This window comes from Eulemur rufifrons, chromosome 15, assembly GCF_041146395.1.
Source record: "Eulemur rufifrons isolate Redbay chromosome 15, OSU_ERuf_1, whole genome shotgun sequence".
Taxonomy (NCBI): domain Eukaryota; kingdom Metazoa; phylum Chordata; class Mammalia; order Primates; family Lemuridae; genus Eulemur; species Eulemur rufifrons.
The window spans coordinates 68,256,311-68,400,489 of record NC_090997.1 but is presented as its reverse complement, the minus strand read 5'-3'; the positions used below and the strand labels follow the sequence as shown (position 1 = coordinate 68,400,489).

The 144,179-nt window shown below is 38.7% G+C and overlaps 4 protein-coding genes, 1 non-coding gene and 1 pseudogene across 8 annotated transcripts in view; 2 read left to right on the top strand and 4 right to left on the bottom strand.

Moving 5' to 3' along the window:
• Nucleotides 1–19,126, top strand: part of TRAPPC3L (trafficking protein particle complex subunit 3L) — a 35,528-nt gene extending 16,402 nt beyond the window's left edge. Inside the window, exons 4-5 of the mRNA XM_069488712.1 lie at nucleotides 15,468–15,653; nucleotides 19,007–19,126. Coding sequence (XP_069344813.1) covers nucleotides 15,468–15,653; nucleotides 19,007–19,126 — 306 coding nt within the window. The remainder of the gene's footprint in view (nucleotides 1–15,467; nucleotides 15,654–19,006) is intronic.
• On the bottom strand, nucleotides 4,258–4,364 carry LOC138396120 (U6 spliceosomal RNA). The gene has a single exon (XR_011235600.1). It is a non-coding gene; the product is annotated as a U6 spliceosomal RNA (small nuclear RNA).
• On the bottom strand, nucleotides 8,528–13,150 carry CALHM5 (calcium homeostasis modulator family member 5). Its single transcript, XM_069488802.1, has 2 exons — nucleotides 12,611–13,150; nucleotides 8,528–8,922 (listed from the first exon to the last, which is right to left on the bottom strand). The coding sequence occupies exons 1-2, from the start codon at nucleotides 13,148–13,150 to the stop codon at nucleotides 8,533–8,535; spliced, it is 930 nt and encodes a 309-aa protein (XP_069344903.1). The 3' UTR covers nucleotides 8,528–8,532.
• A 14,652-nt stretch (nucleotides 19,127–33,778) lies between the features above and the next one.
• CALHM6 (calcium homeostasis modulator family member 6) lies at nucleotides 33,779–35,663 on the bottom strand. The gene is made up of 2 exons (XM_069488334.1): nucleotides 35,059–35,663; nucleotides 33,779–34,255 (listed from the first exon to the last, which is right to left on the bottom strand). The coding sequence occupies exons 1-2, from the start codon at nucleotides 35,599–35,601 to the stop codon at nucleotides 33,833–33,835; spliced, it is 966 nt and encodes a 321-aa protein (XP_069344435.1). The 5' UTR covers nucleotides 35,602–35,663; the 3' UTR covers nucleotides 33,779–33,832.
• Nucleotides 35,664–55,598: 19,935 nt separating this feature from the next.
• DSE (dermatan sulfate epimerase) lies at nucleotides 55,599–120,999 on the bottom strand. Of its 4 annotated transcripts, none has more exons than XM_069488005.1 (6): nucleotides 120,951–120,999; nucleotides 93,904–94,372; nucleotides 65,876–66,129; nucleotides 61,762–62,001; nucleotides 59,390–59,597; nucleotides 55,599–57,402 (listed from the first exon to the last, which is right to left on the bottom strand). In XM_069488005.1, the coding sequence occupies exons 2-6, from the start codon at nucleotides 94,317–94,319 to the stop codon at nucleotides 55,647–55,649; spliced, it is 2,874 nt and encodes a 957-aa protein (XP_069344106.1). In that variant the 5' UTR covers nucleotides 94,320–94,372; nucleotides 120,951–120,999; the 3' UTR covers nucleotides 55,599–55,646. The 4 variants fall into 4 exon arrangements, with proteins under 4 accessions (XP_069344106.1, XP_069344107.1, XP_069344109.1 ...); XM_069488006.1 differs by lacking the exon at nucleotides 120,951–120,999 and adding an exon at nucleotides 120,364–120,396; XM_069488009.1 differs by lacking the exon at nucleotides 55,599–57,402 and having other exon boundaries at nucleotides 59,360–59,597.
• Nucleotides 121,000–137,473: 16,474 nt separating this feature from the next.
• On the top strand, nucleotides 137,474–137,753 carry LOC138395411 (metallothionein-1L-like; annotated as a pseudogene).
• The last annotated feature ends 6,426 nt before the right edge of the window (nucleotides 137,754–144,179 follow it).

The following is a 144,179-nucleotide window of genomic DNA, read 5'->3' as shown; positions in this document are numbered from 1 at the left end:
TTCAGTCTTAGAGTTGTTTTCCAATCCTCACACACACCCCCCTCATACACACACGTGAATTCTCCTACACGAAGCTTACTTTAAGGGATAGGCTCAGAAATGTAGCCCAAAGGATATAAAACAGAAGAAGACCCGAAACTTCCTTATTTCCATGCAATCTCTGTCCTTCACTTGGTTAAAATCTCTCACCGATGTTGTGGAACAGCAGTCCCCACAACCTTTTTGGCACCAGGGACAGGTTTCATGGAAGATAATTTTTCCATGGTGGAGGAGGGGGATGCAGAGCTCAGGGGGTGCAGAGCTCAGGCAGCCCGGTCCTAACGGGCCACGGAGCAGTACTGGTCCGCAGCTTGGGGGTTGGCAGAGCGCAGTTGTGGAGGACTGATCTTTGCTCATGATCCTCTCAAAAGGTGACTCATTCATGCTGCTTTCACCTCATCAGGGCTGGGGACTCCCCACGCAGATACTAAAAGCAGATACAAATAAAGGACAACTTTCACTCGGCTCTACTCCAGCATCTCAGGGCCTTAGCAACCCGACAGGAAATCCCTAACAGTGCAGGGTGGGAAGGGGGAGGGTGCAGGGTGGCGACCTCTTATTTCACCTCCATCAGTTGTGACTCTGTTAGTTACAAAGATGCTCCTGAAATATTTGACTATCTTGCCACTGTCTTATCCTAGAATAATTTGTAAATGGATGTTTGAGAAGTTATCCATTATTGTATGTACCTCTCACTCCCAGCCAAAAGATTGAAGTTATGAAACTGAGGTATCTGAATGGTACGGAGTCCTCAGAGTTTAGGTGGGATTTGCAAGCCAGGCATTCCTTACCTGCATGGAGATGAAGGGGTGGGGAAAAGCCAAGCTAGAGGCTCAGTTATTAATCCGAAGAGTCAAGACTTGAGGCAGATAAGAATAGGGAACACACAGGTAGAGCAGAACAATAGGAACAGAATTTGGGTTACAGATCAATGAAAACAAAAGCAATAGTCGAGCTGTGATTGGAGGGGAACAGTGTCCTCAGGGAACTCTGACTTCATTATGCTATCATTACCACAAATTATTACCCTCAATGGGCTTTGGAAGCCATGACACATCCAGGCCCGAACAAATAAAATAAAAATCTCCACCCTCCCACAGATGGGAGGGGATAACATTCTCTTTGGCGAGGGCAAACAAAAATACAAGAAAGAGGAAAGAAAAAGGGAACCCAAAGAGACCCCAAGGGCACTGTCTGCTTGGACCTGTGCCCACTCTGACCCCTTCAGAGTGTACTACCCCCTGCTTGCTTTGAGGAGTAGGTTTACTAAGTAAAACTTTCTGCATATGCTTTTCTGCTTTGGTTTCAATTCTTTTTACTGAACCCAAGGACAGAGAAAAATCACATGCCGTTAACAGACAGTTGTGCAAAAAGCAGGTTCATAACCAGTGGGATGGGTTTGAAACTGGGGGACCGGGTCCGAGAGAGCAGTTCTCAGCACGGTGCAGACAGGGGAGGAACCAAGGGCGAAAGCACCATGTATGCATCATTCTCAATTCTAGAATTAACTGCTTCCTTTCATTCTTCAACTCAAAAAAAGGAGGATAATCAGTTTAAGCCTAAATGCAAAGTCTTTCTTTGCCATTGCTGTTTTTCAAAGGTTAATTCAAAACCCAGTAGTAGGAGCCAGTCGAATTATTTTCCTGTTCTCTACTTTTTCTAACAAATGATATTAGAATAAGTGGGAGCCCTTGGTAAACAGGAATTGAATTCCATGGAAGTCACAGCCCAACACAACACAGCATTCCAGAGAAGGCTCGCATCACAGCAAACTGAATGTCAGGCCATTTTACTATTTTGGAGCGTTTTTGAAAGAAGAAGGGAATGGAAATAAATTCAAAGGAAAGAAAAATTATTTGGGATCATAAAATTCTCAATATTTAAACAAGATGAATATTAACAGCAAAGGTAACTCATAAATTATTTTGAGAATTCTTACCATTTGGACCAGAAGTATGGCAGATGGATTATTAAGAAACTTATTTAAACAAACATAATCACTTAGGCTTGTTTCTTCCCACTGAGTACTCAAGAACTGCTTTATGTAAAACACCCACACACTTGATCTATTCTGGCTCATACCTCTGGGAAGGGTGAAAGAGGAAAAGTGTAGGAAATCTTTTATGGAAAAGCATGTGTGTATAGCCACAAAGTCTGTAGATTTTGAGACTGATTGGATCAAACCCGAACGACCACGTCATCTGTTTAAGGCAGCATTCCAATGCAAAGGCAAGGCACCCTGCAGGGCGCTTAGCCCTAAACTTTTATTACCACTACATTTGCATAACATTATTTTTCTTTAGTCTCAGAGAAGAATCCATTAAGGCTTGATTCTTCAGAAATTCTGCAAGACACTAAACTAACTAACTTAGCGCTGCCTCTCAACTTACTTATGAATGTCCATCTTCCTTTTCTGTTGATGATCAAGACTTACAGGAAATCTGGCTTCATCTAGGCGTCTTGTCTCCTCGGTATTATTACCAAAGATGCCCCAGAGGAGAAGTTTTGAATCTTCCAGATATCCCAGCTCATAAATATCCAGGCTGCTCTGACTTAGCATTGGAGATTCTTGGATTTTATTTCTATTGCTTAACTTATTCAGATGAAACTCGTGAGAAACTGACTTAGGAAACTGATAGAGGCAAAATTTTACCTCTATCCTCTTAGAGTTTTGGTTTTGTTTTTTTTTAAGCTGGGCCCAAGAAATAAATTGACATAAGACAGATCAACAGGAAAAAAGCATAAAATTTTACTTAATAGAAGTTTTACATAGCATGGAAATTTTTATAAGGAAACAGAGCCCCAAAGAGTTGAAAACATACATACTTGCAAAGAATAGTAAAATGTGAAAAAGCAACTAAATTATTTAGGGAGGCTATAAGATAAACGTTATTTTAATAAATTCTGTACAGAATTCTCTCAACCTCAACTGCCTGTCCTTGATGATAAGAACGTTGCTTTCCTTCCAGTATAGGAAAGATGTCTTTCACATGGGAATTTTATCTTCTGCTTTCAAGAAAGAGTGTGAAAGTCAGAGTGATCTTTTTGTAGCTGCTGTTTTTCAGTTGCCTTTAATTCAAAATATGCCAGAGTGGCATATTTGAGGGTGCCATATTCTTAATTCCTTCAAAACGAACCTAAGTGTGTCGATTGAAAATCACAATAGCTTTGGGAACATTTCATTTATTTAACTATTTACAATGAAATTCCTTGCCAGAAGATGAAAAACATGGAGTAAACACTCTGGGAAATAAAACCCTAAAGCAAGATCTATTTGGTCCTAAGGATTCAGAGACACATTGGCAAGGCCAACCCAATTCTGGGTTCCCCCTGCTTGGTGTGATTTTTATTAGTAGTTCATGTCAGAAATAAGATTTGGTCCAGACTTACCCTGACCTCTCAGTGATAGGGCAATGATTATCAATCCTAGCTACTTGTTTGTATCACCGGGAGCTTTCAAAAAATTCCTGATGCTCAGGGCTTACTTTTGACCAATTAAATCATAGTCTCTGGGAATAAGATGCAGGCATCAGAACTTTAAAAATGCTCCCCGTGTGATACTACTGGGCACCCACTGTTTAGAACAAGGTTTTCAAACTGTGTTCCGTGGAGTTCTAGGGTGATAACTGTAGAAGTAAGGCTGCTACTCCTCCAGACCCTCCCTCCAGATTCTTCCAGAGCTACCTCTCATTTTATCTCTTCTAAGTTTTTCAAATAAAGTGTCACTTGAAAAAAAAAATGGGGGAAAACACTAGAGAGATTTGATAAAGGCTGGACAGTTGTGATTGAAACAAAGCCTACCCACCAGTTAGTCAGGATGACTAACTTGTTGGGATGACAGACTGCTTTGGAAGAAGTAGGAAGAGAAGCTGTGTTTTTGAGGACTTTTGCTCCAAGGAAGATGGAAATTGATCAAACACCAGTTTGTAATCCTATATTTCTATACTTCATGCATAGAGTCAGTGAAACCCACTCATAGTTAGCCAACTGTTTAAGGAAGCAAGGCTTTTAAAACACTGATTACCATCCCTGATGTTTCCTCCATGACACAAAACCCCTGGGAGAAATCATCTTGTTCTATGGAAACCATTAGCAATCATTACTGCAGAAGCACATCCCTTTCTTTTAAAATCTAGGAATAGGATATTGTTACAATGCAACTGGTCACCATTTTATAGGTTATGTACTCTGCCAAAGGATGTATATATTAATATTTTTGAGTTACTGTTCTTTTTTTTTTTTATAAAAATATTCCTTGCGCAGGGGCCATGCTAATCTTCTCTGTATCGTTCCAATTTTAGTATATGTGCTGCCGAAGCGAGCACTTGAGTTACTGTTCTTAAGCAAAGTTACTCAATATCATGAGTTCTTACTTTACTTACTTGAATGATCCAGTGAATGTAGCTAGGTAAATTAATTCATTTTCCCCATTTTAATCTTATTTTCCATTACAACTGAAAACTGGTAAAGATTTTTGTCTAGCATTGATGTGGCTGTAGGTTCAGAAAATTTGAAGTTATAAAAATATAGCTGGTCAGACAGCTATACCCACTCATATATCCCTAAATATCTGAAAGATATCTTGTGACAGCTGATTGTTTGCAAAAGGATACAAATAAGGTCTGCATGTTGCATCTGGTTAATATGTCTCTTATGTCTCTTTTAGTCTCTTTCTTTTATGCCATTCATCTATGAAAAAACTGAGTTACCTATAAAATAGAATGTCTTATAATCTAGATTTATCTAATTGTGTTTTTATGGTGTTAACTGCCTTTTTTTCTGTTTTTTCTATTTCCTATAGTTATGTCTAAATACTTGATTGGGTTTTTTTTTTTTTTTAGGAGACAATATTTTACAGGTGGTATTGTGTACTTACTCTTGCTTTTCATCACAAGACACATAATATATGGTTGCCATTTTTAGGGATTTTAGAGATGCTAATGTAGATGAGTGGCTTCAAGTTGCACAGGTCTTGATCCTGTCTTACTTCCACCTAATAGTTTACAATTCATTATTTGTTGTCTAGATCCATTATGTTATTAGGGATTGCAAAATGTTTATCTTCTAATTCTGAAAAGCTCTCCAAACAATAAAAGACAAGACTTGCTGACAGATGCATTTGATTCTCTTCAGCTTCAGAGGAAATCAGAAGTTTAAAAAGAGAGTCAGTCTGGGCTTGGGTTGGCTCTAGTCCAGGGCTCTCTTCTATATGCCTCCATTCTAGAACTAAGAGAGATTGTTATGGGTGTGATTGTTTCGGTGCCCTCCCCAGATATCCAATTTCAGGGTGCTCATCCCCCAGTTGCTGCAGGGCAACCTCCTCTGGAGGATGACCCTTGGGACACAGGAGGCTCCTTCCCTAGAGTTTTCTGGGAAATGTCCTCTCCTGCCCTGGAACAACTCACACACACACAGCTGATGTCCCAGAGCCCCCTTTGGGATCAGGCCAAGGTTGACATTCTAGAACTCCTATGGGTCAAGATAGGGGAGGCAGGTGTCCCAGAGCTCCCTGTGGGATTGATTGGGCTAAGACCTCACTTGCAACTATATTCTGTCTTGTGTCTATCCTGCTAATATAATAGGTTTCTCCTGAGAGTATTCGCTTTTAACAAATCATTTACACACAGCTTCCTCTATCAGGCTCTGCTTCTAGGGAGTCCAAACTAAGAAAGCTAAGTGTCCGTACCTCTAAAGTCTCCCCTATCAAAACTGGCTCACCCCATTCCCTCTGGACATCCAGGAACAGACACCAATTTGCTCTCCCTGTCTTCACCCATCCACTCCAAGGCTGTTCATAGATAAGGTTTCCTGGACTTGTTTTACTCCTGAGCAAAGGACTGTTCTAAAGGAATTTAGGATCAGGAGTTGGGATGAGAACCTGTTGGAATGAACATTTGTCTTTGCTCATTTTTATCTCCCTCCATCCTGACACCTCTGCCCCCAGTATCAGTATCCCTAATCCCTGTCCTGGCCCTGATACACACACACACACACACACACACACACACACACACACTACTGACCCTGCACCTCTAAGTTCCCAAGGGTATTGTACGTATGAAGGAAAAACAGTTTTCCCATTTATGTTCACACTTAATACTGAATGTTCCTGGCCACCAAGCATGTGGGTTTTCACCCACACTGACCAATTCTCCAACACCTGCTGGGTGTCCCACAATTCAATTCATTTCTGAGACCAACCTGACTTAAATGCAGACCACCCAAGAGGTTAAGAGCTCAGTCCCACAAGACCTTCCCTAACTTCAGATGCCATGCCAGTTGCAAGCAGTAGGTCCCCAAGTAACCCACATCTTCTGTCCAACTCGGCTACAATCAGACCTTCCCATGATCCCCTTCTCGGGTTCAATCATTTGCCAGAGCAGCTCACAAACTCAAGGAAGCACTTTATTTACTATTACTAGTTTATTATAAAGGGATACAACTCAGGACTAGCCACATGAAAGAGATACATAGAACAAGCTTTGGGGGAAAGGGCACACAACTTCCATGCCCTCTCTGAGCATGCCACCCTCCATGTGTTGAACAACCCAGAACCTCGCTGAATCCTGTCCTTTTGGGGTTTTATGGAGGCTTCATTACTTAGGCACGATTGATTAAATCATTAGTCATTGATAATCAACTCAACCTTCAGCCCCTCTTCCCTTCCCCTGGTCTGGAAGATGGGGCTGAAAGTCCAACCCTCTAATCTCGGGGCTGGATTCCCTGGCAACTAGCCCCCATCCTGAGGCCATCAGGAGCCCCCAGCTGTCAGTCCTCTTGTTAGCATACAAAACGACACAGCACTTTGGAGATTTCAAGAGTTTTAGGAGCTCTGCTCCGGGAATGGGAATCAAGACCAAAGATATATTTCTGTTACAAATAACAGCATCACAGATGTGTTCTGAGTCTTACATAGGACTCTCCCCTCAGTTTGTCATCATGTTTCATGGTAATAAGGAGCTAATATTCAGCTTTCTCAAGCTAGGGAACATGGATGTCCAGTGATGTAAGGTGTAAGCCACAGCACAAAACATGGTTCTCATTCCTTAAGCACAATTCCCTCAGAGATTTAAGGGGAATTTATATATGTATAATATAAACTACCATGGATATGTATCATGGTAGAATGCAAAATTTACATTATTCCTGATAAATGTAAAACTGCAAAACAGTTTTATACTTGTACTGCTTTAGACAGTGTCCCCCAGACCTTTAGTCAGGGCCAATGTACCCTACTATGGTCCGAATGTTTTACTCCGCCCCTCCCCCCCCAATTCATATGTTAAAATCCTACCCCTCAAGGTGATGGCATTAATAGGTGGGGTTTTTGAAAGGTAATTAGATCAGAAAGGTGGAAACTTCAGGAATGGAATTAGTGTCATTATAAAATATGTCCGAGGGAGCTTATTTGCACTTTCCACCTCGTGAGGACACAGTGAGAGGTCAGCAGTCTGCAACCTGGAAGAAGGCTTTCACCAGAACCTGACCATGTTTGCACCCTGATCTCAACCTACCCAGCCTCCAGAACTGTGGGAAATACATTTCTATTCTCTGTAAGCCCCCAAACTGTAATATTTTCTTATAGTAACCCAAACAGACCAAGACATGCCCACAGTGTAGTAGGCACCGGGCTTAGGGCCCATAATGCTTGTAGGGCCCCGCAGAAGAGTTTTTAATTTCTTTTAAATCAGAAGGAAATAAATAAATGTTTAGGTCGAAGAAAGTATTTTAACATATAATATTAATATATTCATTGTTATATCGATGCAGTCATAAATATGTACATGTGTATATATATTTATTTTTTATTACTATTTTGAATGTAGAAAGTGGTCCACAAAGACAAAAGTGCCCAGGGCCCACAAAAGTCATGACGCAGCCATGCCTCCAGAAAAGTTTTCAGCATACACTGAAAATGTGTGAAAAACTGAGTTTTAGTCATCATATTCTTTCATTTTGAGAACTGAAGTCTTCCAATACGGAGGGAATGAATTTCAAAGCATAGAATATCATATATCCTTGAAAGACAGTAGGATAGATTTACAGGGCAAAGACTCCTGCTGACCACACAGCAGATACGTCATGCAGGTTAATCTATGCTAAGAGTAACCTGCTTACTCACAAGCCACTGCTTCTGCCCCCAGATTCCGTGACCAATATAGACAGAGACTGGCAGACCCGTTTTCATGAGTCTTTCTGCTGAACGACAAAATCTCAGAACCTGGAGTGGCCTTTGAGCCTACGGAGCCCAACTCTCCCCCGATGCAAAAGCACCTTCGTCACCACGCAGTTATCAGTTTGAGCACATCCTGACACTGCACCTGAGAGCTTCAAAGCAGCTTCCTTTGTGTTACTGTCTTGTAAAAACAAAACAAAACAAAACAAAACCCTTAAATGTAAGAAAATACAGATACACGGGTCGCTGTTGATACAGTCAGAGAATCTCAGAATGAGTGTACCACTCGACACCACGAGTCAGTGATGGTGAATGAGCTACACATTGTGGGCAGAACCCACAAGGACCATTGTCGTCTCATCCTCCTCAGGGCTCAGTTCCAGACCATCCTCCATGACCCTGTGGAGGGTGCTGTAGTGTTGCTGGCTCTGGTCGAAAGAGTGCAGCTCTGAAGCAGCCTCCCAGGCAGCAAAAGTGGGCATGGGAATAACATCTGGCCTCTTGTTTTCAAAAAAGCATTTCAGGTTCCTCTCACTCAGCTTGTTGGCATAGTCCAGAAATGTGTTTTCCAACTGCTCCTTCTCCTTCTGTGCATAGGTCTTCCAAAAACTCAGCTGGAGATAGCTAACTTTAGACCGGCAGCGAGCATAACAAATGGTGAGCAGGGAGAAGAAAGACGCTGAACCAATCAGGCACCATCCTAGAATCTTAGGGAAAAAGAAATATTGAGGACATGTAAAAGCAAAGTCACTTCTCAGGGAGCTGGGGTGGTATTATTGGGAAATGTATAGCTAAATTAATAGCACAGTCATTGCCATACCTCAGTTGAAATCATTCTTCTTAATTTTTAAGCACTTTTTTAAATAGCAAAAATGAAGATAAAGTTTACCTAATCTCTGTTCTTTTACCTGACACTGCTGGTATGCAAAGAAATAACCAGAAGGCAGGCAACTGGAAAAGAGCAAAAAATATAGATTGTCCAAGAATGGGATACATCAAGCTCTCAAATAGTATTAACTGTTAGAGGAAAGAACTCTGTGCATGAGTAAATGTAGTTAGTCATTTGAACAAATGACCAGTTCTTCAGCCAGGTGTTTTTAGGCATTGATAAATGCAAATACATGGCTAGGAACCAATTTTTCTTTTTTTCTATTTTTTTTTTTTTTTATAATTGTACCTAAAGGGCATGGGCTAAATTTTATCACACATTTATGTAAAATTTGGAATTGTATCTCATTTATTCATAGCATATTTTTTCAGCTTATTATGGGGGTACAAAAGTTTAGGTTATGTATATTGCCCATCCCCCCCCCCGCCCCCCAGAGTCAGAGCTTCAAACGTGTCCATTCCCCAGACAGTGCGCATCGCACTCATTTTGACTTTGTTTGCAGAGAGCAGCAGACATTCTCAAAACGAAGTGCAATTACCCACTATCCATGGTAAAGGGAGACAGAAATGATACAATAAGGAAGCTGAAGCTAGAAGAGTTTCAAGCCTGAGAAAAAATTAGGATCATTCATACCTTAAGAATTATTTGTTCTGAATTTTGATAATTAGAAAAAAAACTCCTCTCTGAATATGAATGGTTCAGCTATTTTTTTCTGAACTGTAACAGCAAAAGTTTAAATAGCTCAATTTATATTCTAAATTTTTTGTTGTTCTGATTCTATCTTCACAATTGGGATTAACTTTATGTTTGGGGACAACTAACAGATCTCTTTCAAAGTGTCTCTTGATATTAGTATTCCTTAGCAGATAGGCCCTATTTGGAAATAGAAACAATAATCTGCAAATGAACCCATTCAGACCATATTAAAACCGCAAATAAGCTTTAAATCAGTGGTTCTCAATCTCTGGCTCAGACACGAAGTTATTACAAAGGGTTGCAGCCTCTGCAAAAATGCCGAGTCTGGATTGGCAGTACTTGGGTTTAAATTCCAACTTTTCCTTTACTGTGGGTATTCTCTGGGCCTCAGTTTCTTCAGTTATAAAATGGGGGTCACACACCTAGGGAGGTAATTTTAGAGATCTAAAGAAATGATCCTGGACACACATGTGCATTCAGTGAGATTTAGCTATTATGGCAAGCTGCTATTTTTCAAGTATATATACAATATTTAAAGCGAAAGCATTACTGAACTCATAATATCTTTCTGGACCTATGATTAATGAGTGAGGCACAACTACCAACATGTGAAAACCCTCCTATTTCCCTGGAATCACTGGTGGTTGGCTACCCCAGATCTTCCTCTTTCCTTCATTGTTTACCTTTCTCTTTCCCCACACCTGGGCCTCCTAGAGACCATCTCTCCTCAGTGTCTGAGCCAGTTCCAGCTAAGTTATAAACTATTCCATCGGCTTCAATCCCCTTTCTCCTTTCACATGACCTTAGCATTGACCTGCCCTCACCTGAGTGCCGAGCAGCTAAGTCCTTGTTTCCCACCCCCCGTAATTCGCAGGACACAGAGCTGAACTAGAGCGTGGTGAATGTTCCCTCCCCAGCACTCAATTAATAGTGTCCTGTTTTGTGTGAGTCTTCTCCCCCAAACCCTGAAAGTTTTCCGCACCAACTTGAAACACCTACGATGTACCAGAAGCTTTATGCCCATTTATGTTTATTATCTCTAAACATTCCAGCAACTCTCCAAGGTAGATGTTTTTACTCCCAACTATGAGAAAACTGGACTCAGAGAGGTCAAACCACTAACTCTCAGTCACATGGCTGATGAGTCATCAGGATTCAAACCCATGGCCAGCCACTTCCAAGGCTGAGCTCATTCCACTACTCCGTCTACCTTCCTTAAGAACAGAGAGTCACCCAGTTGGATTTCTTGTTTCTCTGCCCCACCTAGGGATGAATGTGCCTTTTCCACTCTCACCCACATGCCCAGCTATTGGTCTGGACTATATGTTGCCTCCTGCCTGCCTGAACCTCTGTGGTCAGCACCTGCTATTGATGCAATGCCACCTCCTCTTGTCCAAATCCCTCATGCATCCTCCCGTGGAAATCAGCCCCAGGTCCTTCTCAGTCTGATGAAAAGTCAACAGGGCAGGATGCCCAGTCTAAGCTATGACAGGATGTGCATGATTTCCTTGTGCCTGTGTTTAGAGAAGAGACGCTCACACAGTGATAAGTGTTTGGACCTGACACTAACTGAATGGAACCTGGTGCCTTAGGACACAGACCATAAGTCAGTCATTCATTCTGCCACAACATTTGTAATTTATATCTTCCTTTAACAAAAGACACAAGACATTTGGGAGCCTGACATGTTTTTATCTAAGATATGCTTTACACATCAAGTGAAAGATTTTGTTTGGGGGCATTTTTTGGGCTTATCAGTTTATGAACAGTGTAACTTTACTGCTAACTAGCTTTGGGATGTATGATTTTAAAAACAGACCTTGCCTTGATGTGCTGCTACAAATCCTTGTTGAAAAAGTAAAATACGATTTCAGTGCATTTATTCTGAAACAAATAGTATTCCTGACAAACTGTGGATCTGTTTATTTACTCTTACTGCTTGTTTTGATTTTGGGAATGCAATTCCTACTACTCATAAGCAGGAAGTCAGTCTTTCCCTGAGGCTGTACATCTGGATTTGTGCTCATGTACCTGGAAAGATGACAAGCTGCTTCCCTGCATCAATTAGGTAAAGTTATGATTTCCTTCTGTTAAATAAAACAACGCCCCAAATCTTGAGCTTCTGAGGTAATGTAAGAACTTTTTTAGCTGCCCAGCACAAAGACTATAAGACATAATCTCCCTAGAGAATATGGTCACTTTTCACTGAAGGCTATTTAAAGACTGCTGATTCCTACTTTATATGGGAAATTCTTCTCAGTCTTGACAGTAATTATACACAGAGACAGCAGTTGCCAGAAATCATTGAAAGGAATCTCTACACTAATTATATTACACACAACTTTCAAAAGTATTAACTCATTTGGTTCAGCTATAATTTAATAGATGAACAACGTGTGTATGTGTTTCTCTGAGAAACCAGTTTGAAAATAAATAATCGAGAGAAGGCAGTAATTTCTAATTACCGCTCTGCCACTAACACTCAATGTATGATTTAGTGTTGTGCATTATTTATTTACAAAGTCAACCCAAAGAGATTGTTTTAAAGTACTTAAATATTTACATATGCATAATCCAGAGGATATTTTCTTTTTGGAAATGGAAAAGACATAAACCAATCAGCAATTTTCTGAGTCATCCAGCCTCCAAAAAGCTTTTCCTCCGATAGTAATGCTGCTGCATCATGTTCCAATTTCCATTTAGTTTCAAAATATTCTGGCAGTACTCAGACTCAGCCCTGCCTGAAAGGAGGGCAGAGAGAATACTTCAAGCTCACGCTGGGAGAAAAAGGGGAGTTTGTCCTTTCTTACCTGAGACTGGGCCTGAAGGGACAGTTTCAATTCTTCATCGTGCATGGATAGCATGCTGGTTTTGCCACAAGGTACTTTGTGCAGTTCTTCCCAGCACTCTTTAGGCTTGCCCTTGCAAATCAGTCCCAGGAGTCTTGAACTTTTCGTCCCGCTCATGGCACATTCATAAAAAGTTCCATTGAGCAGAGCCACAGACAGCCACATCACGGGAGCCACCAACGAGCTCAGAGTGATCTGACCGAGGACATAGAAGAAGCGGCAGCTGTGGCCTCTGGGGAAGATTTTCCTGGGATTCACACAACAGCCTGTGAAGAGTCTCCATGACTTGTTGCTCAGAAAGAATCCCAGGATTAGTAACACCCAGGCAGGAGCAAAGAGGAACACCAGCCCATAGACCGTATTCTCAGAGCTGCAGGGGCACTTAAAGGCTACGACTGAAAAGAGACGCTCACTTCCCACGGTCAGCAGAGCCATGAAACTGTAACCAATAGCGGTTTTCTGGTTAAGGAAGGATTTTAAAATGCCCTGAAAAGCATCCATGTTGGAGATGCTCAAAGAGGGACAATGCTTTGCCCTTGTTTTCGACCGAGCAGCTGTGGCAGTGGCTGAGGGTGGAGCTCTTTATTAGAAACAGCAGTCCTCCTTCACAGACTGAATTCAGCCAGATAAGGAAACAATGTCATTCCCTAGGAATGAATATTTCCCAACAGTGTTCAGATAATGCCTCCTACTGGTGGATATTGGGCCACAATACTGCAGTCTAAATGCTGAGAATTGAGAAAATTCAAAGTGCATAGACTTCGTTTTTACATTCTTTCCATGTGGCTTGGATTGAAAATCAGAAAGAAATTCTCACCCATACAAATAATGGCCTAGGAATTTTCCAGCATAAAGAACCAGCATTAGCAGAAAGAGGTTTCAGGCACTTGATAGGGAGCCAAATCAAATCTCCAAACCTAGAATTTCATGATTTTTTTCTTTTGCCACGTGACTTAAAATTCAGAAGGCAGGGATTCATTTTATATCTTCTGAAACTGGCTAGAGTTATGGACTTGAACCAAATTTTAGGATTTGGAAAATCTGAATTTTATATGGAAAAGTTTAGGGAGGGTTTATTTTGAAGGGTTCTCATCATTTCTTTCCCAGGCTATTGTAGCAAACTTTTGATTAGTATCTTGCATTTGACCTCATGCCTTCTCCCACTCCTAACCCTAAATCCATCTTCTATGCTGACAAGAAGAGTCCTCTAAAACAGAAATCCAATTCTGCATTAGCCTGTTCATACCTTTGGGGCTCTCCATTGCACACAAGTGGTTAGATACAGACCTACCCTGAACCTGATCATTGTATTTCAAGACTATGACAGGTGCCCACTACATAGAATGTCTTTGCCCCACCTCCCCCCCCCACAACAACCTTGTCCACCTGGCAAACACTGCCTCAATATTCATGCATTCTGGGTCTAATCATGGTATAAAACACAGAATGGATGCTCACTCAATAGTTTCCTTTGCAAATGGCTATTGAACTCCCAGTATGTGCCAGGCACTGTGCTAGACAGGGAGTGCTCAGTGAGGACCTGTTGAATGGATGAATGAGGAACCTCTTAGACATTCTAATTTTAAATAATTTAAGAAAATTATTTTCATTTCTCTCCTATGCTGCTCTTGATTTTAAAAATTAAATTAATTAAGGCACTTAAAGAGTGACAAGGTATCAAACTGACAAATTTTCATGAATAAACTTCAAAGTCCAGGCCTGTGTGTTTTATAAAAAGAAATTGCACTGGACGAAGAAGCCAAGGAACTAAGTTACAGTATGGCCTTGGGTGTATCATTTTACTTCTCTAAACACCAATTTACTCATTTGCAAAACTAGGGGTTTAAAAGAAACAGTTGTCCAAGATTTCTTCCATTCCTTTAAGCCCTGTAAAACAGCGGACTCTTCTGAGAAGTTACTCTATTTTTCTATTATTCACTACCCCTTGCTCCTTCTCGGAGACTTGTCATCTATAGTAGAGTAGTCTCCTGTTGTCCACAAGGCATACCTGAAAACAAGCCCCCCAGTGGATACCTGAAACCGTGGGTAGCACCAAACCCTATAAATAACCGTGTTTTTTTATCAGATAAAGGAGGGGCTACGAAGTGACTCATGGGCAGGTAGCATGGATACAATGGACAAAGGGATGATTCATGTTCTGGGTAGGATGGAGCAGGACAGAGAGAGATTTCATCACGATACTCAGAAGCACAATTTAAAACTTATGAATTGTTAATTTATGCAATTTTCCATTTAATATTTTCAGAGTGTGTTTGACTGTAGGTAACTGAAACCTTGGATAAAGGGAGACTATTGTAACATGATTCCCTCGACTTCCCAAAACACATTCTTGGATCTAATCTGTTCACCTGCTCTGATCATCACCTTAACATTGTGGGAAATGTGTCTTGGTCCCTTCTGATTCAGGATTTAATCTTTGCTAGGATCAGCATGACAAATATCATACTGACATATTGATGATTAATAACATTTTAATGTCTTACCCTCCTAAAGAATATATATCTTTTAAAAAAAGTTTTTTTGAAAGTAGTGCCTTAATGCTGTTTTTTATAAACCATATTGTTTCCACAGAAAACTAGTCCCTTAGGATGTTCCATAAAAATAAAAGGACTCAAGACTTCCACTTGTCATTAGGATAATAAATTGCAAAGCTAAGTGTGAACCCAGACTCCCTGACTACAGACTCTGTGTGCTTAACCATTGCACACAATGCCTGTTAAGAGGGTATTTGGTTTCTCTACTAACCGATATTTGTTCTAGTTGTAGTTCTATCAAATTTTGTTTTCCTCTTTTCCAGGTTGCTTTCAAGATGTACTTGGGAATTACACCCAGTGTGACCTGTAACAATTCAAGCAGAAATGCATTTTCCCTAATTCTAGACAAGAACCCTCTGGTGGAGTTTGTGGAAGAGCTCCCTGCTGGGCGATCTTCTCTGTGCTACTGCAACTTGCTCTGCGGGATTATCAGAGGTGCCCTGGAAATGGTAAAGCACATCATTCATTTTGCTGAGTATATTAGTTATCTGGTGCTGTGTAACAAATTACCCCCAAAATAGTATAGCTTCAAGCAACAAACATTTATTATTTCACACAGTTTCTGAGGACCAGAAATCTATGAGCAGCTTAGCTGGGTGGTTGTGGCTCAGAGTCTTTCATTGCTTCAAAGCAGTCTTTGACTATTTAATATATATGCAGTCAAGCTCTTGGCCGGGGCTTAGCCTCTGAGAACTTGACTGAAGCTGGAGAACCTACTTCCAAGCTCACTCACACAGCCTCAGTGCCTTGCTGGAAGTCGGCTAGAGGCTTTATGATGGTCCTGGCCACATAGACAGCTTTGTAGCTGTAATCACAGCAAGGCAGCTTGTGCTGCCAACATTGGTGCAATGTGGGTGGGGACCGCCTGAGGGCAGGAATAACAGGAGGTGGGGATCATTGCAGGCCATTTTGGAGGCTGGCTTCCACACATGAATTATCCATTGGCTTAATTAAAACAATTATTAGTATCTGCTCAGGATCAGGCACTGAGCATGCAAAGATGAACAAGACACAGTCACTGTTCTTAAAGAATCTTCTGTTAAATAGAAAAATCAGATATGTAAAGAAGTATAACTGAGGAGTATGGGAGGACCTGAGGCAGGAAAGACTTCCAAGAGAAACTCTGAACTGGCTGTTGAAGGAAATATGAGAGGTAGGTAAAGGCCTTCAGCAAGGGGAGCAGGGGAAAATATTAATAATTTTCCAGGTAGAAGGATCAGCATGTCCAAAGACACAAAACGAATGTTTCATTCAAGGATCAGGGAACTTGAATTAGTTCAGTATGGCTGATATGTAGATTGTCACAAGAAAGGGGGTTTAAATAGTCTTTACAGAAGCCTGATGAAAGAAGGGATTCATATGACAAGCTTGGGAATTCAGGTTGTTATATTAAAAGCAACAGAAAGTCAACATAGGTTTATAAAGAGGCAAACAATATTTTGAAACTTCTGTTTTAGGAATTTCATTTCTCTATCAGCCAAGTGAAAATATACAAGAGGGAACCGGGTGAAGGAAGAGAGGAGAACAATCAGGAAGCTGACAGTGGTAACCTCACGTAAAACCAGGAGGGAACCCTACTCCCCGACAGTAGGAGTGGAGAGGAGAAGACTGATTTGAATGACATACAGAAGGCAGAACAGAAAAGACAAAGTTATGAATTGGCAGAAAGGGACTAGATTAGGGAAAAGATTCAGACATGACTTTTAGGTTTCTGAGCAACTTGTAGTGATGGTTGTGCTATTAACCAAGAGAGCAAAGCCAGGAAGAGTACATTCAGGCTTGGGAAAAACAAAATGAGGAGTTGAATGTTGAACCTGCTGGTGTTGAGGTGTCTAACACACACACAAGTGAGGATGTCCAGCAAGCAGTTGTTTATACCTGTCTGGGCTCACAGAGAGATGTGGAAGGAAGAGGCAATGGAACTGGCGAAGAATGCCGAGGCAGAATCTGTAGAGCAAAAAGAAAAGGGAGTCACAGATAAAGCCTTAGGAACAACAAAAAATAATGAATAGTTTAAACAGAGAACACAAAGGTTGCAAAAAATACTAAGAAGGAATAATCAGAGGTAGGAAAAATACCAGGAAAGGTGTCCTAGAAACAAAGGAGGAGAGTATTTCAAGAAGAAGGAGTGATTAACAAGATCAAGTACAGCACCATGTAAGTAAACAAAACCTGAAAAATATTCAGAACATTTAAGGACCAAAAGATGAGGGAGGGCCGTGGTAAAAGCTGTTTCAGGAAAGTGGAGGGAGAAGACAACAATCCGTCATGTTAGGAAGAGGTAACAGTCAACAAAGTCTCATTTTTACAGAAGCTTAGCTATTAAGAATTGTGGGACCAGATACTAACCAAGGTCTAGACAAGTATTGACCTACCCAGTAATAAGGCATGCATGTATATTTAATTATTTTTGATAACTAGGAGAAGGATAGAATAACAGGTAATCCAAAAGTGTAAAACAATAATGTATTATTCACACAGATCCCCCATGCTTCTATGTTAGCATATTTTCAGGCTTGTCCTACAGTCTGTGGCCATAAGATCAAGAAAGGGGAAGGAAAGAGTTCTGGGAGTTTAGGGGTAACGTGAGAAATCACAGAACTGGGTCAAAAATTGGGTAAAGAACTCTCCAGCTTTCGTGGATAATGGTTGATTATACATGCTGAATGACAGACAGATATCAGACCTCATGTGGCCCCAAATATTCAAATAGCTTCAACATAGTCTCCTTGTTATTTTAATCAATTTTCTGTTAAATTTTAACAAAGACATAAAACAATCTTATGGAAAAAGAAGTTGAGGGTAAATTTAGCTTCTGTATTTCAAAATGCAATTTGCATCCTTCTTTTGGGTAATAGGCATCTCAAGCCATGGTTTTTGCACCCTGTGTGAGCCAATTTGTCAAATTAATGGTTTAACGAATCCAGGTTGGTTGACTAAGGAATTCTTGGTGAGAGATGGGATGAGTCAGATAAGAGCCAAAAAATTAATTTTGCCTGCTAGACCCAGGCATTTTTCGCATATTATTTGCTTTTACGAGGTCCTTTCACTTCTTTGTCTTATTTATCCCAATGACTTAAAATAACTCTGAACAAATACTCTATTGAGGGTGAATCAGCAATACCATGCTGCTTATGTGAACACATTTTAATGAATAGAGAAGTAAGCCCACAGTGTCTGGGAAACGGGAAGTGCTTTACAGAGGAAAAGGAGGTCTGCGTATCAAATATTCATGTCTGTAATTTCAATCTTTAATTTTATATCTATAATTTATTTAGTTGATTTTTTTCTTTTCAAAGCTCTCAAAGCCATAAGTGACTGCTAAATGTTGTTAGAAGAAGTGATTATGTTATTTAGCTAATGAAAGAATGATTTATGGCAAACCAGTTAGAGAGGAATCGTTACAGAATCCATTTATCCTTGGAAGTTCTGCTTGGCCAAGCACACTGGGTCAAGGCCATCTTTGAGTTGGGAATTTGTGTTCTTCTTGAGATGGATCCATCGTCCGTCCCTGCACTGTGAGCTAAACTTGGCACGGACCTACGTGTCTGGGTGTCCCCGTCATCCTACTTGGGCCAGACCTAGCCTGCCCTTCTCTTTGCAGATTCACACCACAGAGCTGACACACGGCCAGACTATCTCTGGAGGACACACAGTAAAGGGTCCTTTATCCACAGAACAAGCTCTTTTTTGTCATTTCATAAGGGAGGTAAAGAAACCCAAAAAAAGAAATTGAGAAAAATGTAGACGTTTTTTTTTTTTTTAATTGAATGACGCAGGCCTTTTTTTTTTTCTTTCCTAGGTTCATTTGGCTGCTGATGTTACATTCTTGCAAGACAGACTAAAAGGCGACAGTGTGACAGAAATAGGAATAACATTTCTAAAAAAGCTAGACGAGAAAAAATATAGACGGAAAAAATAAAGAATACTATGCAAAATGCCATGGGGTGGCAAGTTGAGGAGTTAATATTAGTTGAACATGTATAGCCATAGAAATTTTGAATTGCTTCATAGCATGCGCTGTGAAAGGCTTATAGATCAGCCATATATTTGAAATGCAGGGCATGAGGATTTAAAGATTTTTTTTCTTTTGCTTATATATCTCACATTTTCAATCTCATGTCCACAAGATTTCATATACAAATAACTCCTTAGAAGATAGCAAGCATGAATTCCACACATTACAGAATCCATCGTCAGAGAGTCTATTCATTTCATTTACTTATGGTAATGAAGAAAAGGCTCTACCAATAAAAACAGTTGGTGTATTTATCTCTTTTCAATGGCAAAATGGAGAAATAATCACAGCAGAGTTCACAGTACATGGACAGTTTCTATATACTGCATATTGCATTCCTTATATTTGATAGAAACAGTTCCATTTGTTAACACTTTTTCATATTTCTGAGAAATTATGGATGTGGTTTTTCTTATTTATTAGCTTGGATTGTAGCTTTAGCCTGCTGAAGCTACTCTCGCTTTGTAATCACAAACGCAAGCTATTTATTTGGTGCAAAGTCTGAAACATTTAAAATTAGCATTTTAAAAATAACAGTTAATTTTAATTCATTTTAACTTATTTAGTTTTTAGATGGCTGGTATTTACCAAATTCCAACCTTTTTTCATGGCTGATAGTCAGGCCAGGAAACTTTTAAAATGAGACGTAAATAATGATCTTTGAGAATACTTTGTTACCCCCAAGCTTATTCACTTAGAATTTTTACTATCATTTTTTATCACCTAAAAATCTCCAAAGAATAGTTTGTCTGTGACCAGAACATATTTAAAATTCAAAAGGTACTGGATTAAATAAATACTAACCTTCACCAGATTATCATCAAACAAGGGGAGCCTACAAGGAAGCCCCGAATCTGCTGGGCTTTGCAAAGAACTCAATCTACAAGTAAAACTTACGATTAGCATGACACAATTAGTGAAAAAACGAAAGCTGTGATATGGCAGTGATAGACATCAACTAGGACTCAGGAGCCTGACATTTTTCCAAAGAAGATATACAAATGACCTATAAACACATGAAAAGATGCTCAACTATAATTAAGTAAATGCAAATCAAAACCACAATGAGATAACACCTTGCACCCATTAGGATGGCTACTATCAAAAAACCAGAAAATAGCAAGTGTTGATGAGGATGTGGAGAAATTGAACTTTTGTGAATTGTTGGTGGGAATGCAAAATGCTACAGCCATTATGAAAAATACTGTGATAGTTCCTCAAAAAATTAAAAAGAACAACCAAATGGTTCAACAGTTTCACTCCTGGTTATACATTCCCCCAAAATGAAAGCAGAGTCTCAAAGAAATATTTGTATACCCATGTTCGTAATAGCATTGTTGACAATAGCCAAAACATTGAAGCCACTCGAGTGTCCATCCATGGATGAATGTACAAACAAAATGAATATATGCATACAATGAATTATTATTCAGCCTTAGAAAGGAAGGAAACTCTGACACATGCTACAACATAGATAAATCTTGAGGATATCATGCTACATGAAATAAGGCAGTCATGAAAACACAAATAATATATGATTCCACTTATATGCAGTACCTAGAAGTAGTCAAATCCATAGGGACACACAGTAGAATGGCAGTTGCCAGCGGTTGGGATGATTGGAAAATGGAGAACTGTTATTTGGGTGGGAAATAGGGAACTATTGTTTGCTAAGTATAGAGTTTCAGTTTTACAACATGCAGAGATGGATATTGGTGATGGTTTCCCAACAGTGTGGATGCACTAAATACTACTGAAATGTACACTTAAAAATGGCAAGATGGTAAATTTCATGTTACATATATTTTACCACAATTAATTTTTTTAAATAATGAATCTTATGTCTACAATATAGGATTGATTAAATAAAAATATGTTTAAGGGGCACTTCAATTTCACAATAGATGGGCTTTATTTGAATCCCAGTTCAAACAGATAATACTTTTATGAGGCAAGCAGGAACTTAAATGCTGACAGGCTATTTGATGATGTTAAGGGATCCTTGTTATTTCTTAGATGTGATGATAGTATTGTGTTTTTTAATAAGTGTCCTTACAGATGAAATGATATGTTATTTGGGATATGCCTCAAAATAATCTGGTAATGGAGGGAGGTGTGGGAACATAGATAAGATTGGCAATGAATTGATAATTGTCGAAACTGATTTATGGGTACATAGGGCTTTATTATATCATTTTCTCACTTTTGTTTATTCTTGAAATTGTCCTTAATAAGCACTTTTTAAGACATATTAACAACTGTTAAATCTACATCAATGGTGGTTTATTATACGACTCTATTTTTCGCTGTTTATATGATAGTCATTACATAAAGTAAAACAAATCCTTTATCAGAATAATCCATCCATACTCAATGGCATCACCCATTTCTTTCCTGCCTCTCCATTGTCTCCATCACATTGCTAAGTCTAAGTCCCCTATGATGATGAAGGAAGCCTTCTGTGACCTGCCTTTTGTCCTTCTCTCCAGCCCTTGCACCCAGTGCAAGGGCAATACACAATACAACGGAGCCTCTCTGCCTTTTCACATGCTGTTTCTTCTTCCTGTAATGCTCTTCCCCTTCTTTACCCCTGATAAACAGTCTTCCAAAATCTCTTCAGTGTTCACGGTCTCTAAAACCTTCCCTTATCACCTTTTTCCTACTCCTTAATTCTGTCACTTTATATCTTGCCTCACTGTATAGATAGCTGAGGCAGCTCCCAGGCAAACTGTCACTCTACTATCTCTCTGACGTGTACATCGTATGACTCTTTGTACAGATCCCATTGCATTATAATTATTTGGTTACAGGTCTTGCCTGCCCCCACTAGACTGTAATCATGTAATAAACACTTGATAAATATTTATTAAATCAAATTGCTCCTGCTTTAAATTTTTTTGAGTGACATTGTAAATAGAAGCAAAGGCTAAAATGAAGGAAATCTACTCCAAAACTAAAATTGTTTTTCATACTTTCAATTAATAGAGGAAAACAATAGCCATCACAGCTAATTAAAGTGATAGCTAGAGATTTGTTTCATCTCAGAACACTAAAAGATTCTGGTGAAAGAGAATATTATTATGATTTTCATCCTAGAATTATTTTGAATCCGTTCAGAAAACACCAGAAGATTTTAACCAGAGCTTAATGTCATGTAGATATTTCTTTCTGTAGCTGTAATGACCATATTTGGGGGACTCCTTGAAGAGAACTAGGCATGCAAAAGGCATAAAGCACGATTAGTATCGTTGGTAACATTTACAGATTCTTTCCATATATTTGAGTGATGATTTTAGTAATTATCTTGCTTCTCTTTTCTTATTTAATTTACTTTTTAAAAATGTATTCATGCAAACAGTTTAATCACCTGCCTACCTCCCCTCCCCTCCACAACCTCCAGCTCCTTCCTCCTCTGCTACCATTTCCTGTGTCATACCAACACCTCCGTTCTACTCTTGTAACCAATTCTTCTGTTATTTATTGCATTTCTGTACATAACATGCTCATATAGCCCTTTCTTAATTTTTCAGTTTCGAGGCATTGTTTTTTGACTCCTGCATGAGAAAGATGAGGCTTTCTCACCCACAGCCTCCACCTCAACCGCACACAGAGGCAAACTTCCTGATCTCACTTCTCTTACTATGGTAGGCTCTGAAGACTGAGCTCATCACTTTCACTTTTTCTTTTCATTACAAGTCACTCAGTCTAGCATACAGGCAGGGAGGAAATTAATTTCTATCTCTTGAAGGAAAGAGTTTCAAAGGATTTCTGGACATGTTTTAAAACCACCACACACTATTTGAAAGAAGTCTCGGTAATTTCCCATTAAAACATTAAGGACTCATATATTTGTTAGCATTTTAACTGTCTTCCCCTCTAACGCTTGAGATATAGGGCTAGTCGTATTATGGAGGGGCTGACTTTGCCACCATGTAGTGTGTTTTCCTTTCACCATCACCTTAGGGATTTCTTTCTCCTCTGTCTTGCATGGGGTCCCTGGTTTCCTTGATTTCATCACTTCCCTTTTTTGTTGTACTCCCTTTTCTGGAAGAGCGCATGCTCCAGTAGCTTCCTGATAAGGAGTGAATAGGAGATAAAGTTTGTAAAAATATGATCATCCAGCTTCCATATGATTTTCAGAAGTTCAATGCCATTTGATTCTTTATCCTTGGTGTGTTCCTTCTCTCTGGCAAACTTTAGGGTTTTCTCCATATCTTCAGTGTTCCCAAATTGCACCATGATGCATCTCAGTGTGGGCCTGTGTCCTTCCACTGTGCTGATTACCTATGGGAACTCTTCGGTTTAGAAATCCATGCTCTTCCATTTGAGAAAAACTTATTGAGTTATTTCTTTGGTAATTTCTTACCCTATTCCATCCTATTCTCTCCATTTTCCCTGCTTTCTCCTGGAATCTTAGTAGGATATTAGATCTCCTGGATGGTCCTCTAATATTCCTTACTTTTTTTCTTTTCCATCTTTTTATCTTAATCCTTTACTTTCTGAGAGATTTACCCAAGTTTATCTTCCAAACCTTCCATTGCATTTTTATTTTCTTCTATCATGTTGTTAATTTCCAAGAATTCTTTTGTCTGCCAGATGTGGTTATATATTATTCTATTCTTCTTACATGTAATGTCTCCTCTTATATTGCCAAAGTCATTAATGGTACTTGGTTTTTAAAAAAAATTTTCTTAAAAGTGCGTAGTTCCTTCCAAGTAATTTTTTTTTATCTGTTTGCGTTGGCCTCTCTCTTTCATACTTTTCTCAAATCTCTGGAGTTCCCATGGGCTATCCACTTATATTGGATAAAATATGAACTTTGGTGGAGCTTGTTGATTATAGACTTCAACATAGAATAAGTCAGGGAATTTAAATGTGACTCTCAAAATGTGTCATTTTATTGAAGTCACTTCTTTGGGGCAGATTTGCTAGAAATGGCTCTTCTGACCTACTACCTGGAGAATAGAGACTTAATGTGAGCATTCTGTGAACCAGGTTGGGGAAAACAGCTGAAGAAATGAAATTTCAGTATGTACATTTCAACTTAATTTCCATTTATTCAATATAGTGTCCCTGCTTTCAACTGTGCCTAGTGTCCCCCAGGTCAGAAGTTTTTGAAAAACTGTATCTAGAGATTAAAACTCACATCTTCTGCTAGGGTGGGGAGAAGGAATTGCTTGGCTACATGCAGTGAGAATGGAGATCTGAGGGAGATTCTTCCTAAACAAGCTTTAACTAATTCTGTTTTTAACTCCACCTCCTGCCCCATTTACAGAGGTGACTGATGCTGCTGATTCCTGAGCATTTTACAGATTCTATGGTACAAATCATATTGCCTCTTTTCTCTTTCTACTTCTGGCTTAGGTTTCAGATTTTTCAGGTCTGTTAGGCCAATTACCAGTTACCATCTGCTTTCTAGCTTTCATAAACTGTGTTGCTTCTCTCTTGTTCTCTGGTTGTTTTATGCCATAAAAAAGGTCCCTTTACTTTTACTGTACTGTGGTTGAATGTGTACTTTGAAATCAGCAGTTTTAAACAAAAGTACCTTTTCCAATTGTCTTTGATTGCCAGTAATCATATTTACCGAGCATTATTTTTAATAAGTATAAATTCTTGGATCTCAAATTCGAGTGGGAATATAGAGGATCTGGGGGAAAAAAGTGTAGATTTTAAGAAAATAAAATTACTACTTTAAAGAGTGAGATTTACTGTACATCTGCAGGGAGACTTAAGCAGCTTCCAGCTGGGACAAATGTGCTTATGAGCCTGGAAAGATTGTGGAATTCTGTTGGTATGAACAGTGGCAAGCAGACTTAAAAGCTAAAGAATGTGGACTTGTTAAAGTTAGTCCTCTTAGATTGCATGTGAATTGGATAGGAACAGTTTTCTAATGAAGAAATCTTGAGCAGAGCTGGATGCAGACAAAGGGCTTAGGATTGTTTTGAGGTTTAAGAGGAAAAACATCTGTTTTAGATTTTAGGTACTGCCCTCACTCCAAGTACTTTTAAGTGTCTTTGAAGACACCTAGACACATGATGATCTAGTCTCCACAAAATACACTACAGCTAAATGAGTTCCCTGGGTATCCATCCACTTCCCTGGACATTGAAATAAGTTGCCCCATAACTTGACCATGTCTCAGGTTTGAGTTCATTTAAGTTAGCATTTTTGGATTAGACTACATGGTTTAACGTTATTGTGAAGTAAACTTAATAACAGTTGGTGACCATCTGCCTCTGATTATCTTAGGTATGGTGTTCTGGACTGTGTTCTAGAGAATATCAATAACCCCTAAATTGGCGGATACTCCATGAAAAAAAAATTATTGTCTTTTAAATTTCATTTCTTTACTATATGTAAAAAAGTATTAAATATATTTATATAATTTTTATGCTATAATCTTCCCTTAAGAAAGGAAGTGCCATACACAAAATACCAACAAATAACATAAGAAATCACCTTCAGATGAACAGCTGTAGAAGAGAAGATGCTGCAGAGATTAAAAAGTCTTCAGAGTAGGAGTTTGGTGTTAAATGGATTCAGATACATATAAGCGAAGGAAGAATTGTCTGGTTTGGGGAAAAGACACACCATGTCCCACTGTGTAGGAGTATTGCAAGGATTGAAAAAAGGGAAAGATGGACTAATTAGAAACCTCCAGCAATCGTCTCTCTGCACAAATGCCCAATTCAACAACTATCCACACAAGGAAGCACCTTCAAAAGAACCACAACTCAGGTGAGTGATCACAGTACCTGGTTTTAACATTATATCAAGGAAAGAGGCACTGAAGGGGCAGAAAAGTCATTGGAACTCAGGGCCACCCTGTCACAGCGGAATACAGCACAGGGCAGAAATCTGCCAGTGCCCACAGAGGGAGCATTTAGGCCAGCCCACCCAGAAGGAAATCCTCCACCCTAAAACTCAAGTTCTAGCAAGCCCCATCACCAGCTGACAAAAAGCAGCCTTGGAGCTGGAATAAAGTCCTAGGGTACTGAGGCCACAAACTCTGCAGTCCTTGGGGAATTCCTGTGTCTGTGCTGGCTCAGACCCAGTGAACTTGGGGTGCATATGAGCCAGTGAGACAGCAGCAGTGGTGGCTAAGCTGGTGCCTGTGTTACCCCTCCCCCAAATACAGGCAGTGGAGCTCAGGGAGAGTCTTCTTCCACTTGGAGAAAGGAAAGGACAGAGTTCAGAGGTCTTTGTTTCATAACTTGGGTACCAGCTCAGCCACAGTAAAATAAAGTACCAAGTGGACTCCTGCAGCCCCTGATTCCAGGCCTTAGTTCCTGGATGGCATTTCTAGACCCACTTTGGGCCAGAGGAAAACATGTTGCCCTGAAGACAAGGAAACATTAAGGGAATTTGTCACCACTAGGCCTGCTCTACAAGAAATTCTTAAAAGTGCTCTATAACTGGATCAGAATAATCGACTGCCACCAGTGTAAAAACACCTCAAAGTTAAAATCCACAGCTCTTATAAAACATTAAAACAGGGAGAAAACAGAGCAATTAGGTAATAATCAACATGATTAACAGAACAATATCTCACATATTAATACTAACATTTAATGTAAATCCTCTTAATACTCCACTTAAATCATATAGATTGGCTGAATGGATTTAAAAAAACCCAAATATATGCTATCTCTAAGAAACCCATTTAACTCACAAAGATTCTCATATACTCAAGGCAAAGGCCTGGAAAAAAATATTCCATGCAAATGGAAACCAAAAGCAAGCAGAATTAGCTATTCTTATGTAAGATAAAATAGACTTTTTTTTTTTTAATTTCAGAATATTACGGGGGTACAAACGCTTTGGTTACATAAATTGCCTTTGCACCACCTGAGTCAGAGCTACAGGTCTGCCCATCCCCCAGAGAGCATGTACCACATCCATTAGGTGACTTTACCCATCCCCATCCTTTCCCCTTCCAGCTGCCTAACACCCAGTCAATGTTACTTCCATATGTGTACATAAGTTTTCATCAGTTAATAGCAATTTGATGGTGAGTACATGTGGTGCTTGTTTTCCATTCTTGTGATACTTCACTAGAAGAATGGGCTCTAGCTCCATCCAGGATAATATAAGAATTTCACCATTTTTTATGGCTAAGTAGTATTCCATAGTAGACATATACCACATTTTATTAATACACTGATGTATTGATGGGCACATCGGTTATTTTTGCAATTGTATTTTTGCATATCTTTGCAATTGTGAATTGTGCTGCTATAAACATTCTAGTGCAGATGTCTTTTTTACAGAATGTCGTTTTTTTTTCTTTTGGGTAAAAGCCCAGTAGTGGCATTGCTGGATAGAACAGATAGACTTTAAATCAAAAAGGTAAAAAAAAAAAAAAAAAAGACAGAGATGTTATTATATAATGATAAAGGGATCAATTCAATAAGAAGATATAACAATTAAATATATATTCATCTAAAATAGGAGCTCCCAGATTCATAAAACAAGTTCTACTAGATCTAAGAAAAGAAAAAAACAGCAACATCATAACAGCTGGGGATGTCAACACTCTGCTCGAAGAACTAGACAGATCATTGAGGCAGGAGATCAACAAAGAAAAGCTAGACTTAAACAGAAGTCTAGAACTAATGGATTGAACAGACATTTACAGAACATTCTACTCAAAAACTGCAGAATATACATTCTTATAATCCGCACATGGGACATTTTCCAAGTTAAATCATATGTTAGGCCACAAAAAAGACTCAGTAAATTTTTAAAAATTGAAATCATGCCTTTTATCCTCTCAGAACACAGTAGAATAAAACTAGAAATCAACTCCAAGAGGAATTCTCAAAACTACTCAAATACAAGGAAATTTAACCACCTGCTGCTGAATGGACCCTCGAGTCAATTACAAAATCAAAAGATTTTTCAAATTGAACAACAAAGATGACAAAAGCTTGCAAAATTTCTGGGACTGCAAAAGCAGTGGTAAGAGGGAAGTTCACAGTACTACATGCCTACATAAAAAAGGCAGGAAGATCACAAATTAACAACCTAAAGTCATACCTCAAGGAACTAGAAAAAGAAGAACAAACCAAACCCAAAGCTCACAGAAGAAAAGAATTAACAAAGATCAGATGAGAACTAAACAAAATGGAAACCAAAAAACAATACGAAGAATCCATGAAACAAGAAGTGGGTTATTTGAAAAGATAAACAAGATCAAAATGCTACTAGCTAGCTTAACTTGGAATAGATGAGAAAGGATTAAAATAAGTTCAATCAGGAAAGAAAAAGGAGACATTACTACTGATACTACAGAAATACAAAATAGCATCCAAGATTACTATGAAAACCTCTAAACACACAAATTAAAAGACACAGAGTAAGTGAATAAATTTTTGGAAACACACAATCTCCCAAGCTTGAATAAGGAAGAAATAGAAATCCTGAACGCTCGAGTAATGAGTAACAAGATTGAAACAGTAATAAAAAAAAATCTCCCAACAACAACAAAAAAGCTTAGGCCAGATGAATCCACAGCCAAAGTCTACCAAACCTACAGAGAAGAACTGGCACCTAGCTTACTGAAACTATTCCATAACATTGAGAAGAAGGAAAATCTCTCTAACTCATTCTACCAAGCCAGCATCACTCTGATATCAAAGCCAGGAAAGGAGACAACAAAAAAGAAAACTATGGACCAATATCCTTCACAAATATAGATGCAAAAATCCTCAAAAAAATAGCAGCAAACTGAACCCAACAGCACATCAAAAAGATAATTCACCATCATCAAGTGGGTTTCTTACCAGGGATTCAAGGATGGTTCAATATGAATGTGATTTACCACATAAACAGAATTAAGAACAAAAACCATATGATCATCTCAATAGATGCAGAAAAAGCATTTGATAAAATCCAGCACCCCTTCAGGAAAAAATCCTGAACAAATCAGGCATAGAAGGAATCTAACTTAAAATAATAAAATCCATATGCAACAAGCCCACAGTCAAAATCACATTGACTGGGGAAAACTTGAAAACATCCCCCTAAGAACTAGGAAAAGACAAGGATGCTCACTGTCACCACTTCTGTTCAACATAGTATTGGAAGTCCTAGGGAGAGCAAACGGACAAGAGAAAGAAATCAAGGGCATTCAAATCAGGAAAGAGTATGTCAAGCTATCTGTTTGCTAGTAATATGATCTTGTATCTAGAAAACCCTAAAGACTCCTAGAATTGATAAATAAATTCAGGAAAGTCTCAGGTTACAAAATTCATGTACACAGATCAGTAGCATGTCTATACAATAATAACAGTCAAGCTAAGAGTTAAGTCAAGAACTCAATAGCATTTACAATAGCAGCAAAGAACATAAAATACCCAGGGACATACTTCACCAAGGAAGGGAAAGATATCTACAAGGAGAACTATGAAACACTGATGAAAGAAATCATAGATGAAACAAAGAGAAAAATATTCCATGCTCATTGATTAGAAGAATCAACATTGTTAAAATGTGCATACTGCCCAAAGTAATTTACAGATTCAGTGCAATTCCCATCAAAATAATAATGTCACTTTTCATAGACCTAGAAAGAAAATCCTAAAATACATATGGAACCAAAAAAACAGCCTCAATATCGAAAGCAATCTTAAGCAAAAAAAAAAACAAAAACACAAATCTGAAAGCATCACATTACCTGACTTCAAATTATACTACAAGGCTAAAGTAACCAAAATAACATGGTACTGGTATAAAGGTAGACATATAGACCAAAGGAACACAATAGGAAACCCAGAAATAAAGCTATTTAACTACAAGCTACTGATTTTCAACAAAGCACACACTGGAAAAAGGATGCCTTATTCAATAAATGGTGCTGGGCAAATTGGATAGCCACATGCAAAAATTAACTCAAGATGCAATAAAGACTGACATGTAAAACCTGAAACCATAAAAATTCTAGAAGAAAACCCAGGAGGTACTAGACACATAATATTTCTTTCCCGTTTGGTGGTAACATAGATGTTTGCTTTGTAATTATTCTTTAAATTGTATGTAAATGTTTCATACACTCTTCTCTATGTTTAATATTTCACAATTTTTAAAATGATAATAACTTGGCTGATCTTGTAGGATTTTTCTTTCATTGGAAACTTTTTAATGTTCTGGTCCTTGTGTCAAAGGGTCTTGACAGAATATATCCCTTTTTTGATTCAAGTCTCTTTGTCTGGATAAAGAATATGATAAAGTCAATTCCACAGTCCTTACATTGCAGTTTCCAAGAAATATTTCATAGGTAGGTAATGAAGAGGAAGGGACAGAATGCGATCAAATAAAGGCTTAGGTTTGGGGGCAGGCTCGGTGTGTGACACATGGTAAGCACTCAGTGGGAGTTTGCTGCTGACAAAATAGGCTTTGGTTGCACTGCTGCCAGGGCTGATGCAGACAGGGAGCATTTCTCCACCTTCTGTCTTAGGAACAATTATTTACTATAGGCCACCTGGTAGATAAGACACAGGATGTTGTGAAACTTTGGGGTTCCAAGATATTTTTCAGCCAGAGACATTTGAATATTTGATTAATTCTATTTTTGAATTCTTTCCTCAGGACTTGCTTCTTTAGTCAGTTCACAGAGCATTGATATTTCCGGCCATGGCTTTGGATGAAGCAAGGAGACCATGCTTAATCTTATGCCTTGTAAATTGCATCATCTTGTTAGTACTCAATACAGTGTAGAATCATCTCTTATAATGCTATAGTTATTGTTCAGCAAATGTTAATAGCAGATGCTGTGTCTGAATCTCTTCTAAAGTTAAGGTTCCAGGACAGCATGAAGCTGAGGGTGATGATAAAGAATCATTTGGCAAATCAACAAGAAAATACACACTAAGTGTAGAAATGCTTTTTGAGCCCATAATGTGGCTTGTTTGAGGCCAGGCCCAGAGGAGTGGTGGGTCGTGCCAAACAGCAATAACCTTGTTCCCATCAAGAAATAACTGTACTGTGTCTCAGTCTCACTGTGGTTATTCAAAGTGGTCTTAGCTACCAGCAGTTGCCAAGTTTCAAGATGAAATGTAAAATATTAAGGGTCATTCGGGATATCTGCATCTCTTTTGCTCACAAAGGCACATGGGCTAAGAAGGGAAAATTTTGACCTAGTAATAAAAACTGCCAAGTGGTCATGTTGAACCACGTGACCTAGAGAAGATCAGCACCCTAGCTTCGGTTTTGCCTTTATTGACTATATGACCTCGGACTAGTAATGTAACCTCTCCAACTTCGATTTCTCACTTGGAAACATGAGTGATATGTTTCATCGGTATCCTGCAAACTTGTGAAAATGAAATGAGGTGAAAGACGCAAAATTGCTTCTTAACTAGAGAGCCCTACATCAATGCAAGGACACTGTATAATCTTTTCTACTCACACAGTTAATTTTTATCATTCCTTACCCAAAAAAAATCCAAAGATCAGAAATGCATGAGGTTTAAAAAAAATACCCTTCACCAATCTTAGTCTCCAGAAGGGACCACAATTATCTTTATACACTTTGTGAACGTGTTTGTGTGTTGTGTGTGTTTTAACAAAAAAGGGGTCATATCCTAATAACCAGAATACTATGCAGTAATTTATTTAGTAAGGTAAATTGTTATATACTGACATGGAACAATGATATTTTATGTGAAAAAGTTACAGAACAACATTTATATTATGATAATATTTGTGCAGAGTACATGGCTACCTCTGGGAAAAAATATTGCAAAGAAATGAGGTAATTGCACTTTGCACTTCACATTATTCTCCACTATTATATTTTGCACACACATACTTTCACAATAGTTGTTAAAAACTATGCTAGAAAAAGTTGAGCATAAATCAACAAAATGGAGAAAATATGATACTATTGAAGATGCAAGTATAAAAAAAAGTAGACCAAAAAAAAAAAAAAAAAAACTTTAGAAAGGGAAGACTATACGAAAAGAAACTGGAAATTGAAATAAAAGAAACAAAAATGAAAGTAGATATGTTAAGAGTTTCAATTTTAGAGAATGGAAGAAAACTGCCCCCAAGTTTCTTGTTATGTTTGATTCTCAACAACAGGATATTCAGCACGGCTGACTAGCTCTTTATAATGGCCTCATGCCCAAGAAAACGCAAATAGAAGCTGGGCACAAGGGTCTGCCAAGAGAGGAAGAAGAGCTAAGTATGATCACTGCTTAATTGTTTTAAAGTTTTCACATCTCATTTTCTAAAATGCAGAAAACAGTCATAAATTTGGAGGCTGGGCAGGAATGGAAAACAAGCGTCCTTGAAAAGCCCTGGCATTTTCAAGCAACAAAATTATATGTGTAGATATGATTGCTGTCACTAAATCCTTGCATCCTTTCCATCAGCAAATCCTGTCATGTCTATGTACAAAAATCTATCTGGAATCTCTGTATTTTTCCCATTTTGGTCACCATGAAATCAGTTCAAGTTCACTCCCGCCTATTTCCACCATGGTGGCCTCCTGGCTAATCTCTCCACTTCCACTCTGACTCTCCCCCTTCCCCCTGCATGCCTTTTTTCCTCAAGAAAAGCAGATCAGTCTTCTTAAAATGCTCATAGGGTGAAAACCCAAATCCTTCCCATGGTTTCAAGGCACTGAACAATCTGCCCCTTGTTCATTCTTCTAGTCGCCTTTAAGGCTTCCAATCCTAAAATCTTTCTCACCTGTCTTTGCACAGACTACTTCTGCCTGAAGTGCACAGCTCCTTAGTCTATAGATTTGTCTTTCACAGGCTTCCCCAACCTCCTCCACTCCTAATCTAAATCAGGTCACAATTTACATATGTATTTGTATGGTATGGGCTTCATCTGACTTTCCAACTCTGTTTAAGCTGCATAATGACTACTTGGGGGCAGGGGGATTATAATATTATCCTTTCTCCTTTTGTGTGTATTTTAAATTTACCATAACAAATAGCTTTAAAAGTTTTCCTTTGATCCTACAAACTAAAAACAAATTATTGCCTGCAATTCTCCTAAACGACCTTTTCAAATTTCATATTTAAGAACACTCACTTTCTTTTTCATGACTAATTTTTTATTGTAACCATATTAAGGACACAAAATTCTCTAACTTTTGAATGATCACAGCAGGCTGGGCTGGAAGGCCAATGAGCTACCTATTGCACCCTAGAGCCTGCTAGAATGCCATAATTTTTAACTTCCCAACAAGGTGTTGTTGGCAAGAAAGTGAACTTGAAATTAACATCAGATAACCTAACAGAAAGGTCTGAAGTTCAATTGTTTTTCACTGTTTTTGCTACTAAAATCTTTTATTTGAAAACAGCATTATAAAAGACTAAAATATTTTATTTGAAAAGGACCCTAGAATAGAAATATAAGACTTCTAATCTGGCTCTAGTTTCTCACTTTGAGTGAATCACTTTCCCTTGTTTTTTGTTTTGTTTGTTTTAAATAATTAATATAATAAAGAGGTTAAGCTCTATATTTTATTTTCAGATCTAAAAATTCACGATTTGGAAGAAAAAAAAAAGCAGTCGTTAACATTACCAGTGTTTATTTTTTTTTTTAAATGAAGCAAGAATTCAAAACAACTTTTTTTTCTATTCATTCATAAGGTCATAACTGAGGAGTGTTAGTTATACCAGGTGAATCTACAAATCCAAGAACAGGAATCATTGCATCTCCTTCAGAAGATCTGATACTGTCATGTTCCTCTTTTCTGTTAACATATTTGTGCAACAAGCTGTAGTACTGGCCATTTGGGTTGAAAGTATATAGTGATGATATTTGCTGCCAGTCTTTAATGCTTGGGATGTTCAATTGTCTCGGACGCGAGTGCTCAAAGAAACATTTAACATTCTCTGTTGCCAATTCAGTCGCATGCTCTGTGGCTTGGCTTTTAAGGATCTTCTGCTCCTCTTCCAAATAGATTTTCCAGAATTTCAGCTGCAGAAAACTAACTGGAGATAGGCATCGGGAGACACAGGTACAAATCAGAAGGCCGACAATAACAGCTGCTATCAGGAGCCAGCCTGTCACCTTAAGAAAACACAACAAAATAGCAATTTAGTCACTTTTGTGTAAGACATTTAAAAACCCTCAGATAAAGTTTAAATGACTCACAAGTTATGATGATGAACAAATAACACTTTTAGGTCTTAATCCCTTAAAAGTAAGGAAGGGCAGTCACCTCCCTACTCCCCCAGGACAGCTGCTTGCTTGGAAAGTCAATCATAGTCCAAGTCCTGTCAAGGGCTTAGGGAGGATCCCATTTGTCACTCCCTGAGAACCCAGAACGTGCAATTTCTGCAAATCCAGTGAAAGGAAGGTTCATTTTAAAGAACCTCCTAGCTTTGCTAGCTCAGAAACAATGTGGGGTGGTGGCTTTAGAGCCGGGCAGACCCATTTTATTGTACGTACCCATTTAGTAGTAACAATTCTTCTGCTTTCTCCTGGCTGGACAAAGAACTTTACCTAGACTTAATGTATTCCCTACATAGTGGAGATACGATACTAATAACCCAACTGGGCTCTTGTCAGACGTAGAGAATAATGTAGGAGGTAAAGAGCCCACCCCAGTATCTGGCAAGAAGTAGGTTCGCCCACTCTCACTCTCCAGGATTCACTTACAGGGCCATGAACTTACAGGAATGGTTTTTCTCCTTTTCATTCGTTTTACTGAAATATTCGCTTGTCGGCTCATTAGAAACAAGGAGCCATTCTAGGTTTCCTAGGGTGTCCTATGTCTGGAGAGAAGTCACTGATTTCTCCCTCACCCCAGCAGCTCCCCAGAGACTCGCCCCCTCTGTCCCTCCCAACCACATCCAGCGCCAGCGCCTGACCTGTGACTGCGCCCTGAGCTCCAGCAGGAAGTCCTGCACTTTGGCCGCCTTGGCCTTGCCGCAGGGCACCAGCGGCAGCTGGGCGTGGCAGTCTTCGTCCTGGCCCCCGCACAGGTGCCACGCCATGTCCCTGCTCCCGCTGGCCGCGCACTCGTAGAAGGAGCCCCCGAGCAGCGCCACGGCCACCCAGGTGAGGGGCGCGATCGCGGCGGCCATGGTCAGCTCCACGCACACGCGGACGCGGCGGAGCCCAGAGGAGCACCTCCAGTGGGCGCACCGCACGCGGCGACAGCAGCCGGTCAGCAGGCGCCACGTGCGCGCGCTCAGGACGTAGCCCAGGAAGAAGAGCACAAGCGCGGGTACCAGCAGGAAGACCAGGCCATAGGTCATGTTCCAGGCGGCGGTGCAGGGGCACTGGAACACCACGGCGGAGAAGATGCGCTCCCCGCCCGCCGTCAGCAGGGTCACCAGGCCATAGCTCAGCGCCCTGTGGTGCTTGAGGTGCCAGTCCAGCACTGCCTGAAACTTCTCCATTGGCTTCATCCCACAGGGGCCCTCGCACAAGCCCAGGTGCTTCTGTCCCTTCGCTGCCTGCTTGTCAAATAGTTGAGTGTACTGAGGTCTGGGGCTTTACGCTTAGATAAGAAGCAGCTTTTAAAGGGCTTCCTGAAGTTTCACTTCTCACTTCAGCCACATCAGTTCTGGTTGACAAAAAGACCCAGGCAAACAAACACTCCCAGTCACGCCTGACCTCCCTGCTACCCACCCCCTTCCAAAGGGCTGAAGTTCGTTTCTCCCCCAGTTCGGGAGCTCTGCCAGGAGATAGTCCCTGTTCTGTTGTTACCACTGTTTCTTCCAAACTGACAAAGGACCAGAAGACCTTCCTGACCCAATGCAGCCACTTGGGCAAACTGGGAAACACCACATGTTCCTCTATTGCAGCCACCCTAGTTACTAAGCCAACTCCCAGTAACACCAAATAATTATCAAAAAAAAAAAAAAAAAAAAAAAAAAAAAAAAAAAAAAACCCTGATCACTTACAGTAAAAATTATTCAAAGATAAATTTCTGGTTTCTCTTTCATAAGTTAAGTCACAGCAAAGCCCAGCTCAAGGTCTAGTGCTTCTATGATGTCCTGTACCCTTCCCTGTCTCCCTCCTAGATGGAACCAGCAGCCTAGTTTACATTGTTTTCTCCTCTGCCTGATCTCTCGCAAGACATTAGACTGAATATATTCTATTGATTTACTCATCAACATAATGTTTTTCTTCAGGCATGTCATAACTGTCAATACCTGGAGGAGTGTCCAATTCTTATTCTGTGACCACCAAGTTGATCAGCACAGAACATGATTGTTCAAAGAATACTAATTGAACCAAAAACTTCAAACTGCAGTTACATATCTAACATTGTTGCCTCCACCTTCAGTTTCCTCAAGGTGGCCTTGTTCTGACACAAACTGTGACACTGTGACACTGAGCCTTACTCTGTGTGTCTCCAGAGTGAGGTGAGGGGTGCTTGAGAAAACATGGACTTTGAAGTCAGGTGCATTGTGTCTGTGGATCAGTATGTGGGTTTACCAAGGATGCCCCTCTACGATGCAGCATCCTCATTTGTAAAAGAAGGATAATAATGCCCATTTTTCAAGATTGTCATGATGAATAAATTGAAGATCATATGTAAAGTGCCTTTACATATAGGGTATGTCTATTAAATGAATGCTCAGTGTGAGAGTTTACCTGTTACATTGCAACCTTGGGAATAGACAACAAATAACCATGTTGTACATTTCTTAAGAATTCAAGTGAATACCAAATTGTAGACCAATAACTGTATTCAGTGACTCAGTAACTCTCTACTACCTTAAGAGAATTGGTGTTCCCCTTAGCTGCCTGCTTGCCACAAGGAGGGTTTCCGCATATGGAGTCTGAGTGGGCAGTTCACAGTGAACCGGTTGCTGTTGGCCCCCATCCACTAGGCTCACCTTGTTTTATCTGGGAAAAATAAGTAGCCCATAGAAACAAGTGAATTGTTAGAGAAGGGGCAAGAAACAGATTATTCTTTTCTTAGTCCAACTTGCCTTCTTAACTACTCCACCAGCACCACTATCACCAGTGCCTAGCGTAGTGCCACAAAACCACCGTTCCACAGTGGTGTGATAAATAGCTATTCCTTCAGTGTGTTTAGAGGCCAACCCCAGATCAGGGTCCTCACTGTAGTGCAGGACAGTCGGGGCACTTTTCTCTGATATTGAACCAGGTACTGCCAGGCTTCCTGTGAACTTGCAGCAAAGTTGAATGTTTGAGGCACATCATTTCTGCTATGACTATTATCTCTGTAATCCTCCATCTCCAAAAAAAAAAAAAACAAAAAAAAACTCCCTTCCCTGCACCTTGAGTAACTCTCCTCTTACTGCTAGACTCTTTTCACCCCCATCCCACTCCTCTAAGAGGTTGCCTCCCTTCTCCACACTTTCCATACTCCATCATGGACAAACCCCAATGTAGCCACAAGCTTTCTGCAGATGGCTTTATCTAAATATTCTTAAACGAAACCTAACTAAAATGCACCCCGCCATCCTCTTAAGTGAGGTTTATTTATTCTCCTGCCTTTCTCAAACCAAGAGGGAGGGCTGGCATTCTTTTGGTTATCCACTATGACGCCCAAACCAGGACTTTACCATCATCCTGCAATAGTTCATCCTCCATTAAGCCCCGAGCTATTAATATTTAGCACTACTTCCTCCTCCTCCTCACTTCTACCTCTGTTTTCTTTCCTTCGTTTATTAAGACTTTAATAAAGGCAACCACCTTCTTCTCTCTGTCTCCTGTTATTTAGTGAAGGATTTTGTTTCAAATATTTTTAGTTACATAAACTTTCATCTCTCAGCCCCCTCCCCTGACTAGATTAATTCTTTTGTTAACCAATTTATTAATTAGTTCATTTTCTCATTCAGTCATTCGTTTAAATGTTTAATAAGCACCCAGAATGTACCAGGTACCTATAAAAAGTGGATATTGCTGGATACAGAGAGGGACAAGACCATCAGGTACCTTGCTCTCCTTGAGCATACAGTGGAGAGGACATAGAAAATGGGTGATGGGGGATTCTAAAGATTATGCAGAGAATGAAAATGGTATCAGTGAGAGAGTGTCCTGAGAAAGCCTCTAGGAGGTGATGACATTTAATATGACTGACAAAGAGTCTGGCGTGCAAAGGAGCTTGGTTGGAAAGGCCAGAGTGATGGGAGCATTGAGGGAGAGAAGCAAGGACAAAGCTGCTGGTGTTAGGTCGAGTTTAGGTGCTTCATAGACCGGAATATGTAGTTTGCAATTCTGCCCCTGAAACTCACTACAGACGGAGGTGCATCCTGACATATTGTCCTGTCAGCTTGTGTCTCCAGTCACTTTCCGGGTTTGTTATTTCTATGCTCTCCCAATCACAGATGCCCCAGACAGTGATGATCATTCAGGACTTATTCCAGGTTTCCATTACTGTTCAGAGTCCAGGTTCTGCCTGCCAGCCTGAATGTTGCCAGTACCTGCCATTGAGTCTCATGCCCTGCCATCCCCACCCCTGCCTCCACCCCGCCTCTGGATCCATGGCCAGTTCTAGTTCTGGGTCTACTGAAGATTGTCCAGCCCTCCGCACCCAGCTCTGTTCTGAACGGACACTTGTCACAAGTTCAGCCCTTCGTGGAAATAGACTAACATGCTAATGGTGTGTAGGAGTTTCAGGAATTTTATCTGAGAGCAGGCTAAATAACATTTAAAATACCTTTACACAATTGAAAATACGTGATTCTAACACCAATGTGCTTCAGCTGTTAAGAAATGAGTGGGAGGGTCTCATGTTAATCACTCTGGAAAGCCAACAGTTGTGCCTCAGCACTGTCATTACCGGTGTCAAGAATGGGTTTCAGAAACCACAAAACATTTCTCGGAAAAGAAGACTCTTGAAAGGAAACGCATGTTCATGCTGTGAATCTGAAAGTTCTTTGCAATTGTCTTCAAGTAAACTGTTCTCAAATATTATTCTTTGTAGCTCTCATGAGAACACAGACCCTGCTTGGAATACGACTGCTAGATTTTAACAAAGTATCAATCCTGGCCTCGAGACCCACCAAAAAGAGTAAAATCAAATTAAGATTTGAATATCTTAAGTATTTACCATGTTCAAGACACAATATCAGATACCAAAATTAACAAGTTAATTTAGAAAATCTGACACTGCCAATCTTAAAGAGAATATCTTTCTGAATGTTAAAATTTGTGGATATATTGTTTATGTTAGGTAGTATAATTGAAAATCTAGAACATTTTATTATCTTAAGATTTTTTGGATGTTTACAAAAGTTCTTCCTATGGAATTGTAAAGCAGAAGGAGGGAAAGATCAGACCCCCTCCTTGGCACACGGGTGTCATTTGTTAAATGGCAACCCCATGACATGTTAAATAACCTTTTTATAGATATTTTTCCCTTTCTTTGCATGAAATTCCTAAACCTATCACAAAAGTTTAAGTATTCACCGATACACACTAAATTTTTTTTCTTGCGGCAGATGATTATTTTAACTCAGAGAACCCAGATGTGGCTAGTCTGTTGTCGTCATTGTCATCGTTGTTGTTGTTGCCATCGTCATCCACATCATCTTCATACTCTAAGGCTATTAAAGTCCCTAGTTTTCCTTGTGAGGTTTCAAAAACCTGTTTCTATTAGCAATTTTGGTAAAATAAATTGTTTTTCCATTGTCTTAGTCCGTTCAGGCTGCTATAACAAAATACCTTAGACTAGGTAATTTACAAACAGAAATTTATTTCTCATAGCTCCAGAGGCTGGGAAGTCCAAGATCAAGACACTAGCAGATTTGGTGTCTGGTAAGGGCTTGATCCTCATACATGGCACCTTCTTTGTGTCCTTACATGGTGGAAGAGGCAAGGCAGCTCCCTTCAACCTCTTTTATAAGAGTATTAATCCCATTCATGACAGCGGAGCCTTCATGACTTAATCACTTTTCAAAAGGCCCCACCTCTTAATACTGTCACATTGGAGGTTAGGTTCCAACATATGAATTTTGGGAGGACACCAACATTCAGACCATAACACCCGTCAAATCAAGTTGTTATTTCAAAGGTGATTTTAATGTGTGCTCAAGCTTCATTGTCAATGGCCACCTATACTTTGTTTCATCACAGGCCCTATTCCCCTGAACTCAAATTTCTTTACTAGTGTATGATCTGTGATCAAAGATTTGGATTTGCAAAGAAAATAGTAACAAATAACAAGATTAAAGAATAAAAATAAAGAAAATAAAAATAACCTAATAGAATAAAATTGGGGGTTCTATAAATTATAGACAATACTATTACAAAATCTCAAAAAATTAAATTAACTCAATGGAGAATATAAACTGTCATGGAAAATCTTCCCTGAAAGAATGCATCACTTGAAGTTTGCTGCATATTTCAGTTGTAGAGAAGTATTTAATAAATTATGGTGCATCTATGCAATGAAATAAAAAGTAGATCCATACCATTGAGGTAGATCTGTATGTGCTGGTATCGATGAAAAGACACAGAAGACATGTTAATTGAAAAAGATAAGTAAAAACATTTCATTTCATAAATCCATTTATATACAAAAGAAAATTTACTTTGCAAGAAGGCAAAAGAATAGAATCATGTCTCAAAAAGAACTGTGGATACTGGCAAATATAGTTTACTGGAATCAAAGAGATAAGAAGCTTGCTATGATAAATTTTGGGAGAGATTTAAAATCAAAGAAACCACAAGCCCAAGTGGACCTATGGTCTTACAACACTATATAAGTTGGACATGGACTAAGAAAATTACTCAGTCACCAATAAGGACATATGTCCATTAGTATATGGCCAAGGAAGGTAACAGAAGAAAATATTCCAGAGGGTGGAGTCCTGAGAATCAGGGAATATTTTTGCACCCTCAAGTTAGAGGACTAGATGGCTTTTGTCCAGTGGTAATTTAGTAAGCTTCTTATCTCTTTGATTCCAGCAAACTATATTTGCCAAGATTCACAGTTCTCTCCAAGACATGGTTCTCAAACCTACTCTATTCTTTTTCCTTCTTGCCCTATTCATAGCCTCTCTCTATTTCTCTCTCTCTCTCTCCCAAATTCCTTCCTCTCTCCCTCCCTTTCTCCATCTCCATTTCTGTCTCTCTCTTACCTTCATAGGTACCCTGAATCTATGTGAGTCTATAATTTTCTGTGGAAAAGCCACACCCTTAATTTGATATTTTCCCTGAGTATTTATCCAATTGAATACCTTAATTTTATCTTCCCTGAAGTTCCTTAATATATGAGAGGCATTTTGAATAGGTGTAGAGGCCACACTTTTAATTTGATCTTTCCATAGTTTTATTTTAATGGGTTTTGTCCTTCAAAGCTTTCTCAATTTCTGTCTTAGTGTTCAGAGTCTAAAGCTTGTTAGGATTTCAAATTTTGCAAGACCCCAATTTTCTGAAATATCTCTATTCCTTTTCACATTGGCTTACAATCAACCAATTCTTTTTTCAGCTTGTGGTCCTTCCCAAAACATAGCCAGTAGCTGCCAACATACACTAGAAACATTGTTTTCCAATCTTTTTGCTTAAAGTCACATTTTCTTTAGCAACATAATCTTCCTTCCAAGTTAATACAGAAGTCGGTCTTACCAACCATGACATAACAAGAATTGTCATCTCTCTAGCCTCCGTCATCAATTTCTAAGCTGTCCACCTCTGGACTGCCAAGCACATGCCACATATTTTAGGTTTTTTTTTTTTTTTTTTTTTTTATCATGGAAGCACCCTGCTTCTGATATCAATATCTGGTTAGAACTAGCCACAGAATTTCACCGAACTGCAAGGGAGAGGGGAAGTATGGGGACATGCCTTAAAGGCAGAAAACTGGGCATGGGTAAGCACAGGAAGTCTCTGCCATATCTTCCATGAACAGTCTTCCTAAATTATTTCTCACCCACTCCTTCATCTTCCTTAGCTGCATTTTTTCTCCTTATTACATGTGACAGTTTTATTTGCTGTTTACCATTTTGTTGTTCATTTCCCCAACTAGATTATAAGTGCCAAGAGGGCAAGGATCATGCATGACTTAATCCCCTTTTGGTTACACAAGTCTTGGCATAGTGCCTAGGACACTTTGGGGGCCAATATATATTTGTGGGAATAATGTGTAAATTGGAAAATGAAGGAATGAATGAATGAGACTTAGATTTTCTCCTCTCTTACTGCACAGCCAGCACCAGGCCTGTAGTATTCAGCTTAGAACATGAGCCCTTCTGCACAGGTCATGCCTGTCTGAGCCTGCTACACAGCTCAGAATAACATGAGGCATCTTGAATTGCCAACCCAGTGACAAACAGTAGGTAGCCTATCCACAGAGGAAGAAGACAGGGTCATGAGGCAGGTTCCAGGTGCAGCTTAAGGGCCACCTGGACACCTACTTCCACCCACTCTCATCAGAGTCACCAAGCCACAGTGGGGGACGGTGGAGATGCAGGCCTGGGCAGAGCAGGGACTCTCCCAGACTTCTTCCTGCTCTCCTCCCTGCTCAGCTCAGCTGCTTCTGTCTTGCTTACTCAGCACAGTTGTCTTCCCTCTTACTTCCCCCATTCTCCACCGTCTTTCCACACTTATAACTGAACTACTTAAAGGAGGGACTGCCCTTTTACTTTTGCTGAGAAAGCAACCAAAAGGCAATAACAATTTTTCTGTATTTTATTTTTAGATTCCTTAAAGAAGTTTCTCTTTCTTTCTTGGAAGCAAATGAACTAATCCTGAATAGGTTTTGTTTACAGCTAGATTAAGAGTTTGGCTATCTGTGACTCTACTTTGGCACTATACCTGACTTCCTCTGGAAGTGCCACACACCTGCCGTACTTATCTTTCTTATTAAGCTAATTTAAGTTTGGCTACTGATACCACTCTTTGGCTCTCCTCCTAACTCCGTGACTATTCAACCAAGTCTCTCTCCCAGACTCTCCCTGCTCTTCCCAACGATCAATATTGGTACTCACTACAGTTCAGTCCTTTCCATATACACACCCTGAATAACCTCCTCTTGGCTCCCCCACTGACATGTGACCCTGGGCAAGCTAATTAATCTCTGTGCCCAGTTCCCTTGTCTGTAAATGGAAAATAATATTACCTGCTTCACTGGGTTGTTGTGAAGATTAAATGAGCTGATACATGTAACATTCTTGTAATAGTGCCTGGCACATAGTAAATGCTCAAAAGTGTCAGCAATTTTCATTATTCTCCTTTCCCATGGCTTGGACAATCAACTGTTTGTTAGCATTTCCAAATTTTCATCTGTGGCCCTGCCCTTTCCCAAATTCTACATGGGCATTTCTAATTTCTTAGCAGACATCTACACTTGTATGTTCAGCAATCGTCTCCAATCCAAAAACAGATCTCATTTTATGTTTAAGCTTATTCTTCCTCCAGAATTTTGGTGTCTTTCAAGCTAGAAAACTCAGGGTCACTGGCAGGTGCCGCTTCATTTCTTGTGCAGCTTGATTCTGCCTCAGGACCACCCCTCAGTTTGGATCTCTCCTTTCCACGCTCACTGAATGTGGTCCAGGCCCTTATTACCTTACCTCACCCCACTGCAGTTTATGCCACAAGAACATGTCATTCATTGCCAGCAGGAATGCAAAATGGTGCAGCCACTTTGGAAGGCAGTTTAGCACTTCTTACAAAAGTAAAATGCTCTTACCATACGTTCCAGCAATTGTGCTCCTTGGTATTGTAGGGGTGAGGGGAAATTTGCCCTTTCCCCCAAAAGTTCACTGAAAGATCAACTCACAATTAAGGCAGATTAATAAAAGAAAGGTTTACTTACCATGCACATGGGGAGAATCACAGAATGATTACCCAATATCACAATGAAGTTCAGATATTTTTATACATGCCTTTCAGAGGGGAGGGAGGAAAATGAGGAATATAGATAATTTTGTTTAGGGGTGACAGACAGTTGCTAGGGAGGATGAATGGATAGGGGAAACAGATTGACTCATAAATTAACCCGAGAGACAGCTATTATGTTTTAAATAATTTGGGCCAGGTCTGGTTGCATTCTGCAATATATTGAAAGAACAGGGAGAGGAAGGGAAGTCAATTGCCCCCTTTGATTTTTTTTATCTGTCAATCTGCTTTATGCAAATCGAGGGAAAGACCCCTCCAATGCTTTGTTGATCTAGAGGGGCCTACAAGTCAAAATACTCTTTATAACAAGGAGTCATATTTTGGGGTGAAATTTCCTGAGCTCCTTCAATATCTACCCAAAGGAAGTGAAAACTTATGTCCACAGGAAAACTTTCACATGGGTGTTTATAGCAGCTTTATTTCTAATGGCCAAAATTTGGAAGCAACCAAGATGTCCTTCAGTAAGTCAATGGATAAATGATAGATAAGCTGTTACATCCCAACAATGGAATATTACTCATTATTAAAAAGAAATGAGCTATCCAGTCATGAAAAGACATGAAGGAAATTTAAATGCGTATTACCAAGTGAAAGAAGACAATCTGAAAAGGCTATGTACCATATAATTGCAACTATATGACATCCTGGAAAAAGCAAAACTCTGGTGACAGTAAAATGATCAATGGTTAGGGGTGGGGGAGGAACAAATAGGCAGAGCACAGAGGATTTTTAGGGCAGTGAAAGAAATCTGGATGATACTATAATGGTGGATACATGTCGTACATTCGTCCAAATCTATAGAGTGTACACCAAGAGTGAACCCTAATGTAAACTGTGTATTTTGGGTGATTATGATCTGTCTATGTAGATTCATCAATTGTAGTAAATGTACCTCTCTGGTGGGGGCTGTTGATAATGGGGGAGGCTGTGCATGTGTCGGGGCAGGAGGTAGATGGGAAATCTCTGTACCTTCCTCTGAATTTTGCTGTGAACCTAAAACTTCTCTAAAAAAAGTCATTTAAAAAATGAATTTGAGTATACTCTAGAGACTGTTATGCACATGTGAACAGGATACAGAGTACAAAAGCTCATAGCAGTATTGTCCATAATTGCTGGTAAAAAAAAAACTGGTTAAAAAAAGAACTGGTAATAAACATAAAAACTAGTAAAATAAATATAAGAACTGGTAAAAAAAAATCAAAGACCAAATATACAACAGCAGATAAGATAAACTATGAAATATTCAAACAAGAGAATACTATACAGCAATGTAAAATGAACATTGCTGCAGCAACCATCAACAAGAATGAATCTTTAAAATGTAATATTGAGCCATAAAAATCAAACACAAAGAATATACTTAGTATGACTCCACTTATGAAAAGTTCAGAAATAGTCCAAACGAAACTCCATTTTCTGTGGATGTATACATAAGTAAAACTAGAAAGAAAAATAAGGGATTAAGAATCAGGACAGGGTATCACCTTTGGGGCTTGAATGAGATTATGACTGGTGAGTAGGAAAGGGGTATTTGTAACATCGTATTTCTATACCAGAGCAAGGGTTACAGTAATGTTTGCTTTATAATTATGCTTTATACAGTATAACTGTTTTAGAATTATTTTTCTGATTATGGGTTATATTTCTCTATTTATAAGGCAGGAAAAAGAAAGCAATCCAATTACATTATTTTCCAGTTGCAAAATCCCAGTGCTCCCAGTTGCCCAGAGGACAAGTTCCGTACTCCTACTTTGGCATAGAAGCTCTTCTTGGTCTCGCCCCACACATCTCTGCCCTTTCCCATGCACCCTGGTTTCCAACACCACTGTGAACACCCTTACACTTCCTGTGCGTGTATCTCATGGTCTTCCTCAATACCATGCCTTCTCACTTGCCTTTCTCACTGCCTTGACTGACATTTCTCTATTCTTCACTTGGAAAACTACTCTCCTCCTTTAACACTCAGTTCCATGTCACCTGTTCATTGAAGTCTTCTTCAAAACTCCCAATCAGAGTTAGCATTTCTGTTTCTTTGCTTTCGTACCATTTAAAAATAAATAACAGTGCAGTCATTCTTAATGTGCCTATTGCAATATTCCTTTCCAGAGTTCTGTCTCTCCTACTATACCGGGAGCTCCCAGGGATCTGGGATCTCTTATTCATCACTGCCTCCCGCAGTAGAGTCAGTGGTTTTCTGCCCACAACTCTTCTCACACACAAAGCTGTTCTCATTACATTGCATATTAGCTTTGTCTATGTACAGAGCTAGCTCAACTTATGTTATACAATTTTTCTGAGAATTAAAATGAGATAGTATAAAAAGCCCAGCACAGTATTTAGAACATTTTATAATAATTTCACAGTTACATTTTATAAAAGGTTTTTTTAAGAAGTGGGGACTCAGAAATGTACTAGAGGGCGCTAATTCACTGTTTTATAATAGGCTATCGTGCTTGGGAGTAAACATTTGACTTGCTCATCTAACCAGGAACCAAAGAAAGAAACAGATGTTTAGTGAGCAAAACATCAGCTATATTTATTTAATGAAATAAGTTAATACAATTCAAGTGTTTAAGTCTATAATGTATTTGAAATTATTTGAGGGAAGAACAATCCAACAGCCAGACGGATGACAGCTGGTGGCGTTCTATCACTTGTAGTCCCTGTTTCTCTACATTCCCCAACTTAGAGTTTGATTAACAAGTAGTGGAAAAATCAAAGCAGGCAATGTTGATTTTGGCGATGCCCTGACCTGCCTTCAAATGAAAAAATGCCAAACAAGGTGTTTCCTCAGCTATAAAATGGAAAGGTTGGACTGGATCATCTTCAGGGTCCCATTCAATTCTAGCATTCTATAATACGTAACTAGAGCTCATTTAAGAAAAGAAACAAGCATGACCTCTATTTAAAAAAAAACACACACACACAAACAGAACACTTGACCAAAAAGTGACAAAATTTGAACAAAACTAAAAAAACAATAACAACAAAAAACTTAAATCTGCCCAAACAGAACTACGATTCCCATTTTTTTCCTTCTGTGGTATGCTGGGTTTAATAAAGCAATATGAGTGACAAATGACTGGCTGTCTGAAAGATGTACCGATTGTGAAATATTTTCTCACTTCTTCTATATCTCCACACCTTCTGTTAATAATTATTCCAGCCAAATCTTGTGTTCTATAGAAAAAGATGACAAAGTAGGCTTATTTTATATAAAGCATTAGTCAGATGATTGAAAGCATTGTAGTTTTACAATGACTTCATTCCCTTCAGCCACCTGAAAAACCACAAGCATTGATGACTAAAGGCAAAATGCAGGGAACAATACAAAATTCATGGATAGAGATGAAAAGATTAGTAAATAATTTTAATTGTTTATGAAGCTCAATCAAAGTGACTCATAGTTTGGGTGCAAGATGAAACTAGACACAAAAAGGTGAAATCTGTTTCTGTAACTGGTTAGCATGTCTTATGCTCTCTGTCGGCCACGCTGCGAGATCCTGAACTATAGATGACAAATAGTTGTAGTAATTTCTAAAATGTGAGCGTGCCCTTCAGTCTATCTTTAATAAAGATAATCTACCTTGAAAAGAAATTTTCTGCATGTTCCTTTAAGTTTCACAAGGTTAAAGGTAAAAAATTGTAGTGAAAATTTAAGTTTTGATATAACTATGCTTATGACTCAATATCTTAAATGATTATAACATGGCATTTTGAACACTCCAAAATTAAAATACAAGGAATAGAACATTGTTTTATCTTAAGCTTTATACAATAACCCATAATAATTGCTGGCTGTGTGTCTCTTGTCACATTTCTTAACCTTTCTGAACCTATCTTCCTGATTTATAAGATGGGGCTGCAGCTGTTATCTTCCTTACAGTGTGCACATGTCTATAAGGTTCTTTGAACTCTGCTAGGCCTCAGTAAGGTGACTACGTTTATCACTGCTATGTTATGCTTTAACATAACAATAGTGTAAATATGGTCTGGGCACTGTTTTCATGAATTTTAGCATATTTTATAAAATAAGGCTAGCATGTGGGCTTGTTATATACAATTTAAGAAACAAAACTTATTTGACAGAATTAGCAAATATTCTTTCATTCCCTACTTCTTCCTCTGGCATCCAAATTATTTTTTTAAATAAAAAACAACTTCTCCTCAGTAGTAAATTCACAAAGGTTCTCTCATCACCTGTAAGGCTCTTGAAACACTCACTAGGCAACACAGAAACTCTATTTAGAAGTAGAGAAAGCGTGCAGTAACTTATATGAGATATTTCCCTTGCCAGAGTCTTTTTCAGGAAATACGGTATACTCCAAGGTGCCCTGGTGTGACTCTCCACATGTGCAGGTGTGACTGAAAAACCAGCTGAATAACCAACCTTTGCAACCACACTGCCCGCCCACACTTCCCACACCCACACCACATTGTCCTGTGTTCTCCAGGAAGTCTGCTGTGCTGGCGTGGCCCTGCTTTCTGGATTGTACAATGTCATGAACTCAAAAGGTATTCTCATGGGCAATTGCTAAAGCTTAGCAACAGTCTGTTAATTACTGGTGGTTTACAACATCCCACACAAATGGTGTGTTTATTTTAAGTTGTGCTTTGGCATCTGGGCTCTCCATCCCATTTGGGACCACCCCAAGTACAGCAGCCATATAGCAACTGCTTATATACATTTTTAACATCTGTCTTTCACATGTACCCCATCCTGCAGATTGAATTTTAGGGTCTCCACATAGCTCAGAGGTGACAATGTTGAAACGGCTCCAGGATCTAGTTGGAGCATCTCTCAGGGCCCAGGTTCACAGCCACATGGGAGGTTAGTAATGTTAGCTGATTATAAGAGATAGAGCTCATTATAAGAACCAAGTTCTGTCTTAGTTCTTTCAGGCTGCTATAACAAAAATACCATAGACTAGCTAGCTTATAAACAACAGGAATTTATTTCTCACAGTTTTGGAAGCAGGGAAGTCCAAGATCAAAGTACCAGCAGATTTGGTGTCGCGTGAGGACCTGGTTCATAGGTGGCCATCTTTTTACGGTAATCTCACATATTGGAAGGGGCAAGGGGTCTCTCTGGGGTCTCTTTCATAAAGGTACTAATCCCATTCATGAGGACTCCACTCTCACCATCTAATCACCTTCGAAAGGCCCCACCTCCTAATACCATCACTTTGAGAATTTGGTTTCAACATATGAATTTTGAGGGAACACAAAAACATTCAGTCTATAGCAAGCTTGATGTTAAGGTCTTCTTATACTACAGTCTTCTGTATTCCATTCATTCAGCCAACTCATCAAGCATTGTTTGAATCCCAAATATGTGCCAGGCACTGTGTAAGAACCACGTCTATTCAATGAGCAAGAAACACGATCCCTGCCTTGAAGGAGTGTGGTCTGGTGAGGTAGATAGATGAGTAACTATTTTTATGATCTTTTTGTATTCCTAAGTGTGAGCCACCCCAGAACAGTATTCAGTAACAGCAATCAGTTTTAAATTGCTATTGCAGCTATTATTTCAACTGTGATAAAAATTCTGTGAATTAATCTTTGAAAATAATCACATTTTCCTTTCTTCGGTCCTTTTTTTAAATCAAAAATACAGAGCTTTAAATATATACAGCATTCTAAGAATTCTCCTCAAAATTCTCATAAATGGCATTGATCCATTCTTTTGTCAGTAAAACAAATTCCTTTGAGAGTAGGGTGAAGGAGATTAGAAATCAAGATTATCTCTTCTATTGTATCCTGGACAAAAAGCAGAAAACAACAAAGGCTGAAAAGTAAAGAGTGGGGGAAATGGGACAAGATGTTCCCTTCACACAAAAAAGGTACTTCTAGTGTCCTATTATTACCATTTCTCTGGGAGAAAAAGAAAGTACCTAAACCATTAAAAAATTTTTTTGTTCAGAAAATAATTCCTAAATAAATACTAAAAACACTTCTCATTGTTTAATTTGGAATGTGCTGGGCTGACTGGAATGTTTTTAGAAGCTCTTGCCTTAAGAAATTCTACCTTAAACCAAAGCCTCAAGGGCCCATCCTAAATCATTAGTGTTTCCACTGAGACTCACCACTGAAATCATACGAGAATTCCATGACAAACACTTCCCAATAATGAATTTCTAGAGATATGCAGAAAGAACACTTTCACTTTCCTGATTTAGAAAGTCCTCCAACAGCCTGGGGTATTCAAAATGCTTATACAGTTGGTGCTATTTCTTTTTTAAATTAAAGAGGGTGAACCCACTCCCTCACCCGGCCTGGTCTACCTTTTCAGTCTTGTTTTCCATCACCCTCTGTTACACACCCTACACTCCAGCCATTTCAATCTAGTTGAAGCCTCTGAACAAGGCAAGCTGAAAATAGAAATGGTAGGATGAACTGACAACTTCCTGGGTTTATTAAGGGACAGCTGGGGTGACTGGGGCAGAGCCATGACAGGCAACCATGCTCTTCTTATAATGAAAGGACTCAGAGACACATACACCATCAGGGACCCTTGATTCAACACTTCCACAAAATATAAATTCCTTTGGTCACATGTTTGCCTGTGAGCTGGGCCTTGAATATTCTCTCTCCAGACTTAATCAAGGAGCTAATTATCTCCTCCCTAGACCATAGAAATAGCCTTCTTCACTTCTTCCCCACTGAGTCTATCCTCTACATTGAAGCAAAAATCTGATTATTTAAAAAGAAAAATCCTTCAATGGTTCTCCATTGCTTGTAGTGATTTCCAATCCGAGGGAAACTCTTCCATAGCGCAAATGTATGGAATATGGGGGCGTATCAGAACCACCTCAAGGATCTTTCAAAACCTCACACACACACACACACACACACACACACGTGTATGGCATCCTCTCCTCATGTCACCCATGTCCCCTTTTACCCCCCAGACACATTTGCCACCCCGTTAAAATCGCTGCCATGCTCGCTGAGGGACAGCTGTGTTGTATCCCTGTTGTGCTAAAGCATAAGAAAGGTTGAGCAGCTCTCACTGCAGAAAAAAAGTCCATATTCCCTCGCATGCCCTACAAAGTCATGCACAACACCTTCCCTGCTTCCTTTCCAATCTCATCTTCAGCCACTCCCCATTGCACTTCCAGGGGGCCAACGATACCTATCTGGAGGAATTCCTGAACCAGACTTGCTTTTTCATACTTCTTTCTGAGATGCCATTTACATTTACATGCATTTCTCCTCTTACACAGTTGGAGAATATATATTCAACCTTTAAGAGGGCATCAATAATCAAATTTCCTGCCCCTGGATTCCAGGCTTGTACATATCCACTTGGATGTTTAGAAAGTATTTTAAATTCAACTTGACTAAAACAAGCTCCTGGACCCTACCTCCCACTACCTGTTCCTCCTGCATCAGCCACATCTCAGTTCACTGCAGCTCCATTCTTCCAGCTGACTTCCTATCCCATCATCCAAATCTCTGCTGCAGTCTGTGTATGATCTGATCCTGTTCCCATCATTCTCTGCCCACCCTTTCTGCTCCAGCCGCATGGAACTCCTGGTCCTCAAACACATATTGAGCTTGGGGCCTTTGTAACTGCTGCTCTGCCTGGAGTGCTCTTCTCTACATATCCCTGCAGTTCACACCCTCACTTCTTTCAAGTGTCTGCTCACATGTAATCCAATGTTCATAGAACAGCACCAGCTCACCATAACCTTACACTGCCTCTCCTTGCTTCATTCTCCATGGTACTTTTCACTCATTGACATCTTTTATTGTTGTTATTATTTTCCCCCAACCCACCCACATTAGAACATAAAATACCTGAGGGCCAGCATTTATTATTGCTGTTCTCTACCCTACTTTCAGTTCCTAAAACTACTTGGCACATAGTAGGCATCCTGTAAACATGTGTCATCATCATTCTTGTGATTTGTCAACTCAACTGAAAAGTGGTATGAGGCTTCTGTTTAAACACATTGGATTCAATATATAAATTCATTTCTGTTCCTTCCTAAAACCCCACTAAATTGACAGTAAATGGATTTTAAAATAGATGGCCCAAAACTAAATATTTAGTGGAATGTATGGTTTCGCTCAGTCATTTCTTGAATACTTGTCAGTACTTCATTGACATTACATAGCATAAAGCAGATATCTAGCTGAAACACTGCTGGGAAAAAACACAACAGTTTTGCCAGAAAATTAAATAAGCTGTAGAAACTAACTTCTTCTCAACAAGAATCTAAAGAGAAGAGAACCAAGCCAACGGTCTTTGCCAGCAGACACGGAGTAACCACAGGGCAGGCAGTAGGGAAAGGATCCGGTCTAGCTCCCTGCCTGAGCCTGACTTTTCCCATCTGCAGATTTAGGGCGCTCAATCAGGTCATTTCAATTTCCTTTTTTGGCACTAAACTTTGAGTTAGACCTTCACACACTTCCCTAACTCCTTTTTTCCTTAATTAATCCATAACAAAAATGACCATATGTCCCAGTTTACTGAGTACAGTCCTGGTTTCTATCTGCTGTCCTGGAATAATGACTAATTGCTCCTCCTTTAACTCTCAAAAGTGTTCCAGTTTGGAAGATAAATTTCACAGCCCTCCTACTCATGTAGTATTTCCTTAGAAATATAAAATAGATATAGATAAAATATATCTATTTAACATATAAATTCACTTTTAAGCTTACAAGTATAACCTTGTGTAGCTTGCTTTTTCTTAACATTTGGAGAAATTTCAGATTCCTTTGTGAGTGGTTTGTGAACTATCAAGAATTTTTTAAAAAAACTAAGGAAGTCATAATGTAAATTTTTCTTTTTGAAAATATGTTATTCAGTATGCAAAATATTGTTAAAACGTATTTTCACATAACCTTAGGACATATAGGACTTAAAAGCTATGACTAAAATATGTGTGGAAGAATTAATTCAATATTCTAGATGAGACAATGAATTTTAATTGTTAAAACAGTCCCAGAACAAGGGCTTCCACCTGACTTTAGAATTAAAACCGTGATCTCCGAAGAATGTTCACAGATTCCAGGTCTCACCCACCATCATGGCTGTTTATGAGCTGATCAGTTACAAGGGACTGTGCCTCTTCCACTTCACAGACAAGCTCTGTATGCTAATGATTCTCAAATTTTCTTTAAGTCTAGGACCAAAAGTCCTGCCAACACCCCGAACAGCAGCTCACATATTATCCAATGAACTCGAAACACTCCTTTCATAGTGAGCAGCATTGAAACAGATTCCATAATTGATTACACAGTTTCAAGGAAGATTTAACATTGCTTGGCTTTCTTGAAGTTACAAAGAGTTCCTTAGTTTTACTCAAATATGCACTATCCCTGATAGAAAACACGTCTCATTATGAAGAGCTGTGATTTGTTTCGGCATTTTTTTTTTCACTTAACCACTGAAGTCACTGCCTGAAGAAATTTCTTTTTAAGTGAAATAAATACCAGGTCCACGAGAAGAAGAAAAGAAAAAAAAAAAAAAAAAAAAACCACGTGATTTTAATTCATTTTTGTTTTAAAGATACATGATTACCATATTTTAAAAAATCAGTTAAAAAATGAGCTAATGTTAGACTGGGTCATGCTATGGTGACTAATGTATTGTCTAGCCTTAATCTAATGAAAATAAAAGGAAAGCTGGATTTGGCACTCACTTTCATTTTTCATCTCTGTTAGAAAGTATGCCTGAGTTTTGGATCAGAGATCAGGTTTGCATGGTAGCCTCAAAGAGTAATTTTCCGTTTTTTTAAAAAAAAAAATTCCTTTTGATCATTTCAGACAATTCATCCTTTTGAATGAGAAAGAGTAGAAGAGAGGAATGTTGAATGAGGTTAAGTAAACGGAGAATCTGTCACATAAAGCAAGTTTAAATCCCAGTAACAGCATCCATGCAGGACAAACGGAAGCATTATTCTTTTGAAAACATTATTCTTTTTAAACAGTGTGTAATGACATCCTCCCTAGAGACTTTCCATGAGAGAGGAAAAAAAAAAATACTTCCTCAGAGGTCATTTTCTAGATTCCAAGTATAATAAGTGAAGCACAGTTAAAAGTCAAATTTGTGTTTTCTTTATGTAAGAAGTTCAAAATTAGAACTGAAAAAAAGGTGCTCATAAGTCTCTCTGATTCTTGTCTTTTGGTTACACACTGGTTTTCATGAACCAAAAAGGCAAGTAAAAAGAAAGATTATAATTATTACTTGAAACTTATAAATCACTGAATATGTCCTTACTGTAGAATTTGAGCTGAACATATTTCCTATTTTCAAAGGAGAGAATTTTCAAAGGACTCAAATATGCTGAATGCATGGCAATTTATCCTTAAGTTCCTTTTAAGAATATCATATTCTTATGCTCAAATATAAACTGTGAATTATGTTTTCGGTATTCTATGCTGCTGTTACCTCCTGAGGACTTGATTAAAAATAATGATACAAATTTTATGTTTTTAAAAGGTTGGTTGTTACTTAAATATCAGAAGTTGGCTATTGTTTTAAATGTTTAAAACATGTTCAAACAACAAAAATAAGCAGAGAAATTACTTCTTTTGATTCAAAAACTACTTTATACATTTAATGAATGCATGTCCAAATAAAGATCTTTCTTCAAAGATTTTGGAAAATGTTAATACATTTTGAATGCAGTGGAACAAAGAAGAAAGACGCTAGAGAAAAATCACAATTATGATCTGTTTATTTAGCAAAATAAACTTGAAGAAAGTTTTCTATTAAAAAAACATAAAAATCATATTCAAATTTTAGATTCCCCATATTCTTTGGTATTGAAATCAACATTCAGGATATAAAATATTTTATTTTGAAAAGTTTAGTCACTGGATCTACAACAGTTTTCCACATAAGGAAAATACAGTATTATATTATCTATCATTGTCCTAATTATTGAACAACCAATGAATGTCTATAAGCAACCAATTATATGTGTGCAGAGACCAGCCTCATCAAGGAAATATTCATTAATAGATATAAGTTTTCTATTGGAAGTATATTTTAAGTTTTTAATGATCTTCTGCCATCATTTTTACTATGTTGTCTGAATAGTCATCCAGATCCTATAGTAACAGATGCTGTTATGCAGCACATAGCTAAAGAACTACTTCCCCAGGGAAGCTGACACCACCATACCAAGACTTAGCAACATTTATTTCTCAACAAGACTATATTAAAAAAAATATATAGTTTCTCAAAAGTGTGTTCTTTAGTCTTTTCCATACTATAGTATCTGAAAATAGGTAATTGCATTAAATTAATATTAATAAAACCCAATTCTATCTAAATTGTTCTGTTTCTAAGAAAAATTATTACTTAAAAAACCCGACTTTTTGTTTTTTCCAAGAGTAGTATTATATGCATTGCTAAATTGGCAAAGCCAAATACTTCTAGAAACACCATGGCACAACCACACTACTTTTATTCCTTTGATAAATTCTTTGCCTGTTCCAACTCCGATTTCTCCATATCCCTGCTTTCTTGTGTGAAGATACCTTCCCTTAATTTGTTAAAATGAATCTGAGAAAAAAAATCCAATAACTGGGGCATCAAATTTTTTTTTTTTTTTTTTTTGGCATAGACTCTTGTGATCACAAAATGATCAAGCAATTTATAGCTTCAGTGCTAACACTGGGATTGGGAACAAGAAGAGTACAACCACAATAAAATACAGCTATCTATTAGGAGGACTGCATAAAGACATCTTTGGCCATGTAGGCTCTGGGCCCTCTGGAAATAAGTCAGCTGCATTGCCAACATGACAAAGAAAATAGCAATGTTCAGAATCAGGAACAGTCTGGTATATGAAGCAGAGAGTGATGGGGCTCTGCTGTGAGTAGTTGTCACCATCCGTGCCTGTCCAACCCGACCTTTCATTAATGCCCCATTTTTATGTTTCTCATATGTTACATCTGCAAAATCTAAAAGGTCTTTCATTTCTTCATCTTCATCTATGGGTAGTTCTTTCTGTGCCAAAATTTGAGCTTTCTGTCGAATCTTTTTCTCATTGACCTCAATTTGTGCAAAAATATCAGGGACAGCATCCACAAATTTATAGCGTTTGCCTGCCCTTCGGTTTTTCTTTGACTTGCTTTGCTGCTGTTGCTGTGATATGGCAAAAATCCTGTCGATGGCCTCCTCAGTCTGTCTCTTATCGGAAAATCTCAGCAGGCGCTCAGCAGTCTTCCTAAAGCTAGCCGTGTTCCGGACTCGGGAGAGTATCTGTTTCTCCAGCAGCTGGAACACTGGTTTAAAATGCTGCAGGTTCTGTTCCACAATAGCAGCGTAGTCCTTCACCTCAGGGACAATCGTGCTCTTGATGGCTGAATTTCGGTCAAACAGAATTTTCTGACGATCTGCGATGACCTGTGCAAAGGCAGACTGTCCCGTGGCCTCACCTGTCCACAGGTATGTTGCATAGGCATGTTCACTGGTGGCTATGAACACATCCAGCTGCTGAGAGTCTCCGTGGATGCTGAAGCTCTGCACATCAACGGATGGCCCTATGAAGAGGTAAGCTGCCCTGGTGATGGGACTTCGGAGGTGCATGGTGACATTCACATAGTTTGTCCCATTGTAGGGATAGCCCCGAGGGTATGTCACTGAGGCAAAGGTTGCTTTCTCGCTGTAGCCAGTATCATCCATCCAGTACATTTTATAGAGCCCGTCTCGCTGCCTGATGAAAGCCCCATGGACACCATCTACCACTGTCTCCTCAAAAGGAACATCCACATTGTGGAAGAAGCTTGCTGCTGTTTCGAGGGTGCTCTCCTCTCCCAGATGTATTTGGTCCACAAGGAGAAGCAGCTGTGGATGTAGGAGAATCAGATTCCTCTGAACCTTCCTAAGATTCAGCTGGGGGTTGTAAGCCCCCACACCTTCTCCTCGAATGAAAACCACCCCATTTTTCTCCACCGCTGCCACCACCCTCCCCTGACAGCTAGCTGCCAGGTCATGCTTGTATTTAGACCATTTTGATGAGCAGTCTTCTGTGACCTGACCCTCCCAGGGAGAAAAGCAGCTCTTGGACACAGCTGGGGAAAACATCAAAACGTTGTTGAAGAAAGTGTACTTTGGCCCATAGAGAGCTTCAGTAATAAAAGGCACACCATTGGGAGCAAAAGTAAATGAGTTTTGGTCAGGATGCTCATGCCCTGCATTAAAATTTCTCCATCCTCTGATCCAATCTTTGTATTTGTTTCTGTGGACAATGTCATATATTGCACGTCCCCCTAGTTTTCCTGACTTGAAGGAAAGGAAAGATCTATTGATTTCTGCAGGCAGTGCACTTCCGTAAGTCACAACACCCCAGTCTTCAAAATAATGCAGTGTAGGGGTGCCGAAATCTGGAGGAGGAACCGATTTCAAACTGGCATCGTACCTGAAATTAATTTTAAAAAAATTAAATGGTTTTCTGATGGAAGTGAAAATAACACACAAGAACTGTGATCCACATGGTAACGTGTCTGGAAGAAACAACACGCAGATGCTACCCAGAGCACTGGCAGTGGAGTGTACTAAGGACGTTTCTGAAAACACCCATGGACAGTCAGCATGCCCAAGGGGAAACCGCTGATGATTGGGAGAGGAGCATTTCTTTATAATTTGTGATCCTTGGGTTTGGGCTTGAAATTTCTACTGCTAATCTCTACATGGACCTTCTTCGCTTGACGATTTCAGAGCAGCCACCCAAACTACTAGGGCTCGTAGCATAGATCTAAGCACTTCATCCCAATTTCTAGTTGAGGGGGCTTCTCTTTTAGGAAACCCCATATTAGGATCTGGACTCTTAACAAGACTTGAGTTATAATATTGTTCTGCAGTAACTGACATTATTGAATGTTTGGCTTTGAAATCAGTTCTTCCTTCACATTTTCTTTCCCTTTAGAAAATTAATTGAAATAGAGTAGAACTTCACATATTAGATAAAATTTATTGCCAATACTACATCTAAGAATATAAATGGATGAAATGAAATTCCAGGAAACTATACAATATTGGAGGTTTTATAATTGTGGCTACCACTGCCTAATCAGATCCAAAGGTTTTATTTTGTTTTAATCTGAAGATGATGCCATGCTTCTTGGACAATAAATGTCTTCTTATTTCTATTTATGATAAATGTTTATTATTAGCTCTTACATACTTTTGTCTAAAGTAAATAAATCACCTATGGTAGAGTGAATCTTATTGGGTTTTGATTTTGGCTGTTTCATCTGTTTTTCTAGAGTCTCAGTTATAGAACATCAGAAATTGTGTCGCTACTTAGGTCTAGTATAATGTTGCCTTAATGTGATTTAACAAATACAGATACAAGCTGAATTGGCTATCCTTCTCTCAGTTTTTGGTCAGTTTGCATATTCCTGTAAAGGTAGGTTTTTAACTAAATTAGACTTAGCATTAATCTGACCTATATATTAATCTGACCTGTTATATTAATCCTATAGTTAGCTTTATAGAATTCTCTTGGTTGAATATTTATGGGTAACACTATTAAGTAATTATTTTATACTTAAAAGGACTCAGGAATATTTACATATTTATATATCTAGTTTATCTGCGAAAATAGTTTTTAAAAATGCTGGTTAAACTACAGAGAGTTATCACTTTACTAATATTTTTCCTCCTTAATATTTAAACTTTTTAAAAAAAAGAATAAAGAGAAATCATAAGAAAGCTTATTTTGGAGTTGAATGCAAATTTCAATAACTTGAAAAGACACCAAGAATTAATGATTATCCAGTTCCCTGTAATTTTTATTTTAACTTATTGGATGCCAGCAATATATTTGGCAATACTTAAAAAAGGAGATCCAAGCTTCTCCTGAGCTTAAAAGATTAAGGCAAAAAAAATTACACGGTCCTTTTAGTATCAAAGTAAAGCTGTCAAATACTGTCAAACACTTTTAAGGACTTTTGAAAATTTAGTAACAGCTTTGCTCGTAGAAGATTATAATGCTCCATTTACCAAAACAAAACAAAATATTTTGCTACTTTTTTTTTGGTGCGATTATCAGAATAACCTAGTCTAAATTTTGTGGTTTTTCTCTTTGTATGATTTAAAAAATGATGTAAAATCAAAACATGTTTATCCATGAAACAGTGCAAGCCTAGGACATCTCTAATATAAAAGAATAAAAAATGCAAATAGTAATTAGATTTTAAATTTAAAAAGAAATGTTTCTAACAGTTTCAAACACTGCGATATGAGTTGAATTGAAGTTGCATGTACTTAGGTGGCATGGAGAAACGATTTAAAAAGTGTTTTAGATTAGTTTTTCTTTTTAAATGCAAAAAACTAGTGTACAGAATGAACAGTAAGTACCCTTGGGTACCATTTCTCTTTAAAACCAGCCCAATGCATCATACCAGAGAAATTCTGTGTGCAGAGTGCACCAGCGCTGCCCTTTGGACGGCGTTCCTGGACCCTCCACCACACGGTTCCTTCTGATTTGGTCAGCCAGCCAGTTGCCACTGCCGTTACGCATGACAAATTTATCCAGGAACACTAACTGGCTTTCTGGACCATAAAACCAGTTGTAATTTGAGTCTGCAATAGCCACAGTCCTTTGAAACCCTAGGGAAAGAAGTTTAAAAGAATTAAGATAAGTTTAAAACTTCACACTCCTATCTAGATCTAAACAATGATTTTCAAACCCAGTTGCGAATTAGAATCAATTGTGTAATTGACTGGATAAAAATCAACAAAACCACATTGTCCACATTGTATCCCAAGTCAATTAATCAGAATCCCTCAAAAAGTCTTCCAAAAATCTTGCATGCAAGCTTGTATTTGTTATGTGGCTACTTGTCATTGGTTATGGAGGTGCTACACCTATTCAAGTGTATGTATATTGTCCACTTTCCTCATTTTCCAATGTTCATGCTATGTACAATTATATTTGCATATATGCATGGGGTATCTTGTTGTACACAGTGAGTTCCTGAACCTGGAATGAGCACTAGCTATCCCACAACTCAACCTGCACTCTGGGCCAAGATAATAACATCAGGTGCTTCAATTTGGTTTCCAATACAGTGGAAGTTATACTGTATATAGAGTTCATGGAAGAGATTGAGTTTCTATAGGAAGAACACTTACTTCCCAGAGAAGCTCCTGCCAGTATGTACTGTGGGAAGTTAAAGGAGAGAAAATGCAAAGATCAGAAAGCCAGATATCATTATTGAAATAGGGAAGAAAAATAAAAGTAATGTTAAGGCTGGATATGCTCCAGGTTTCTTGAAAAAAGAAGCAGCATGGGAGAAAATCCTGGGCCAGACAGAGAAAATCGCCACTAGAATATCAATTGTAGAAATAAAAAAAAAGAAATGTAGTTTGAAAACAGACTAACTTCACACAAAATCTCTTCTAAAATGCTCCCATGACTGTATTTACACAATTTACAGTTAATGTTTTTGTTCCTAACAGTTTGGTAAGTGATATTCTAAGCAAACTCTACTATATAAAATGCAATTTTCTGAATCTTCTACTAGTTTGTGAGTTCCTCGAAAGCAGAGGATGTGTTGTTTTATTCTCCTTTGAATCCCCTGCTCAGTACAGTGCCTGGCAAAATAGATGTTCAATAAAGTTTTCCTGAATTAACACAAACATATAAATGCTCCTCTTAGAGATGTTCATATTGTTTTTTCCAGCTTTGGAAGCAGGCACATACACAGCTCACAACAGACACAAGCCCTGGTGTGGCTGGCTGTTAGATCTCAGCTCAAATTACAAAGCACCCAGACCTCTTAAGGTCTCTTGCTTTAGATCGCCTTTGTTTACCAAGATGAACTGCAAAACAGGCCTCTCCCGTATATCTAAGAACAAGCAATAAAGCAACATGGTTCTGAATATAAGTCTCAACTAAATCTTAAAATGGTTCTTTTGCTTTGCAATATTTTTTGGATAATACAATAATGGAAACTCTATCTAATCCATATGTATACTACTAGAGCAAGAAAATTTAAATACTGGATTCTTTGTTGTAGGTCTAGAACCACTATCTAAAAATTGCATTTCCTGGGGGAGGAAAAATCCGTCCTGCTGAAAATTTACCTCTCCAACTTTTTCTAACATCTTTGTCCTATTTTAGAAGTAAGGAGAGTTTACAAAGCTCTCCTAGAAATGGATCAATTATTAAATCATATATATCTTTTGTTTAAAGCTAGTTCTCTTAGAAAGAAATTAGAAGTTTTATAGCAATTGGTGTTTTGTTTAATTTTCTATATCCTATACTGTTTATTTCAAGAAAATATTTTTAAAAATACTTAAGCTCTAACACACATAGGTAAGTAATTTTTTATTTTGAATCATGTCTGTCCAGTCTGGAAGAAAAAATTAGAAACTAAAAACTAACATAAGATTAAGAATCATATATAAAGGAAAACTGAAATATAGTCATAACTGTTTATGTTTTGTTTAGATTCATAAAAAGAGTTTAAATATGTATTCAAGTTTATACATATACAAAACTAAAAGTACCGTGGGGGCTAGAAATTATATTTGCTCCATTATGGTCCAAGCTTTACAGTACCTGAATTACAAATCTTCACATTAGCTCCTCAAATGTTCTGGCTATATATAACTCTTGAATTCAATTTTTCTTTGTTTTTGAAAAATCCCTTTCATTTCAATATGACAAACCCCACAGACCTCATTTCCTTTCTTAATCTTACTCATTTTCATAATCAGAAAAAACTATAATAGTCTAATGTTTTCCACTTCTGACTCCTCACGATACCTGGCAGGATGGTTCTGTACATAAACGCAAAGTGTTGTTTAAGCCATGGATGGCCGAAGTGGTTGATGTCAAAGTGCCTCTGCACGAGAAACATATACTGGAAGAGCGATCTAGTGGTGTAGCTGCCGTAAGCAACTCCTTCGTAGAGGGAGCCGTCCGTCACCTCTCGGAGCAAGACCAGAGATTTCTCCATGATGGTCAGAACTTGTTTGGTCCATAAGTAGGCTTCTTGAAGATACCCTGAAGGATGAAAACACATGGAAACAATGACTAAAAGCTGTAACAAAGCATAAACAAAAATATGGCAAAATAAAACCCTCTGAGTTATCGGACCAGTTTATATTACAAATTGCATTTTGTAAAACTCTCACTTGTCAATGTTATAAGTAACATCCTGTTAATCCAGGTTTGTGTGGGTCCATGATGCGAGTTAAGAAGTTCTTGAATACAGATCATTTACTAAGTGAAGATAAACTTTTAAATGAGTATCATTTTCCAATCTTTTAATAAAGTGAAACTATATCACATATAAGATCACAAAGGCAGGTAACTTTATGTTTGCAAGAAAAGATTTCTGTATGGACACTTCTATTCAATTTTCCTAAAAAAAAAAAACTACTTGAAAATATTTTTTGAAGTTTGTCACTTTAAAAAACTTGCACCATTGTTTTATAGGATTTAACAATAGGCTGCAAATCCTATAAATGCTTAATGAACAGTCTTAGTTTGAACTGTCATTAGAAGACAACCTCTCTCCTCCTTTATGTGCTTTAGATTCCACAGCATCTGAACAGGCAGCACAGCAGGGCTGAGAAACCACTGGAAAGGCAATCTAATCATGAAAAAATCAACTAGGGGTCCTGAACCTGCCAAAATGAGCTACAAGATTTTGTCCAAGATTTTGACCTGTCACATTTTTAAATCTCCCCACTGAAAATTAAAAGTCTAGAAAATTTTATAAAATCCTTTTGACTCAGAAATGCTACCTTTCTAGAATTCTTACATTTAGGTAACAACTCCTCACATTTCTGTAACACTTATAATTTACACAGCACTGGACAGAATCTTACTTAATCCTTTTAACAATCCAATTATGCATTATTACCCCCAAATTATAGAAAGGTTGACTTGTTCAAGACCTCTGGCACGTGACTAAAAATGAACAGAATTTTGATATAAACCTAGGTCTTCAGATATAAGGTTTAGCTTGTTTTGTTTGCTTGTTTTAAAACACACAAACCCTGCGGATGAAATTAAGCTTACTGCTTCCTAGGGTGGGTAAAGTCGTACTGCTTTATTCTCACAAACGTGCGTCATCATCAGAGCTGACCCTCTACCATGGCCTACTAGGTGTGCCGGGTGTGTGGCCTCTAGACTCACCAGCTCTGGGTGTAAATTCAGGTCTCAGGCTAAGACACGACTCCCATGTCATGGAGGCAGCATGGCTTTTTCAGGCTTGGCTATGCAGAGGTGACTGCTAATTGTATTCCAGCTCCTTCTGTCATCTGGCATCATACCTGACATGCCAGTCTTGTGGATTTCAATTTCCATTCTCTATCATTCAGGTTTAAAATTCCCATCACCTTCATCTTTTTTCTCTCTGTGTCCTCCAGCTCCAACCAGATACCAATGTGACCGATGTCTAAAATCAGACCACTGTTTCCGGGATATCACCTTACCTGACTTTCCTTATTTGTTCCTTATAACAACCCTCTTCAGGAGATATGTGGCAATGTCTGCCAAGACCTTTGTAAACTGCAAACCTTTGTCAATGCTAGGTACTGATATTGTTGTTAATTGAAGCAATGCCCTGTATTTTCCCACCATTCATATTCTTTGCCTGGAATGTTTTTTAGTATCTTCACTTATCTAAGTCCTACCCATCCTTCAGAGTTTCTTGAACTTTCCTAAGCTCACAGAAAGAACACTGTTCTCTTTAATTCAAACTTAATACATTCATTTGACATTTAACCATAAGGCTCCTCATGACATCTTTTATTCCACTCTATTATAACTATTTTTTTTTTTTTTTTTTTTTTTTTTTGAGACAGAGTCTCACTCTGTTGCCCAGGCTAGAGTGCCATGGTGTCAGCCTAGCTCACAGCAACCTCAAACTCCTGGGCTCAAGCAATCCTCCTGCCTCAGCCTCCCGAGTAGCTGGGACTACAGGCCATGCGCCACCCTGCCCGGCTAATTTTTTCTGTATATTTTTAGTTGTCCAGCTAATTTCTTTCTATTTTTAGTAGAGAGACGGGGTCTCGCTCTTGCTCAGGCTGGTCTCGAACTTTTGAGTGCAAACGATTTGCCCACCTCGGCCTCCCAGAGTGCTAGGATTACAGGTGTGAGCCACCGCGCCCGGCCTATTACAACTATTGTGCAATCATTTAAACATTTCACATCTGTCTTCTTTCCAATCCCCTTGCATGTGGTCCTTGTGGTCCCAGCACACCAAGCCTTAGGCAGGGTTGGTAGAACAGAGGAAAAATCCTAATTCTTCCACTTTTGAAAATTTTCACAAGCCCAATAAGAGCTACATGTGCACTCTAAGCTTCCTCAGTCAGTAACCACAGGGCTGGCCTAGAGGACATGGAAGTATTCAAATAACCCAGCCAACCTCCTAAAGTCAAAGAGTGTGCCAAGAAAGCCGGGACTACTATTAGTCTGATTATTAACTGCGATCTGCAGGACCAGAGATTTCACCCCTCCTTCTGTCCAGTCTTCTCATAAATGTGTGTTCTACTTATGTGGCAGCTCCAGAAGACTGTGTATCAGAGCCACCACAACTTTCCTTAGAAAATAAATGCATAGGAAAACTCCTGCCAGAGGGGAATGACATATTTTGACCCAATTCAAACCAGTATTTCAGAAGTGTCTGCCTATTTGGAATGGTTTTATCTATGATGAAGAATGAAGAAACAAATTCTATTCCTGCTCTTAAAGACCTAAAAACTGATTTAAGGAAATACAACTACAGTAGATTAAAATACAAGACTCCAAGCTGAGATCTGGCTCATTCCAGGGTTCTTCTCACCATTTCGTGATGTCTTTTCATGGGCCTTGGGGTTCATAAATGGTTTGAAAGTGGGTTCTCACATTGTTTGCATTTTGATTTTTTAACTTTGTTTTTGTTTTTGTGAGAGCAGGGGGCAAGAGCAGCTAGGATGAAAATTTACCCTGCTAATTAAGCTTTCATTAAATTATAAATTGGATTTCTGTTGTGAGAGAGGCAATAAAATATAGTGGAAAGAAACTGAACTTTGAGGTTGGCCAGAACTGGGTCCAAATCCCAGCTACCTTACATGGTTGATGTGAGAATTAAATAAAATATGGAAAAGGACTAGCACATGTCATGTGTTCAATTAATCTTGTTTCTTTTCCTCTAAGACCTAACTAAAAGGTATGGTTGCTGTGACAAGGGAAAAAGCTAGATTTGGGTAAAATCTGATGTTGGATAATTGATGAAATGCTTATTAATTCTTATGGAAGATGTAATCAAGAGTTAAATTTTGTTATATTTCCTAGCTCCAATTATATATTTAATATATAGATTTCCACAGGAGTTACAATGAAGTTAGAGTTACAAGAACAAAAAAAGTAATACTGGCAATTACATAATATATTAAAGTAGCTATATAATCTACAAAAATGGCTTCCAATTTTGATGTAAAGAATCTAGATCGATTGTTCTAACTCTTTATGGAAAAAAAGAATAGTGGTGTTATGATTCACACCCATGTGCTAGGAATATTCATTTCAAATAACAACCCACCTGTTCAGCTTTTAAGAAATCCACTTATTCCAGGCTGGCTGTCTTCACTATCAAAATTCTCTGGAAAACTCAATATTCATCACTGACCCTGTACTATGAGGATATGGCCTGGGACAATCTAAGCCATAATTAGATAACCTGCAGGCTAATATACTAGCAGAAAGTAAGGAAGAGAGTTCCCTCAATTAACTAAGAGATGCCCTAGGTATTACTTCATCTCATGGCCTTAGTTAGGATCCAAGTATGAACATGTACCTAAGAACAGTTACAGAAATACTTTGCTCACAACATGGCAACTCTGACTGGCGTCAGCTCAGACGTCGTCTTGGCTGCGCACACAAGTACCTTGATTCATCAGCACGAGGCTTCCTGTGAGCAAAGCCATGCAGTTGGTGGGCTGATGGTTGTGTAGGTATTGAAATCCCCATCCTCTCCTGTAGGACGTTTCATACATATACCCTGAGGCATTGGCAATCACTTCAAGAAACTTCTCCTGTTGTGTCTTGCTCAGGTAGTTGTACAAGAAGTCATAGGCAGTGGCAAAACCAACCAGGGAGTGAGCAAGCGGGACTTCATCCCAAGGAGCATCTTTCACCAACCTGTAAAGGAAAACAAACCATGGAAATGAGTTCATCAAGGCTCACTGCTTTCATCGCACTTCTTAAATGTCTATTTCTCAGAACTAAAGGGCAGAATGGAAGATATAATCCAAGAGGTATAATGACACAGAATCAACCTCCCTCTACACAAGACAAAAGCATACAGTTTGTCTCATGCGAAAATTACAGAGTTAACATTGTTCTCTTACCAGGCTCTGGCAACATCAAGATTTTGAGAAATTTACTTTTGATTTTTTATTCATGATGAAAGGTAGTAGAATATATTCAAAGAGATCTAAAGCACAGAACAAGCAGTGGCAGGGCACAACTCTCAAGTACCTATTCAACCAGGGCTCACCCTTCCCTTTTCACTTGCATTAGAGGTTCGCAGGTCTACTCTTATGTTCGCCTTACTGAGACAGTCGAGCATGTATATTCCATCTTATTTCCCACAGCTGGTCAATATGAAGGTATAGTGGTCTACAATCCGTGACCTCTCAAGCTGGACAGACCTACTTGGTCAACACCATGGTGGGAAGCGTGGCTGAAAGGCTAAAGTGACTGGGGGCTGATTCTAACTCTAAATTTCTACATCTCATCCTTTCTCCTAAAATGAACTGCACTGCCTTTAAGGTCCTTCGAATGTCTTCCTGAGAAGTCCAAAAGCTGATCTTCTGTGATGTATTACATTGCCATTTTCTAGGAAGCCAAATTTCTTTTTGACATTATTCTGCAAATATTTTAATAGTGTGTGGCCTGCATTAAACAGGAAGTAAAAAAGGATCTTTCATGATCAGAACTCTAAAGAATTATGGCAGAGAAGCCTTCCCATTGTTCAGGATATATCTGAGTAATCTCTAAGAGAGGGAAACAAATGAAGAGAGTGCTGTACCTGTGGGAGGTGGAAGAAAGCCCTCAATTAGAGATTAAGCTAAAGCCTAACATTTCTATGCCGTGAACCCTCCTTTGGCAATCTAGTGAAGCCTTAGCCTGTTTTCGAAATGCTTTAAAATTCATAAGATATACTATGTAAGAATACAAGGAAATCCATTATTTTGAAATATAAGTAATACATATATTTTTATAAAATAATAAAAGTGCTTCTGTATTAAGGTATTAAATAACATTTAACAGCAGGGATAGTAAACACCATAATTTATAAATGTTGATGAGCATAAATTTTGAAATGTCTATAACAACTGTAATGTGATAGGAAAATATCTGTGATATTTATCTATAACCAAGCTACAGATTCTCTCAATGCTATTACAGTTGGTTATCTCTATTCATAAATGGAAGCAATGCTAGATTTCAGTTAGAGTTAGTAAAAGTTAAGATGCAGTATTTCCCCCAAATAAACCCCACAGACCTGAGTTTAAAAATACTTAAAAATGGTCTGAGATACTATCTCTTCAAGACTATGTTCTTCCTTTAGAAGTTTATGCTAAAGAAGTGATCTTGGTGAGGCCTTCCCTGGTCACCTTGTCAGAATTTCATCACCCCCATGCCCAACTAACAATATTTCATTCTCCTTCCTTTTTTTTTTTTTTTGTCTGCCTAAGCAAATGTGTGTGTGTGTATCCTTACTAGAATTTAACTTCTACAAGGGTAGGAAAGGGTAGGGCTTTCTTTTTCTCTGTTGTATTCACTGTTGACAATGATAATGTGATCATTATGAAGTCAGGAAACTGGAGGGATGGAGACATCCCTTTGTATTTAGTAACAATTTCAGTGATTGGTTAGCTGTACTGGTGATACAGCCTGGTGCTAAAAAGACTGAGACTGACGAGTTTCTTTACCATTTGATCACAGACAAAGCTGCCTTGCTCTAGCCAGTCAGTTTTCCAGTGCGTGTCCAGTGTCTGTCCAGACTGTGAGAGTGTGAATTAATTCCCTACTTCTAGGAAGAAAACAACTCATACTGCATGCTCACTGCCAGGGAGTTGAGAACTCTCTTCACTAACTCCTGGTGATCAGTGAGCCAGGCAGAGAAGCCAAGTCATTTATTTCTCAGCCCTGTGTCATCATCGTACCATGTCATGATGCATCTATAAATGACAGTATGTGCACCTAGCCGTGATAAAGTTGGGTGTACAGGACATCAATGAACCGCTACCACGTACCAAACCCTCACACGTAGGATTAGCCAATGATCTTATTATTAGAGATAACAGAACATTTTATATAATTATCACCCTTTGTGAAATATTTTTAGGCAAATTTCTGTGAAAATTTCCGAGCCCCAACATGTAATTTGCTCGTTTCAAGCAGTTTCCAATTCAACAAAACACTAGCACACTAATAAAAAAGGTTTATGGTACCTTCACGTTCATCCCTATGTCATTATGAAAGCTGGCCTGTAATAGCTGTATTTCTAAAAGGTTATAGAAATTCTTTACCAATACAGTCTTACCCAGCCTCAGATACAAAGTGCAATGATGGAAGAAGCCATATTTTACAGTCATAGAAACCAAAGAAAATTTGCTCCTAGGACAGCTGAGAAACTATATTATTCAATGTGATCCTGACCAGTGGTTAATCAATTCACTGGAAAAGCTGGTTGAGTGAGAAATCATGTAAAAAAATACAGATATTATTTTGTGAATTCTGTTTCAATTTAAAATATATCCATATGTACACACATTCACCAATCTTTTGAAGGTGAGTCAAAGCCTATTCTTTGAAATGGGTCTACAGATGGAGTTTCATTGTTCTTTCCTGCAAAGAACACACGATATAACACATCATCATAATTTTCGGCTTTAGTTTCTTTGTAATCCAGAAAGAAATTAAAGATACCTGAGAAAGGAATGCAGAATCCTTCCAGATTTTTATGCATTTTTCCCTAATCTTTTACAAATCTCATCTACACTAAATCATGAGAGCAGTTTTTTATATTAAGTCATTCCAAAGCATTTAAATTGGTTTTAGAAACATTAACTTTTTTTTTTTAACTCACACTTCATCTATTTACACAACATTATTAAAATTGTGTAATTACAGGTATTAATGGAACTGGCATTAACTGATTTGAGAACAAATACAGCTGATATTTGCTAAGCACAAAACTCTACTGCTATCAGCCTTGACATTCAGCATTCCATGAGAGTAGCCACCATGTTATACATAGAATGGAAGTTAATTTCATTGGCTTGCCAGCTAAGAGAAGGTTAGATAAGAAAATTTGCACTACATTCCTCTTTTGTAAGTAAGCTACACTTGCTTCCCTTAGAGCAACTATTCTCACAGTAAGGTCTATGGGTCCCTGGATCTCTGAGGCACCTTCAGGGGATCCACAAGTAAGTTATTTTCATAATAATATAAAGATGTTATATGTTGATATTTGCACTGATGGTGCAAAAACAATAGTGGGTAAAAATGCTGGCACCTTAGCAAGAATCCAAGCAGGGGCACTAAACTGCCCTAGTAGTCCTTGTATGATTTTGCACTGTCATGTACTCAGAGTTTTAAACAAAAAGTCCGCTTTACTTAAGAATGTCTTTGATAAAGTGGCAAGAGTGAATAATGTTTTAAAAATCTCAACCTTTTGAGTATACATCTTTTTGACATCCTGTGTGATGAAATGGGAAATCTGTAAAAAGTAGAATGAGTACCAAAGTATGAGTGTCAGAAGGAAAAGAAATCATCCACTGAGTTGACAGCTGAACTAGCTGCTTTTTTTTTTTTTTTCATGAAACATCATTTTTACACGACAGAATGGGTGACTGACAAATTACAGTTGTTTAGATTTGGGTATTAAAGTAGTTTTCTTGAAAATAAACAAGGCTGTCCTGCCAGTCCAAGGAAAGCTGAAAGTCTCTGTTGCCAATGACAAACTTGACAAGCTGAAATAAAAATTTTGGAAAACTTGTATCCACTACTGAGAGCTTGAGAGCTTAAGAGCTTACGAATAATTAAAAACTTCTCTGATGAAATCAGTGAGAACATTAATGAATATGATTTATTTTTATATTGCATAACTAAATGGGTCAACATTTGGAAGAATGAAATAACTCAGTGAACAAAACATTCAAAATAACAAAGGCATGATAAAAGCCATGCATGGATAAAAGAGCCATTCTAAGTGCAAAATATAACAGTGGATTTTAAAGTAAAAAACTATGAAGCGTTCATTAACATGACTTTAGATTTCACACTCCAATTAATTTTTATGGAATCAGTATTTGTCAAGTTTTAGTACTGTATCAAAGAAGAATATCCATAATTAACTGAAAAGATTATTATAATGCTCCCTTTTCTCGAACATATCTGTATGAAGCTGGATTTTCTTCATATACTTCAACCAAAACAACACATTCTAACAAACTGAATGCAGAAGCAGACATGCAAGATTTGCAAAAATGTAAAATAATGCCTTCCAAGTATTTTTTCCCAAAAATACAGTTATTTTTTCCTAAAAATGTTATTTATGTTAACATTAAATGAACTTATTATTTTAAAAATATTATAAACATGAATAAATAGATATGTTTTAAACTCAGTTTTAATTTCTAATGTGATAAATTTTGATAGATACAGCCTAAATAAAAAAGCTCTTTGATGTCCTCATTAATTTTAAGACCATAAAAGGGTCCTGAGTCCAGAAAGTTTGGAAACTGGTGCCTACAATATTTTCCAAGGTGAATTTATGTTAAATAAATAATTTTTTTTTAAATGAGACAGGGTCTTATTCTGTTACCCAGGCTGGAGTGCAGTGGCACAATCATAGCTCACTACAGCCTCGAATTCCTGGGGTCAGGTGACCCTCCTGCCTCAGCCTCCCAAGTAGTTGGGACTTCAAGCATGTGCCACCATACCCAGCTAATTTTTTTGATTTTTTTTTTTGTTAGAGATGTAATCTCTTTATGTTGCCAAGGTTGGTCTTAAACTCCCAGTCTCAAGCCATCCTTCTACCTTGGCCTCTCAAAGTGCTGGGGTTATAGGCGTGAGCCACTGTGCCTAGCCTGAAATAGAATAATTTGAACACAAAAAGAGCTATCGATTTCCTGGATTGAAAGGTTGGGTGTTGGTGGGGAAAGGCATAAAGTTTATCAGAACTGTGCTATTTCCATGAATTAAGCTGTGACTATAAAAGGAAGAAACAGACATAAACATCTTTTCAAAATTTAGCAGCCTCATTAATCACAATTTTATAATAATTTTAAATGGACAGACTGCTTCTATCATCATAAATACTTTTTGAACTATTTTCTACAAAGTACATCATTAGATAATCTAAGAAGTCTGGATTACTTAAAATTTGATAGCTTGTTTGATTAAATAACCCATAAAATGAAGTCTAATAACAATGTCAGTATCTACTTTATTGGTATAGATTTGAACTAAAAGTGATCAAATGATTCTATTTTTTAAATTCTCATATAGTTTAAACAGATATAGACAGTCTATAAAAAATAACTACCTGTGAAAAGATTAGTATTTAGTATTACAGGGTTCATAGAATATTGCTTAGATTTTTATACTGGTTTCTTAGCTCAAGCTGCCATAACAAAATACCATAGAGGGGGTGGCTTAAATAACAGAAATTTATTTTCTCAAAGTCTGGAAGCTAGAAGTCTGGGATCAGGGTGCCAGCATGGTCAGGTGCTAGTGAGAGCTCTCTTCCTGGCTTTTAGAGGCTGCCGTCTGTCTCACTGTGTGCTCACATGGCCTTGCCTAGGTGCATGCACGTGGGGAAAGAGAGTTCTCTGGTGTCTCTTCTTATAAGGGGACTAATCCCATCAGGAGGGCTCCAACTTCATGACTTTATCTAAATCTAATTACTTCCTAAAATCCCCATTCTCTAAACACCTCCACGATTGGGGTTAGGGTTTCAACATGTATTTTTTTGGAGGGGGACACCATTCAATTCATAGCAACTATCTATTTCATTTACATAAATACTGTCAAAATAAACACTTGGAATAAAAAGAAGTTAGGAATTTAAAATCTAAGAGGTGCCAAGAGATCACTGGTACTTATTTAAGTTAACTGACAATATATAAGAAATAAACACTAAAAACAATGTAACAACTCATAACTCCCTTTATTATGTTATCATGGTTCTTAGTCCTATTTCCTACACTTTTCAGAGCCTAACAATTTTATAGCAGTCTTTTCCATATGTAGCTATGCTCCGAAGGCCACCATATGATCCATGGTATAGGCAACGCTATGTATTTTTAAAGTGTGTTTAAATCAGGTTCTACCATTTGTCATAGCTTTCCAACAAAGCAGCAGAACTCAACGAAAATGATCCATCTTTTTCTCATTTTCCAAATAACATATGGTTTTATAAACCTATAACATGTGCACTTAGTAAATTCATAAAGTAGGAGATTTACGTTTAAAATCTAATTTTAGAGACTACATAGTTATGGAACTACAAATTTAAGAGAAAATGAAACAAACTTTAACAAAATTATCAATTTAAATTCATAACACAACAGTGACCTCTAGAAACTCCAAACTGTAGACTTAACAGAGTAGAGCTGCACCAGCTTCACATTGGCCAGCTTCACTGCAGCTGTGTCTGCTGTATACACCCCACAACTCTGCCTGCAAGTGTGTACTTGGTCACACCACCAGAATATACCAAAATAAGGTCAATTCTGTTTTTTAAAAATTAGTCTATTGGTTCTAAAACTTCCCTGAAGACAGTAACTTGATAGAAAGTCATTCAACTTTCAACCAAATGCCTTTGTACACTGGGAAACAACCTCCAATAAGTTAAGAGAGTCATGTATCCCCACTCCTTTTAAAAACATGACGAGTGCAGTAGCGATTCATCTTTTTTCCTTTGCTTTAAATGTGAAAACTAACCATGAGTGTTAAATGTCAGTAATATGTTAAATTTTGTAAGTAATTCCTATAAAATGTAGCCAAAGGGAGTGGATTTCTCACCTGTGAAACACACCAGGCCTTGGCAGTGATTTGCCAAGAGGAACAGAGTAAGCCTGGAATATGGAGAGACTTGATCTAGGGCGCTTTGAGTGGGTGGTCAGTAGTCCAAAGGGCATTCTGGCTAAACTCTGGCCTGGCTTAATGTCCATATTCAAAGTGTTTGATTAGGTGGGTAGATATAAAGGTTGGCATTGGCGCCGTGAAGCAAATGCAGTATTTATTGTTGGGAGGGAAGGGAGAAGTTGCTCTTCATATTAATTAAGCACATAGTATATGCTAAGCTCTTTACATACATTAGTTCATTTCATCTTCACAATTCACATTAGGTATTACACCCACATTTTATAGACGGTGAAAACAGAATTTCAATAGGAAAGTAACTTGTTCAAGATTACATAGTTAAGTTAAATGGAGAAGCCAAAAATGGAATCCAGAACTATCTGAATCTAGAATTGTTTTTAATTCTTCTTGGTGAGGGGAAGCACTGTGCTTTCAAAGTCACCAGTTTGCAAGACAAACCTAGTCAGAGGAAAGTGCCAAGGATAGTGACCTTTCAAAGAGCGAGGCAGTAGGGCACTTAAATGCTCAAATACAACACAGGATTCTAAGCCTTGCTATTTTCATGACACTAAGGCAGAGACAAGGCACGAGATCTGAGAAAAGGGGCAGACGTTAGAAGATGAGATTCTACGACTCTGTGCTCATATGGTTGCTCAGGGCCCACCCAAGGAACATGAGACACCAATCATGTAGAATTCTTGGAACAACCCTTCCCTTCCCCGTAGACCTCCGATGAGCCTGGGGAAGCTAATGCACTATTCTAGGTAGAGCTGGCCCAGGGGAGGTTGGGTCTGACTTGCATGTTCAGAACCTGGGCCCCTTAAGCTGGTAACAAAGATTCTCTCTTTGACCAGACTACAGTCAGGCTCCTCTGCTCCCGCTTCCTGATTAGGCCTCAACCTTGGTCTATGAAGACCTGAGCCAACACTAACATAGTTTCTAACAGCTCAAGGCCACATCCCTAAGATGACCCTGTCTCCCCTGAAGTATCTGGCTGAGGAACTCCAGGCTGCCAAAAAAAAGTACTGTTTGTTCCAGCCAACATTTGAGCATAGGGTCTCTGTCTCCAGTCTGTGTGGGAGGATAGAACCCTACCTTCCATAATGGCCAGTTAACAGACACAGCTGGCCCAACCACATGCACACTAACTGACCTTTGTAATTCCTCACTTCCCTGGCCCTACTAAGCCCCTGCTTACCCACCTCCATATGCCTTCATTCTCCCTGTAAAACACTCATTCACCTCCATACAAGTCGAAGCTCAGATCAATTTACACTGGACTCTTTTCCTTACTGAAATAGTTATTGCTGATTAAAGTCTGTCCTTACTACTTTAACTACTGTCCAGTTTTGTTTATCTTTGACACTGACCAGGGCTATAGTACACAGAAATGGACAATGAGCTTTCTTTTTTCAACATCCTCTTTGGGAACAAAACGACTTTCCCTATTTGAAAACAATTGCTAGAAGGATAAGAGTATGACAGAATGGGAGTTGATTGTATATCAAGACATCTCCAGGAAAAATAACTTATCAGTCCTGAAATGTAAAAGAACATTTCTTTACATAATCTCTATTTATATATTCATTAAAACACTGGATTTAATATAGCAGAATACTACCACTTAATTTCATTTAATGCTATGAATATCCCAAATATTAAATTCTAAAATATAAAATTTAAGTCAGCTTGCCCCCATTCAGGAAGAATATTGAGGAGTCAAATATGCAAAAGCAGAAACTAAAAGAAACTTTTTTTTACTTATATGAAAAGTATTTTAGATGATTTGTAGTTAAAATGAAATAATCTGAGTATCAAATATGCCAAGTTAATGCAAATAAAATGTAGAGTAGGGTTGTTAAATGGGAAAATGTATTGCCGGGTATTATTTCAATGTTTAACTCAATGACATGAAGTCTTATCCCAATATCTAAGTATGCTACCCAAGAATAATCTATTTAAATGGAATCAACAGCATTTATAATCATAATCCCTTTTAACTGACATAGTGTGCTTTGGGCTAGTATTCATCCTAAAAAGCTAAGAAGCAGAGACACAATAAGTAAAATTACTCAAATTTGGTAATAAGACCTCTGTTTTGGTGGATGGCAGAGCTCAAAGGACTAGGGTTAAAATAGGCTTACATATCAAATTCTAATGACAAATTTTGAAAGAATCTGTTGTAATGGAGAAATTCTGAGACCTGGAAAGGTGACAGGAGGGAATAACAGGAATGACAAGAATAGATTTGTCTCTATTGTTCACAAAAGCATAATCACATGGTATTTGCCCATTTAACACACTAACCTCCATGTGAGTTGTATTTAACTCATGCTAGTTTCAAGCCTGGGGCATCGTGAAGCATATGTAACTCACACATCTCTTTACCTTGAGCTGAGTGAACTATTTTTCAAGTCGCATAGAACTCAGGCACAGAAAACAATAAAAAAATAACAAATTTTTCATTAAATTAGAAAGGATTGTTTTGTTTTCAAAGTTTTTATTCTATTTTCATAATAAAATACCATGGCCCAAGGGAAATTTTTTTTTTTAATGTGGCAGTCAATGTGTTAAAAAAGTATTTTAAATATTTAACATGTTTTTACATTTATATGTGTAAAACATAAAATATGTTTCAAAAGTTCAGCTGGACAACTTATCGATGTCATCACTTCAGTCAATGACTATGGAAGCATCCAGTGATGAGGGGAGAAACCATACCTAGAGACAGTAAATATGATTTTAAGAAAAAGATTAAAAATTCAAGAAGAGCCAGGATGATAGAAGGTGGCTAGCCCTGCCAGATAAGAAAACATAATTTATAAATGTTGGCTCTGACAGTAACTGATCAGTGATAATAATGGTGTGTACTTGATGTATTTATTTATTAAACATAAAAATTCAATATAAATTTTATAACATGCAACATCAAAAACATATCATCTATTTGAACATTATTTTGAAAACATATCATCTATTTTGAACATTACTTGATTCAAGAAGGGTAAGAGGTCTATGACCAAGGATACAGATCTAAAGATTCTGATTCCCAGTGTTTCCCAAGGAAAAAGGTTTAGCCAAATTGTTAGCAACATTATCCTGGAGTCAAAAAGTCCCTCCCCCCACAGTGACCAATCAGCTGTTTAGAACCTGTGATAGGCAAAATAATAGTCCCTTCAAAGATGTCCACATCCTAATCCCCAGAATCTATGCATACATTACCTTCCAAGACAAAAGGGACTTTGCAGATGTGATTAAAACCCTGTGATGAGAGATTATCCTAGATTATCCAGGTAAACCCAATCTAATCACATGGGTCCTTAAAAGTAAAGAATCTTTTCTGGCGGTGGTCAGAGAAAGATATGACCATGGAAGACTAAGTGGGAGTTTCAAGGTTGCTGGCTTTGAAATAGAGACAGGGAGCCAAAAGCAAAGGAATGAATGTGAACTCTAGAAGCTAGGAAAAGGCAGGGAAAAGAATTCTGCCCTAGAGCTTTCAGAAAAAAATGTAGCTCTACTAACACCTTAATTTTAGCCCAGTATATTAGACTTCCACAGAACTGTAATATAAATCTGTGTTGTTTTAAGCCACGGTGTTTGTGGCAATTTGTTACAGCACCAATAGGAAACTATTAATAATATAAAACCCATTTATGATATATAGTTAGACAGTCAAAGACTATCAGAGATTTGAGGAAGTACCACAATAGGACAGAAGAGCCCCAAATGAACAAAATGATTAATGCAGCTTGGGAGAAATTAAATCAGCCAAATGGACGGAAATTTCAAAACAAATCAACAAAAAGAAGCTCTTGAAATGAAAAACAAAATAGCAGGAAGGTAAGCTCAATAGAAGGGTTGAGACAAAGTTGAAGAAATCTCAACAAAGCAGAAAAATGAAATAATGAAATAAAATCAGGAGAGAGAGAGAGAGAGAAGAAAAAGGACTGGCCCAAGAATTTGAACATGTGAACAAGAAGAGAGCCAAAAAGGAAAACAAAGAAAAAGAAAGGAGAAGAAATCCAAATATATTGAGAACATTTCCTAGAACTAAAGGGCATGAGTTTCCAGATTGAAAGAGTACACCAAGTGCATAGCACATGGCTGAAAACAGACCCAACCCAAACCAAGACACACCATCCTATAATTTCACAACACTGGGTAACAGAAAAGACCGTAAAAGCTTTGGAGTGAAAAGTGAGGTTTAATTCAAAACATCAAGAATCAGAGTAGGGGAGGCCAAGGTGAGAGGATTGCTTGAGCTCAGGAGTTCGACACTACCCTGAGCAAGAGTGAGACCCCATCTCTACCCAAAAAGAAAAAGAGGGGAGAAAAAAAAAAAAAAAAGAATCAGAGTAGGATCAGACATCTCAACAGCAACACAAGATGTCAAAATACAATGGACCAATGCCTCCAAAACTTGGAGAGACGATCTCAGACTATAATTCCATACCCAGCCAAGCTACCATGTAAACGTGAGGGCAGAATAAACATATACAGATATCCAACATCTCAAAATTTACCTCTTTTAAACCCTATCTCGGGAAACCAGTGGAGAATTTCTCCACCCAAATTAGGACGTATACCAAAAAAGAAGAAAACACAGAACCCATGGCACAGGGAATCCAACACAAGAGAGAAAAGTATAATGCAACAAGTGTACGGCAGACCAAGTGCTCAAGCAATCTATTTAACAGATCATAGCAAGTCAAAAGCCTGCAGCATCTTCTTCTCCAAGAAGATGGATGATGAAAAATATCTTATTAAGGTCTTTAAAATGATAGCATATCTATAAAATACAACAGATCTTTATTGTAATTAAAATTATAAAATATTTGTGTATGATTGAGAGCAATGATGCATCTTCAAGCCAAGGAACACCAAGGATTGCAAGGATTGCCCACAACCACCAAAAGCTAGGAGAGCAGCTTAAGAGAGTTTCTCTGTTGTAGCCTCCAGAAGAAATCAACCCTGCCGACATCTTGATTTCAGACTTCTACCCTCCAGAGCCATAAGAGAATAAATTCTGTTAGTTCAAGCCACCTAGTCTGTGGTACTTTGGTACAGCAGCCGTAGCAACAAATACACTGACATTAAATGATGTGACCTGCCATCTCTGCCATCTTGTGTCCCTGCCCTCCACCCTCCTGCTGCTCCTGAACACACATTACTCTTGATTACCTGAGAGCAAGCCCCTAGTATTCTGCCAACACAACATGCAAAAGGCAAAGAATTACCTGAAGTATAAAGTTATAAAATATGAGGGACACTTTAACAATGGCAAAAATTGGGCCTGGCACAGTGGCTCATGCCTGTTAATTCCGTCACTTTGGGAGACAGAGGTGTGAGGACTGCTTGAGGCCAGGAGTTTGAGACCAAACTGGGCAACATAGTGAGACTCTGTCTCTACAAAAAAGTTTTTTAAATTTAGCCAGGCAGGGTATCGTGTGCCTTTAGTCCTAACTACTCAGGAGGTTGAGGCAGTAAGATGTCTTGAGCCCAGGAGTTCAAGGTTGCAGTGAGCTGTGACTGCACTGCTGTACTCTAGCCTGGGCAACAGAGCAAGACCCCATCAAAAATACCCCCTCCCCCAAAAAAACTGTAGTCAAATTGCTAAATCTTTGCTATCCTCATAGTAGGAAAATATCAAAACCAAAGTGAGGTAGGCTTTAAAGTGCTAGACTACATGAAATGATATCTTATTGTGTCTTGGAGTAAGGTTAATATTTATCCAAGATTCTTGCTTCTTAATGTTTTATCAAATTTTTTCTTTTATATAATAATATGGTTTTTAAAGTTTTTGCTGAAGTTACGTTAGAGCTTCATAAATCTAGAGGCCTTTTTAAAACAGTAACGAACTGCGGCTGATTTTATTCTGCGCGGCAATAGGAAATAATGCGCTGCAAGAGTTCATTCCACTCAGTCTTGGAAACCTGAAGTGTAATCATTAATCACAGACTTGCGCTGCTTCTTAATGAAATAAAGATGCTTCCCAATATATTCTGGGAACAAGCATTCTAAACACTAGAATTATAGAATAAAAACGCCACCTCAAAGAGTGGAGCAGTCCCCTCACTGGAGATGTTTAAGGATATTAAGAAGGGATTCTCTGGAAAAGAATCATGTGTTTATCAGAATGTTGGGCAGGGTTTTTAAACTATAAATAGATTGGGAAATGAATATAACGGGTTTGGCTAGTACATGTTTAATGGAATTTGATGGAATGGAATGGAATAGAAAATAGTGAAGTACAAAGCATAATTTCAATATGAGGGCTACTTCCTGAAACTTTTACTTACATATTTATATATGTAAAGTTAAAGTTATGTGTACATTGGGCTGTGCTGTAATTTTGTTGCTTACTGTGAGTCACAGTCAAAAGAGGTTTGAATGCCACTGTCTGAGAGGGTAAGTGTGATCCAAAACAAGCCACCCACCACATCTGTCCTGCCAGCAGAGAGGCCTGGGGCCCAGGGCTGCTTCAGTGGGAGGTGCGGGGTTGAAACGCAGGCTACTCAGACGCTTCCCCACAGAGGGTCTGGAGCCAGCACTGAGGGAAATCCCACTGTGAGATCATCAGGAAGGAGCCCAGGAAACCAGAGCAGTTCTGAATGTTCAAAGTAGAGGACGGAACGGAAGGTGTTGTACAATGGAGGCAGATGGGAAGATATTATATGGGCTCTGGCAGTCAATTCAGGAAGGGAAAAATAATTTATCACTGTGTGTAAAAACAATAAGAAAAGCATCCCTCACCCTCCAAAACAATTTTGCTTGGCTTTGAAGCCGTTTACATTCAAGAGAAGTAATGACTAACGCCCGTGACAGCACCCTGTACCAATAATATTTATTTTATGTCCCAGGGATGCAATTTCAAAAAGTACATCTTAAAAAGTAATTTGGATGTAGAGTAGAAAAACGTCAGCTCAGAACTCTTTTCTTTGTGAATCATAAATGTTGTGGGATGTGTTACCTCATATGTTGCCACGAAAACAGAACTGATAAACTAAATTTAAATTAAATTATGAGCCAAACTTGTGAGCTGCCTTCAACATGCCCCAGGCATTAAACACTTTCCCAAGTTTTAGATCTAGAGTTATCTATCACAGGGAAAATAAAAGCTGACCCGAAATGCTGAATGTAATCCCATTCTCTCCATCTTCTCTGACCAAGCGACAGACCATAGTATGGCAGAAAAGCAGAGAGCAAAAGATTCAAACTGGATTCAGTAATACTTTAAAATCTTTCTCATGTCAACAGGCTCTTGAAAGACGGTAAAATAGTCAATTTCATATGGTTTTTAAAACTTATGGTTAAGAGCTTAGGATGGGACGACGATACTGAAGTTAATATAAAATTTTAGCAGTATGTGCACGTTCTATTTATTCTTATCTCTTTCTTTCCCCAGATCACATTTTTGCTTATAATAGTGAATTCACTATAAATGAATCACAGATATGAGCTGAAAATTACTCACTAAATTGTTACAAGCCCAAATCACTATACACATTTCATCAGGAATCTTTTTTTCTTTTTCCTTTTTAACTTACTCAAGCTAATACTCTCCTCCCAGAGCGCAGCCTGCATGATGTTTCATTTTGGCTTCAGCTCCAGAAAGTGATTTGAGGACACCCACGTGGCTGCAACGCTGCATTAGCACCTCGACTTTTCTTCTCATTCTTCCAGCTGTTACTCATTTATTTTTTGTGGTAGGACTCCTTTAATTAAATCTGACCTTCTTTGAACTTTCCTTCTACATTTCTCTATCATCAACAGAAACTATGTCTATTGTACCTGAAAGTATATTTTATATTGGATAAAAATTTTTTCTGGTGACAATAAAATATATAAATATATTTTACATATATACATATATGTGTGTCACAATATACCACAGGCAAATAGGAAGTTGTTAAAAATAAAGCTTGAGAGTCGTGAACCAAACATCTCCTCTTGGGTACGTTGAAGAACAGGAATTGATAGTAGGAAAATGTGTGCTCTCTTTGATTCTAACTGATGCTATTCGCTTCTGTGACTATGCTTGCTTTTAGTTGTTTGATAAATATAGTTAATCAGAATGAAAAACAGGGATAAGAGCAAAGGTAACTCCATGATAGGCTAGGCTTCCTGGATGTGAGAAGCCAACGGCCTAGTTCTGCTTCTGTATATATGGCTTGCTGGCTTGGTGCTTAGTGTAAGTGGAGCCATGGCAGGCTTCACTAAAGTAAAGGAAAACAAAGCCTTTACTTTGTAAAGGGGAGGTAACCGCAAGTTACTTCCTGATAAAGGGCTGGAGAGTCCAGGGGCCCTCCAACCAACTAAGTAGATAAGAAGAGCAAGACATGATCAGCACATGAATGGCTTGTGCAGGGCGTGTGTTCCCAGTATCGCTTGTAACCAAAAACTAGAAGTTATGCATCAACAGCCCCCCTCCCCCGTCGGAGACCCTCCTCTTCCCCTGGATGACGTTAACTACAACTGGCGCCAGCACGAAAAGCCCGAAGCTTAGAGTCAACAAACCAGGAGCCAACGTGATCAGCCACTTCTAAAAAAGAACAAATAAACTAAAGGGGGATGAAGTGCAGACTAGTGTGTTGTGTGCAGACTAGTATGTCATGTGCAGACTAGTATGTCGTGTGCAGACTAGTGTGTCGTGTGCAGACTAACGTGTCGTGTGCAGACTAACGTGTCGTGTGAAAACTAGCATACAGAAAAGTATAAAAGCTTAACCTTTACCCCAGGACGGGGTCCTAGTTCGTGGAGAGGCCACTGCGTTGGTGCTCTGGGACCTGGACCCTAGCTCGAACTAGCCAATACACTCCTTTGCCTTTTTGCAGCCTCAATGACTCTGCCTCTCTGTTCCTGGGGCCAAGGGGAACCGGCTCTAACAACATACGTAGGCACTTCGATTCAGTATATCAGTATATATATTAAACCTTTATTAACATTCTCTAACAGCTCCAAGTGTTACAAGCTCATGTCAAGGTCCCAACATCCCCTTCATATCCCATAAAGAAACTTCTTTGTCCCCTTTGTCCCTCCAATACAATTGTCAAGTCTTTTAAGTGCTAATTCTTTATCCCTGGACCCTATCACTCCTTTCCTGTTCCAGACTTTCACCTGGATAAACACAAAAGGCCTACAGGTCTTCCTGGTTTGACCTCCACAGTCTGCTCCCACACGTGGTCAGAGATTCCTCCTAGAACAGAGTCTGCCACACGAGAAACCTCCTGATGAGAGAACGGCCACCATGTATGCTTGTGTCTGAGTGATCAAAATTGAGTGGACCAGGCCTCGGCATCCAGCTGTCAATCTGCAGGAAGAACCAACAGCAGAGTTATTCACTGACCTGCGCCTTGGGCGCCCAATCAGCGACATCTAGACTACGGGAAGTGACGTAGGTCAGAGGACCCAGGTTCTTCCACAGATAAAGTGTGAAGAAAATAAAGGGATGCAAGGGAAACTGCAGATAAAAAAGCCTTCAAAACATTTCAACAATGAGCAAGACTAAAGTATAATGCCTAGGGATGCACACCTGGATGAACCGTAAAGGATCACAAGGACACGATGACTGTAGAAGTCACAGTAGTCTCTGTCAGGAGGGACGTGTGACTGGGATGGGGTCTATGAAGGGGGTTCTGGGGGGTGAACGTTGCCATTTGTGGTTACCAGGGTGTTTGCTTTAAAATACTTTATTAAGCCGCACATTTGCTCATATAATCTACTTTTATTATGAAAAACCTTTTCTACAATGAAAAGGTTAACACACTCATACAAATCTGATCATGTCACTGCCCTATTAAACGCGTCAATGGCCTCACAATACTTGTAAGGAAAAATCCAAGCTCTTTCACATGGTAGACAAGGCAGCAGCGGTTCTCTGCTCAAAGCCTCAACGCTTGCTAGTTCCCTCCCTATGACAAAATTTTCAGTTCCTCAAGCACTCTGCTTTTTCATGTCTCCAGGCCTTTGTGCATCAGTTACCTGTGCTTGGAACACGAGTCAAACACAGCTCCTCTCTCCTTTCACTTGGCTGATTCCTACCTGTCCTTCTGGCCCCAGCAGGAAAGGCTTCCCTGATGCTCCAGTGCTGGAAAGTACACCAGGCCTTCCCATTATACACTGTGCTTTCCCAGTCACAGCATCTACCACCTGCATCGATACCGTCTATTAGTTTATATCTTCCATAGACCAACAACTCCAGGCAAGACAGATGTATAACATGCCCTCAAATTTTTATATCCTCAATACCTAGCAAAATGCCTAGAACATAATAAGAATACAATAAACTTACATAAAGTGAATACGTACATACATTTATTTGTAAATGAAAATTGCTTTTGTTGGCATCAATTTATAAGAACACAAAATATAAGCAAAGCAATAATTAAAGACCATAACAGCTAGCACTTTATGCCATGTACTGTTTTGTTAACTAATCCTCTAAACAACATTATTTTATTTTATTTATCCCCAATTTACAGATGAGGAAACTGAGCCATAGTAACATGCGCAAGGTGACACAGCTAATAACTGAGACTAACAGGCCGTCTGGCTCCACAGTCCTTGCTCTTAATTCCAATAAAGTATCACCCCTCCCCCGCCCCCCACTGCTTAATGCCACTGCCATTCATTTCAGAGACTGAAGCAGGAGGCTTTAATTGAGTAAAAACAAAACTCTGTTGTGGTTGCCTGATAAGGAACACACATGGACATTACATACATGATGGATGCCAAAATTCATGGGATCAGGGAGGACAGAACACCAGGTGTGGTAGCACTTGAAAGAGCAGGAATCTGAGAAGCTCTGGTGAGCTATGCGCCAAGATGTCAAATCCTGACATTCCCCCTGCCCCTCCAAGTGTGTCAAAGGCACAATGTCTCTGTGATTACAGGCTGACAGACAAAAGGCTGATGACAGGCAGGTCTTCAGAGTGAAAGTGAGGCCAGACAAATAAGAGCAGCCACAGCACATACCAAGTCATGTTCAAAGTTGTATATAAAGCCTGGATTTCTGTTCTTGGAAGCTTGGAATCTCAATCAAAATAAGATGATCCATGAGCTGGGAGTGGTGGCTCATGCCTGTAATCCTAGCACTTTGGGAGGCTGAGGTGGGAGGATCATTTGAGGCCAAGAGCTTAAGACCAGCCTAAGCAACATAGCAAGACCTCATCTCTACAAAAAAAAATTTTTTTAATTAGCTGGATGTGGTGGTGTGTGCCTGTAATCCCAGCTGCTCGGGAGGCTGAGGCAGGAAGATCTCTTAAGCTCAGGAGTTTGAAGTTGCAGTGAGCTATGGTGACACCGTTGTACTCTAGCCCAGGCAACAGAGTGAGAGCCTGTCCCAAAAAAAAAAAAAAAAAAAAAGTGATTCATTCAATATAATTTATTAGTGTTTTGTGGCAGGTATACCATATACCATAGTGGGCTCTCAGGATTCAAAGGTAAAGAATGCTGGGGCTACCCCTCAATAAGCTTATGTGGCAGTTAGGAAGACGAATAAACACACCAAGAATTACAGTGGAGGTGAAACATCCCGTAAGATTTTCACATGAGTTCCTTGGAGCATCCGAATTACACTGCCAGGGTGGGAGTAGAAGGGAGAGTCCAGGAGGTTTCTAGAAGGAAGTTTCTTTGGAGCTGCATCTAAAAATGTACATTCCTGGTCAGACAACCAGGGAAGCAACCCAGTCACTATTGCAAGCCAATGAGTTAGATGAGAAATAACTATGGGTATTGAGAAGAATGAGGGGGAGAAGATGTAATGGAGGAAGAAGCTGGATCATGAAGTTTGGATAGGATTGGAGAGAAAGGAGGAAGGAAAGGGACGGATGAGTCTAGGATCCCTGCAGGCTGAAAAGCCAGCTCAGGGATTGTATATAAATTTATACAGACTCGGCAAAGTGGAAAACGCTGGGGCACCTGGTCCAAGTGGACCACTGGGGAGATCACATGTCAATCCCTGTCAGTGAAAAGCTTTAAAACAATAAAGTCACAAAGTTCTAGAAAAAAAGACTTTAAAAAAATTGTAAGCTCTGAAAGGAGGCATGTTTTATGGTGATGATGACAACAGGCTGATCTTTTTTACTTCTCAAAGATACTTTTTCCCCAAGAGCTCACCTACATCCATCAGTGACAGAATCACCAACAGCACAAAGCATTCATAGCCTAGCAAGAGTGAAGAACAGAATAAGGGGAGGGAGGAGAGAAATGATGATGGGTCAGTAGAATGTAGTGGTAGCAGTGCAGAAGCCACAGAACAGGTAAAAGTGAAAGTGGAAGATAGTGAACGTATAAGAATTAGCAGATGTGGCAAAGAGGTCCTAAAAATTGTAATAATAAATATACACCAAGATACCTGCCAAGGATATCTAAGAGCCACTGTAATGATAACAGAGGGCTTTGAAAGTCATCTGCCCACACAGTTGGTGATATCAGTAAAGAGATAAAGTAGACAGAAGAGACAATAACACAAAAAGACATGTACAAAGTGAACTATCTTTTCTCTCCCATACAACCACTCCCTTCTCCAATGTTCCCTATCTCATTTGGGTATCAGTATGCAACCTGCATCCAGGTCCATCATTGATACTTCCCTCTTCCTTACAGTTTAAATTTTAGTGTGCCTCAGAATCGCATGGGGGACCTGCTACAAGCGCATGTTCTTTGGCCTACTCCAAGAGGTCATGATTTGGTGAGTGTGGGTGGGACCCAGGAATCTGTCTTTTTAAGGATACCCTATGTGCTGAAAGAATCACACTTTGAGAAACAGCACCCCATCTCCAATCAATCTCAGTGTGGATTTTGTGTCCTAAATAAATGTCTCTTAAATTCATCCCTTCTTCTCCCCACCCTCACAGTCTTAATTGTGGTCTTCCTTTCCCTCCTTGACTAATATAGTCAAGCCATCCTACACACAAAGCTTCCTAAACCACAGGCTTATATGGGATCAGCAACGATCTGGCCCCTGACTATGTCTCCTCCTGCTGTCCAGAACCAGCATGTTAACACTGGAAAGGAAAAGGAAAGATGGATGAGAGAGACTTTGTTAAGCGTGGCTAAAACATGTTGCCTTAATGGACATAGCAAAAGGAGATGAAGAAGTAAAAGGCCATTCTGAAAGTATCTAAGATAAAATGAACTATCTGGCTTGATAAGAGACTCCATGAGCATACCCATGCCGTTATCACTCTCCAGTTGTTATACATACCTGTATACCAATAGCAAGAACTTAATGTCAGCAAAATCCTACATCTTAAGTGGTATTAGAAGTGAATACTTATTTTATCCGATAGATAAATCCAACTTTAAAAAATGATTATGAAGCATCAATGAAACAGAATATAGTCATAATACATGCAGTACTTGCCAACTAACATTTTCCCTCAAGATAGGGGCAAGGAATGCACAAAATTCAGACATCATGCTTGCCAAGTTTTTATATTAAAAAAATTTAAGAGCCAGATTGTAAAGACTGTGTGGAACTTAATACATTCATGTTGTCTTTGTTTATATAGGGTGAGGGGCACTAACTTAGAACCCAATTAAAAGAGGGATGAGGACTGCTCTGGCCTTGAGCACAGCTCCCTCTGACAACTTTGAAGGTGCCTGTTGCATTTTAAAAGGTAACAAATGACACTGAAAGGGTAGGAGGTAGGAGAGAGTGAGTTACTCATCAGGGACAAGTCGAAGGCCATACCAATACTGAATCTTGGACTCAAACAAACAGACCCTACAAAGAAAATTAACTTTGGATTTCTTCTCAATTGTGTATGATTAAAGCTATCATGAAACATCTTATAGTTACTGTTAGAAAGAAGCATGATTAGAACTACTTTATCCTCACCTGCATTTGAAATAAATGGGAAGGAGCTCAGAGTTTAAGTTAGCTGAGCACTAAGAGCTTAAGGTTAGCGCAGCATCCTATTTAGGGTGTGAGCGTGCAACACACAATTGTCCGATGGCACCCTAACCTCCAGCTAACCTGCACACCCGATTACGCCTCCCCCTCAGCTTCTCTTCACGTGCTTCCTCTGCCCAGGGCACATGACTTCAATTTTTGCCCAATAATCCATTTGTAATGATGCTAGCAACAACCTGCTTATCAAATGGCATTCAAAAAGGGAATTCCCAATGGCTACGTGTTTCTGTAAATGTTAAAGAATCTGATCACTGTAAAAAGCCTCCTAGTCATCATCTCTCTTACCCTTCTATTTCTAAGGGTCTGCAGCAGGGTAAACACAGAATGAAAGGAACAGAGAAAAAGAGAGGCAGAAAGAATGAGGAGGAAGGGGAAGGGAAAGGAAAAATGTGAATGAGCAAAAGCCAGGGGAACTGGGGGATGGGTTTTCTGACAGCCCAGCATTTGTTTCCACGAGTCCACTTTAATGGACTCCAGGTGCATTCCAGGCTCAGCCTCCCCCAGCCTTCGTCACTGTAAGGTCATGAGAGGAAAACCTGATCTTTTTACTCACAGTGCTGTGGCCCCACATGTTGGGGCCCAGCTACATCCTCCCCCCTTTGATTCTCAGCCTTAAATTGCAATTTCGAAAAGGAAAAAGCCTGAGAAACAGCTGTAGGGAATTGCACTTGGAGCCCAGCAGGGAATGCTGGGAAGGGCAGGCATACTCTTCCTTTTCATATGCACAGCAATGAAACTGACTGGCTCATTTCAATATGTCAGAGGTTTTTCTTTCATTTTCTTTATTTTATTTTACTATTTTATTTTATTTTTGCAAATACACCCTCAGATGTCACTATCCAGGAGTTTGCAATCCACAAGCAAGGATTTAATACTCAGTCTCTCAGTCTGTTGTGGAAAAAAAAAAAAAAAATACAATTACTTCTCTGTCCAAAAGTTCAACTTTTTTGTTTCCCTCACCAGTTCTCCTGATTTCCTGTAGCTAACTGGCTCCAAGGCAAGAGTGAAGTAATTTCTTTCCTCTGTGATTTATTTTCTGTCTGACGATAAGTAAGCAAAAATATTATAAAGAAAGGGAGAAAAAAAATGATTCACAACAAATACTTCTCAAAGACACAACTCTAGATTGACAGAGTATGCAAAACACAGTACTGTGTACCAAGAAACTTAACAAGAATAAAGTTGCATATCCATACCTATTTCTGTGTCATCATAATAAACTTTTTAGTAAAACTGTGTGCCAGGCACATAATGCTAAGAGCTTTATACGCATTATCTCATTTAAAACTTGGAACACCCTTGCATGGGAGGAATAATTATTTCATAGAAGAAGAAACAGGTTTATGGAGGTTAAGGAACCTGCCAAAGGACGCATGGCTAATACGGTGGCAGAGCCAACATGCAAGCACAGATCTGCATCCAAAGAGCACTAGGCCAGGTCCATCCCCCAGGGTTTACAATTTAAGATGAAAGCCCCAAAAAGCCTGCTGCTCAGAAATGCACACTGGATAACTCTTATGCCATCAGCTAGGGCTTGAACAATAAATCCTCTCTGTTACAATCCTATCTTAAATCTTTTTTAAATGCATTCATCTTCCCATATTATTATTAAGTGAAGTGTAGTAAACTTAACTGCACCTTTCTAAAGGGATTCAGGATCTGTAATGTCTTCCAGTAATTAGGTACATTTTGTTTGTTTTGTTTGTTGTCAGCTCTAGAAGATCACTGTAAGAATTTGCTGAGGAGTGTGATGTTGAGCTAACGACAGCCCATCTACCAAGAACTTGGCTGAGATACATAATGTACATATAGAGAGAGGCTGCCCGATGGATATGCAGTCATTTCATTTTTCTACATATGCAAAATTCTACTAAAGGATTAAGCTGGACTAGGGAAAAAAGGGGACCTGGACTAAGCCATACATCCATCCCCTTTACCCTGACTCCTTCCCTCCTTCCCCTGTCCAGATTTTCATGAACTTTGCTTCTGAGATCCTCCATTGAGGGATATGCATCTGAGCAAAACAGGCATGGCATTGCTCTCAGTACAGGCTGGTGTAAAGAAACACCACCATGAAATCTGCCACACACACATTGTAAGGATGTTTATGAGAAAATTGTGAGGGTTCTTTATGAAAACCCCAGGAAAAATTTCCTTCTGACCTCTGGGCCAAGAGTAGTTCTTCTACAGAGTAACTGATCTCAGGGACAGTCTAAACTTCAAAACTGACTAAGCCTACTTTCTTTGCTGCTAAGAGAAAAAAAATCTCAGGGCCCACTTGCAGCCGGCTTACGGTGTGTTAGATGCATTTTAGCAATTGTCTCATTCCTTGTCCAGTCATCCCCAACCCTTTCTTCCCCCTCTTATCTTTCTCAGCTACTTCTAACTTAAACTATGCGTTTTATGTTTCCTTAATCTTAAGGGGGGAAGGTATAGTAGAAATAAGTATAAAAAAGTAAAAGAAAAATGCACATGCATGTTACGAAAATTTTAGGAAGTAGAATTTGTGTGACTCCAAAAACTTATCCTAAAAACGGATTTTTTAAAAAATCCCTTTTAAATCTCTACTGCGCACCCTGTTTATTATTTCTCTACCTTAAAGTTTAAGCTCTTGGGGGAAAAAAGCTGATGGAGAATTTTTACTTATTTGGAATCCAGCCATTTTTTTTAACTACATAAGGATTGAATGCAGAAAGCAACCAATAATAAATGAGGATGGCCACATGGTACTTACTGGCATACTCAGAATTTGTATGTTCTGTGTCTTGGTAATATTATATAAAAAAAAGTGAGTTCACTTTGAGTGTGATAAAATGTATTTTCCATTGTTACCAGCCCTACATTTATGATCTTATTAGCTCATTAAGCTTTCTAAAAATGGTTCTAAGTTAATTTCTAATCAAGCTTTTATATAACACAGAGCCAACTGTAACCCAAATCCTAACTCTCATTTGGAAGACAAAATCTATAGGGGAAAAAAGGCTTAATTAAAAGAGTGAAAACAAAGACATTATTGGTGATGTCTTTGCCATTATAGTTTTTTAATTAATAATAATTTGCCACTATATATTAGGTTAAGATAACATCTTTTTTAAATTTGATTTTTAGAACTAAGTTAAGCATAAGCTTAAATTACTCTTGTTACTTTTGCTGTGATGAAGAATGTGGAGCTTTAGCAGAAGGGAGAACAAAGGAGAGAGCTTCTGAGAGAGGATATGGACACCCTGCAAAAGCAGATACAGCACAAAGATAACTCTCAACTGTCTACGGTGCCCAGTCATTCACATACTCAGAGACACACACGATTATAATACATGCTGTGATTTTTTTTTTTCAATCACCACCAACATTATTAATCTATCAGATTCCCTTTCTACTTTGTACTATATTAGATGGACACAGTACAATTAAGTAATACTTTCCCTTTAACTTTTCTTTTACAATGGCCCAAGATTCTTCAGTGAATCTATAGATGTGAACTTTAATCTCTTTATTTACTAAATACTCAAATAAAATGATCCACATTGATAAATTTGTATGAATGTATATCTCATATGTACTTCTTTTTAACACCAAAGACACATCATTGTTACTCCCCCCCAAGCCTTTTTCACTGGTGTTACCATTAGACTCCTATATGCATAAAAAAAGGGCCCAGGGGAGCATCACTAAAAATTTTCATGGAACAAAGCCAAAAAGAAAGTTTTATGAGTTAAACAGATGTTCCAGTTTTGAGAGCAATTTGAACAAAGATGAGTAAAATCTTCAATCAAATACTATTTCCTTAGAGCCTACATATACTAAATTACAAACCAAACAGGATCTAGATACTAGGTAAAATAGTGGTATCAATAATTATCATTATTGTCATTATTCTTATTTATGGACGGGTCACTATGTGATAGGAACTATGCTAAATATTTTACATTGATTATCTCACTTCATCTTCCTAACAACCCTGGGACAGATGTAGCTGTTACCGCCATATTACACATCAGGGCGCCAGTGCTCACACAAAGTAAGAAAATTAACCTGAAGTAACACAGCTGAAGAGTGGGGGAGCTGGGACTCAAATGCAGGCAGGGTGACTCTAGAGCTGGTGCTTTTCCACCACACTAGAGTGCGGCATGATACAAATATTTAAGTCAGTCATGAATGCCAACCCATGAAACTCCTTACTAAATGAGCCTTAACTCAATTCTGAACAGAGGAAATACTCCTAACTTAGGTTTTAAGTACCCAATGTTTGCACCCCTTACCCTGGGTGCAAAATTACTGGGCTATGTCTTCATCTTTGAATCCCCAGCATCCAGTACAGTGCATGATACACAGTGGATGTTCAATAAATGTCTGGTGATTAAATAAATAAGTGAATGAACACTGTTTAGTCACTGGTTTTCAAAACAGTAGAAATGTTCTTCAAGGAAAATGGCATGTGTATTCAGTCTGATGAAGCCACTGTAGGAAGTATTTTTTAAATCTACAATATTAATTATTGATCTCTTTTGTAAATAAGAGCTAGTCTTTTCATTTTTTTCTTAAATCAAATATAGGTGAACTATATGCTAAGACAATGACAACACTCACAGTATTCTTCTTTGTACACAGTGAGGACATATCATTTCATTGAGCAATTTAAAGAGAGGCAGTAGAACTGTAAAAACACTTAACAGTGTTTTAAAAGTTTTCAAACAGTGATTATGCTCATCCACGAATCTAAATGAAAATTTAAGAGTCTAGGGGTTAGATGAGGTAGTTTCAAAAAAATTTCCATAAATTGTTAAAAAGCACAACCTAATAATAGTACCTGCCAAGACAAAATAAATAGCTCAAACTTTCTTTTCTTTTTTTTTTTAAGCTAAAGAATTTGGATTTTATTTAATCAGACAACAAATATTAATTTTTATTTCCATTTTCTTATTTTCTTGACAGTTTTTGAAGCATTTTTCTCTTGGCTATACTTAAGTAGCTCAACTTTCTATGCCAACATCACTTCTGGAACTAGAAACCAGATGCAGAGGTAAATTCTCAATTTCTAACCTTCAGCTTCTTGGAGGTCAAGAGAAGTCAACTGTCTACCTCTCTTATGTCAAAGATTGGCTTTTGGGCTACTGGCTAATGGCACAGAGTTATACTTATTTTTATCAATACTGCCATGAATAAAGTACTAGTCCTCTAGTAAACTTCTACACATCTCCAATGATCAGTAAATCTGAACTTGTAGAAACTTTGTGAAAATCAATTATTTCTCTTCTTTTATCATAGAAGGAGTCTAATCCTCTTTAACAACAGCATTCATTCAACGGTATCTGTACACCTGAATGTTTTATATTATAATAAGAAAATTATACTAGTCTTGTACAATTTTCTTAAAGTTGTTGTATTTGTGCTAAAAAAAATCTCCATAAAAAATGGTATTTCACAGTCAGTTACTCTCTTGTGAGATGAAATAGATGGCTTTTCATGGTAACTATCACTCTGAAACATTTACATCAATATCTTAATCTGCCAAAATCCACTTTATGTAAAACAAAAAGGACTTTAGAAGGGAAAGTAACTTTACAAACAACAAAGGTATTTTTCCTAAATAATGTAAATATGGCTGCCATTATTAACTAATAGATTGAACAAATCAACTAATGAGTTACTGTACCATTTAATAATATAATCTTGCAGTTCAAATATCAGTAAGTTTTCATACGTCTTTTATTTTCTTTCTTGGTGTCAGGAATAGAATAAGATCAGTTAATGTGAGTCAAAATCAAATTCTCACAAAATAGTGAGAAACTATTTACATGGCTGATCTTTGAAACAAATCAAATAAAAAAGTTTTTCCAATCAAAATATTGTCAGCTTCAAAATGACTATATATACTTAACAAGTCTAAAAAATCATCTCTGATATGGATTGAATACCAACTCCTCCATAATCTTTTTCATTACAAAATTCCAGAAATTTATCAGAAAACTTGCAAACCACCATTCTTCACCTCTGATATATAAGATGTAATTCATGTAAGATATAATTCATCACAGCATTAAGTGCATTCACTGATTTTTCTAAGCATATAAAAATGAGCTCTCTCCATCCCTATGACAAGCAGCAGCTTACATAATTTTAAAAGAATATTTCATATAATTTGTAAATTTTTAGCACAATTGAACCAAAAATTTGTATTAAAACACAGTTTAAGTAAACATACCCATAGAATCCCTTGCTTAATCAACTCATTCCATATCTTTTGGAAGCAGATGGAAATATTAATTATAAACAAAATAAATTTAAGCTAACCAAAAAGGGACAGGAAGTTCTTGAATCTTGAACTTCTGAAAGTAAATTATTATATAATTAGAATTCCTCACACAATTACACTACAACATTGATTTTCCTACAGGTTTGGGCAATCTGCTGGTTATCGGATAGGATCTTATTTATAAATTGCCAATCAATCCGTCACTTTGACTTTTAGCTCCTTGTCATAAAATGCAAATATGTCTTAATTAGCTGAAATTTCTTGCTGACAAAAAGTCTTAACCACATGGAAGCCTATCAAAACCTAACAACAGATGATGGTAATATATGCATGTTAAGCAAGGGGGAAAGAATTCTCAACAATCAGGATGATACTGTTTACTCAATTCAGTAAAATATTTTTTTCTTTAGTTAGGTTGCATCTCAATATTTTCCTTCTGACTTTAAACATGGAAGTTACTAGGTCTTTTGAAACTACAGGCCATTCATAAGCCACTGGCAACACATGCAACAAGTAAAACCCCCTCACTGCCCCCTACACACAAAGAAGTACGTGAAAATGTGGCCTCTAAGATTTCATATGGATTCATTTCTTTATATTGCAGAGTTAATACAGTAAGAAGAAAAAGACAAAAATCTACCAACTAGGCTGCGCTGCCATCCTCTCCATGTAGTCTTTGGCCATGTCTCGGGCTTCAATGTTCTCAGGATACAGTACACAGAACATTGCCAGGGCACCCAAGTTGTTTCCATAAATTTCATTCCAGCGAGCGCTGTAGTCCTTGGGGTCCCAGGGAGGGAGGTACTCCAAGGGGCTGGACAGCATGGTGTGCACAGCCTCAGTAAGCCGGGCTGCAATGTGCTCGTGCGAGCTGGCAGCCCTGAGCTGAAGCTCTGCCACCTCTGTCTTGGAGAAATACAGCATTGGGTGGCTGTCGTAGTTGGCATTGGTGAAGGGAATCATGACTTCTGGGTTCTTGTCGGAGATGTAGGCTGACACGAGGCAAAGCAAATATATGAAAAACACACTGGGAGCCCCCCGTGTGTGAGTCCTCATCGTGGCATCAGATCTCCAAATCTCCAAGGCAGCCAAACCATCTTCGAAAGATCCTACAGGAGATAAAAAGAAAAGCATCCGTCAGCCACGGGAACAGGGCATAGGTGGAAACACGATAGGTAGGGACCTCGCTTACTAGGAAAAGGACTAAATAAAGCTTATGAATTTAGATTTTAAATGTAATAATTTGAATTAGGAAGAAACTTGCTAAATCCATAAATTCTGATTTTATAGAATTAACATGATACATTAGAACTGCAATCATTATGGAAAACAGAACTTTGGACTTAGGGAAAATGTATATTTGTTCAAGTAGGGAAGAAAAACTCTCCTTGGCATTCTTCTCACATATTATCATTCAAAAAATGTTAGATTTTATGTTTTTTTAGACATTAATATATAAACAACAATAACCAAAAGCTGGTAATGAGCAGTCATCTGGGAATCTGAGTAGACATTACAAAAAAAAAAAGAAAATCCTGTATTTCTTAATATAGCCTCTTTCACTCTAACTTATCCCCTTCTCCTAAAATTTCTGAGCCAGGGATTAGGATCAATACACCTATAAGAATGTAAGCAGACAAAATATTATGAATAAAGCTAAATATCCTCTTTATGTGAGCAGAAGGTGGAGACAGAGAAGACAAAGACAGAATAAACATCTCCGAAACCCTGGTGTCCCCCGGGGCTGACATCAGCAAACGTGTAGTGAAGACCAGACAAGAAGCTACTGGGACTAGAAACTGACATGCCTTCATCCAGAAAATAAAATCCCAGAATTAAAAGGTTGAAATAACATGTGTGCATTTTCCCTTTATTTGAAACTACTATCTGCTTTTTCATTTTGCAGATGGGATTTTGGTGTCATTCAGTAAGTCAGAAATTTAAACCAAGCTCACATATTCTCTTAACTACTTGAGTTTCTTATAAGCCTTTTTCTCAGTGGCAGATTTGCTTACCGGTTAAAAGAACGTCTTTCAAATGTAGAAACACTTAAAAAAAAAACAACAAAAAAAACCCTCAGCCTAGTAGTCTATGTCCCACATCTGGGATAAGGCAGGCATAAAATCCCCCAGAGGAAAGTCAGGGAATTCTTAAAATTCTTAAGAGGGGAAAGGTTATAGAAAGCAGACCAGAAAAAGACAGTTTTATGTAAATAATGAACAGTGGTTTTCAATTATTAAAGGGAAAAACTGATGGTGAAAAATCAACCTCCCAAGCTGAACACAAACTGTTTTTCCAAGGAAAAAAATGGCCTCGTCACATTCAAAAGAAAGAAAACTAAGAATTTAACAGACATTGAAGATCAATTCACACTCTCAACTTGCTGCATCTCCAAGAGAAAGGCAATAAGGCATCACTTGAGCATGATCTCTTATTCTGGAATTCTTCATATTTCCAAATGTGCTTTAGACTACATCTATATGAAACTCAATGGCAATGGTCTTGCGAAGCATTTTACATTTATTTCAAGAGCAGGACTTCTGATGAATAAAAAAAATGTAATATAGCCATGCTAAATAAGACATATAAAATAGAAATAACTCTTGGACTCTGACCGTATTATGTCTAGCACCCAAAGCTTCAAGGCGGCTGGCTGGCTGGATCTTTCAAGGTCAGAGACCCTGCCAAAAGAAATAGTGTTCTGTGGTTACGCCTGCGGAGGGGTGTGGTCTCTGGCAACAGAGAGAAGTCCTTGGGTCTGAAGACATACTCAGTCCCCCCAGGGGCTTATTTCTCCCTCCTTCCAGAGAATAATACTGCTAACAATTTTTTAAAAGGAAAAAAACCCTATGTGTATAAAAATCCCCAAAAGTCTAAGAATGGATGCTGTCATCAATGCAATTAGCCTTGTGGGGTGAAAACAGGTTGGCAGTTTCTCCTCTAATTGATCCTCACATGCATGCGATTAAAGATCTCGTCTACTGGTTTTGGAATGTGTGGGAGAGCTCAAGTTATAGGTGGGTAGCGGGGGTGGCTCAGACTATGAGGGTATGGGTAAGAGGACACATGGAGACTAGAGTTTTTCTATCTCAGATTCTGACATCCCCAGTTTCTGATCCATCTTATTCTCCTTCTCCTCCCCTATGACACATACCACCCTCCTACCCAGCCACAGAGGCACTGAGACCGTCAGGGCTGCTCCAGCCCCTCACACTGTGGGTACGTGCCTAACCTGACCAAACTCACACTATGACCCCAGCCACTTCTGCCACATTGCTTCCCATTACACAGGGCACGCCCGAGTATATTTAAACAAGAAACAGTTGCTCCCGAAGCACAGAACCTCATTAAGATGTTGCTTTGGGAATGATGGATGCCATGTCAATGTGCTTTATTGAAGGTTCCCTAGTTATTGCTACAAATTCAATGTGAGGGTGTCAGAGCAGCAAGGCTGTGAGTTACATTTAAAACATTAATTCCTCTCAGAATACCATGTGGGCCAATGCAGAATCCACAGAAATTCTGCAGAACAATCCTCTACAAAGACTGCCCAAGGCCCCTGCCTGTGGCTTCTTCTCAGTGCCACTGTTACTGTCCTCATAGCCTGCTCAATGTGCCCAAGCCCCACTGTTCTTCCAGCTGTTAAGGCCTGTGTTGATCTACCCAAAGAGTTGATTTCTCTTGTGTCTGGACTGTTTCAATGGTTTGCATGCCATGCCTCACAGAAGGCAGGAACCTTCTTCCTCTGTGCGCCAGGGAGCTTAGCACTGAACCTGACATTTAAAAGGCAGGGCCCTGGCTGCACTGAACTAAACCCTTGAGCTTAGGAGTTGGTTGAGTAGATCTCATCACTAAAACGAGTAAGGAGAAATTTTGTTCTCCCTTATTTAAAGCCAAAGCAAGTTTGGAATTTTCCAGAAAAACATTTCTGCTAGGAAATAAATGGGAGAAAACACTGATGAATCCTAGAAACTTGTATAGCCTAAAAACTACTCAGTAGTTTAAAAAAAAAGAAAGAAAGAAATTAAACTTAACTAAAGTCTAACCCAAACTTGTTTTCAGCTGGTTAACCTAAACAGAGACCTAATTCCCATCCATCATTTTAAATGTCTAGAAAATTTTACCAAAAAATCTCCATTTCCAGACTTTGGATTTCTCCTTTGACTTTCTACTCTAGGTACTTTGTCTACCCACTCTACAAAGCCAAAATTAAATGAAAGAAGCGTTTCTCAAGATGATTTTAGGTGGCCCCACAAATGGACAGGTTTTATGCTACTTTTGTAAACTTATTTCAATGTACATTAGAAAAACTACCACAACAAACCTGAGATTTCAACAAATATACAAAGTTCTTACTTAACATACATTTATGTTTAAAAGTAAAAAGAAAAAAAAAGGAAATGGATATGGATATGACAACAATTGTTGAAGGCGGTCCCAGACTATAGTCTGGGAGATGCTGAAAATGCTCAGTGAAACCACTCGCATTAATGAGTTGGCCAGAATGGCCAACCCAACACTCCCACTCCTCTGACCATGAAACAAACACGCACAAACATACATACACTATCTCTTATGCCTTGTGTCTTGGAGAAATAAGTCTGAACTTTTGACATGTCTGTGGATGATCTCTTAAGCTATTTCATCCCCTAGTTCATTGTATTCCAGAAATAGCAGAGCACTGCCAACTTCTTTAAATTTCTTTAAGGTGCACTTGACTCAGTTCAAGAGCATGACATTTTCAATATGGCAAAATCACACTTAACAGCTGACCCTACTGATACATAGTTTATCCATAATTCAATTCTCAGGATGTGTCTCAATGACCCTATTGAGCCTCATTTCCCCTGAAATTCTCTTTTTCCTCTTCTCTTCCAGTCTAGCACATTAACTTTCATAATCCAGTTTTCCTTCCCAATCTTTTGTCTCACTTTCTGCAACTTGGATAGTAAAAACATTCCTTAATTTTTACCTAATCGATAGATACAATAGTCACTTAAGAATCATTCTGTTACTATAAGACAATTCAGACAGCAATTTGATCATCTCTCTGCCTGTATGCCCTACATAAATCTGCAGCAGTCCAAGTTTGGCATTATGTTTAGGCCAAGCCAAATGAATTATAGTTATCTTAAATAGATCTTCACAAAGCAGCAATAAGCCCAAAATTATTTTACTTAAAGTCTGGTTCCAATAATCCACTGCAGCTATTACGATTCAGCAATCACACACAGAAACTTTGTTTCTATGATCTTAAATGCTTTTCCATATTTGATCTTTTACTTTATAATAACAATGTGGAAAAACAGTATTAATTGTTTTTTCCATAATGGAGTAAATTTCAGAGGCAGAACTAGAACTCGAATCTCCTAAATCCTAAACCAAGATTTTTTTCCTTTAACCAAACTAATTTATAAGAATGTCTGACAACATTAAAAGTTCCATTTTTGCCGTCCTTACACAAAGAAAGCACAGAAAGAGTATGCTGAGAGGGGAAAAAACGAAACATTAAACTAGTACATTGAGTTTCAAAAGAAATGTGGGTTTCCAAATGGTCTGGGACTGTTTATAGAATGAAACACATGGTAGTATAACAGTTCTTTCAATTCCTCGGGCTTTAGAAAATATAAGGAGGGAAGAGAGAAATCATCTTGAAAGTAAAACATGTCCCAAATTAAGATGGATTAAAAATCCTATTCTAATAATTTGTGCCAAATCTAAGGAATACAGCATAATGATCAACACTATGGGGTGGGGAGTTGGGCAGACAAGTATAAATCCCAGCTCTGCTGCCTCCTAGCTTTGATCAATGATGTCTGCTCTCAAACCTCCATTCTCTCATCCATAAAATGGAACCTACTTCCTGGGGTGATTAAACGTGTATGATGCAATTAGCATAGAACCTAACATGAAGTAAAAGCTCAATAAATACTTATTTTTAATAAAAGGGAAGAAATTTCACACATGCAAGATTATATTAGCTTATCCAGAAAATATTTTATTTGCAAGAAACTAAATCTTTATACTTTATAAGCACAAAAAAAAAAAAAAAAGAGAGAGAGAGAGAGAGAGAGAGAACTAGAGATGTTAACTGACTAGGGCCAGGTAATGCCACTTGTTAGAGACTTAGCTGAAATTGGAACACAATGCTTCTGACTCTTCAACACATCATTCACAGCAAGCTCATCACTCGCTGGAAAGGAAAGCACATGACCTGTGACACTTTTCAAGTATTTGATGGTGGGTTTGTCCCAAAGAAAATAACAGATTAAATAAACTATTATCTGAGTTTGTTTCTCAAGGCCAGTAATCCTTGATGTATAAAAGGTGGCTGCTTCTTACTGTGTTCTTTCAAGAGAAAGGCTTGCTGATAAAACAGTGCCTGTAAAATACAGTCTTTGGGAAGCTGTTTCCTAGCAACAATACATTTTTATTATGGAAGAAGCATATGAATACTCAGGGGACGTCTGCTGCCACTGCTAGAGGTGATGATTTAACCTCAGTCCAGGATCTGGTCTTGGCTCTGTCAGTGTATCTATCGGTATCTCAGGGGATCACCCTGGGATGAGATGCTACCTAACGTTAACCAAACTCCGCCTGCCCCCATAGATATGAAAGCAGAATGTCAGCATATTCATTTACGATATATACAACTGTCACCCAGATTGGGAAATATTTTCTAAATTCGTAGGAAATTGACACAGGAAGTGAATTATTAGACAATTGCCTGGTGAGCAGGGACTGAGTCAGAACTAAGGCAATGGGAAGGGCCCTGGGCTTGCGGCACCTTAGCCAGTTAAGATCACCGCTATAACTGCACTTGAGGCTATAGCCAGCAGCTATCACAGATGTCCTTCAGGTATCATTAAAGGCAAATTTTTAAAATTGAATTGTAATGATATTTATAAAACAAGGGCAAAATGTACATCCCCTATGGTGCCTGCCACCACACCCACCAAGCTCACCCCAAGAGTAGCTGCTCCAGTTTGCCAAAACTAATGGATGGGCCCATAGTTATCACATGATTAGAAGAGTTATTAATAAACATCTCCCACACTAGCACTGACGTGCCCATATCCAAGAAAGGGCTAAAACAGGCATACCTGACAACTGAACTTTCCTGACATTGTCCCCGCTCCCTGGGAGAATGTGCAGACGTTGCAGAAGTTAGCCACTGTGACTCTTGTTCATGTTTCCATTTAATTCCAAGTTCCTCCTTCCTCTAGGCCTCTAATAAGATTGTGGGCAAACTCTGACGGCCTAAGAGCACTAGTGTATCATAGACAGAGCTGCACATTCCCTTCTCTGATTCATTTTAGGATTTAACTCTCAGAAAAACCTACTTCCAAGTACTTGAGGACATCTTGCTGTGGTCTCACTTACATGTACTACTTCACTGTTTCCACATATTTTAATTAATTGAATGTATTTATTTTTAAAGTTCTCCTTACTTTTATATTTCAGCTTGATTAAATGCATAAATAAAATGATTTTTTTGAAGAAGAATTTTTCTTCAATATCATATCAAAATAAAACCTTACATGTCCTTGGTAAAGTTTTATAGTGAAATAAATCTAACTTTATTCTTAACTACAACAAATCCTAAGAAAACATACGGTTTTGGTACTATACAATCATTCCCTAAAATTATACTCCCTGATGTGTAAACCCTGTGGACTCGACCAATAAAGAAAATCTTAAAAACTGAGTGCCCTTAACCAACATGAAATTCTTTTTTCTCCCAAAAACATCATTTCCAAACAAAAATCCACAATATGAAATGATAGCATATGGAACCCCCAAGAATTTACACACATTGCTAAAGAAGTAATTAGAACCCTGAGCCCACACAGCAAAACCACAGCATGTATAATAATGGTGTTCACCACCTTCACATGTAACATTAGAGAAACTTTAGGTCAGGTTTTAAGTGCAGCACTCTGCCATCAAAGAACATTTCTATCATCATCCCCTAGACTGTTTTTGCGAAGATATCACATTTTCTCATATTAAAATGTGAAGCCCGCTTTCTTTCCAACATCAATGATAACTTTATAACTTTCTTATATGAGAAGAATAATTCATCTAAATTATGTTTAAAATGCCACAGATATTTTCTGATGTCAACTCTAAAGGCTCCATGCCCCATTCACCAGAGATCACCTGAATGAGTAATTCAGTGGCCATCAAACTAAACGCATACATAGTTCAGTAGTAGAGGTTTGCCTGGTGCACATTACTACAAGGCTAGGAACCATTAAGACTACACAATGAGTGCATTGCGCACTGTTTGGGGAATGGTAACGCTTGAAGGTGCTGACTCGGAAAGGGGGGCGTGGGGAAGGGAGGGATATATACCTACATGATGGGTGCAACGCGCACTATCTGGGGAACAGACACGCCTGGAGCTCTGACTTGGGGGGAAAGGTGGTACATGGGCAACGTATGTAACCTGAAATTCTGTATCCCCCATAACAATAAGATGAAATTAAAAAAAAAAAAAAGTAAAAAAAAAAAAAAAAAGATCCAGCTTTTGAGAGAGTGGTTGTCCTTTAGAATGCAGAAAGGAAGTAAAATCTGTATATCATTTTCACAGAGACAAAGAGAAAATAGGGCGCAGGTAGAAGTGTACAAACTCACTGAGACCACTGGGGTACTTAATTTTGCTTACAAAAAGACTAAAAGAGTAAATGAAATGGTTATACTTTCTAAGCTAAGCTATAAATAAATTCTAGCTTATCTAGCAGTCTAACAATTGGACATCTTCTAGTTGGTACTTTTTTGTGAGACAGGGTCTCACTCTATCTCCTGGGCTAGAGTGCAGTGATGTCATCATAGCTCACAGCAACCTCAAACTCATGGGCTCCAGTGATCCTCCTGCCTCAGCCTCTGAGTAGCTAGGACTACAGGCGCATACCACCACACCCAGCTAATATTTCTATTTTTTGTAGAGACAGTCTCACTCTTACTCAGGCTGGTCTCAAACTCCTGGCCTCAAGTTATCCTCCTGCCTCAGCCTCCCAAAGTGCTAGGATCATAGGCATGAGCCACCATACTTGGCCCTAATTGGTACTTTTTGATTAGAATTTAATTGATTTTCTTAATGATGGTCTCAGAATACAATATCCTGAAGTATTTGGGGAATATTTTATTCTGGTATCATTTTCAGAATAATTTGAGTATAATTAAGTGTATTTTTTTGTATCTTGAATCTTTTAAAAAGTAGTAATTTATGCACGTTATGCATTACAATGCACTGTTATCCAGAATTGGAATATCAATTCCCTATCCACATTGGGGATAAGAATTTCTTGAAAATATCAATAAATTGTACTATATATTAAACAGCTATGAAATCCAGGAACTATGTTAGGCATTGAAGATACAAAGTGAAAAAGAAAAACTATACCTTTCCCTAAACAACTATAGGGTAAAAATCTAAGAAACTGGTGTTTCTAAGGTTTTTTAAAACTGTAGCACCGTATTACTCTGCCTGGTAATAAGGATGAGTAGGCATAATCCCTTAATCCAAAGCAATTTATTAAACCTATTGTAACTGGTCCCAAAAGAAAATCTGCAATCTTTTTTTTTTCAAAGTTTCTCTAAACAGTAAGTAACCAAAGATTTTCTGGGGTCTGAAGACCAGCTACATCTTTCTCAGCAATAGCTTTAACCACAAAAAAACACACTTTTGTGGCACTACTGGCTAAAAAAATTAAGCATAGAGGATGAATAAAGATAATGAAGCCAACAGCTAAATCCCAACCTTACACAGTTTCCAATAACAGTTAGACTAAATCATGACATGCTCATAGAAACTAAAGTAAAAATTTCCTTCCTGCCATAGACCATGAAGGCAGACCGGTGAGGTGGTTAAGGGTGGTTAAGAGGGCTGGCACGGGGGTCAGAAGGCTTTGTTCACCGCTGTGTGACTTTGGAGAAGCTAACCATCTAAACGGATTTCCTCACTTAAAATGAAGATAAAATGCTATTTGTCTCATTGACTGGTTGAGAGATTAAATGCAGTAACACCTATAAAGCACTTGCCACTTTATGGTAAGTGTTCAAAAACAAATGGTAGTTACTATACACCTCAGAACACAATTAGTGGAGCCAGACTCATGGGGGAGTTTGAATCCTAGAGCCATCACATCCTTAGCCACGTTCCTGTTTCCTCCTCTGTAAAATGGATAAAATAATAGTACCTTCTTCACAGGGTTTCTGTGAAGCTTAAATTAGCTGATATATACTTAAAGCATTAAAAATATATCCAGGATTTAGAAAGTGTTCCATAAATACTAGCAGCCATCGACATCTTCTCAATTGGAATGCCAAGGTCAGTCCAACTGAGAGGAAGTATGCCATGACCCCAGAGGAAATACTCGCAAACTATCACTCAGAGAATGTTATTTTTAAAATAGGTACAATGCATTGTTTATTCACAACTTTCCAGTCTCTTCAAGAGACTAAAAATATCAAATACTTTGACAAATAATAAAGTATTTGATGCCAAGAGGTTTCTCCTTCCTCCTGCTCAGCTGCACATTTATAACTTTCAGACTACATATTCCAAGTAACTAAACACATCTGAGGAAAAAAGTCTTCAAATCTAGTATTATTTCTTCCTCAAACTTCCTGTATATACATAAAGCTTACTGATATATATATATACATATATATGTGCTTACACAGTCACAAAAACATCCTAAATGTAAAAACATCAGTCCTGATGAAAAAATTACTTACGAATGTAAATATAATAACAACCTGGTGTTTAATCAGGTAGAATGCAGAATACATTTTCTACTTCCCGCATATGCCAATGTGCATTACCTTTCAATTGGTAATGTAACTCCTTGAATTTATAGATAAAACTATCTTTAATTCTGTATCACCAACTCCCAACTCTCCCCTCTTAATTTTTGATATGTGACTTCATTTTTTAGCAGTTGTGATGGTTAATTGTATGTGTCAACTTGACTGAGTCATAGGGTTTGGGGATATTGGTTCAAACTTTATTTCTGGATGTGTCTACCAGGAGATTTCCAGAAGAGATTAGCATTTGAATCGGTAGACTGAGTAAAGCAGATTGCCCTCCCCAATGTGGGTAGACCCCATTCAATCTGTTGAGGGCCCAGATAGAACAAAAAGGCAGAGAAAGAGGGAATTTTCTCTACTGCCAGAGTACTTGAGCAAGAACATTACTCTTCTCCTGTTCTTGGGCTGGGACTGTCACCTTCAGTGATCCTTTGTTCTCAGGCCTTCAGACTCAGGCTGGACCTACACCACCAGCTTTCCTGGGTCTCCAGCTTGCAGGTGGCAAATCGTGCAACCTCCCAGCATCCATAATTGCATGAGCCAATTCCCATAATAATCTTTCTAGTTACAGACAGATAGGTAGATAGATGTAGACGTAGATACAGATCTACTGGTTATGTTTCTCTGGAGAACCCTGACTAGTACACTAATTAAAGCTGCTCAGGCCAAGGCCTCTTTCAAAATTCCCTTAGAGAAACCCAGTGGCCTTTTATTGGTGCTCACTCTCCAGAATCTCTCACCACACAGGATATTTTATAGCATTTTCCCTCTTCTCTGACATTTTCTAAAGTTAGTTTCTAGTATACCACATTCTCCTGCTTCTCCTAATACCTCTGTGGCAACTGCCTCCTATGCTTCCTTCCCAGAAAATAGTTATCACTTGTCCTGTGTGTGCAAAGCATGCTCATTTCCCATCATATTTAATCCCCAAAATTATTTTATAGGGTGGTTTTGAGTGAAATAGATGAGGTGAGATTTAGAATGGTTAAATAACTTACTCAGTATTCCTCTATGAGTGCTTAGGTTTATTTTTGACTCCAGGTCTCTCTGAGTCTGAGTCAAGATTTTAACCATTATGCCTCACTTCCTCTCTCCCTGTGAGCAGCCTCCAGTGGCTCAAGCCTGGGACTTCTCACAAATACCTGACTGCACAGCAGCATGTGAAGGGAGCATGACTGTGCACCACTATGCTCTATTCCACCTCCTTCCTTAGAACTTGCTGCCCAAGGTGCTCATCTTACAACTACCACTAAGCTGATCTTCCATTCAAAACTTTCTTAAATTCTTCTTCACTATATTTTCTCAAACTGATTATTTGGAAATCATCTTCCATTTCTTCCTATCCTTTTTCTTCTACATCCAGTTTTCTCACCAAAGACAAGCTTCCCCCCACCCACCCCGCCAAAAGCAACATTTCATTACTTTGCATTTTTAAAGTAGAATCCTGACTGAGACTTTGTTCTAGGATTCAACAGCCACCTCCAGGCTAACTTTCCTCCCTTTGACCTCTTTCTTGAATCCAGTCGATATCACATATACATGCAGGGCAGCTTCTTTGTTCTTCTAGCCCTTCTGCTACAAACTTCTGTGGATTAGTCATGTCATCAATTGTAGATTTTCAGAGGAAGTATTACAAAACATGTCTGACCTCTCTTATGTCATCTCCTCTGGTTCACTCCTTAATGAATTTAGCTAAATCCTTCTTGAAACTATGTATATTGTGGATATGTCCTTCTATCATCTCTTCCAGGATCAGGTCCTATAAGCTTATCTTCTAATAATAATAACGGCTCTAATAGGCACTAATACCATGTTTAGGGACCTCCCATGCTATGTGGGAAGGGTTAACTCAGCAGGCCTGATTTGCTCAAACCCTATACATTGTCAAAAGAAGCCTGTCTTCAGGACTGCCCTTGATCAGTTCATGGGAGATGAGCTCTGAGAGCCCTTGGAATATTCTGCCCGACAAAAATTTTTTTATATGCCTGAAGCCTTGGGTCAGATGGTACCTATTTGATCAGACAGTTTAGTTAACAATGTGACTTATGATAAACTCCTGTCTTTGCTCTGGGGAGACTGAAGCCTAAGTAGCTAAATCAGTCATACAGGTACTGTGTGCCTATACGACTGAACTCCAACAAATGTCCAGGACACCAAGGCTCAGGTGAGCTTCCAGGCTAGTAAAACTTTGCACAAGTTGTTACACATTGTTGCTGGGAGTGCAACTCCACTAGAAGAGAACACCTGGAAGGTTACACCTGAACTTCACCCCATGTGCCTTTTCCCTTTGCTGATTTTAATCTGTACCCTTTGGCTGTTTAAACCATAACCATGCTGATAGCAAATGTGGTGAGTCCTTCTGGTGAATCACCAAGGCTGATGGTGGTCTCAGGGACCCCCACCTACACAGGTACCCTTTCTCTTCTTTTTAGTTGAATCATATACATTCCTGTGAGAATTATGAGAGTCTTGCCATAATACTCTGTCCTATTAGAAAAGAAAATATGATACTTTCACCAAATCTTTTTTTTTTTATTCAACTTTTGCTATTTTTCTCTTATACCCAGAAAAATGATTCTGCCCAAGAACATTGCTGTTGAAGCAAAGGACACAGCAGAATACATGGGACTTAAACATTTTTTGAAAACTTTAGAAATTATCCAAAAATGAAATATGTAGATGTTAATCAAAAGGCTTAAAGAAAATTTATGGGAAAGTAATTTACTGGCATTAAACCTATAACTTTACTGGTACTAAACCTATAATGAAAATTGCATTTACTGGATGAGTATACACGGACTAATGCTTTTGTCACTATGCATGAAGCTCTTTTACATTACTTAGCTATATTCAAGCATTTTTCCCTTTTGTTCAGTCTTCAAATACTCACTCAGTGCTAAAATTTGCTCTTTTTGCTGCCTTTCACATTTTTAAACATTTTTATATGTACTTATTTTGATTCTCACAGTGATTTTTGTCTCACAGATTAAAATCTGTGAATTCTTTGGCATCAAAATCCCTGAATACTTTCCAAATGTTCTCCTATGAATCATAATGAAACTCAGAATACCGCAGACTCAGTTTTTAAAACAATGACACACAGATGTAATTAACCCAAAGACACAGGCACTGCCTTCTCAGACTTCCCCATCTCAGTTACCGGCAACCAACCCTGCCAGCAATTCAGGCACAAACTCCCCCTCGTCTCCTCCCTACCCATCTCCGTCTCCATATCCAAATCATCAGCAAATTCTGTTGGCTCTACCCCCAAATCCATCCAGAATCCAGCCACTTTCACCACCACAACGTCCCAGCCACACTTGTCTTGTTTGCAGCAGGCTCCAAATTAGTCTTCCTGTCTTCACTCTTACTTCCCTAAGGGCATTCTTAACAAAGGAGCCAGAGTGATCCTGTTCAATGCAATTCAGATTACGTCACTGCTCTGCTGCAGTGGCATCCCATCTCACTCAGAGTAAGCACCAAAGTCCTGATAACCGTTCTCAAGGCACTACATGGTCTGGCCATGTTACTGCTCTGCCTTATGTCTTACAACATGCCCTGTGCCTCTCTCCCTCTCTGCTCCAGCCATACTGGCCTCCTTGCTATTCCTGTATGTTCCCTCCTCAGTTCCTATACACCTGTTTCTTCTGCCATGAATCCCCTAGATATCCATAAGCCTTGCTCCCTCACTCCCTTTAAGTATTTGCTCAAATGTCATTTTCTCACTGAGGCTAGCAAAGACCATCTTATTTAAATTACATCCTTACCACACCCAACCACCACCATTCCCTAACTCCCTTCTGGATTTTATTTTTCTTCATGGCACTTACGACCTTCTAATCTACTATATAATTCACTTATTTCTTATGTGTGCCTGGCTCCCGTGCTCTAGAACATAAGCTCCAGGAGGGCACTTTGCTTTGTGCTATATCCCCACACCTAAAAGAAGGCCTAGCACTTAATAAACACTCAGAACATACATACTGAATGGATAAATTTAACTAATATGTCAAGATGTAAACCTTTAAATACTCAGGGATAATTATACAACTACATAAATATAATTACATAAAAAGAAGCAATAAAAATCTTTGTATACCAAGATAAACCATGTGGAGGTGAAAAGTACTACACTGATTGAACCTTCAAGCTCACCCAGGGTGACTGTTATAGAGTGGACTGAGCTTTGGTCATACCCGGGGCCCTGCCTACCCTCCCTGTAGCACAAGGCTCTCACTAAGTCCAGCCCGGTCTGCTAGGTGGCTTGTTTTATCCCCAGTCTATCCATGCCATTATTAATGTGCCTAGCATGCCTGTGTCCACTCCCTGAATGTCCCTTGTTATTTCCTGACATTCCATGGATGGTTTTCATGAGTCTTCTCAGGGTCTTTTTGTAAATGCCACCTCAAAACATTCAGCACCTTGTATGGGACTGGATATCTCACCACTCTGCCTCACCTACCTGTGCCCAGACCAGCTGCGTCTCCCCTTCCGCTGGATGATTGTTCCTGTGCTAAGACTTTAACTTAGGTTGTTCTGTTTTGAAATTTAAAGTGATTCCCTTCATGTGCCCACTTCTAAACATATTTCCAAGGATTATGATTATTTTTTTAACAGTTTGGTATGGGGGCTTTATTAGTGTTACTATTTGCAGTGTAAAAAAAAATCTTTCTCTATTGCTAACTTTTCTTGTATCTAGAGAATTCAAAAGAATAAGGATACACTCTATTATTTCTTCTACACCTACACCATTCCTATTATTTTGTGGCCAAAAAAAAAAAAAACTTCTTATGGTGAGTATTTAGCTCTATCTATAAAGTGTTACCAGTCAGGAAACAATTATTGAGGAAAAGTAAAGCATTACTAGATGGCTGGTAAATACACACACGACGTGGAACAAGAGAATAATCTCTGAATTGATGGCCACGGATCCACAGGATGAAAAACATGCTCCAGCTCAGTTCCATATCTGTAAAATGACAATGGAAATGCCCATGCCCCAGGACTGTAGGAAAGATTAATGATAATTTGAGCAAGGTGCTCAGAGCCATGACTGGCATATAAAAGGTACTTAATAATTATGAATTTTTAAAAAAATACTCCAACTTAGAGCCTGACACATGGCCAGATATTTAACATTTATGTCTGTGTGCACGTACAAGGTCATGAATGTTTACCTCAAAGTCTGTATCCTTGTCTTGGAGAATCAGCTGTGTATATTTTATTGCCTTTAGCATCCTACTCTGGTAATGTTAGCCCCATTCTTTGCATCTCCTAATCAAGGCTTTCACCTTCCCCCCCATACTTCTCTACCCACACTTTTATAAACATCTACCCATTTCACCCCATGTCTATTCACAGCCAGATTCTCCCTAGCTGCTTCTTTTGGTCAAACCTGATGGAATTCCTCTTAGTCCGTGCTGAAGAAACTCCATCTTGTACTAATCTTCTTTGTAAAACTTCTTCTCATGTTTTGTCCTAAATGGATATGGAGACTAGATGACCACCTGTCAGGTCACTCCTGAGTTAAATGAGGGTGGCGGGGGGCGGGGGAGGAACGTCACTTAGGATGCTTGAAAATTAAGTATTTTATAAAGTAACTGACTCTTTCAATGTCACGTTGTCCCTTATTGTGCTCTCCCATGGAGGCCAAATCTCCCATTCTCCCAGTCCATATGCAAGACGGAGCCAGCCTCTTCAATGCCTGGAGACACCTTAGTTCTCTAAGTGACTCTCTAGGACTCTCCTGGCACTTTCCTCGTATGAAATCACCATTCGTCTATGTATTCTCTATGTACTCTTTGTAATCTTCACAGGTAAATTCTATTGCTTTGGGGATATTTCTGACTTCCTCAGTGACTTAAGAAAGCTCAGTCCTATTTGTCCATTTACCTCAATCCCTACCGTAAGTATCAACTTCTATCTTACTGCACAGCGGTACACCTACCCACTTATTCCTCTCCAACTGACTCCTTAGTAAAATCCTCACCGCTGATACTTCAAGAGTTTTGCCTCTTTCCAAAAGCATTCAGTTCTTCCTTTACCACCGGTACACTGGGACAGTGACATATCATCCAAATTTAGAGAGAATGACAATATCCAGTGCCAAGTATATTGTCTCTAAATTTATCTTTTTTTTTCTTTGAGACAGAGTCTCACTCTGTTGCCCGGACTAGAGTGCCGTGGTGTCAGCCTAGCTCACAGCAACCTCAAACTCCTGGGCTTAAGCGATCCTTCTGCCTCAGCCTCCCGAGTAGCTGGGACTACAGGCATGCGCCACCATGCCTGGCTAATTTTTTCTATATATTTTTAGTTGTCCAGATAATTTCTTTCTATTTTTTAGTAGAGACGGGGGTCTCGCTCTTGCTAAGGATGGTCTCGAACTCCTGAGCTCAAGTGATCCTCCTGCCTCGGCATCCCAGAGTGCTAGGATTACAGGCGTGAGCCACCGCGCCTGGCCTAAATTCCTAAATTTATCTTAATATCCTTTCCTTAATCCCAAACAGAATGAAGTCACAGAGAGTGCCGTGCCCTCTGTGGCACGCCCATCACTGTGGCTATCAAGGGAATGGTGTCGGTCCAGGCAAACAGGAGACAGAACCAATGAGAGCTCATTAGTCAATTATCATATAAACCTACAGAATCCTCCTCTTTTCTACAGCCCTTTCGGTACACCATGGCCATTGCATAGTATTATAGAGTCAAAAGATCTGACTTGGAGTCTGTTAAGGGTTGAATTTTGCCCCACAAAGATTCATGTTGAAATCCTAACCCCCAATACCTCTGAATGTGACCTTATTTGGAAACAGGTCATTGCGGATGTAATTGGTTAGGATGAAATCACAGCGGAGTAGGGCAGGCCCTATTACAATATGACTATTGTCATTTTAAAGGGGGAAATGTGGAGACAGACAGACAGAATGCCATATGAAGAAGATGACAGAGATCAGGGTGAAGGCTTTATAAGCCAAAGATGCCAAAGATTGCCAGCAACCACCAGAAGCTTGGAGGAAGGCTTCATAACCTCAGAAGGAACCAGCCTACTGACACCCGGATTCTGGACTTCTGGCTTCTAGCACTGTGAGACAATAAATTTTTGTTGTTTAAGCCACCCAGTTTTAGTACTTTGTTACTGCAGTCCTAGCAAACTAATATAGAATTCTAGGCTCTACAATTTTCTCATTTCTAAAGGAGGCATTGTAATTCTTATTACATCTCCACCAATAAACAACAAATATATAGTGCTTACCAAGTGCCAGGAACTATGCTAAGTATTTTACATACATTAACTCATTTAATCCTTACCATTTATTCCTCATCCCCTTTTCACAGCAGAGGAAACTGAGGCATAGAACAATTAAATAAGTTACCCACAGTCACACAGCAAGTGAAGGAGCCAAGATACAAACCCAGGCAGTCTGACCAACACTACTCAGGAAATAACTATCTCACAAATCATAAAGTGCCTCCAAAACTAAAGAAGTCACCATCACCACATCATTTCCCTACTCAAGAGCCTCTATTTCCCTCAGCAAAATGAACTACTTTCTCACCTAACAGTCCCACAATCCAGCTCTGGCCCGCCTTCTCAATCTCATCACTCATTTTTTCTCTACATAAACTCTCCCTTCATCCTCACCTGCTCATCCTTGCTTGAGTACAACTCACACCTGTGTCCTTTATCCCCAATTTTACTCTCTCCCATGCGATTCCTTCTCTCCACCTGCTCCATACCCAACCCGGTACTTTTCTCACTCAAAGAACACAATATTCTCTAATTAAGCCTTTCCTAGCAACTCCACAGAGATCTCCCCTGAAAACATACCCATGCATTGCTCAGTATTCTTTGAGAATTCAGGGATGGTACCAGCCACAAAGGTGCTTGTATCATCTTATGAGATGATGGAAGAAATAAAATATTTATGCAAAACACTAAAGAAAAATGAAGTAACTTTGTAGCAGAATGACAAAGTACTATTGAAATTTACAGAGGACAGTTAACACTTCTGGCTGGGGTGAAGAAGGAAGGATGCACTGAGGAAGTAGTATGTGAATTGGGCCTTAAGTAGGGGTGAATAAGAACGTTTATAGCTTGAATTATCCCTACTATACATTTAGTATTAATTATATGCATACTGAATTATTTGAGTATACACATTATCTCCCTTTCTCACATTTATTGTTTCAGTCCTCGCTGGGTCCAGAAGGGATTTGAGGCAGATCTCACCTACTCACATATAAGCTGCTGGGAGGCAGGGCCTTGGTCTGTTTTCTTTCCTTTAGTGTTAAACCCCATTGAGTACATGCAATACGGGCCTTCAAAAAATATGTATAGAGAACAATAAAGGAATATGAGAAGGAAAGGAAAAAAAAAGAATGTCATAAAAGGAGATGAGTGAATTCCCATGCTTTTTCCAAGAAGTTTGCCTCAATCTGGCAGCCTCTCCTTTTCTGCTTGTTCCTCCTCTGGTGCCTTTGCTCTGCTGGCTGACCTGCTGGCAATGCTTTCTCCCTTCCCTTTGATGGCATAAAATCTCCTGAGGCCCAATTCATTCTTCCTCCTCCTAGCTGAGTATCCTCTGCCCTTGTAACCCTCTGGATCTCCTCCTTCTTGCAATCCTACTGCATGCATTTATCTCCCTTCAGCATTTAACTGTTCTCATAAAGTTTCATACTCAGTTGTCCTTCTCCAACCAGATTTTATATCTCCTCAAGGCCAGAAACCATGTCATAATTATTTTTCATGCCTCTCGCCTTCCCTCCACCCAGATATCCCCTCAAACACAGAAGCACCTGGCAAATACTTGCTGAATGACTAAATCCTTTCAGTATTTCTATTGCTAAAGTATAATGTTCTTTCATCTGACTTTTCAAGTTCAAAAGTACACTGGAAAAAGTTATGTATCAAAGCATTCATTCCCAAGTAACAACAGATTTATCTTTTCTAAAACTTGCAACCACTGAATCGAATGTCGGCTGCTTCACCAACAAGAAAAAAAAGGTGCAAGCACACAAAGAAGGATCTGTAAAATAATCACCCTAACACTGCTAGCGAAACTCAACTTCTTTAGGCACAAGGTTTATCGTTTTGTGACAGTTTGGTAGTATAAATACTGCCATTAATACCTTCCCCAAGAAAGAGATACTGGAAATAGTCCAACAATCTGAAATTTGCAAGATGAAATTTAATAGGCCAAGGTGAAATTGTACCTTTAAAGTTCGCACAGCAGACACTCAAATACCATTTGTTAATTTGAATTTTATACAGAATAATTCTATGTAAGTCACATTAAGTCTAAAAATTTTAATGGTAAAAATCTTAGGACTCTAACATAGCACATGGATAATAGGATAAATCCAACCTGAACAATACTCATTTCCTCAGGAAAAAAATAGATTTTAAACTTTCACACTGTAGTTTAAGAAGGAATAAATTGAACTGTTGCATAAAAGCAATAGATGGATTTCTATTTTGCTCCCTATTTCTCCTGAGTTCTCAGTAGACCCAACAGGCTGTAACTTTTGAAGACTGAAGGTAACAACAGAGGAGGAAGAGAAAAGAAACAACCTGAAAACTAAAGGGGCCAGAAAAAGACACTCTTACCTAAGACAATTTTGTAGGTTTTCAGTGTTTCCAAAAATCGGAGTTTCTTTTGAGAAAGGTAATTGTGAAAAGCATTTCAAAATTGCTTTAAAACTACAGGCTATAAAACTAAGGTGAAACACTTACCTCTAAATGCCCACGACAGTGACTTTGCTGAGCTCCATTTCTTGGCACTCTCACACCCACTGACCCAGTGTCAGCTCACAGTGCATTTTCCAAACACCTTTCGCTGCATCAAAATGAAACTGCTTTCAAGATACTTCCACCTTAGTTTTAATATACCTGATTTTAATACTGAGTAAAAGCAGAACCATGGGCCTAAAACCACAAGATTAATTCTCCTGGGGATTCTACCTTCCTTAACAAAATGAAACAAAGTCCACAGTCTATAAAAATACCATGATTGCTTTTAACCATAAACACTGCTGCAAGAAGCCTGGTATGAGAGAAGTTTCCAGATCCTCTCTGACATGAGCAACCTCCATATTTGACCCCAAGGCAGATGAATGCCCCGTGCATTCATGTGACCACTGAGATCCCTTCCCTCCTGCTGCCAGTTTGGTTCTATCATAGAAAATAGGGTAGATAAAGGTAAAGATATGAATGACAGTCCAAACGGAATGCCATAATTTGCTGCCAAGGCTGTTTGTTTTTTTTTTAATGATTTTCTAGAATAAAAAAAAAATATAGATGAGGATCTAAGATACATTAAGGTGGTGATGGATGTGTCAATTAATTTGATTGTGGCAATTACTACACAATGTATATCAAATCATCAGGTTGTACACCCTGATGTGTATATAATCTTTGTCAATCAGGTATTTCCTAAATTTTTTTTTAAATAACAAAAGGAATGTGAGGAAAAATGACCTGTTTGGGGGACAAAACATACAGTAGAGTACAAAACATACAGACAAAGCATACAGTAGAAGAGTTTTGTAATGTTTACCTAAATGAAAGGTTGAAGGAATGTTACATATGATCAATATGTAATCAGGCAATAAATATTTTGTTCCAATAAAAATGCTAAGTAGAAAATGTAAAGGCATCTTTTATTTAAAACATTAAAGCTAATCATTTCTTCTCCATTTATACAATTAAATCATTTTTAATTCTTAAGATTTTCAAATTCGGATGAGAAGTCATAAATTAGAGCCCCAGAAGAAAAATTCTAACATCCCTTCAAGGCAACCTCATTTAAACCTTTCTAAACAGAGAAGAATTTGAAGGTCTCCTTCAGAAATCCATCCTAAAGGATAAAAACATTCAGAAAAACTTCCCTGTATTTAGCATAAATCCCTCTTGATACTTGCTTTAAGTCAATTTCCCCTTCTTTTTCTTGAGGGAAGATGGAAAACAGCTGTTCAACATTCTCTTTCAGGCTACTTTTTTCCTTCCTGCCAGGACCCTTCCCCCCTTGGGAGAAATGTAAACACTGCAGGTGATTCCAAAATTGTCCCATTCAACCCTCCTGGAATGATAGCAAACTGCAAAGGGCCCAAGAAAAGTTTTTTTCCCCAGAATTTGTGGAATTCTAGAAATCCATCGCTTATAGTCTGTCCTTAGATATATTCAAACAACAAAAATAGCAGCCGCAGGAAGTAGAAAAGTAAGTGTGGAGTCTCTTGTCACTCAGGCAATTTTCTGGATGTAAGTAACTTTAGAAATGCAATAACCCTTTCAATACTCCAATTTAAAGGTCTACTCTGTAAACAAAAGTACCCATTTCCAGTCAGTTACTTCTCTATATGAGTAATCTGTACCAGATTCACAACGTAATCTGCAGATTATTACATTTGACACCAAAATTTATACAACCAATGCTACCTCCTATTTCAGGAATTCCTAACAAACATCCTCACTTTTCTTGCAATAGCCATTTCACAGCAACAGTAAAGCTGATATATTGCCTGCGTACTTCATCAATAAAAATATTACAGCCCCACAAGCTTGGTGAGCCATTTCCTTTTAAGAGTTATGAAATGATGATTCAACTTTTTTGTGGTATAACCGGCATGCATTAAATGCCTATTGCTTAGTATCTAAGTTCCTTACCCATGAGAAAAATGCAAAAGCCCTGATTTAATCAAGAAACAGCTTTACAACTTTATGGCATCTATGTATGCAATGAATGTTTCAAATGGAAAGATGTAAATGACAGCATTTTAAACTGACTGTGGATCTATTCAATTTCTACTAAAAGAGCACAAATATTAATTTAAACCCTTAGTATGATTATCCTGCTATTTTTCCACACTAACTGGAGAGAAGACAGGCACTAGTAAGTCTATAAATAGTACCAATAACAAAGGTTTGTTTGGCATGAAGACTCACATTCAGTTGCAAACTCTTTATGATCCTAAGACAAAGCAGATGGACACAACCTACAATGGATATGACACATATGCAAAATTGAAAGCTAACTTCATATATGTCTTCTGTTATATTTTTTATAACAGGACTATATTTATATAATGGTTATAACTATCCCCAAATATAAAATGTCAAAGCAAAACACGCTTATTATCAGTATTGTTTATAACTTCTACATATTACTGAAGAAGCAGATTCTGTTCTTTCAGCAATCGTTTACTACCATTTCATGACAACACTCACCAAGATCATGTTTACAGAATACTCCAAGGGAGTTGAAACAAATAGAAGGAAATCCACTGGTAATAAATACGCATTAAAATTCAGTGTCGTTCTGAATTAAAAACTGAATAAACTACTCCATTCAAGAAATAAACAGATGGCCTAGACAATCTTTTCTTCTCTTTCCAAATTCAAACCATTCCCTTTCTTCTTTGTGATCTCTAACAGGCTCTCTGAACACTTTTCTTCCAGCAGGTTTATACTCTTTTGGGCATCTGAAAGAGGATCTGGAATCCACACCTTCAACAGGCTGGAGCTTGCCTACAAATGGCAGAAGTGAGCAACACAGTCAGTAAAGGGAAAAGACCTGAAGCCAGCGAGAACTGAACAATCGGCCTAGGGCTCTGCAGCAATTAGAAGAGGCCCCACAATGGAATCCTTACAAGGCATGAGAAGAGATACAGAGGAGTGGAAGGGGAGGGGGCTGCAGAAAGGGGATCTGTACATAGCCAGTTACAGAGCCCTGGGAAGCACAGAAGCACTCTAGGGAGCTGACAGTTTATGGGCAGTACTGAGTAATAACAGGGATAATAATCTACAGAAAAATGAGATGTAGGAGTCCTTAATAATATGAATTTGGAGTCACAAAGGAGAAAAGCAGAATTAAATGTGCAATTTAGGTTAATTTCATATTTAAGTTCTGCCACTAATTACTTATAAAATGAAAGATAAGTCTCTTACCTTCAGAATTTCCATTTCCATACCCCTAAAATGAGATAAGACACCTGCTCTACATTGCTCTGCATTTCCACTAAGCTAAAATATGAAAATATTACCATTCTTTGAAAAAGTTAAAAGTATTCGGAAATTTTAAAATGCAAGTATTCATGTGGCTGTATGATCAGTGGCTTTTCCTTTTCTTCAGTTGTCCAAATGCAAATGAATTTATAAGCAGGAGTTTATTAATTCTAAGGGTCCCTCGTTATGTCATCCACAATACTTCCTACTTCCCTTTCTAGTTTGATTCTTTTCTGCAACATTTCACCATCAGCTAACCAAATCACTCTTCTATACATAAGTAGAAGTTGTGAAACACCAAAGGTAGATGATCAGAATTCGAGATTACATTTATTTACTATACACATAGAAAGATTATCTTTAAAGAATAATTATTTCAATTAAAAAATCCACTTAATGCAAATTTTAATTTTTAAAAGTGAATTTCCTGTTAGAAAAGGGGATTAGAGCTGAGGAGACTTTTTGAAATATCCATTTCTAATTATTGCTATCACCAAATGGAAGCATGAATGAGTCTGGGATTTTAGTCTCTACTTCCCATTCTAATTCACCATATGAATTTCATAGGAAAATAATTTTCCTTTTTGGTACTATGGGCTTATACACTTGCCTCACTCCCATGTTGAACACTAACTTGAGGTCTAAAGAATTTTTTTGTGTCATCCAAACATCTGCTGGTAATTTGGTGACCTCCCCCATTGCCCCAAGTTTTATTCTATAAATCACTACAGAGGAAGATAACATTATTCCAAGATAAGAAAACCTAAAGGCATTTGCTATGGTTTGAATGTTTGTCCCATCCAAAACTTATGTTGAAACTTACTCCCCAGTGTGGCAGTATTGAGAGATAGGGCCTTTAAGAGGTGATTGGGTCACGAGGGCTCTGCCCTCATGAATGAATTAATCTATTCATGGATCAATGAGTTAATCAATTAATGAGTTATCATGGGAATGGGACTGGTAGTTCCTATAAGTTCCTATAAGAATAGGAAGAAAGACCTGAGCTAGCACAAACAGACACCTTGTCATGTGATGCCCCATGCCACTTCAGGACTCTGCAGAGTCCCCACCAGAAGGAAGGCTCTCACCAGATGCAGCCCCTTGACCTTGGACTCCTCAGTCTCCATAACTGTAAGAAATAAATTCCTTTTCTTTATAAATTACCCAGTTTCAGGTATTCTGTTATAAGCAACAGAAAATGGACTAAGATAACATTTAATATAGTAATAAGAACTGTCCTGTCCTCAGCTCAGACACATTCTTTCAGTAAGTTTACTGGTTGTAGAATCTCCTCAGGTGCCTTAGCCACTCCTTCAGAATGGCAAAGATCCAGCCCTCCTCAGTTAATGGACTAATGGCATCCACTATGATGAAGTTCCCTCTATCACAAGTTCTACTTCTCCTCAAAGGCCTGCCACAAACACATCCCAGGGCAATAACACTATTTCTCTTTTTTATTTGCGGGGGGTACAGTGGGAATAGTAAAAAAGGATAAGAATATTTACTATACTTAAGATTCAAACATGTTTAGTATTTGATATATACTGCAACTACAACATGGTAGTGTTTTGCTAATTTCTTCACTCCTTTTGAAAATAAAGATTACCTATATATTAAAATCCAAATTTAAATATCTTCTTTTTTTCTTCTCTAATCATACGTTGAGATCATAACATTGAGTGAGATTGTAATTTCTTTCATGCAACACAGTGTGAGCCAATGCAAGTAGAACTAGACACCAAAATATTCTATAACAAATAACATTAAGAAAGGTATAAACAAATAATTTACTGTTTAATTACAGAATGCATTTTCATCTATGATTGTTAAAACACTTTCAGAGATTAAAAAAGATTTTTATAACGAGGCACTAGGAAACATCAGTGAAGCTAAGAACTTCACCTCATGAATAACTAGCAGGTCCTCTCAGGGCAGCACTGCTAAATATTGGACTGGACAGCCCGCAAATCTCATTGAAATGAACTGTGTTAGCTTATTTGTGAACTAATTTTATAAATACTAAAGTAGATGCACACATAAACATTAGTCACTAAGATGGTCGTGACCTCACGTAGCAAACCTAGCTGATTTTTTACCCAGTGTTTTCCCTCCACCAGGTCCCCAACCTCAGAGGGAGGAACTTTAAATGGCCTCTACCCATCAGGACCAGGAACAGAACCTAATAACCCCAACATGACAAAGGCCTATCCTGTATTCTCTTGGAAAGTTTCCTCTTTGTCAAGTTCTTTTTTTCAAGAATTCTCTTTTATTTGGTGACCAGACTATTAATATTTTTTTCTTCCACAAAAGTCATCTTAGAGTATCAATATTTTTTAACTTCAATGTCAAAATGTACTTTGTAGGCCACTGTGTTTATTTAACTAAAACTTGATGAAACTGATACTGACATCATATACCAGTCAATGAAAAAGAACTCTTCCCAGCTCAAACTCTCAAGTTCTACATTAGCAGCTCCAAGAGAACTAAGGCTGTGTCTTATATACCTCTGTATGTCTCGTAAGTAGCCAGCACTGTCTTGCACTTTATGCTGAACCCACACAGAGCAGTCACTAGGTGATCGAGGCATCAAAGTCAATCTTTTCTCGTCTTCATTTTTACTAGAACAGACCTTACCTACACATTCCATAAAAGGACTTATATATGTATAGTGATCTTAAAAAAAAGGTAACACATGAAATACTCAAATATATAGTCTTATATTTTATTTCTTCTATGCCCGTTACATTTTTGTGAGCCCATTTAGTCTGAATACTCTATAAAATATTGCACATCAATATTCTACATAGATTATCATGTGCTGAGAAATCAAAAAAATTAAAGGGATTATTGAAAGGTTAAATTTTACAATGTGAAAAATACTGAAAATATTTCTAAGTGAGAAGGTCCATTCTCACATTTAATGTACTATTAGCTACGCCATGACGAATGAAAAAATTTTAAAAAGAACTTTATAACACCAAGATCCCTAGAAACTAAACGTGTCATCATCTCCTGACCTAATGAATTCCAGGTAAAAGAGGTTCACTTCATTTTTTCAACCAGTGGATTCGGTTTCAATCTTAATGCCAGCCAGCCTAAGTGGAGGCTGCTGCCTTAAATGAGAGATGCAAACGAAAAAGTTCTCAGGGCACAAACGTAGCTCAGATTCCAGCCGCGACAGACCTTGAGTCTATGTGGCATCGCTTACAGAGCTCCCCAGCCTGTGAGTCAAGGCCCCCCTCCCGTCCCCGCCCCGGGGCTGTCTGACCCTGGGATGAGGTTTACCAACAATTTCTCCGGGTGTCGGCGGAGCCAAGGAGCGCTGGAATCCAGCGTCCGGGGGAGGCTCGGGACGCACTTCCTCGGCTTCCGCAGCCGCGAAGTCGGGTTGCCTGCTCCAGAATCGGCACACACGACCACTCCGACCCCACAACTGGCTGGGGTACGTAGGGAAAGGAAGGCGCGAGGCTGTGCCACCCAAGCCGGCAGAGAGAAGCTGAAGCCCCGTGGGCCGTCAGGGAAATCACGGCCGGGCCGGCCAGACCCGGCGCACCAAAAGCGATCTCCAGGTTCTTATACGTGCTCTCGGCTCGGTGCTGGGCGTTCAAGGGGTGGGAAGGGACTAAAAGCTGCTCTGCCGCCCGGAAAGCCCACGGCTTGGGCTTCACGCCTCGGGCGCCCTCCCTGACCGGGCCCGGGCGCGCAGCCCGCGGCGCTCAGCGCCCAGCGCCCAGCGTGGGACGTGGCTCTCAGCCTCCCGCCGGCGCCCGGCCAGCCCCGCAGGCGACCCGCCCGAGACTCCGGAAGAAAGTTGCGCCACGCGGGGCCCAGAACGGCGCCCGCCGCGCGCCCCTGCCCGCCCCTCAGCTTACAGCTCCTCGCCGCGGCTCGTCCTCTCCGGTGTCGCCTCCCCAGCCTCGGCCCAGGCTCCAGAGCCCCTTCCCGGCCCCTCTCACTCCAGGGCGCCCGGGCCCCCGGCTCCCTCGGAGCCGAGCCCTCAGCGCGCCCGTCGCGCCATGGGTGCCGATGGGCGCCGAGCCCCGGGATGCGCCGCTGCAGCCTCGAGCGGCGCTACTGAGAGCCCGGCTGGCGCGGGCGGGTGGGGTGTGGACGAAAGGGGCGGAGGGCTGGACGCGGCGGGCGCTGAGGCTCCGCTCCAGGGAGGAGGAAACCGCAACGTCACCAGAGCCCGGGGAGGCGAGGATGGGGAGGGGGAAACGGGGACCCCCCTCCCCCGGCCGCACCCGACCTCGGGCGCGCCTGGCTTTCTCCTCCTCCTCCTCCTCCTCCCCCAGGACTCGCCACTGTGCTCGGCCTTCACCATTCGCCCTCACTCCATGCACCCCTGCTCTGCAGGCCTCTTTGGTTCTAAATTGCTCTAGTTTCTTAGGACCCATACACTTTGGGTTCGACTCTGAAATCGCACCCAAAGGAAAGATAACTTTTGGAGGCCCAAGGGGAGGAGCTGATGCTTCCGTGCAGCCCCGAGAGAGGAAAGCCAGGAGAAGCTTACTACCGGATCTGGTGCCCACTCCCCTCCGCCTTCTCCAAAGTAGTTCCCTGCCCCTTTTCTCCCCATTTGATTTTACTCCCTTCTCAAAGAGAAGCGGGGGAAATCACCTATGCAGAAGCAGTTCTTGCCTTGACAGTAGTAACAAAATACACTAAATCCAAAACCACTGAGCCCTGCAGACAGATTTCAATCATAAAAGATCGGTAAGCAGAGCATCTGATGTATGTAGCTCACAAGAGGGAATGATCTCACAGGGATGAGTGAGAGACCTCATCCACTGGAGTTCTTATGGAGGAGCATTTACAATCTTGGTAGTCATAGCCTCTTGGAGAAATTTCCTTCCTTCTCTTAAAACCAGCCACTGCATTCAAACACCCTCACCTCAGGCAGGTGTCAGCTGTGACCAGGGCCATCACCTCAGGGCTCGTTTCACCTCTCTCAGTGTTAGCATGTAATTAACCTAGCAGAGCTAGACTGTCCAGAAGTGATAGATGCGTAGGTTACTCACCCTTTCATTAGAATAGGAAATGTTTTACTGGAAACAGTGCTTTTCTCCATGTTTGCTTCCAGGTGCTTTGTTTGAATTCTGAAAGGCCAACTCCATCTCAGAGGTTCTCAAGACCTACAGAGGAAAGCACTTCCATCTGACCATCTTAGGAAAAACTGTGGATGTCTACTTTTATACTTCTCTTTTTCACAAATTGCATTTAAGAGAGATTCTTCACAAACAGGTCAGAAGGAAGTGATACTGTTAAGTTTTGTAAATGTGGCTGGGTGTGGTGGCTCACACCTATAAGCACAGCACTTTTGGAGGCCAAAGCAGGAGGATCACTTGAGGCCAGGAGTGAGAGACCAGCCTGAGCAACATGTTGAAACCCCATCTCTACAAAAAATAGAAAGCCTGACCTGGTAGCACATACCTGTAGTCCCAGCTACTCTTAGGCTGAGGCAGGAGGATCGCTTGAGGCCAGGAGTTTGAGGTTGCAGTGAGCTATGATGATGCCACTGCACTGTAGCCTAGGCTACAGAGAGCGATCCTGTGTTTTAAAAAAAAAAAATTTAAATGTTCACTCGGGTAAACTGCTGATTTGTATAAACTTCCTGATGTCTTAGAGGAAGCCTATAAAGGAGAGAAGGGGCTCTGGAAATTAAAACTACCTTTAATCTGGTTTCAGTCTTTACTCTGCAATTTACTACTGTGGGCCTTGGAAAATAGCTCAACTTTAGAGCCCCAGTTTCCTCATCTGTAGTGTGTTGATATGATACTTCCATTGAACAGTTATAGAGAAGATACAATAAAAATAGCTAATGTTTTTTGAGATTTTACTACACCATGCCAGGCACTGTGCAAAGAGACTTACATGTGTTAATTCAATTATTATGGTTCGGCTCGGTGGTTTATGCCTGTAGTTCCAGTCTTTGGGAGGCCAAGGCAAGAGGATAGCTCGAGCCCAGGAGTTGGAGGCTGTAGTGAGCTATGATCATGCTAGTGTTCTTCAGCCTGTGCAATGGACAGAGACTGTCTCAAAAAACAAAAGAAAAGAAAAAAACCCACAGTTATTAGAGAGGATAAATGGTGAAAGTGCCTAGCTGTAGTATGTTATCCATGAGTATTAATTTCTCTTTATCTTGTCAAATCTGGTTTTATTTATTTAACCTCTTAACCTCCCCGCAAGTAGTCTTCTAGTTCAGTGATTCTCCAACCTAGAACGTTAGAATCATCAGGAGAGCTTTAATAAATTCTTTTTAATGGGGTTCCCACACTAGACCAATAAATCAGAATCTCTGAGGTTATGGTCTAAGCATCAGCATCAGCATTTTAAATTCTCTTCCCAGATGATCATATGTCAACCAGGATTGAGAACTTTTCAAAGGAGGCAGTGCCCACAGTCATTAGCTCCCCTAGCCCCGATATTACCTTTGATTGACCTGTAAATCTGCCTCTGGATGACATCCACCTCTTGTAAAGGGCCCCCATTACTGTACATCTCAAAAGATCTGCAGTTCTGCTTTCTGGAGTCTACAAGATGAAGTTAGCGTTGATTCCACAGGAGAATGCTTCCATTTGCCTAGGTACATACTACTTCCATTAGCTTTTCCTCATCCATTCTGAAAGCTCTCAGGAGTTGATTTGCTTTGCCAATGGCCCTCTCAAAACCTGATTGCAAGAATAGAATTCAAGGTTTCATCCAAATAACAGAATATAAAGATGTTTAATGGCTCTGTTCTAATTACTGTATTGCCCTAAGTATATCGTTGAACTTTAATGGCAGCAATATTACCCTATTGACTCCTGTATTACAATCTACTAAAATCCTAAAATGTGAAAGTTTTTTTCACAACTGCTGCTATGACATACCTTCCCAGCCTACACTCATTGCAGTTTGTGTTCAGCATTTAACGTGATGCTATTCAAATTTTTTTTTTTTTTTATTTTTTTGAGACAGAGTCTCACTCTGTTGCCCGGGCTAGAGTGCCGTGGCATCAGCCTAGCTCACAGCAACTTCAAACTCCTGGGCTTAAGCAATCCTACTACCTCAGCCTCCCGGGTAGCTGGGACTACAGGCATGTGCCACCATGCACGGCTAATTTTTTCTATTTATATTTTTAGTTGTCCAGCTAATTTCTTTCTATTTTTAGTAGAAACGGGGGTCTCGCTCTTGCTCAGGCTGGTCTCGAACTCCTGGGCTCAAACAATCCACCCGCCTCAGCCTCCCAGAGTGCTAGGATTACAGGCGTGAGCCACCGCGCCCGGCCTCATGCTATTCAGTTTTATTGTGTTAAATTGGGCCTCTTCTTTTTGCTTCTTGACATGTTAGGTGCCATTTACGTAATTGAGTAAGTCCGCATCTAATTTCATGTCCTCTGTAAATCTGGTCTGTATGCCAGGTCATCATTTTAGTTCTCATTCTGAGGCACTTTCCACTGCCAACTGAAACTTAATTTGAATGCTTTTGATGAATATTCTCATCAGTTGAGAACCCAGGTGTTACCTAGCCATATTTTCTTCCCTTGTCCCAGCATAGCAGCCAGTGTGCATGGGTGCATGGCACCTTTATAGAAATTAGAAAAAGCCACCCCCACCCTCACCCCAGCTGAAGGATTAGGAAAAAGCAACTCCTTCCTCCCACATGCTACCCCAAACAGCAGCAGCTGTGCTTTGTCTATTAGATGTCTTTGCTCTGCTGGTATAGCAACATTGTCAAAAAAAGGAAATGACCACTTACTGAATTCTTGTTAATGTGTATTAAATTGTGTCTTCCTTTTCTAAGTGCCCAGATGTTACTCTAATAATAGTTTATTAATTTTGCTCAATATCTGTGAAAAGTCTCTTGTCTTGATTTCGGAAATTTCTTTTTTGAAAACAGAAATTCCATTTGTCCACCTCCAGTTTTTTAGGATCCCTCTGTGTTGATTCCAGCTGAGACTCCTTATTGCTGAACTCTCCTTGCTGAGATATAAATTTTCTAGGCAAAAGAAGTTAAGCAAAAGGGAGCTAAGTTATATTTTCTTAACAAGTTTCTTTACCTATCTTAGTTTTCAATTAACTTTTGAATAAAAGTTCATTTTGTCCTCCGCTTTAAGGATTTTTTTTCATAATAGAAAAAACAAAAAAAGGGAATTAGTTCTGTTTTGTTTTCCATTTATCTTAAGCAGAGGCATCCCTTCCATGTTCTTCTTGTCTGAACAAAACAAAAAAATGTATTTTTTGTTGTCCTTAGTTTATTCTTGGCTCCAGCCTAACAGACCCCAATATTACAGGACTGTTATGGTTATATTTTACATTTTCTGCCCTTTAGCTTTTACCAACCAGTCAGCTGGTCTGTGACTGCACAACTGCCTCAATCCTTGAAATGTTTTTTTTCTTTTTCTTCCCCAGGCCAAAATTACTCTATCTGTAAAACTGCCTTACCCTATACCTATAGATTCTCTCATCCTCTGGTCACCGAAGAGGTATAATCCTTTTGGTTTGCCCAAGCCGTATTGCCCTGTAGCTTCTCCTTCCATTTCTGAGCATTCAGCCCTGGCCAGACATCCACCAGAGACTTCTCCAACCTACCTTCCTAAGGTCTGGCTCCCTAACTTTTCCAGGGCTGACTTGCTCCTCTCCATTACAGAGACTGTTCTGCTGCTACTGCAGATGACTCAAGCTTCCTGAGCTTAGTTTTCATTTCGAGAACAAAAGGAAACATTTACCTACATTTTTAATGATAATCGAGTACTACCTCCACCGCCAGTCACAATTTTAAATGTTTATACACACTTCTTCTTTGGGTTCATATTTCCTGGCCTCACCACTCTTCTAACAGATTGTGAAGTATGCCAGGCACTTCTATATGTATCTCATTTTGTCCCCACAGCACTGGTGGTGGCATTACGCCTATCGCATTGATGAGAAAACAGAGGCTCAGAAAGTTGAAGTGAGTTTCCCAAGACATAAATGGCTCAGATCATACACGATTAAGCTTTCTGACATTATTTAATAAATCCAGGCTCTTTCCACTGAACCACTCGGCCTATACTATCTTTTCATTTCTAAAGCCCCACTTACAGTGTGAGTGTCCTGGCCTCAGTTGAAAGCTATTCTCGGCCGGGCGCGGTGGCTCACGCGTGTAATCCTAGCACTCTGGGAGGCCGAGGAGGGAGGATCGCTCAAGGTCAGGAGTTTGAGACCAGCCTGAGCAAGAGCGAGACCCCATCTCTACTAAAAATAGAAAGGAATTATCTGGCCAACTAAAATATATATAGAAAAAATTAGCCGGGCATGGTGGCACATGCCTATAGTCCCAGCTACCCGGGAGGCTGAGGCAGGAGGATTGCTTGAGCCCAGGAGTTTGAGGTTGCTGTGAGCTAGGCTGACGCCACGGCACTCACTCTAGCCCGGGCAACAAAGCGAGACTCTGTCTCAAAAAAAAAAAAAAAAAAGAAAGAAAGAAAGCTATTCTCATTCATTCACAATTGACTTTTTAAATGGATGATTTTATATCATCCTCTGATTTATTATAAACTACTCAAGGTGTCCCAGACACCTTCCAAATTATAGTTCTGTTCTCTGAAATTAAAAAATTATTGATATTTGCTACATGAATGAATGAAATTCGATATTTGTTCTTTTCCTCAGAGTTACTGAATTGACCAAAAGGAGTTGAATATTTAATTTCTTTTTTTTTTTTAATGTGACTGCTGGGAACTGTAAAGAACTTTGACCATCACTAAGCTATCTAGAAAATGAATATTATTAGGTCTTGGTTTGATTTAGTGATTCCTTATAACAGGCACTTGGATAGTATTTAATCCTCTTTTTACCAAACTCTGACCTCTTCCAGAAAAGTGTAATTAAGGAAGAGCTGTGTTCACAAGGTTCTGAAGACAGGTTCATGGCCAGAAATCTGACTGCCTAATGTCCATGTGCTGTTACGGTCTGTTATTCCAAGAAATAGCCCAACTTCTGTCTTCGTGACCTGACTCTTCTGTCACCCACTGAGTTTATTCTTGGGATAATTGTGATTATTCTCCTGTTTTTGTTAAATCAACAGTGAGTAAAATTTACTCAGTACGTTTTTAGATAAACATTAAAATACTGAATTCATAAGGCAAGCGTAGACTTGTTTATTGGTAACTAGCACATGTAGCTCGAAGAGGAACACAAGTTGCGAAGGAGACTAAACCTGACTTTCAGGGCACTAGTCCACTTTTTATTGTCCCAGAAAAGTTTTACTTTATAGTTTTGTTTGTTTGGTTTCTTGTTTTCATCTCCTTTACTAAATTATAGGCTTCTTCATGGTAGAGACTATCTCCTTTATTTCTATGTCCATTCCTCATATTTACTAGCATGGCGAATGTTTGTTAAATTAGAATGCAGTTTTCAGATTATGGCTGTGTCCCAGTCTAGATACAATGGTGGAGAATTTCATGTGTCCATTAAATAAGAGCACGGACTTTGAAGTTGAACAAAACTGGGCTCAAGCCCAGACTCTCTGTCACTAACTGTGTGACTTTGGGAAGACAAGTTATTTAATATCTTTGAGTTCCACTTCCTCATCAGTAGAATTCTGATATGTGTACTTATCTCAATAGTTTCTGGAAGGAGTACACAAAATATTGGATACAAAATCCCTGGCAAAGAATAAGAACCAAATAAATAGTTGTTTATCATAACTTAGGATGGTTCTAAGAGCTGTCAACAAGAGACAACATTTGGAATAAGTCTTATGTGGACTGAACACGCCTGGGATTTTTTTTCAGGGGGGGGGGCAACATTGGAACCAATTAAAATGAGTTATACCCTGACTTTCACAACCCTGCTAAAATAGAGATCACACCAGTTTTGCACTAGTTTAGAAATGCAAGCCTTATGGGATTTTTGTACTCAAGGATTCAGGAGGAGATAAGGAGTTGCCCTGGCAATATTCTATAATAGTAATTCTAACCCGACTATATATTAGCATCACCTGGTAGTACCAAAAACACACCAGTGCACAGTCTCACTGGCAGAAGTTCTGATTTAATTTCTTCTAGGATGAAGCCCAGGAATATGGAGAGCTTTTAAAACTTCTATTGCCTAGGTTGTAGCCTGTACCAGTCAAATCATAATGTCTGAGGTGTTTAAAGTACCCTGATTGCAACGTACCAAAAATTTGGGAACCGCTATTCTATGACAGTGTTACTAGACAGGGATTGAACCAAAAGAAGAATTAATTAGATTTAGAGAATATGTTTATTTGGTACATTTATTCTTGTTTAATAATTATATAAAATATTGTGAAGATTGGTTTTCATTTATTCAGGTTCACTATTTGTTTCTAAATACTTTTGTAGGATGTGCAATTTGGGGAAAATAATACTTGATGTCAGTGTTGGCTGAACTAGTGAAGTTGATTTCATATTGCAGTTAATGTTTCACTTCACACTTCTGCTGCCTTATTATTATTATAATAAAGAATTCCGATCAAACATTGAACAGCCAGGCCATTCAGATTTTTTCTGTTGATGAGATTAACTGTGTCAAGCAAAGAAAATCTTGGAATTTTGCATTCATAGCATCTTTTAAATGAGAAATAATTGACAGCTTGCTAATGTTAAACCTAACTATGTAGACCAATGACATGTTTCTATATCCTTTTCTCACCCAATTCCAAAGAATACACACTGGTTCTTCTGCATTTTCTTTCATTTTTATGATGTTTTAATAGTGCCATTTTGAGTTGGCCATTTTTACTCATCTTGGCCAAATGGAAAACACTGCCATTTTTTTTAAATGCTAAAGTAACAAAATTTAAAAGCTCAACTACAGTTTAACAGCAAGGCAGCATTCCTTAGAAGCACTTAACATCTAAGTGAGAAAGGAAGAAGGAAACTTGGAATAATTAAGGAGGGGATGGGCATATACACACCTAATGGGTGCAATGCACACCGTCTGGGGGATGGACATGCTTGAAGCTCTGACTCGGGTGGGGCAAAGGCAATATACATAACCTAAACATTTGTACCCCCATAATACGCTGAAATTAAAAAATTTAAAAAAAGAAACTTGGAATAATTATATTCTGACCTTTTCATTTTACAGAGAAACTGAAGCAGTTCCTGCTAATGATTACTAGTAGAAGTAGAAAGAGAAGTCAAACATCCTGATTCTTGACATCAAGCCAAATTTTCTTTTTCTCACTTCTCCATGCTGCGTGACTGGCCAAAAAGTACAACTGACTTCTCTTTTTGAGGTCCCTATATTTCATATTAACTGGCAGTTTATTAAAAATGCAAAGATACATTTCCTCCAGTAATAAAATATCAGCACATAAGGAGAAATAAGGTTTACTTTTGGAGGAAATCAGGTGCCTCCTCAAATGTCCGTGGATGGCACCTTTAATTTAGCAGTGTTAAACTTAATTTGAATGGTACTTATGGTATAATTTTCCCATCGAGATATGGGCAATGTAAGCTCACATCACTACATACTTAAAATCACTACTGAACTAAGTGCCTGCCCTTGAAGTATTAATAAAGTCTTTGATAAATTTTCACCCATCTTGAGTTATTTATCTGTTTATTATACCTGGGATTTAAACGTTCTAACAAATTTCCATCTTTTATTATATGAATCAATTTTCTAAATTTCCTGCTGTTATACAAGAAGGCTAGATAGCAGTGATTCTGTTCAGGATAGGCAGATTAATATTATGGTATGAAGATCAGCTGGGTATCAATCATATATATATGGTATATGTACATAGTATTATAGGTATAATCTATATTTTGAAATCTCACTTTCTCATCAGTCATTAAATATATTACAATAAAAAGCAACTATTATGAAGTAGAAATAGGACATTGGACACTAACAATCTTGGATTGTAATTTAATGAAAAAGTCACTTAAAGGGAATCTTCCTGAATTACACAATGTTAATGTTGTTTGGGGTGAAATTAAAAGGTTAATTCTGGAAATTGAGAGTGCTTGATTCTAGGACTAAATCTGTCACAAACCAGCAGTATGAACCCAAAAGAAATTGTTCCTCTTTTATTCCCCTATAAATTTGGAAAATTCAGTAATAGCATAAACCATGGTAACTTGAGAAAAAGCACTTAAACTCTTTGAGTCCCAGTGTCCTTAACTATGAATGGAAGAAACTGGCCTACTTCCATTGTTCTCAAGTCTGATTATACTTTAGAATCACCCAGGAATCTTTGAAAAAAAAATGATGCCCTGCAATACCCCCAGATAAATTAAAACAGAATTTCTGGAAGATGTGGCCTAGGCTAGTGGTACTTGAAAGTGTGGTCCATGGACCGCTGGTATTAGCATCACTGGTGTATTAGTCAGCTCGGGCTGCCATAACAAAATACCGTAGACTGGGGTGGCTTAAATAACAGAAATTTATTTCTTACAGTTCTGGAGGCTGAGAAGTCCAAGATGAAGGTGCTAGCCAATTCTGTTTCTGCTGAGTGTTCTCTTCCTAGCTTGCAGATGGTAGCCGTCCAGCTGTGTTCTCATACGACACGCACATGTAGAGAGAATGCTCTTTCTCTTTCTCCTTCTTATAAGGCACTGTCCTTATGTCCCAATTTAACCTCTAATTACCTCCTAAAAGCCCTGTCTCCAAATTGGGGGTTAAAGCTTACATACGAATTTTGGGGAACACAATTCAGTCCATAGCACTTGGGATCTTGAAAATTTTCAGACCCAAGCTCAGATCTATTGAATGAGATTCTCTAGGGGTGAGGGCCAGGAATCTATGTTTTAACAAACTCTGCAGGTGATTCTTATGTATAGTGGACTTCGAGGACCACTGGTCTAGGCCAATGGTTTGTACATTAGACTGCACACCTGAATCACCTAGGAAATTTGTAAACCTTTGATGCCTGTGACCCTATCCCAGAGATTCTGATTTACTTGTTGCAGGATGCACAGTCTAAACAAATTTTAAAGCTCTGAAAGTGAATTCAATCTGAGAACCAGTGGTGTAGAAGATTTCTAAGAATCTTTGTAGTCCAAAATGGTATGGATTTTAATATAATGACTATACATAAATATGTAATATAATACAGTACATAATTAGAATAACATATATCAATAGGAGGATAGGATAGCTCTATTTTGTGGCTTCAGATAACTCACATTTGTAGTCCTGTTTCTTTTAATCACTTGATGATATAATGTATTAAACAGGAATATTTTGAGAATTACTATTTTGATAGTACATTTGCTAGATATATGATCCTTTATTCCTTGGTAAAAATGAAAGGGTTATTTGATGGTCAATGTCTTTTTTTTTTAAATTTCAGATATTATGGGGGTACAAATGCTTTGGTTACATAAATTGCCTTTGCACCACCCAAGTCAGAGCTACAAGTATGCCCATCCCCCACACAGTGCTCATCGCACCCATTAGGTGTAAATTTACCCATCCCCTTCTACCCCTCCCACAGATGCTTATTTTAAAAGAATAGTAACAAATTTAGAGTCCAGAAGTAATTCTAAAAAACAAACAAAGATAATGTCATTACTTTATAAATCTCAAAAAAGTTTATTCAATCATATAAACAAAGAAATTATAGGTATTTCTTAATATTAAAACTTATATTCAGCATTATATAATTTTTAAATCTCTTTTGATACCAGAATATAAATGACTCTATGATAAAATTGTAGATGTCATTTCTCCAAAATTTTGTAATACTATTATCAGTTGTAGACAATAACATTTTAAAATACATATCTCAAATCACCAGAGCTCTGACCAGTGAATTTAACTAATACTGTCACCACAAATATTAGCACATAAAAGTGGAAAACTCAACTCCTGATGTTTTTTCTTTTCTCTCTCTAAGGCACATGAGCCATTTAAAAACTTCAAATTCATCACAAAGGAATAAGTAAGTAATGAATCAAAACTAGCAATCATCTTTAAAGTGGTGGAGTATATAGGAGAATTGCTAAGAATGGTATTTGAGTACTTGGCTTAATTAGAATTCTGTTATGATGAGGCTGAGGTGGCAACCTTTTCTAAACACATGTACATATGAAGTATCCATACTGACGGTCACAAAGGGACTGGGAGAGTTAACACCAAATTGATACATCTACTCCAAAGTGCATGCTCTGTTGAAAGGAGGATAATGGTGTCCACTTTGTTTATAAGTCCATCACAAACCAGTTTTCAAATATATTATTTTCCCCATGTTTTAATAAGTAAACATTACCAGGGAAATTACAAATGAAATATTGAAATACACGTCAAGATGTGACTTTCTTTCCATATGCAGATGTAGGGCAATATTCCTTCTCTTTAAGCAAGTTTTTAAGTAAAACATAATTTGGGGAAGGGGAATCATTTGAAAACAATGTTGCTGTAGGAATTGTGCTCTCACTGGATGTTATTGAGAGTGACTATGGCCTACCTAAAAAATCTTGGCTCAAAAGTCAACAGGTATCATTTTGTGAGTAAAATGAGCTACATCAACACTTAGAACCACAGATGACCTGTGATTAGCACATGGTTGAAAAGAAAAGGCAGTATTATAGAATCCCAATTTGTAATATTGCAACACTCCTATCTGTTTCCACCTAGCCACATCACCTGTCCTATATACTGTATTGAAATGAAATATCTCTATTACAGTTTCTATTCTGAGTGTGAAAGAACAGCACTAACTTTTGTTTGTCCTTGATCTGTCAGCTGTTCTCTGAAATTTAAACCTAGACAGAAGCTTCTAAACTTTACTAGCATTAAAACAGTATTTGTTATTAATATATATAGGAAACACAATATATGTAACTATAGTAGCTGAGCTAAAATTATAAATAGGAAGAATCATATGTTTAAATTTGATCATGATGGCTGACAAAAATTAGTAAAATCCTTAAGACTTAGTATAATATTACCGCTTTTTCTAAATTTTAACTTGAAAAAGTTAAATTGCCTTCAATAACTGAAAGTACTCTATGCTGTCATAGCGCTAGTGTTGAAATCTTCTAGCTTACAGTAGAAGATCATTCTGTTAATGTTATTGCATTCATATATATACACATATACATATATACAGACACATATACATGTATATACAAACCATCAGTATTTAACAATGTTTTATTATTGGACATTTGGGTTGTTTCCAATATTTTGCTAATTTAAACAACACCATGTTGAATATCTCTGCATACACATAGTTCCACACATACGTGCATACATTCCAAGGAGTGGAATTGCTGGATGGAGATTTACATACTTTTTAAAGATTTGTTACATATTTGTCCTCCAAATGCTCTCTCAAAGGATTTTCTTTCAGATCAAAAGTGTTTTATTATTCATATTTCATAGAAGAAGGGATGTGACAAATGGGTCAGGGTTGTATGAAAAAATAATTCAGGTTTGTACAGGTTACTCTATTTACACCTGAGAGCAGGGCTCTCCTGACAGCAGGTGGAGAGCTAATATCTCTAGAATACAGTTTTTTTTTGTTTTGTTTTGTTTTTTAGAAAAGACAATATGGGAGTTGTTGGAGAAAGAAGTTGTGAAAGAAAGATACCATATATGCAAACCTACAGATGTTTTTAGGTTTTCTATTTAGTCTACAAATGTGTTTTCTATTTAGTCTACCATGAAATCGTAAGAATTGTTATGCAGTCTAATAATCTATTTGACAAGTCCCGTAAGACAGATTTTCTTCAAGCCTTTTTTTAAACTAAAAACTAATATGGATAGGTAGATGATAGATGATAATAGGAAGATAGATGATAAATATATAGAAATGTATAATAAAGTTTTAGAAACCAATGTTTATCTTTTTATTTTCCATTTTAGTCTATTTTATTATATTAAATAAGAAAGATTTGGGTCAACTAAATAGATTTCAAGACACACTAATATTTTGCAACTTGAAGCTTAAAAACATTGTACTGAGGTTATTGCATATGTGTAGAGAGATATTGTTCACATTTACCTTCAAAGTTTAAGGATATAGACCTACAAGAAATGTGAAACTGAAATAGTGGCTTCTAAACTCTTTCTAACCTACATAAATCTGACTGATAAATACATAAGAAGATCCTGATGCTTTAGCCAAACAAGAGACAAAAGTAGAGACAACTTAGATTAAAATCAAACATCTTGTGGCATTTAAAGGCATATTCATAATGGCAGGAGAAGGAAACAGCAAATAGTAAGATTTAAAGCAATACACCACCTTTAAGGTTTTTCAAAGGGCCACATAAATCTTCTAACAGGAAGATCATATGTTTAGGAGGCATACCAGGCACATGAAGAAAGTTCGTAAATGTTGGAGCTGTAGGGCACCAGCTGGTTCCCCACAGCCTACAAGCCATCAGCTCATCAGTGCGAAGGTCCACCAGGAGTCATCAGTTCCTGCCACTGGGAAAGATACTTCCAAGAACTGCATCTTCCAGCACACACTTGCCATATTCCATCACTATCTTATCTCAGATTTTTGATAATGAAAGAATAGCTGTTCCCCTCAACAAAGCTCCGTTTATAAATAATTGTATGGTACTATTCACGCCAGCGTAGGCTGCAGTCTGCTGCTACAGATGGTGTTGACACTGTGATCTCCAAACATATCATTTTCATTTTTATTTTTATTTATTACTTTTCACAGAGTGAATACCATTGCCCCAGCTCTCTATGGTCAGAAACAAGCAGCAGCAGTGGAAGACACCTATCAATGATGTGGGAAAGAGAGCCATGATTTTTGCTGCATTGGATACAGAGCTTTGAAGCCAGGCAAAGAGGACTTGCCTGCCTTCTGCCAGCAGTGAGGATCCAACTAGACAGTAAAGGACTAAAGTTGGAAAGTATTTTTGTGGCCTGTGGTAAGAAATCCTAAAACCAGATTTATTTTCATCTTCTTATTTTAATTTTTAGTTGGGTTAATTACTGTCTATAAATTTTAATATTTAATTGGGTTAATTACTGTCTATAAATTCTACAATTGACAGCTCAGCTTAAACCTAAGGAATCTAGACGAAAAATACATCAAAATGCATCAAAGACATCAGCCAGGCATTTCCCTGCATCTTCATTGACTTTGACACATACACACACACACACACACAGACACAGAGACACACACACACACACACATATAATGGATTTTTATAGTTTTGGGGACATAGATCTCAACAAGCTTGGGATCATCGGGGATAGTAGGTCCCTGGAATGCACCATTCAGAGCAGCAAATATTTCTGAAGGGGGCAGGCAGAGAGTATTCTCTAAATATTTTGGATGCTACCAAAAACACTATTTTCTTAAAATTCTCAAATATTTTATTAAAAGATGAGAAAGAAGGAAAACTAATTTTTGGCTTCAGGAAAAAAAAAAGTGTTATATAAGCAAGTCTCTGCTGATGCAATGTAAAAAATAACTTGTTTTTATGGGTAAAGGTCAGGAGCCAGGGAGTGGCTCACCACCCATCAGCACTGGATCCTCTGAAGAGTGAACTAGTAGAAGGGAGATGGAACATTGTTCTCTGGATGCCAGAGAAAACCAGAATGTTAGTAAACATGGGGATGGGAGAAACATTATTAGTGAATTTCATAGGTTTACATGCTCAGTCAAATAGAATCTATTTTTTGAATTATGTATTGGAAAGATACTAAGGCCTCATGGAAATCACAGCTCCATGTGGAGTCAAAACTAGTAATTAATGTGAGGTGTTGACCAGCATGGGGGCATCTGCTTAAGATCCTGAATATGGCTCTTTAGTAATGAGTTTGGAAGCACTAACTATGCAGACAGAATCTGGTGCTGGTGTGCCTTTCTATGCCCCAGAATTATAGAAACTCTAAAACACTCAGTGTGGCTACTTGCAGCCAAACACAGGCAGCATGGGAGGGAGAAGCTAGCACTGAATGGGGGTCCGGAGCTGCAGGATTCAGAGATATCCTGGCTCTACCACCAACTCAGGTGACCTGAATAAGTCACTTTACCCACTGGGGTGTGTTTTTCCTCATTTACGAAATGAAAGCATTGTATCATCTACAAGATTCCTTTAATTTAGAATTTTATGATCAAAGTTCCCATGCTAGGATTGTCCAGTAGAAATATAATACAAGCCACATATGTAATTTTAAATGTTTCACTGCCACACTAAAACATGTAAAAAGAAACAGGTGAAATTAGGTTTTATAATATTTTTACTTAACCCAATTCATCCAAAATATTATCATTTCAATGTGTCTTTGAAATCTTGACTAGCTACACACACTTTAAGTGTTCAACAGCCACATATGACTAGTGGCAACTTTGTACCGTATTGGATAGCCTAGCTCTAGGCAATTGTATAAAGTTCACAGGAAGGGAGCAGTAGCTACATTTCTCTTTGATACCCTGAGCCACGGTTCCAAAACTTGACCATTTACCAAAATTAATGAAGGAATTTCAAAAAGTGTTTCTGAGCCCACCCCATTCCTTGGGCATGGGTCATGTTTTAGAAAATCTCCCTAACTAAATCTGATGTACAGCCTGTCCATAGCAGTCTGCAGGGCAGTGTTCGAAAACCTCTTCAGTGAGCTAATGGAGCCTTCCTTCATGCCATTTAGAGGTGGGTAAAATAAGGGAAGCAGTAATCATGTGGGTAGCATCCTCTCCAGGGATTTTCCAGGTAGTTATCAGACCTGTCTACCATGTGAGCTAGAAAATTTCAACACTAATGCTATGACAACATAGAGGACTTTGAGTTATTGAAAGCAATTTAACTTTTTCAAGTTAAAATTTATTAAAGAACAATGAGCTAATGTAAAACAAAGGAGATCAAATTCCACGTTGCCAGGATGTATCCACCTGGTGACTCAATAGAGTTGCAGCTGTAGTTACAGGTGTTTAATGTTTGCATGTAGACTGGCTGCCCTCAGTCAGGACTGACTCTCACCTTTGGGTGTCTTCAACTGAGTGTTAACAGAGTAGTTAAGAGAATTTACCAGAATGAGGAATCCTATAATGCTTTTATTTTACTGATACGAAAGAAATGAGTATATGTGTTAGCAGTCTCCCTTTTAGACTTACAAAATCATATGAGCAGGACAAAGGAGGCTACTGTAGTAGGGAATTTTCAGAAAGCAGATAAATTAAAATTAGGTTGAATGAGTGCTAGCCAATATTATCCTACAGGGAAGGGAAATGGGTTTCAAATGTAGATGAGGGGGCCTGTAGCCTAGCTGGAGCAGAAGGTTTAAAGGTATCAGCTGAAGAACAATAGGTGAATAAATAGTAACTTGAGGTTCTACACACTAGTCACACCTGAAGTGCTCAAATTAGAAAAGTCTGAATATTTGACAAGGGTTCAGGGAAATAGTCATTCCCATATAATGCTGGTACAATCCTTTAAGACAGACCATGCATCCTCAAAGTCCTAGCAATCCTGCAGGCAACCATGTCCAGACTCCAGACACCTCTTGAGATCACCATGGATCCCAACTGCTCCTGTGCCACTGGTGGCTTCTGCACCTTCACCAGCTCCTGCAAATGCACACTGCAAATGTACCTTGTGCAAGAAGAGCCGCTGCTCCTGCTGCCCCATGGGCTGTGCCACATGTGCCCAGGGCTGCATCTGCAAAGGGGCATCAGACAAATGCAGCTGTAGCTGCTGTGCCTGCTGTCGAGAGAGCCCTGCTCCCAGATGTAAATAGAGCGACCTGCACAGACCTGGATTATTTTCTCATACACCCCCTGACCCGTTTGCCACATTCCTTCTTCTGTGAAATATGTGAGTGATAATAAAACACTTTTGACTTGAAAAAAATCCTCTGAGAGAGCATCTGGAGGATAAATATGTAACAAATCTTTAAAAGGTATATAAATTTGCATCCAGCCATTCCACTCCTTGGAATATATGCACATATGTGTGAAACTATGTGTATACAGGGATATTCAACATGGTGTTGTTTAAATTAGAAAAATATTGGAAACAACCCAAATGTCCAATAATAAAAAATGTTAAAGAAATTATGGTTTATATATGTATCAATACATGTGTCTGTATGTACGTATATGTGTATTTATATATATACGAATGCAATGAAATTGACATTAATGATATCAAACTTGGAGTATTTCCATGGAAAGTATGTTACATTAAAAAGCCAATTATAAGATGTTATATAAAACCTGTCACTATTTTATTATGAAAAATTAATATAACTGCACAAAGAATATAACTACACCAAAAATTGTGGGAAAATAAACAGAAAACTGTAATTTTATATAGGTGTTGTATATACAACTTGAGAATATGAGTAATTTTCATTTCATTTATATAATTATGAACTATGGATTTCAGACCCAATGGGGTATGCTTTCTGATTAGGCCCATTCTAGAAGTAACTCTTCTCACCAGAAGCCAGAAAATGCCATGCTTCCCTGAGATCGGAAGAGGTTTCTTGAGCTGCTTCCCATTCTGACAGAGTTTTAACTGAAGTTTTTGTAAGGACATACTGTATGACAATTCCATGAACTTCCTGGTTCCCTTGCTGCACAAACCACCCACTCTCCCTTAAAATAACTCACACCTTTTGAGAGAGCATGAGGGGGCGACTGCGCTTTGGCATCAGAACAGCCTGGCGGGAACAATGGCTGATTCCCCGCCCCCCGCCAGTGAGATCTTCATGAGGGTATGTTGTCTAAGCTCCCAGCAGCACATAGCACAGTTTTTCAATAAATATTACTTAGTGTTCTCCAACCTCCTTAAAAAAATTTTTTAAAGAGATTTTGATCATTAAATATACGTAGTCTGGGTCACTATTTTCTTAATGAATTCCTTATCTTTGCTTAAAATCTGAAGGACAAATATGAGGAAGGACACTGCTCCTGTGTAGCTTGTGTTAAATATGATTTTTTTTTCTTTAAGAGAAAGACCATATTTCAGGAAATATACCCAAATATTGCTACAGTTATAGATGTATATTTGGAAGCTATCTGAAGTCTAGGTTCTTGAAAGCAATGTCATATGCCTCTTTAAAAGTAGATAGACGCTGTAATTCAGTATGCGAAGACTGCTTACATCTACTCTAAACCCTTTTCTAAGAAGCTCAGTACATGACATATAGAGTATGTTTAGACTGATTCTAAGATTTTTTTTAAGTTTAAAATAATAATTATAAAATTATTTTACATCAGCCATGAAAGCTGACAAAGATGAAATATCTTTATAGACAAGCTCCCATCAAAGGATAACGATGATACAGTAAGCCACGTATCTATCTGAATCCCTTCGTGTCACAAGGGCGACTGTCCAGTGGTTGGAGCCAGTCAGATCTATGTTCAAATAACAGCTGTACAATTTATTTGCTCCAAAACCTCAGCCAAATTATTTAGCCTCCCCAAATCTCGGTTTTCTGAGAATATCAATGTCCATCTTTTGAGACTATGAGGAAAAGAGAGAATGATTGTAAAGTGTAGGACACAGTGGCAGGAAGAGTAAATGCTCCCTGGAAGCTGTTATTATTATTGAAATAAAGTTTATTTAAAAATCTTACTGAGAAACATTTATAAAATTTTTTAAAAATTAGTAAGTAGCCCATGAAGAAAGGTATTTATTCCAAGTAACTATCCACAACATAAACAGATTTATTTGGAATACTACAAAGGAAAACATCCCTAAATTTTCCACCCAATATTACCTAACTCACACATGCACAATTCCACCACCACCACCACCCTCAACAGTCTTTCCATTTTTCCAGAGAAAAAGTAGAACATCAAGTTCCTTTTCTTGAACCACAAGTTAGAGGTCATCATCAGTTCATTTGGAAAGATATCCATCTATGTTTATACACACACACATCCACACACATATACACTTCCATGTGCACACTTACACAGACACACATTTACTCGTGTGTGTGTGTGTGTGTATATGAACTATAAATTAGTATAGACCTATATTTTAGTACTTAGTTGACATAAATGAATAAGGTAGTGGGGAAGCCAAGCCACTTATGATGAACACAAGACTCGTGCCTTTCTCTTACCCTGTTAAGGGACTGTTAAGTCTCTGATGGACTTCTCTGACAAATACATTCCATATTCACACAAATCACTCTGGGAGAGGGAGAAGGAGGGAGAGATTGAGAAAGGGAGGGAAGAAGGCAGGGGAAAAGGAAGGAGGAAAGAAAGGAAGATTCCACGTGTGGGGCATGTGTGTGGGTGAGGCTGGCAAGCTGGGTCAGTTTTGGGAAGCCAATTTTTTGCCCACCCAGAGCCTGCCCAGACTTGCCCTAAGACTGTGTTGTAAAATGGGTCATGATTTCTCTGCCAGGCATATTTTGAAATGAGTGAAGTCCCAGACCTGACTAATTTTTTTTCTTGGCCCTCTTACTTCTTTAGCACAAACATCTGAGGTTGTGTTGGTTTTAAGTGTGCTCCTCAAAGCATCCCAAATTTCCTGCTTTTTACTTCTCAATTCTTTCGTGTTTACAACCCAGTTCAAGAGCTACTGACCTCTGCCTAACCCAGCACTAAACCTGTGGATTTTAAGTCCTTATGCCATTCAGAACCACCATTCCAAGCACAACCACCTCTATTCAGAGTCTGGAAATTAGGATCAAAAACCCATGCAGATTCAGTACTATATTGAGAGATTCTTCTGGAGCAGGTATTTCATCATTTGAAGAAGGCTTGGATTTGGAGAACCCTTGTGATCAAAAGAAGAAATGGGGCCAGGCGCGGTGGCTCACGCCTGTAATCCTAGCACTCTGGGAGGCCGAGGTGGGCGGATCGTTTGAGCTCAGGAGTTCGAGACCAGCCTGAGCAAGAGCGAGACCCCATCTCTACTAAAAATAGAAAGAAATTATATGGACAGCTAAAAATATACATAGAAAAAATTAGCCGGGCATGGTGGTGCATGCCTGTAGTCCCAGCTACTTGGGAGGCTGAGACAGGAGGATCGCTTGAGCTCAGGAGTTTGAGGTTGCTGTGAGCTAGGCTGACACCACGGCACTCACTCTAGCCTGGGCAACAGAGTGAGACTCTGTCTCAAAAAAAAAAAAAAAAAAAGAAGAAATGGTTCTGACCAGCCATTGCAGTTGAACTAATGCTTAGACACAGGAATAGGATAAGTTAAGGTCTGAAAGGATTGGTCATGCCAAAGAGGCTACGTGTAGGTTGATAATGTTGATTAGATTGAAGAAACATATGGTAAGGCACCACATTGTATTGATACTGATTCTAAGACTATATAAACACCTAAAATCAAGAAACATTGCATCCAGACGTCTTTTTTGACCCTTTCATTTTATATATTTACAGACAGAATTGAGGTCCAGGGTTTTTAACTAACTTTTCCAAGGTGATAGGCAGATACCAACATAAGCTTTGTTTGTAGGACAGGGGAAATCCACTGTAAACAAGGAGGTTACACAAATTAATGATGATTTAATGATGGGACTTAAAATTTCCATAAACTAAAGAGTACCACTATGGGATAAGAGAACTACACTTACTAGAAAGGTGTATAATGAAAATGTAAGAGACAACGCTCCAGGTTCTACCAAAGTTGGGATGAATATTCCTTAAGATCTTTGTCATCATTCTTTGCTCACCAGGGAGCTTTCTGATTATAAACTCAGATTCCTAAATTTCCTGAGATTAGAATTGGAATACTCTGATGACAGAGAAAAGACTATTTTAATCAGCAAAACCTGATCATTTGAAATAAACTGATAAAATTGAGTTTCTATAATTATACACTTGAGGACTGTGGATTCATGAAAAACAATCCATGATGGCTGATAGCCCTTATTCTTTTTTTTTTCTCTTTACAGAACATTATTAAAAATTTCAGCATGTATGTAGCTATTTTATAATGAGGTAAAAATTGTGAAGTTATTAATAAACAACAAATACCATTATCATATAATGTAATAAAATGTAGTGTGTTATATTTAGCCAATAAAAATACAACATTATAATCAGCAATAAAAATGGTTCCTAAGAATTTAAATGTTGATAAGGTTACCAGGTTACCAATATATTGGCACCTTTCTTTCTTTCTTTCTCTCTTTCTCTCTTTCTTTCTTTTTTTTTTAGACAGAGTCTTGCTCTGTTGCCTGGGCTACAGTGCCATGGCATCAGCCTAGCTCACAGCAACCTCAAACTCCTGGGCTCAAGCAATCCTCCTGCCTCAGCCTCCCAAGTAGCTGGGACTACAGGCATATGCCACCACGTCCAGCTAATTTTTTCTATTTTTAGTAGAGACAGGTTCTCACTCTTACTGAGGCTGGTCTTGAACTTCTGACCTCAAGCAATCCTCCCACCTCGGTCTCCCAGAGTGCTAGGATTATAGGTGTGAACCTCCACGCCCATCCATTAGCATATTTCTTAAATAAAAAATAAAAGTTTTAAGATGTGAAGATGAAACATCAGGTTCATTTTTAAATCTTCTTCCATACTAAAACAGACCCTTTGTTTTCTCTCACAAGTGCCAGCAAGGGTTACTCTGTTGCTGCCAACAGTTCTGGGTATGGAATAGCCAAACTGAGTCAGATGACTATTCTGTTAAAACAAGGGTTTCAAGACTGTGAACTCATGAGACGGGGGATTCAGCAGGAGGAAAACATTCATATCTCTGTTATAGGAAAGTTATTAAAAGTGTTGACTATTTGGAAGAAAAGAGAAAAGCAGACAGATTAACCAAATTCTTGCTTAATTACAATAAATGTTCTGGTAAACACTATGTAAACACAAACTACAATATCAGTAATATTATAGCTTTTAACAAAATGAACTAACATTCTTCTAAGACTATGTAAGTTCTATGTAAAGCAATACAATTCAGAACAGAGACTGGAATGTTTCATGAAACAGATGGACTTTCAGGACTTTTTTTTGTCCCAAAAGGAAGATATGCCAGGAAAATCTTTGTATAATTAAATAGTCTAAGTTCGTCATGTCTAAAGTCATGAAAAACACCCAAAAGCTTTTTTTCTTACTTGGAGTCAGCTTCTATGGTATTGTACAAGTTTAGTGAACTTATGTGTGTGGAACATAACTCATCTTTGAGAATATCACAGCAATGAGGACTTGCCTGACCCTCAGAGAGCCATATATTTTGCTGCTTAAGGAATAGTCTTGAATATCTTAATTACCAATGGAATACAAACAACATCTGACTGACAGGGTTCTTTGCTCCCTCAAATAATAGACAATTGTGTCAGTAGGTCTTTATATGAATAATGGGCTAACCATGGTCCTGTTTAATAGTTTTTCCTGAGAGAATTTGTGCTGAAGTTTATGACCCTGAAAATTCTAAATTTGATTTTCAGATTGGTTTACCCACAGCTCACTGGACTAAGCATTTGTGACATGAAAAGGAGAGATACAAGTTCTCTTCTCTGAAGAGTGAGTTCTGACTTAATCATTCTTGTTTAAAAGGAGTTTATTGCTACAGAAGTTAGGGAGTAGAAGATTTCCACTCTGTGGGGAAATAAGTAGGTCCTAGAATTACATAGGTTCATACTACTTTGATCTTAATACCATTCCTCAACTGTATCCTCTTGAGCAGTTTTTATTAAGGCATACGGAATGGCCTGATCACTTTTCACTTTTATTACTATTTTATTCTATTATGACACAAATCACTTTGAAATAGAGAAAAAAAGAAAGTATAAAATTTGAAAATAAAACTTAGATTTGAGCTAATTAGTCCAAAGTTACAAGGTCAGATTCCTTTCTGACAAATGCTCTCTCTAAAGAGCAACTATAAGCCTGGATAAAATTGACAAAAACAATCATTTCATCACTCTGAAAATAAACCAAAGGCATACAACAATCTGAGAAGTGTGTAGGCTTGAAAACTGTTGAACTTTCAGTAAGAATAATGAGAATCTGTGGCATTCCAACCTGAAGCTACTCACATACCCACCTACTCTCTCTCCTCACTTCATTGAGGGCAGAGGTTTTTGCAGAAGCAGAACCACCAGTACTAGAGCTTCTCTGTACTGTCAGTGGGAGCTTACTCAGTCTGGAGTGTAGGAGACAACCACTTCCAGCACCATTTTTGGTGGAAATGATGATCTCTGGGGCATGTCAGCAGGAAAAGCCAACAGCTCAACTCATCTGAGGTTGTTGTCATGGTTAGG

Bases quoted from the DNA above. Each gene is read 5' to 3' on its own strand.
- CALHM5 (XM_069488802.1), bottom strand. From the start codon at position 13,150: ATGGATGCTTTTCAGGGCATTTTAAAATCCTTCCTTAACCAGAAAACC. The intron at 8,923-12,610 runs GTAAGAAAGGAC...TTTTTCCCTAAG, and splicing joins CCCTTCAGGCCCAGTCTCAG to ATTCTAGGATGGTGCCTGAT.
- CALHM6 (XM_069488334.1), bottom strand. From the start codon at position 35,601: ATGAAGCCAATGGAGAAGTTTCAGGCAGTGCTGGACTGGCACCTCAAG. The intron at 34,256-35,058 runs GTCAGGCGCTGG...TGTTTTCTTAAG, and splicing joins AGCTCAGGGCGCAGTCACAG to GTGACAGGCTGGCTCCTGAT.
- DSE (XM_069488005.1), bottom strand. From the start codon at position 94,319: ATGAGGACTCACACACGGGGGGCTCCCAGTGTGTTTTTCATATATTTG. The intron at 59,598-61,761 runs GTATCGTGAGGA...TTCTTTCCCTAG, and splicing joins GTACAGAACCATCCTGCCAG to GGTTTCAAAGGACTGTGGCT. The intron at 57,403-59,389 runs GTATGATGCATT...AATTAATTTCAG, and splicing joins CTGCACACAGAATTTCTCTG to GTACGATGCCAGTTTGAAAT.